Genomic DNA, 144,179 nt, shown 5'->3' on the forward strand with positions numbered 1-144,179 from the left:
TATCTCAATTACAAATTCTCATAATACCTTAATATCTTGTAATGAGATAATGACTTGATATAATTAAGTTCTCATAATATTTTGAAAGAATATTCTCATTATTATAACATATTATGTGACAACTGTTTTTCAAGTGGGTGAATTGGGCTTCCATGGTTTACATTTCAAAATGCAGCTGCAAGTTTGTAATAAACACGAAACTCAAAATCTTACCACAAACCTCCAGCCTGCTGAAATGGACCTGTTTGACCAGAAGGGGGCAGCACGAGATTATCCAATACTACAAAAAACCTGTTCAAAGGAAAGTTGAGAGGGTTTTCACATCCCCTTCTGTTTCACAACCAGCCAGTCTTCACAGAGTTTTATTTCTCAGAAAGCAGTGTTCAGTTAAATTCTTCCCTGCTTACATTTTTTCTTCAACTGATTATATTACAGTGAACTGCTAGCTACACATGGTTAAAATGGCTCTTGTACAATATACCGACTTACCTGTGCAATACTGCCTGGGTAATACTGGTAATAATACCTGTGCAATATACTTATGTTAACTGTATATCTGCAAACCTGTTAATTTATGCAAACTTGTTAATTTTTTTTATCTCTAAATTTGTAGTTTATCCTTTTTTGTATACTTAGTACCTTTGCACTACTCCTTCACTGCCTTGTCTTTTTCTCTTTATATATTTTGCTGCTGTAACAATGTAAATTTCCCCTTGTGGGATAATAAAAGGCTATCTTTATATATATATATATATATATATATATATATATATATATATATATATATATATATATATATATATATATATATATATACACACACACAAATATATAAATAAAATAGTTTGTGGTATGAAGTGTGATGTTATCTCCTGTTCTGTCTATTTTGTTGTCTACTGTTTTAGTGACTGTATTTGTAAAACTGATTCAGTTTGTAGTGATGTGTCTTGATGGTTTGTCTGATGTGTAAACACTTTTCTGTTCTGTTATTGTTTGTCTTTTGGTTTTTTTTTTACAACCTGATTTTTACAATAGTTGGTCACATGGGTTTACAAACATCATGCCTAAGGACTGCAGTTGAAAATTAGCCTGTTGGCTAACACTGGCACATTTACAGTTCTGTTGATTAATGTGCAATGTCTTTTTAAATAAATAAATGAAAAAAAGTGTGTGTGTGTGTGTATATATATATATATATATATAGTGGTGCTTGAAAGTTTGTGAACCCTTTCGAATTTTCTATATTTCTGCATAAATATGACCTAAAACATTATCAGATTTTCACACAAGTCCTAAAAGTAGATAAAGAGAACCCAGTTAAACAAATGAGACAAAAATATGATACTTGGTCATTTATTTATTGAGGGAAATGATCCAATATTACATATCTGTGAGTGGCAAAAGTATGTGAACCTTGGCTTTCAGTATCTGGTGTGACCCCCTTGTGCAGCAATAACTGCAACTAAACGTTTCCGGTAACTGTTGATCAGTCCTGCACACCGGCTTGGAGGAATTTTAGCCCATTCCTCCGTACAGAACAGCTTCAACTCTGGGATGTTGGTGGGTTTCCTCACATGAACTGCTCACTTCAGGTCCTTCCACAACATTTCCATTGGATTAAGGTCAGGACTTTGACTTGGCCATTCCAAAACATTAACTTTATTCTTCTTTAACCATTCTTTGGTAGAACGACTTGTGTGCTTAGGGTCGTTGTCTTGCTGCATGACCCGCCTTCTCTTGAGATTCAGTTCATGGACAGATGTCCTGACATTTTCCTTTAGAATTTGCTGGTATAATTCAGAATTCATTGTTCCATCAATGATGGCAAGCTGTCCTGGCCCAGATGCAGCAAAACAGGCCCAAACCATGATACTACCACCACCATGTTTCACAGATGGGATAAGGTTATTATGCTGGAATGCAGTGTTTTCCTTTCTCCAACCATAACGCTTCTCATTTAAACAAAAAAGTTCTATTTTGGTCTTATCCATCCACAAAACATTTTTCCAATAGCCTTCTGGCTTGTCCACATGATCTTTAGCAAACTGCAGATGAGCAGCAATGTTCTTTTTGGAGAGCAGTGGCTTTCTCCTTGCAGCCCTGCCATGCAAACCATTGTTGTTCAGTGTTCTCCTGATGGTGGACTCATGAACGTGAACATTAGCCAATGTGAGAGAGGCCTTCAGTTGCTTAGAAGTTACCCTGGGGTCCTTTGTGACCTCGCCGACTATTACACACCTTGCTCTTGGAGTGATCTTTGTTGGTCGACCACTCCTGGGGAGGGTAACAATGGTCTTAAATTTCCTCCATTTGTACACAATCTGTCTGACTGTGGATTGGTGGAGTCCAAACTCTTTAGAGATGGTTTTGTAACCTTTTCCAGCCTGATGAGCATCAACAACGCTTTTTCTGAGGTCCTCAGAAATCTCCTTTGTTCGTGCCATGATACACTTCCACAAACATGTGTTGTGAAGATCAGACTTTGATAGATCCCTGTTCTTTAAATAAAACAGGGTGCCCACTCACACCTGATTGTCATCCCATTGATTGAAAACATCTGACTCTAATTTCACCTTCAAATTAACTGCTAATCCTAGAGGTTCACATACTTTTGCCAGTCACAGATATGTAATATTGGATTATTTTCCTCAATAAATAAATGGCCAAGTATAATATTTTTGTCTCATTTGTTTACCTGGGTTCTCTTTATCTACTTTTAGGACTTGTGTGAAAATCTGATGATGTTTTAGGTCATATTTATGAAGAAATATAGAGAATTCTAAAGGGTTCACAAACTTTCAAGCACCACTGATATATATATATATATATATATATATATATATATATATATATATATATATATATATAACACACACACCCAATTCCAAAAAAGTTGGGACAAAGTACAAATTGTAAATAAAAACAGAATGCAATGATGTGGAAGTTTCAAAATTCCATGTTTTATTCAGAATAGAACATAGATGACATATCAAATGTTTAAACTGAGAAAATGTATCATTTAAAGAGAAAAATTAGGTGATTTTAAATTTCATGACAACAACACATCTCAAAAAAGTTGGGACAAGGCCATGTTTACCACTGTGAGACATCCCCTTTTCTCTTTACAACAGTCTGTAAACGTCTGGAGACTGAGGAGACAAGTTGCTCAAGTTTAGGGATAGGAATGTTAACCCATTCTTGTCTAATGTAGGATTCTAGTTGCTCAACTGTCTTAGGTCTTTTTTGTCGTATCTTCCATTTTATGATGCGCCAAATGTTTTCTATGGGTGAAAGATCTGGACTGCAGGCTGGCCAGTTCAGTACCCGGACCCTTCTTCTACGCAGCCATGGTGCTGTAATTGATGCACTATGTGGTTTGGCATTGTCATGTTGGAAAATGCAAGGTCTTCCCTGAAAGAGACGTCGTCTGGATGGGAGCATATGTTGCTCTAGAACCTGGATATACCTTTCAGCATTGATGGTGTCTTTCCAGATGTGTAAGCTGCCCATGCCACACGCACTAATGCAACCCCATACCATCAGAGATGCAGGCTTCTGAACGGAGCGCTGATAACAACTTGGGTCGTCCTTCTCCTCTTTAGTCCGAATGACACAGCGTCCCTGATTTCCATAAAGAACTTCAAATTTTGATTCGTCTGACCACAGAACAGTTTTCCACTTTGCCACAGTCCATTTTAAATGAGCCTTGGCCCAGAGAAGACGTCTGCGCTTCTGGATCATGTTTTGATACGGCTTCTTCTTTGAACTATAGAGTTTTAGCTGCCAACGGCAGATGGCACGGTGAATTGTGTTCACAGATAATGTTCTCTGGAAATATTCCTGAGCCCATTTTGTGATTTCCAATACAGAAGCATGCCTGTATGTGATGCAGTGCCGTCTAAGGGCCCGAAGATCACGAGCACCCAGGATGGTTTTCCGGCCTTAACCCTTACGCACAGAGATTCTTCCAGATTCTCTGAATCTTTTGATGATATTATGCACTGTAGATGATGATATGTTCAAACTCTTTGCAATTTTACACTGTTGAACTCCTTTCTGATATTGCTCCACTATTTGTCGGTGCAGAATTAGGGGGATTGGTGATCCTCTTCCCATCTTTACTTCTGAGAGCTGCTGCCACTCCAAGATGCTCTTTTTATACCCATTCATGTTAATGACCTATTGCCAATTGACCTAATGAGTTGTAATTTGGTCCTCCAGCTGTTCCTTTTTTGTACCTTTAACTTTTCCAGCCTCTTATTGCCCCTGTCCCAACTTTTTTGAGATGTGTTGCTGTCATGAAATTTCAAAATGTCTCACTTTCGACATTTGATATGTTGTCTATGTTCTATTGTGAATACAATATCAGTTTTTGAGATTTGTAAATTACTGCATTCCGTTTTTATTTACAATTTGTTCTTTGTCCCAACTTTTTTGGAATCAGGGTTGTATATACAAAAGTTTGGGGTCACTTTGAAATGTCCTTATTTTTGAAAGAAAAGCACTGTTCTTTTCAATGAAGATCACTTTAAACTAATCAGAAATCCACTCTATACATTGCTAATGTGGTAAATGACTATTCTAGCTGCAAATGTGTGGTTTTTGGTGCAATATCTCCATAGGTGTATAGAGGCCCATTTCCAGCAACTCTCACTCCAGTGTTCTAATGGTACAATGTGTTTGCTCATTGCCTCAGAAGGCTAATGGATGATTAGAAAACCCTTGTACAATCATGTTAGCACAGCTGAAAACAGTTGAGCTCTTTAGAGAAGCTATAAAACTGACCTTCCTTTGAGCAGATTGAGTTTCTGGAGCATCACATTTGTGGGGTCGATTAAATGCTCAAAATGGCCAGAAAAATGTCTTGACTATATTTTCTATTCATTTTACAACTTATGGTGGTAAATAAAAGTGTGACTTTTCATGGAAAAAAACACAAAATTGTCTGGGTGACCCCAAACTTTTGAACGGTAGTGTATATATATTTTATTATTAACATATATAATCAAACGACTAATAGAATATATATATATATATATAATTTATATCTTTCATCAGTCGTTTGATTAATAATTAATATTATATTAACCTCTCATGAACTAGACTTTGCATCCTGATTCGACAGTTAATTTGAATATGTTAATGACGTCGCTGCGTCACTCTGTCTCGCGCCAGCGTTGTGCGTAGAGGGCGTGGTTTCGGTTGAGTAGGCGGGGTTAAACGCCACGGCACTTCCGCACACTGTAACCTAATCCGTTTGACATCTAAAAATGGGCCTTGAGACTGAGAGCAACGCGTCCGTCCTGTACCCAACACTTACTGACAGCAGAACCGGATAAAGACGCACCGATCAGGACCGGAAGCGATTTTAAACCTCAAGAATCGTAGTGTGAGCAGTTTTGCAGGGTTTTATTTTGCATCCGCAGGCTGTTTGTGTATAGCAACAACAATAATAATAGTCTAATAATAATAATAACTTACCTGGCAGCTGGATTATCCCTCTCTTTAAACAAACCCATCAGAGCAATCTAAACGGGATTTGTATTGCTGCTTTGTCTGAAGGCATCCTGGGGCACTGTGTGCTGCTGTCAGCTCTGGATGATCCTCCTCCTGCTCCTGTGGATCAGTAAAGCAGATCCTGTGTTTTAGCTGAAGTTAGTTGTCCAGACTAGCAGTGGCTGGGCTTTAGTTAGCAGATTGTGCAGGCGCTGATTTCATTTCCACACCACTGCCTTTTCCTGCTTCACTCCAAAGAGATCGGAGGCAAAAAGCGGTGAGATTTCAACCCCATAACCATCACCAGGCTTCAACAACAACAACAACAACAAAGGATTTGGCTTCAGTTTCATCTGGAGAAGAAAGAAACACCAAGAAACCTGACATGATGTTTCCACAAGCCAGGCACTCGGTAAGTGGTGTTATTGTTATTATACCATTTCATATTGTATCATTTCAGAATCTTCCTTCCTTCCTTCCTTCCTTCCATTCTTCCAAAACACTATCACATGACCTGGACGTTTTGATGCATTTCTGCACTGCATGATAAATGCACTTGTGCATTTTGCTTATCCTCTGTGCTAAACTGTAATAATATCCTTCTTCTTTCCATCCATAATGTAGTGGAATGGTAGAACAGGTGTGTAGTGCTGAGGAGCCCTGTATGATCAGGCTTTCCCCCTAAAACACTTGTAAAAATGCTCACGTCGTAATATTGGGAATAGTGCACTGAAGCTTCACGTGTGAACATAAGGCAAGTTCAGGGTATATTAATAAACTAGCAAAATTCTGAGTTGCTCCCAGACTTCCATGTCAAATTTGGAGACGATCTGTCAAGAAATGGTGATGTTAACCCAAGACAAACAAAAATACAAACATCCGCCACCCAGGGGCCCAGCGGGGACCCTCTGGGTCCCAAATATGGAGTTTCTGAGTTCTGCCAAACTGTGGCCATCTCCTGTACCTACATGCCAAGTTTAGTGAAGATCTGTCAAGAGTTTGTGTTGATAAATGTAATGTGAAAGGCATTGAGGGAGGAAGGGGTGCACCCTAGGGACCTCCCTGGGGCCTGTACATGAATTTTGTTTATATCTGCAAAATTCCAGGTCATCCCCGGACCTACTTGCCAAATTTGGTGAAGATCCGTCTAGAAATGGTGATGTTAACCCAAGACAAACAAAAATCCAAACATCCGCCATCCAGGGGCCCACTTAGGATCCTCTGGGGCCCAAATATGGAATTTCTGAGTTCTGCCAAACTGTGGCCATCTCCTGTACCTACATGCCAAGTTTAGTGAAGATCTGTCAAGAGTTTGTGTTGATAAATGTAATGTGAAAGGCATTGAGGGAGGAAGGGGTGCACCCTAGGGACCTCCCTGGGGCCTGTACATGAATTTTGTTTATATCTGCAAAATTCCAGGTCATCCCCGGACCTACTTGCCAAATTTGGTGAAGATCCGTCTAGAAATGGTGATGTTAACCCAAGACAAACAAAAATCCAAACATCCGCCATCCAGGGGCCCACTTAGGATCCTCTGGGGCCCAAATATGGAATTTCTGAGTTCTGCCAAACTGTGGCCATCTCCTGTACCTACATGCCAAGTTTAGTGAAGATCTGTCAAGAGTTTGTGTTGATAAATGTAATGTGAAAGGCATTGAGGGAGGAAGGGGTGGGTGGAGGGAGGTTGTGCCCCCTAGGGACCTCCCTGGGGCCTGTACATGAATTTTGTTTATATCTGCAAAATTCCAGGTCATCCCCGGACCTACTTACCAAATTTGGTGAAGATCCGTTGAGAAATGGTGATGTTAACCCAAGACAAACAAAAATCCAAACATCCACCACCCCTGGGGCTCAAATATGGAATTTCTGAGTTCTGCCAAATTGTGGCTATCTCCTGTACCTACATGCCAAGTTTAGTGAAGATCTGTCGAGAGTTTGTGTTGATAAATGTAACGTGAAAGGCATTGAGGGAGGGAGGGAGGTTGTGCCCCCTCAGGGACCTCCCTGGGGCCTGTACATGAATTTTGTTTATATCTGCAAAATTCCAGGTCATCCCCAGACCTACTTGCCAAATTTGGTGAAAATCCATCAAGAAATGGCGACGTTAGCTCAAGACAAACAAACAAAAACAAACTTTGCTGCTTATTATATAGATAAAACATCTCGTCTCGTCTTCTTCCGCTTATCCAGGACCGGGTCACGGAGGCAGCAGTCTAAGCATGGAAGCCCAAACTTCCCTTTCCCCAGACACCTCGGCCAGCTCCTCGGGAAGAACACCGAGGCGTTCCCAGGCCAGCCGAGAGACATAGTCCCTCCAGCGTGTCCTGGGTCTTCCCCGGGGCCTCCTCCCGGGGGGACATGCCTGGAACACCTCCCCAGGGAGGCGTCCAGGAGGCATCCGAAAAAGATGCCCGAGCCACCTCAGCTGGCCAGAGGTGGACGAAGTACCCAACTTCATTACTGCAGATCCCGCTGGTCAAATGTTACTCTGATACAAGTGAAAGTTGTCCAGTCATTTTTGTACTTAAGTTAAAGTACTGAAGTACTTGCTTTTAAAAATACTCAAGTATTAAAAGTACATTTTCTGTCAACGCATCGTTGTATTGTATTATTGCCACAACGTTTACAAAAACCTAATGCCGTTACCAAGGACAGAAATGTGAATTCAGAAAATGAACGCATGCTGTGCATCATAGTGGTTTAACGTTAAGCTAGCTAGCCAGTGAAACTCCACCTGACATGCTAGCAAACTCTTTTCAAACTTGAAATCATATTGGGTAGCTAACGCTACTAGAAAAGAAAGATTTCTACATTCTGTTTATTTGGCAAGCTTATGCTCAAACAAAAAGGACTTCAGATAAGTTAACATTATTCATGTTAGCGTAACTCCATTTTTACATGCTAACTAACAGCGTCCAAGTTAACTAGCTATGTGTTAACGTTAACCGTGGACAAGGCTACGGCAACTTGGTGGGCAAATCCATAGAAAGTCATTTGACTAACCAGACTGCATAGCTACGTTTGCAATGTTATCGCTAGCTCTAAAAGCACAGACAACTTCGTTCCAAGCTTTCTCTTGGAATAAAATGTTTATATACCTCAAGATGCTTCCGCAGGTTGGACGGCGAGTTTTTGTAGGCCGTGATGTGGTTCGTTTTCGACAAACAAAGCAAATATTTAAAACGAAATGAATCTTTCATTCTTTCAGAAAACTGAAACATGGGTTCATGGGCCATGGGTGTGTGTGCATTCTGCAGAAGAACCGCCTCCTTCCATTCTGCCATCAACTAATTGTGTTCAAATAACGCTGCTGAGAAATCACTGAACTTGATTTTATATAGTCTATGGACATGGCGTGACCCAAGTGATTACTGTCTCAGTGTCACCTGCGAAAAAACCAATCACGCTTTAGAAAAGAAAAGAAAAAACATCCACTTTCAAATCTGCTTCATAGTAACGAGGACCTTGATAGAAATGTAGTGGAGTGAAAAGTACGATATTTGTCTTTCAAATGTAGTGAAGTTAAAGTCAGAAGTTTCCAAAAAAAAAATACTACTCAAGTAAAGTACGGATACTCAAAAAGTGTACTTAAGTACAGTACTCAAGTAAATGTATACTTCGTTACTGTCCACCTCTGCAGAAAGCTTCACTTGCTTTATCTGCAGGTTTGAGAAACGGCGTTAGCAATTACCTTATCAAATATTATCCATGATAAAAAAAAAAAAATCAGATTTTTCCAAGCTTATATAGCCTATATAATACACTTGAGATAGTCATGTTATGTTGTGGGCTACCATTTTGTTCCACGAAGTCCTAGTGGTGGTCCATTGAAGCAGTGAGGCCACTTCATTTTGTTTTAGACAGACAAAGATGCTGTTTAAAGCCTGAAAAGGTCAAGTGTGTTTCCTTTTTTTTTCCCCCCCTTGCACAGCTTTTCATGCTTCTTTTCCATCAGTGAGGCTCCTCACACGCAGCACTGTCGTGTTCTTTAATGAGTCCCCTGATGGTGGGTGGGTGGGTTGGTTGGTTGTTTGGTTGGTGTTGAGCTCTCTTGGGGTCTCCAGCCTGCAACACAGACGGAGCTTTGTATACAAACACAAGGTCATTAAAGAGACTCGTAATTAATGAGGGAATTGGCCCGAGCTGCACCTGCAAGTGAAGCGCGGTTCATTTCAGGCCACCCAAGTTATGCTGTGGAATTTCATTTGCATTTTAAATTCGCTCAGGAGAGGCTTTTTCTTTGCCGCGTAGTAATAAATTGCCCTTGTGTGAATTCACGTTGTCTTGAGTTTTCTGAAAGAATCTGCCGTTCTGACTTTGGTTTTCAAGATAAGTGTCAGTGGTGTATTATGTTACGTTTTTACATAAAAGAACACGCCTTTATTCAAAGCAGCTTTCGAGGCACGATCCAATGCAAACTTGGAGCCTTTACAAAAAAGGCTTGTATCTTTAGAACGATACAAGTGCCACAAGACTTCCACACGTTAACCAAAAACAAGTGCAGAATAGCAGTAGATAATCCATTACCTTGAGTAAAAGAAGATTAGTTGAAATGGAGATGTTTTTCAGACGTGTTTGTCAAGTCATGTTCTGTCTAATGGCCTGGTTTTGGTTGCCTGGAAACTTTAATTGACCAGGGACCATGATAATATAATATAATATAATGTATGACAAGGTGTTTAATAAAAGGACAATCACATGATCATGGAGCAGATTGTGTTTGGACCCTTGACAAAAAGTCAGCATGTCAAAAATTTGATGATGATGATGATCATGAGATGTTTCGTTTTCTCCTTCCATAGCATATGGAGTTTGAGTCACAGCTTTATTTTCTCTTGGTGTGTTTTTTGTGTCGTGTCCCTCCTCAATTTTCTTCTCACGTTTTTGAACTGCTGCTCCTGCCACATCACAGGGTTGTGGAACAGACTTGGAGGTTAAACGCTTCATGTCTGTCCTCTTCCTCATACCAGAGCTTACAGATGCTCCTGATTGGCTCGTGTCCCTGTGATTGACAGGAGAGGAAATCCATCCTACGCCATCCTTCCTACCCAGAGTGCACAAACAGTTTTTGGTTCCTTGGATAAGGCCAAAAAAAAAAGTGTGTTTCCGGTAACATGAAATACTAAAATAAGGTCAGTAGGTAGGAAAAAGTTATTTTTTTTTCTTTTTTTTTTTTTAATTTTGTTCGAAAAAATTAACACAAGTAAACATCTTACAAAATAGTATTTTGGCACAGAATCCTTTATACCACACATCATAATAAAATAAAAGTGTTTTAAATCTTTAAACGAATAAAAAAAAATATTGCTGGAGTTCGAGTTATGATCTACGGAAGCGTATTGCTGCCACACTCAAAAAAATTGGCTTAGAATCAAGTAATTACGTGAAAAGATATTGTTAACAAAGTTATCACGTTTTTACAATATATTTATCATGTAATAACATAACATCACGTAATTTCATGATACGAAATTATCACGTTATTTCATTATATTTTCATGTAATAACGTGAAAACACCTTATCAAGAAATAACGTGAAAATAACGTCCTAGGCTAGGCTACTTCCATTAAAGGTCCCATGGCATGAAATTTTCACTTTCTGAGTTTTTTTAACGTTAAAATGAGTTCCTCTGACCTTCTTAAGTCACCCCAGTGGCTAGAAATTTCATAATGTGTAAACCAAACTATGCCCAACATTTGAGAATGGCGCGTCAAAACAGCGCGTTGATAAACTCTTCCCTTGCCTACGTCAGCAAGCTAGATGATCCCCACGCCCCCCCTCTGGATTCCCACCCACTGTATGGATTGCCCGCCCAACTCAAAAGTTGCTGTTTGTCCTACCAAGCCTACTGCGCATGCGCGAAGCCTACTGCGCATGCGCAGAACACATGACACAACATGGAAATTGCGCTGTACATGGATGTGACAACACAGAAAGGAGTCTGTTTTTACTGCCGGCGGGAGAGCCCCTGAAGACGCAGTGGCTTAATTTTATTTACTTCAATAATACGCCGTCGAGTCTACCTAAGACGGTGTATGTTTGTCAGAAGCATTTTCCTGATGAATGTTTCCACAACTTGGGACAGTACAGGGCAGGTTTTGCACATCAACGGTCACTGAAGCCTGGGTCCGTACCAAGCATCCCTGCCGCATCAGCAACAAACACCGAACAAGTAAGTGTATAACTGGTCGTTTTGCCGTGTTTTAAAATCGGTGCGTTAGCCTAGCAATGGCTACATTAACTGTGCAGCTAACCGCTTCCTGCAGTTAGCCAGGTACATGGGCTCGAGTTGTACCATTTTTTTAGACAGGGCAGACGGACCAGGGCATTCGCCCGCTTGGCCGTGCCCAACGAGGAGCGCTCTCGGCCGGCTTGGGAGGCAGACGGCAGCCCCTCCCCCCATGGCACGCCCCCACCGTCTACCCTTCCCCGCCTCCTGCTTCTCATTAGCAAAACGACGCACTGGGAAAAGTGCTGAAATGGGGCTTTCTCCCAGGAGGCTATATCTACGTACTGAGGGTTCGTTTCGAGAAAGGCTGCGGATATAACATCCGGAAGCCTCCACGAGCCTGTTTAAAGCATCAACAAACCACCATGCCATGGGCCCTTTAAAAGCAGATGGCCTAGCCTAGCCTACTGTAGAACTTGGGCCGAGCAAAAACACTGAGCAAAAACATGGCTGAATCCTGAATGACTCCTATTTGTATAAATAGGGGACTACATAGGCGGAAAAACGTAGTGTTTTTCCCTGCCATGGAAGTGCACTTGTATACTGAAGAGGAAGCAATTTGCATTACAGCCTTGAATGAGGATTCAAAATGGCGCCTCGGCTCAGTTTTCCCTTCCTCCTTCAGTATACAAGTGCGCTTCCATGTTTACGCAGGAGGGCTGATAGAAGTGGCGAAACATTTTACTTATCGTTTCTTTCACAACTTGAATGCGTTGAAACAAAAGATTATGACAAACTAACGCCGCTTACACTAAAATATCGAGGGAAATTTGTAATAAAAACTTTACGGTCGCCAATTTCGACGCGGAAATTTTCGATCGGTCGGGTTACCGGAAACACACTTTTTTTTTTTTGGCCTAACTGTGGCATTGTCTGTATCATAACGTGCAATCTTTTGATGATAACACAAGCACTTTTCTGTTGTTGAGTCCCAGTTATATATTGGTTTTTGGAAGATATCTGCAGAAAGATTCAGTCATCCATGCATACAAATAATTCCACCTTGTTGATGTGTGTAGCGCAGTAGGTGGTGGGGTTCGGAACAAGCAACTTGTGTTTGTAGTTACACCATCGCAGTGTGTTGCACTACTGTCATCTCTCATCTCATTATCTCTAGCCGCTTTATCCTGTTCTACAGGGTCGCAGGCAAGCTGGAGCCTATCCCAGCTGACTACGGGCGAAAGGCGGGGTACACCCTGGACAAGTCGCCAGGTCATCACAGGGCTTGTTGCACTACTGTGAAATGGAAAATTTTTGTTTCATGAAAGAAATATAAAGCAGGAGGATTTTTACTTTTCTTGTTGTGGAAGCTGCTTATCGGCTGGGTAACTACAAAAAAGAAAAAGAAAATAACAAAAAAAAAAAAAAAACAAATAGCCCTGACATGAAACTTGCTTGTCCAGGGTGCTGAGTTACTAATTTGTCCACCATCATTTTTATTCCCTCACCAGGCCCTCATATTTTCTCTTTATTGTTAAGTTAATAATTTAAAAAATTGTGTGTTTTAAAAAAAAAAATAAAATAAAATTCTATCCACATTCACTGGATATGAGCAATCACACACTCTGATTACTACTAGGATATCAGCTTATATACCGTGAGTAGAGAAAAATGCAGTGGCGGAGTGTATCAAGTCAGATACATCACTTTATCAAGTATTTAAAAGAAACAGAAATGGCTAAAAGAATATAGTCCCCCCCTCCCTCATATCTCCTGTTCCACACTCCAGCCCAGTCGGTGGCAGTAATGCACCTTTAAGTTGGTTTGCCAACCACCAAAAAAAAAAACTAAAGAAGAAAAAGAAAATGGTGGCGTGTTTTGCTGAACCAACCCAGGACAAAATAAAAGCTTTACTCGAAAAAAAAAAAAAAACCCAAAAATAAAAACAATTTTTAAAAAAGCAGCAAAATATGAACTAAAAGTATTTGATTATACGAACATAACTTTTTTTATTTTCAATAATAATTATAGCATTTTTCACAAATTGCGCCTGTCATTTCGCCGATTTGTTTACATTCTAAGTGGAAATGATTTTGTAGGACGTTTTGTATAAAGATTTTATTTATCGAATTTGCAAAAAATAAAAATTCTGTTTCTCAAAATCCAGTGAATGTGGAAATAATGAAATCGTTATTCCACTCAATCTCGTCGTACATGGCTTACAGCCGACTTGTTTGTACACGCCTCATTGGCGATGCTGTGGACCAAAAATGGTTTAGAAAATAATTAAATGAAATGTTTCAATATTAAAAAAAAATACTATAAGCAGTAAGCCATAATAAATGAAACAAGGCTAATATTTGGTGAGAGACGACCCTTTGCTTTAAAAAAAAAATAGTAGTCTCAGGTACAGTGAGTGCAGTTTTATGCGGAAATGAGCTGTAGGTTTTACTGAGCATCTTACAGAACCAGCCGCAGTTCTTCTGGACACTGACTGTCACACTCGCTTCTTCATTTTGCACCAAAACCCAGTAGCTTCATTATGTTTTCTTTTTTTAATCTGAAAAGTGCTCTCTTATGTAATATGCTGCCCAGATACAAACTTTTTTTTTTTTTTCCCCCGTAACATTTAATTTTGTGCTGGAAAAACAACCGAACATTTAGAACTCTAAAATGTTTTTGTACTGACTTGATAATGTAGAAGTCATAAAATAGAAATCTATAACAGTTTGTATGAAAAAAGTTGGGTGCCTCAGACCTTTGAGACATATACGTATGATAGTACGTACGACCAAAGAAAATAATGGATTTGAGTCATCAAGTTGTTGAACTCGGTCTTATTTGCAGTAAGATAATGTAATGAACTTCAAACTGAGGGATTATAGGGTCTAAATACTAAAAAAATATATAGGTTCTCACAGTTTTTGGGGGTTATGATATCATTCCAAGCTAAATATGATTGGAAAATCCGCTTTGTTAAAAGGATCTAATATCTTTCATTCCTGCACATACTTTCCACATGACAAAATGTGTAATTTGGCTCTCCAGCCAGCGTAAGGCTCTGACCTGACTTCACAATTAAACTGCAAGATCTTCAATTCTGCCTTGAATCCAGGATTAGGATAAACGGATGGCTGGAATAGCAACACAGTCGAATCTTGACCTTCGGCAACTTGGCTGGCTTTGTAGCACACAGAAGGGAGAATGTGGATTTGGTTTGGCCAAATCTTCGCTCCAGAGGTTAGCCAAGGGCCTTGCGAGGCTGATGGGTAAACTGTTAAGCTTTAAGCAGGCTGTTGAAAGGCCTCCGCTCAAGAGGATTTGCTGTTCCTGTTTCCTGCCTGGTCCTGCCCAGGGTTGCTTCCTGTGTAAACAGATAATGCGAAAGAGATCGGCATTTCGGTGCTTCTTGTTTGAAAGGCGACTGAGGTCATGTCTGAAACCTATTCAACCTCACTAAATCTATAACCCGATGCAGATTTTGGGCTTTATGCAGGAAAACTAGCGAGCACCATATTAGCTGAGGCTACACATACAGTACTATACAAAAGTCTTAAGCATCCTGTTTTTCAATATAAACCTTTTTATTAAAGATTTTTATTTTAGGACTTCTGCATTATCCAGTCAGTACAACAACATTCCAGCTTTCCAAACGTTAATTTTCCAGCACAAAATTAAATGTTTGGATGTCGGTAAAGAAAGCAGGACATTGTTTATTCGATCCATGTTCACTAGATATGAGCAATCGTGCGCTCTGATTGGCTACTCTACTACTAGGATATCAGCTCATATACCGTGAGTAGAGAAAAACAAAATGGCGGACCGTGTTGCTGAATCAACGAAGGCTGATATAAAAACTACTCAAAAACAACCCCCCCAAAAATAAATAAATATATGGAATGAAAGTATTTGATGGTAAGAACACTTTTTTTCAATAGTTATTATTATAGCATTTTTCACAACTTGCTACTGTCATTTTGTTGGTTTGTTTACATTCTTCATCTTCATACACTGTTTCAAACCCTCAAAGAAGTTTGAAAATTTACAGAACTGAAATGTCCAAGGAAGAATTAAATAAATGTCTAAAGCTATTCTATGGTTCAGCATGACAGCAAGACGGCACTTTCTACAAAAAAAAACAACACGAAAGTCAATTCATGCAGCCATCGATAGGTTTTTAAGAAGTCTGCCAAGCGGAAATGATTTGATCGGACCGTTTGTATAAAGTTTTTGTTTATTGAATTTGCAAAAAAAATAAAAATGCCCCATTTCTCAAAATCCAGTGAATGTGGATAGAATAAAACAGTCATTCCACTCAATCTCGTCTTCCATGGCTTATAGCTGATGAGGCGTGTATCAGCTCATGTGTGACTCGATTTCGTGGAAAAATTGTTAGATATAAGAGACGTTTTTCAGACAATAAATTAATGAAGGCTACTGGGTTTTGGTGCAAAATTAAGAAGCGAGTGTGACGGTCAAAGTGTCCAGAAGAACTTTGGCTGGTTCTGGGCAATTCCATGTAAATGTCAACCTCACCATGCAAAAATAAAGCAACATGTAATACATCAAAACCACTCCCAGAGATATCACCTAGGCCTGTATTTTACAGATGTGAATAAGTTGAACCAATTTGTAACCAACCTAATATGTCACTGTCAGTCTTTCTTTCTTATAATGTAAACCCCAAGCTAAAATCAACTTTGATCATGTACAATTCTATATTATTGCCACAAGCCACAGAAATGTAAGATGTTCAGTAAAACCTACAGCTCATTTCCTTATAAAACTGCACTCATTGTACCTGGGACTACTATTATTTTTGTTAAGCAAAGATCGTTTCACGGGGCAGCATGGTGGTGTAGTGGTTAGCGCTGTCGCCTCACAGCAAGAAGGTCTGGGTTCGAGCCCCATGGCCGGCGAGGGCCTTTCTGTGCAGAGTCTGCATGTTTTCCCCGTGTCCGCGTGGGTTTCCTCTGGGTGCTCCGGTTTCCCCCACAGTCCAAAGACATGCAGGTTAGGTTAACTGGTGACTCTAAATTGACCGTAGGTGTGAATGTGAGTGTGAATGGTTGTCTGTATCTGTGTGTCGGCCCTGTGATGACCTGGCGACTTGTCCAGGGTGTACCCTGCCTTTCGCCCATAGTCAGCTGGGATAGGCTCCAGCTTGCCTGCGACCCTGTAGGACAGGATAAAGCAGCTAGAGATAATGAGATGAGATGAGATCGTTTCACACCAAATATTGACTTTGTTTCATTTATTACTGTTCTACTATAGTGTTTTTTTTTAAACATAGAAATGTTTAATTTCATTTTTTTTAAATATTGTTGCTCTACAGCATTTCTTTGTATGTACCTAAGACTTTTATTGGCCACTGTGAATAAAAACACTCATTATGGTAGTCCGAGAACTAGTCTGCGCTGCCAAGGATCAGCACTCCCAGGCTCCTGCCTTCGCTTGCCACCTGGCTCACAATGCACCCAACCCCAGTGCCTGTCCTTGCGGGTGGTAAGCCCACATGGTGGTGGCTCCATGTAATTTCTTTGGGCTGTGCCCAGCCGGGCCCCATGGGCCAAAGCCTGGCCACCAGGTGCTCACCGGTGAGCTCCCCTCCCAAGTCTCGCTCCAGGAGGATACCCTGGTTTCCTGCTCCCAGGCGAGGTGCTACAGCTCCTTCTCTGTCATTTCATCAAGGTCTTAGTCTGGTCCCTCCCCTGGAACCAATTTGCCTTGGGAGACCCTATCAGGGGCTAATGCCCCTGACAACACAGCTCCCAGGATCACCTGGACACACAAACCCCTCCACCATGTTAAGGTGGTGATTCTTCAGAGGAATCTGCGGCTGAAATGAGCTTTCTCTGTCGGGTGGCTGGGCTCACCCTTTGAGATTGTCTGAGCTCCTCATCCTTCTGGAGGGATCTCGGAGTAGAGCCACTGCTCCTTCATGTCAAAAGGAGTCAGCTGAGGTGATTCGGGCATCTGATTAGGATGTCTCCTGGGCACCTTCCTTTGGTGGTTTTCCGGGCATGTCCAACTGGGAGGAGACCTCGGGGTAGACCCAGAACACGCTGGAGAGATTATATATCTCATATGGCCTGGGGGTGCCTTGGGATCCCCCAGGAGGAACTGGAAAGCATTGTTGGGGAGAAGAACGGCTTGAATACCCTGCTTAGCCTGCTGCTACCACGACCCGACTTTGGATAAGCGGAAGAAAACGGATGGATGGATGGATGGATTATGGTAGTCCATTGTGTCCGATGATGACTAGGAGGTGTTTAGCATTTGTTTGCTTGCTTATGAGCTGCTTTCCACTTGTTTGAAATAAAATTAGAACCACATCTTGCACATATAACATTCGACACCAACTGCCCGTGATGTGACTTGTGTTTTTCTAGATATTCTTCCTCCCTTTTTTTTTCCCTCACCTTTAACAGATTCTTTCACAATCTTTCTCCACTTGTATCTGTCTCTGGCTTTCTCTTCCAAGTCATTCACTTCAGTCTATTCTTTTAAGTCAAAGTCCCTCTCACACCAAAATCTGGTCTTCCCAGGCAGTCTCCTGTCCCAGTACAAACCAACTTTTTAAGGCGTACAGTGGGACAAAAAAGTATTTAGTCAGTCACCAATTGTGCAAGTTCTCCTACTTAAAAAGATGAGAGAGGCCTGTAATTTTCATCATAGGTATACCTCAACTATAAGAGACAAAATGAGAAAAAAAACCCAGAAAATCACATTTGTCTGATTTTTAAAGAATTTATTTGCAAATAATGGTGGAAAATAAGTATTTGGTCAATAAGAAAAGTTCATCTCAATACTTTGTTATATACCCTTTGTTGACAATGACAGAGGTCAAACGTTTTCTGTAAGTCTTCACAAGGTTTTCACACACTGTTGCTGGTATTTTGGCCCATTCCTCCATGCAGATCTCCTCTAGAGCAGTGATGTTTTGGGGCTGTCGCTGGGCAACATGGACTTTCAACTCCCTCCAAAGATTTTCTATGGGGTTGAGATCTGGAGACTGGCTAGGCCACTCCAGGACCTTGAAATGCTTCTTACGAAGCCACTCCTTCGTTGTCCGGGCGGTGTGTTTGGGATCATTGTCATGCTGAAAGACCCAGCCACATTTCATCTTCAATGCCCTTGCTGATGGAAGGAGGTTTTCACTCAAAATCTCACGATACATGGCCCCATTCATTCTTTCCTTTACACGGATCAGTTGTCCTGGTCCCAAAGCATGATGTTTCCACCCCCATGCTTCACAGTAGGTATGGTGTTCTTTGGATGCAACTCAGCATTCTTTCTCCTCCAAACACGACAAATTGAGTTTTTACCAAAAAGTTCTATCTTGGTTTCATCTGACCATATGACATTCTCCCAATCCTCTTCTGGATCATCCAAATGCTCTCTAGCAAACTTCAGACGGGCCTGGACATGTACTGGCTTAAGCAGGGGGACACGTCTGGCACTGCAGGATTTGAGTCCCTGGCGGCATAGTGTGTTACTGATGGTAGCCTTTGTTACTTTGGTCCCAGCTCTCTGCAGGTCATTCACTAGGTCCAAGATGTTTAAATAAAAGCATTGATGTGTTGTAAGCCTCAGTCAAAAAATCGTGTACAGAAATGCTCAGTTCTGCATTTATAATCATTTGGATTATGACAAAGTTCTTCCTGAGAACCTGACAATGTCTTACCTGATGAAATATTTACTGCAGTCTGCATTTCAGGATGCGATCGTTCTGTTTTATGCAAAAATAACCTGCTGTAATGATGACAGGCTTGTAGTACCTGAGTCCAACTCGTGCCCTAATTTTAATGACTCGTGACTTGACTTGGACTTGAGCACTGATGACTCGAACTTGGACTCGGACTCGTGCATTAACTGCATTCAGACCTGTAAATTGGAGACGAGGACTCAGATTTTTTCTTTATATTTTTGTAACAGGGGCGGCACGGTGGTGTAGTGGTTAGCACTGTCTCCTCACAGCAAGAAGGTCCGGGTTTGAGCCCCGTGGCCGGCGAGGGCCTTTCTGTGCGGAGTTTGCATGTTCTCCCCGTGTCCGCATGGGTTTCCTCCGGGTGCTCCGGTTTCCCCCACAGTCCAAAGACATGCAGGTTAGGTTAACTGGTGACTCTAAATTGACCGTAGGTGTGAATGTGAGTGTGAATGGTTGTCTGTGTCTATGTGTCAGCCCTGTGATGACCTGGCGACTTGTCCAGGGTGTACCCCGCCTTTCGCCCGTAGTCAGCTGGGATAGGCTCCAGCTTGCCTGCGACCCTGTAGAACAGGATAAAGCGGCTAGAGATAATGAGATGAGGTGAGATTTTTGTAACATGCCATAATAATTTGGCATAAAATATTTATATCTACATTAATTTTTATACTAATTTCATGTAAGAGAATGCACATTCACCTGTTCATGCGTCATGTTCAGGAGCAAACTGGCGTTAAAATGCCTGGAGAGAAGCCCCTAGGATTGTCCGCTTTGCTTATACAGGCTTCTCGTGCAGTGGGAAAAAATGCACTGCTGTGTGTTCCATATGTAGAAGAACTATCGAGGAGACGACGGGGACGACCTCGAACTTCAATTGTCATTTGGTAAGACTCCACCCAGAGAAGGAAGTGACACGCTATGTTCATCGCTCTGTTGATCGCGAGGCTTGCTGAGCGATGAACTAGCTAGTGTTAACCCTCTCATGTTATTTGCCCTGTTGATAGTGGGCGGGGCTTGCTGAGCGATGAGCAAGCTTTTTATCTGTAGCTTATTAACTAAAATGGGGCAGTCGAGCAGTAACGTTAGTCCGACACAGTAGCAGAGACGCTTTTACATAAAGGCAGCAGCAGACACCGTCAAATGGTGCAGTTGGAGTCTTGTTCTCGGACTTGACTTGAAGTTTTTTTTTTTTAATGGACTCGGACTTGAACACTGGGGGCTCGAGACTGGACTCAAGGTTTAGTGATTCGACTACAACACTGGATGATGACTGTTATCGTGAAATTGTCTGTTCTGTTGGTGTTTACTGAATGTAGCTGGTTGTGATGAAGGTGACTTGAGTGATGGTGATGAGCCTGCTGTGATCAAGAGGTCACATCATCTTATTTCTCTTTCATAGCTGCCTGTGACACTGATGTCTGTAGAGATGAATGTTCTGAAGTCTGTGCGCATCGTTTACAGGGAAGACCGATTACTAAAGACACCGCGGAGGGGAAAAGATTCATATTTGGAGGCCTGGATAGCTTCATCATGGGTTTTATGTCTCTCTTTAGTATTGCAAGTTGTATTCCCATGTAGAGCATTGTAGAATCAGCTGGACATAGAAACACAATTCTATAAAAATTTGTTAAAATACATCTATGGCCAGAACCAGAATTCAGGGCACTCTAGACTGCAATGTCAAAAAAAAAAGTTATTATTAATTTGTTTTTGTTTAATAGATTGTAAGGAATTACTTTTTATGTTGTGAAAAATAAAAAAAAAGAATAAATCCTTAAATAAAGAGGCAGAACAGTGCTGTTCAAAGAACTTGTTTTACACTGCGATTTAAAAAAAAAAAAAGTTTTTTTTTAATCGCAAGCTACAGTATCTGTTCACTTGATTGCATTAAATGATGTATAAGCCATGAGAATATAAGGAATTGGGCATGTAACGATTCACCCAATTCATGATTTGATTGGGTTTGGTTCACGATTCATACTTACATATTCCTTTTGTTAAATTAAAGGGTTGTTTTTTGGTTTTGCTTCATTTTCTTAATAACCAACAATAATTATTTACCCACATTTGTAAAGGTTGGAGTGAAATATGATAGCCTCTTAACTAAAATATTCCTTTTATTAAAAATGAAAAAGTTAATAACAGCTGGGCCTTTTCTTAATAAACTTTTATGAACATTTGTATTTCTTTCATTTGCTTCACTTTTCTGTATCTTTCAGCAGTCTGTAAAAAGAGAGCTCTGATTCATGGTTAAATCTATTTATCCAGTCATTCGCAGAACACCTCTTTCCCAATTTAGATCAGTTTTCTTTGTTTTTGTGGCATTAGAGCTGTATTACTTCCGCCTGCGATGAAGTCACAGGCATTTCCTCTGTTATACATCAGAGGGGAACTATCAGGGTCTTCTGGACCTTCAGAGAAGGCCCAAACATATCAGCATTTCAAATGTTATATTTAATTTCTTTTATTCTTTCATAACTTCATTATAATTATTCTCTTCTGATTCTAATTTGGCCTCATTTTCTATCAAATTTGCTTCAGAAATGAAAGGGTTACTGTCCTGAAAACATTGAGTTATCGAGTGAGATATTTTTGTTTGTCGTCTCTAGGCTGAGAAGAGTTTAGAGCTGGCTCACTCATTGGTTAGAACTTCATTGCTGGGATAGAAGGCCATGGCAGTGTATGTTTACGTAGGAAGTGACCAGATGAATTAACCAATCAGATTTTGATTTATAGTGGGAGGGACCAAAAATTTACCACCCTTGGCCTTTTCGAAGGCCAACACGAGCTTAACTGTGACTCGGTGCCGTCACTGCAGCAGTGAAGTCACCTTCCAGCCGGTGTAGCGTTCATCAATAGTGTTGGCGAATGCTAATAAAGCGGTCAAGCCAATGCTATCTATGGAGAGCAAGTAGCACAGGCTAACGACCGAGAAACTACGATGAGTTAAGCAATGACGTTAAATCTACATAGCTGCTCAAAGCATCAGCAGTAAACAAAATAGCACTTCATACCTTTTTAAATGAGCTTTAGATCAATCAAAATATTCACTTGTTAAATCTAACACTGCTGTGTTGCAGAGGAAAATGTAACTCGCTCGCCACAAAACCAAACGCAAGCATGACATCATTACTAGCTCTTCCTGAGGTAACTCAGATGCTGTATTTAGTATGTGAGGGTGTGCTGATATAGGAAACTAGCCCATGATTGGGATTTGTAATGTGGTCGACATCTCTTGCTTTTTCTACAATTGACGACGAAGAAAAAAAGCGATGTTTTCTTTGACAGTCCGTATTTTCGATCCCTAATTTTTTTTTTCATACTTAAAGCCAAGTACTTGTTTTTAAATGCAGTGGTCAAGATACTGTTGAAAAACCTGTCAAAGATGCTTCTACGCAAGAAACATCTGGCAACCCTGGTGTCATGAGCTACGCGCGCACACACACAATTTCCGTAATCTGAATGTGCAGCTCAGAAAATTTACTTAAGCAGCTGCAGAACCTCATCTCATCTCATCTCATTATCTCTAGCCGCTTTATCCTGTTCTACAGGGTCGCAGGCAAGCTGGAGCCTATCCCAGCTGACTACGGGCGAAAGGCGGGGTACACCCTGGACAAGTCGCCAGGTCATCACAGGGCTGACACATAGACACAGACAACCATTCACACTCACATTCACACCTACGGTCAATTTAGAGTCACCAGTTAACCTAACCTGCATGTCTTTGGACTGTGGGGGAAACCGGAGCACCCTGAGGAAACCCACGCGGACACGGGGAGAACATGCAAACTCCGCACAGAAAGGCCCTCGCTGGCCACGGAGCTCGAACCCGGACCTTCTTGCTGTGAGGCGACAGCGCTAACCACTACACCACCGTGCCGCCCCTCATTTTTATTTGTCGAGAAAAATATTATTGTCTTTTGAGTAGAAGATTGAATTGTTTGATAATTTTGTTGCTTTTTTTTTTTCATCTGCGAAACCAAGACTGTATTGTATGAATGTCTTTGAGGATCCCAGTATATTTTGGCCAGTTTGTCCACCCTTGAACCTATAAGGCACGTGCAAAGGTTTTGGAAAATCGTTCATAAAGCGTAGCTTCAGTGAAGCAACAGGATGGAAGGAGATATGGAGAGAAAAGACGATGTGCAGTCGTACACCTATGCTCACATCAGTATGCGCAAACACACACTAACACCTATCCAGCTGTGTGCAAAAAGCTTCATCGACTGGAGCACACAGCCTACACGCATTTATCCCCCCTCCTTCCAGCTGTTCTTTCTCCATCATACCTCCTCAGCATGTACACTGGGGGGGGTTGCTTGCTCTTTTGTCTTTCCAAGTCATGCACAAGCACACGACACAATCTCACACATACACACTCCCCCTACACACCCAGAGTAATGAGCCTCGGGTGTGTGTGTGTGTGTGTGTGTGTGTGTGTGTGTTGGAGGGGGAGGGCTGAGGGCAGCGCCGGAGGACATTATTAAGGCTGGTTGAATTAACACTGCTGCCCTATGACCGTACTACAAAACCCCCAGCAGGGTGGGAGCTTAATCCCCCTCGGTCCCCATCAGCACTAAACAAACACACACACACAAGCACAAACTGAGACACATGCAGACCTCCCATTTCTCCTCTCCCCCTCCCTTTCTTTCACTCTTCCTCCTTATTTATGCACAGAACAAAGTGACAAACAGCTAGAAGCTGTATTTCTCCAAATTTTAAAAATTTCCTGTAAAAAGCAGCGTGCGTGCTTCTTAAAACGGTTAACGCGAGGGATTATCAAAGCAGAGAGGGTTTCTATTTTGACTGAATTATAGCAGGAAACAGGCAGGTGAATAATCACTTAATTGCCAGCTGAAATCTGTGGAAAACATCGTTTTATACAGTAGAGCTGCAGCACTTTCAGAAACAAAGGGTACTAAACTATAGACCCTTTTCACTCACGTGACCTTCGTAAACGCGACCGCCATTTTGGACATGAAGAAATAACGGTTTATGGCACAGACCCTTTCGGTTCTCGCTCATCTAGCTGCTACAATGACTAATAATACCTAACACACATTTAAGTATCCGTCGTAAAGACGTGAAACTCGTCGAGTGACGAGTGTGTTCACTGATAAGCTAACACAATCTAAAAGTAGACATACCATCACACTGCCCTGGCGCTGTGTACAGTTTACGTTCTATGGTTTGTGCACTCACTATTTGCCATTACTTTCTCCAACCCAGTGTTCGAACTATGCCGATATTTTCGGGGGGTCCCTTTTTTCCCTTGGGGGTGGGGTGCTTGCGCTTGTCTCAGAGCGCGGATCTCCAAACACATGAGAAGCCTATCTTACGCACATATCACGCGGACTCCACACACGCATCGCGTCTAAAGTCATAACTCATCAGGGGAAATCGTGTCCGCATTGGCATGTTCAAAAAACAACCTCGCGTCAACAATGATACCACACGCAAGAAAAAAAAAACAGTCAGGCTACTCAACACATGTGATCCACAGCAGCACCAAAGCATCACTGGAAATCATGTCAACAACCAATCTTCCATTTCAACACGCGTCAATGCATCTTACCTTAAAGCAGAATCGACCACAAAGGAAGTCTGTTAGCACACTTCCTTTCTACTAGTTTGTCCCCCCAACCTGGCAGCAGCAGTCGTTGTCATATCGGTTTATTTTATCTTTAATGTAAACACAACACTTCGGATATGCAAATGCTTCCCGTTACACACGATTGCTATGTCAATAAACATCATTTTGCCAATATTTTAGAGACCATCCATCTTCTCCGTCGGTCAGCATCTGTCGGGATCCGATAAAATGATAAATCTTGCCTTGCGTGTTGATGGTTACTACATCCAGGTGCACAACAATATAATGGCATGATGGAAGTCTTGCTGAAAGTAAAAACTTTCTTTGATGGCTATATTCCTTTCGATGCTTCGCCGTCGTTCCTCGTTGTTGGCTGTGGTAGACTACTGGTAGTTCATGTCCAAAATGGCGGCCGCGTTTGTCGTGACGTCACGTGAAAAGGGTCTATACACAGGGCTGGTACCCTGAACCATTTCTACCTGTAGTATGTGTCTTTAAAGCTGTCCTGCCGTTCAGATTTTTCAAGTTTAGGTCATAAAAAGAATTTTCCCCGACACCCAGTTATTTTTGTGTAGTGGACCAAAAGCTGCTGAATTCAAATCAGACGTCCAGTTTTGATTTTTTTTTTTTAAAAACTAGAACAATTAATGAATTTAAGGCCACGAGGCCCTAAATTCTCCGCTATCTTTTTCTGCTTCACCATTACCCAATGCAAAATACTACCTCATGCATGACGTGGTGGGCTTTCCCTGTTTACGCAAGTCATTGTGGGATACAAATTTGAAACAGGAGAGAAAAATGGAGGACGTGAGTGTGCGAATGAAACATGAAAGACTGACTACAGTAACGGAAAGCGAGAAGAAAAGACGTTATGTTGCGAAGGAAAGGAAACGCAGGACCAAACTAATAAATATCAGTGGTCAGCGAGCACCTCGGCGTGATCAGCTGTTCGTTTAGCGACAGCCAGAGGTGGACAGTAACGAAGTACATTTACTTGAGTACTGTACTTAAGTACACTTTTTGAGTATCTGTACTTTACTTGAGTTTTTTGGAAACTTCTGACTTTAACTTCTACATTTGAAAGACAAATATCGTACTTTTCACTCCACTACATTTCTGTCAAGGTCCTCGTTACTATGAAGCAGCTTTGAAAGTGAATGTTTTTTCTTTTCTTTTCTAAAGCGTGATTGTTTTTTTCGCAGGTGACACTGATCAGCTGTCTCAGTAATCACTCTGGTCACGCCATGTCCATAGATTGTATAAAATCAAGTTCAGTGATTTCTCAGCAGCGTTATTTGAACACGATCAGTTGATGGCAGAATGGAAGGAGGCAGTTCTTCTGCGGAATGCACGCACACCCACGGCCCATGAACCCATGTTTCAGTTTTCTGAAAGAATGAAAGATTCATTTCGTTTTAAATGTTTGCTTTGTTTGCCGAAAATGAACCACATCACAGCCTGCAAAAACTCGCCGTCCAACCTGCGGAAGCATATTGAGGTCTATAAACATTTTATTCCAAGAGAAAGCTTGCAACAAAGTTGTCTGTGCTTTTAGAGCTAGCGATAACGTTGCAAACGTAGCTATGCAGTCTGGTTAGTCAAATGACTTTCTATGGATTTGCCCACCAAGTTGCCGTAGCCTTGTCCACGGCTAACGTTTACACATAGCTAGTTAACTTGGACACTGTTAGTTAGCATGTAAAAACGGAGTTACGCTAACATGAATAATGTTAACTTATCTGAAGTCCTTTCAGGAATATGTTTGAGCATAATCTTGCCAAATAAACAGAATGTAGAAATCTTTCTTTTCTAGTAGTGTTAGCTACCTAATATGATTTCAAGTTTGAAAAGAGTTTGCTAGCATGTCAGGTGGAGTTTCACTGGCTAGCTAGCTTAACGTTAAACCACTATGATGCACAGCATGCGTTCATTTTCTGAATTCACATTTCTGTCTTTGGTAACGGCGTTAGGTTTTGTAAGCGTTGTCGCAATAATACAACGATGCGTTGACAGAAAATGTACTTTTAATCCTTAAGTATTTTTAAAAGCAAGTACTTCAGTACTTTAACTTAAGTAAAAAATTGACTGGACAACTTTCGCTTGTATCGGAGTAAGATTTTACTAGTGGGATCTGGACTTTGACTTAAGTTGGGGACTTTGTCCACTTCTGGTGACAGAATGATGGAACTGTCAGTGTACGGTCAAAGGTAAACCTGTAGATGGCAGTAATGCAACACTGTGGATGCCAGCTGCTGTAAAACCCAAAAGAAGAAGAAGGTGGTAAATCTGCGCATGCGTACACACACGGACTTCCTCTGTCTGCTTGACTGCGTGAAGCGAGCAATTTCATGCACGTTATTTACTCGGGAATCCCTCAAATTAAATAACTTCCCAGCCACAGAATGGCCTGATATTTTGAGAGATTACAGAAATAAACGTATCACAATGACTAAATTTCAGAGGGAACTAAATTTCACCGATTTTATGAAATTGAAAGGTCGAAAAAATATTGAATTATAAAGTGTGCCCAGACTTTTGACTAGTACTGTACCTTAAATCGTTTTAGAAACGTAACCTCCATTCGCATTACCATGTGAAAGATAAACAGTAAAGCTGCAATAGGTTGAGTTTAGGACCCCAGTGATGTACAGAAGCGTATTGCTGCCACGCCAGAAAAAGGATCAGTATCATGTTATGTGAAAATATTAGTATGCTAAGATGTTCTTCACGTTATTACGACATACAAACTGATCACGTTATAACAATACACTCACCGGCCACTTTAATAGGAACTTGTTCTTGATTGTAAGAGTCCTGTTCTTGGCTGCAGGAGTTGAACCCAATGTGGTCTTCTCCTGTTGCACGCTGAGATGCTTTTCTGCTCACCGCGGTTGTAAAGAGTTGCTATATCTTTCCTGGCAAGAAAGCTCAAACCAATCTGGCCATTTTCCTCTGACCTCTCTTATCAACAAGGCGTTTGTTTCCACCCACAGAGCTGCCGCTCATTCACTCGGTGTTTTTGTTTTTCGCACCATTCTGTGTCAACATGAAGTGAAAGTCACACTTTGAGATCACAGTTTTTCCCATTCTGATGTTTGACCAGGCGGCACGGTGGTGTAGTGGGTAGCGCTGTCGCCTCACAGCAAGAAGGTCCGGGTTCGAGCCCCGTGGCCGGCGAGGGCCTTTCTGTGCGGAGTTTGCATGTTCTCCCCGTGTCCGCGTGGGTTTCCTCCGGGTGCTCCGATTTCCCCCACAGTCCAAAGACATGCAGGTTAGGTTAACTGGTGACTCTAAATTGACCGTAGGTGTGAATGTGAGTGTGAATGGTTGTCTGTGTCTATGTGTCAGCCCTGTGATGACCTGGCGACTTGTCCAGGGTGTACCCCGCCTTTCGCCCGTAGTCAGCTGGGATAGGCTCCAGCTTGCCTGCGACCCTGTAGAACAGGATAAAGCGGCTAGAGATAATGAGATGAGATGTTTGAACATTGTGAAAGTTAACTGAAGCTCTTGATTTGTATCTGCGTGATTTGATGCATTGTGCTGCTGTCAAGGGATCGGCTGATATTTTAGATAACTGCATGAAACAGCAGGTGGATGGGTGTTCCTAATAAAGTGTCCAGTGAGTGTACATTTTTTTTTTCAGAGCGTGTATTAAAGGCTGAAGTGTGTGCGTGTTTTTTTTTTTTTTTTTTGTGTGTGTAAGGAATTAATCAGAGTTATTCAGCGAATATAAAAAAAAAACACTCTGGTCTTATTTGGAGGAGGCTCTCATAATTTCAGGTTTGCTTTCACGTTGGAGACGTCCTTCTGATTTGTGCCATTTCATACGTCTCGCGCACACAGGTTTGCAAAATGGTTTCGAACCCTCTCAGTGCAAGCAGTCGTGCCACAAAGCTGAGCTAAATACAGTCCTGCAGTCTGACAAGTCTGGTTTTTATACCTCAGTAACCATAATAACGTCCTGAAAGTAGAAACAGGAAGTAACGTGACGTGTTGATCCAACCCTGTTACTCGCACCTGAAGCAGACCCCAGAGCACTGTTTCCAAGAGGAACAGAGATCAGCTCTCTGACCTGCTCCCTGACTCGAAAACAACTTCTCACTTTGCCAAATGGACTGAACTGTGGACGCAAACGGCCCTGAATCTTGGGGAGAAAAAAGCAACTTTTTTTTTTTTTTGAAAGCAACCTTAAAGACAGGAACTTGCTGACTCGATTTTGTTAATGTAGGGCTGTGAGTATAGGATCTGTATCTGATATTGGGTGATTTATCTTTTTTATTAATGGGATTGGTGTAATACTTAATATCCTTTTACGAGATTGTGTCTTTGGTTAGCACTGTCGCCTCACAGCAAGAAGGTCCGGGTTCGAGCCTCGTGGCCGGCGAGGGCCTTTCTGTGCGGAGTTTGCATGTTCTCCCCGTGTCCGCGTGGGTTTCCTCCAGGTGCTCCGGTTTCCCCCACAGTCCAAAGACATGCAGGTTAGGTTAACTGGTGACTCTAAATTGACCGTAGGTGTGAATGTGAGTGTGAATGGTTGTCTCTAAGACTACGTTCAGACTGCACCCTGAAACGACCCATATCCGATTTTTTTTGCCCATATGCGACCTGTATCCAATTTGTTATTGACAATCTGAACGACACAGATCCGATTTTTTTCACATACGACCCAGGCCGCTTGGATATGTGGTCCTAATTCCGATGCATCCATTGATATCCGTTATTTTCACATGCGACTGCAGTCTGACCGGACAGGTCGCATTCATGCGACCTACACGTCATCAACAAGAGACAAACGTCACTATTCTGCACTGGCTAATCCCGCCTCTTTGGTGGAAAACAACAACATTTGTACAGTTTTCAGAATTTAAATAGACTTTTATAGAATTGATCAAGCTAATGGTGGATTTGGTAGGGACCTGGATGTTGATCTGTTAGCCTGATTAAATAAAACAGTTTCTATAACTGATTTATAACTTAAACCATCCTGTATTACAAGCTTATAAGATTGTTCTGGAAATTTCCAGTAATTTGACACCTTCGGTCTCATTAGTCTGCTGCCCACATTAATCAGATTATTGTGTGAGTTCCGCCGCCGCCACAAAAACCACATCGCCAGGTCTCGCCTCATCTCCATGCTTTACTTGCAAACTTGAAGAGTGTGCTTTTTTTTTTGTTTACGTATTACGTAGATGTGCTTATTACGTGTCAATTTGCGCATGCGGGACACTTTTGGGTCGTTTTCCGTTCATATTGGAGATCGCATACTGTACAAGTCTCATATAATTGGTAATGTGAACGGCCTAACAAAAAAATCGGATTTCACAACAAATCGGATATGGGTCGTTTCAGGTTGCAGTCTGAACGTAGTGTATGTGTCAGCCCTGTGATGATCTGGCGACTTGTCCAGGGTGTACCCCGCCTTTCGCCCATAGTCAGCTGGGATAGGCTCCAGCTTGCCTGCGACCCTGTAGAACAGGATAAGCAGCTACGGATGATGGATGGATGGATGGATGGATGGATGGATGGATGGATGGAGATTGTGTCGGTGTTCACATGAAAGAATCTGATATCTGATCTGTGTTTGAGACCAGCATCAGCTCTGATACCACTACATTATTCTTCAGCATTTAACACAATGGGAGTCGTGAAAAAAAAAGGCTGAATTCACAAAACCAACCAGAAATGTGTAGATTAAAAGATACAGGATCCAAAATGACTCTGGCATGTTTTCAAAAAGGAACAGTTTCCATGGACAAGAGAAAAGGAAACTGAGATACAAAATTAACCCTTTGTGGCAAAATCAAAACTTGAGGGCAGCAAGTCTTTGGATGGTTTTCTTTTCCACCTTTTCCTTCTTTGCTTCCTTCTTCTTTTTCTTCAACACCATCTTCACTTTATTGTTCTTTGCCTAATTATCTTTCTTCGCCACCTTCTTCTTCTTTGCCTACTTTACTTTCTTCTTCTTCACCACCTTCTGCTTCTTTGCCACCTTCTTCTTTTTCTTCATCACCTACTTCTTTGCCTACTTTGCCGCCTTCATCACCTTCTACTTCTTTGCCTTTTTTCTTCTTTGCTTACTTTGTCTTCTTTTTCTTCATCACCTACTTCTTTGCCGCCTTCTTTTTTCTTCTTTGCCTACTTTGCTGCCTTCTTCTTCTTCGCCTTTTTTCTTCTTTGCTTACTTTGCCTTCTTCACCACTTTCTGCTTCTTTGCCACCTTCTTCTTTTTCATCACCTTCTTCTTTGCCGCCGCCTCTTTCTTCTTCGCCTACTTCGCCTTCTTTGCCTACTTCACGTTCTTCACCACCTTCTGCTTCCTTGCCACCTTCTTCTTCTTTTTCTTCATCACCTACTTCTTTGCCTTCTTCTTCACCACCTTCTACTTCTTTGCCTTTTTTCTTCTTTGCTTACTTTGTCTTCTTTTTCTTCATCACCTACTTCTTTGCCGCCTTCTTTTTTCTTCTTTGCCTACTTTGCTGCCTTCTTCTTCTTCTTCTTCGCCATTTTTCTTCTTTGCTTACTTTGCCTTCTTCACCACCTTCTGCTTCTTTGCCACCTTCTTCTTTTTCATCACCTTCTTCTTTGCCGCCGCCTCTTTCTACTTCGCCTTCTTTGCCTACTTCACGTTCTTCACCACCTTCTGCTTCCTTGCCACCTTCTTCTTTTTCTTCATCACCTACTTCTTTGCCTTCTTCTTCACCACCTTCTTCTACTTTGCCTTTTTTTCTTCTTTGCTTACTTTGCCTTCCTCACAACTTTCTTCTTTGCCTTCTTCTTCTTCTTCTTCTTCTTCTTCTTCTTCTTCTTCTTCTTCTTCACCACCTTCTGCTTCTTTGCCACCTTTTTCTTTATCACCTTATACCTATTTGCCTTTTTTCTTCTTTGCTTACTTTATCATCTTTTTCTTCATCACCTACTTCTTTGCTTACTTTGCCTTCTTCACAACTAACTACTTCGCCTTTTTTGCCTACTTCACTTTCTTCTTCTCTTCTTCTTTGCCACCTTCTACTTCTTTGCCGCCTTCTTTTTCCTACTTTGCCTTCATCACCTTTGCCTTTTTTCTTCTTTGCTTACTTTGCCGCCTACTTCACTTCTTCATCTTTTTTGCTGTTTTCTTTCCCTTCTTTATTGCCTTCTTTGCCACCTTCTTTGCTTTTTTCATTATCTATCTATCTATCTATCTATCTATCTATCTATCTATCTATCTATCTATCTATCTATCTATCTATCTATCTATCTATCTATCTATCTATCTAATTTTGTTGTCTTGGCTCCCTATTTGATAAACTCTGCTAGCATGAAACGTGTCTCACTGTGATTAAAGACCTTGGAGTCCGTGTTTAGTCAGTGTTTTGATTGCCGGGTGATTACTGATCTCGGTCCTGGTCTGCTGGAAAGTTATGCGAGACATCAGAAGCGTGTAAGAGCTGTTTTGAGGGAGTTAACACAACACACTTTCATTCACAATGTAATTATAAACGTGACTAGTGCAACAGGAAAGTAATGAATAATGGGGGGTGGTGGTGGGATGTGGACTGATATGAAGTGTTATTTTTCTTCTACCACAGGAATTAAACTGCGATTATATTATTACTGAATGGAAAAACTCGTCGGCCTTTTGAACTTCGTTCCTATCATCAGTTACGTTACAGCCGCTATAAATGTTAACGTTGTTCTCTCACCAGTCTCGCTTTTTATCCTCCATCTTGAATTTAGTAAGCTGTGAAAACGCAGCGCGTCGTGTTCCCGAGAAAAGAAAAAAAAACTCGAAAGCACAAGATGATTTGGCAGAAAATCTCCTGGCTGTTACAAATCGCTGACACTGGAGACTGGAAACAAACAGCATCTTGAAACGTCACCATATCATCGTTTATAGGTTTTTAATTGTTAAATAACATATTTTAAAATCCATTTATTATTGGGGGCGGCACGGTGGTGTAGTGGTTAGCGCTGTCGCCTCACAGCAAGAAGGTCCGGGTTCGAGCCCTGTGGCTGGCGAGGGCCTTTCTGTGTGGAGTTTGCATGTTCTCCCCGTGTCCGTGTGGGTTTCCTCCGGGTGCTCCGGTTTCCCCCACAGTCCAAAGACATGCAGGTTAGGTTAACTGGTGACTCTAAATTGAGCGTAGGTGTGAATGTGAGTGTGAATGGTTGTCTGTGTCTATGTGTCAGCCCTGTGATGACCTGGCGACTTGTCCAGGGTGTACCCCGCCTTTCGCCCGTAGTCAGCTGGGATAGGCTCCAGCTTGCCTGCGACCCTGTAGAAGGATAAAGCGGCTACAGATAATGAGATGAGATGAGATTTATTATTGGTCTTAGTTTAAGTGGCGTGTCCACCACAGGACTCGCTGTATGTGATTACTATAGCAACGATAACGTATTCGAGCGATCATATTAATAGAAACCTGTGATTTTGTATTGCACTTGGCATTACAGTCAGGAAAAAAAATGACTCGACACCTTCAACCAATCATATGATTTTGGGATAAATGTGTCAGATGGGAATTGAGCAAATCCCATCCTAAGTGTCCATGGAACTTAATAAAATTTGTCCACCGTCACACTGAGGTCAGGATTTGGGAAATTTCATGCAAAACTATGTTGCTTGTTTAAAGCAAACTTGTTGAAATTCATGTTTTTATGCAGGAACTCCTCTGGCAAGTGTGAAAACGCTAACTACACACATACGCGCGCGCGCACACACACAGCTTTTTTCCATAGTGAAAAGGTTTGAGTGCCATAGCTTTCTCTGTACACAGTCCTTCCAGTGTTTTTATGAGCACACGTGCGCACACACAAAACAAGCAATAATTGTACTGAGATCAGTCATCCTGTCAAAGCATGGCGTGCATACACACATGCACGCTGCGTTCAAAAAGAGTAATTACTCAAAGATTTCCTCCTGTGAAAGTGTCCCCCTCCAACACACACACACACACACACACATATACATAGTGCCCTTATTTGACGAAACAAAGGAGTCCTCAAGAACATGGTGTTGTGTGTGTGTGTGTGTGTGTGTGTGTGTGTGTGTGTGTGTGTGTGTGTGTGTGTGTGTGTGCGCGCGACACACAGTGCAGCAGCAGATGTCTGGGTCACACAGGCCAAAGCCCTTCATTAGCATGAGAAAAGGGCCTGCAGGAAAATGGCAATCTCGATCTCTCCATTTCTTTCTCTTTCACACTGAAGCTCTCTCCATTCTTTATTCAGTTTCTCTTATTTTCTTTCTGGCAGTCTCTCTCTCTCTCTCTCTCAGCTCATTCTTTCTGCTCTTTCCTTTGAAGCAGGAGTGTGTGTGGGTCACAGGTGAGGCTGATGATTTTTTGCAGCACGGTGCTCTAATTGATTTCTAATGGTAGGAGAGCAGGAGTGGGATAACTGAGGGCTTCAGCGGAGTCCCCTAGCAACACACACACACACACACACACACACACACACACACACACACACACACACACACACACACACACACACACACACACACCTCTTGCTTCCCACTTAAAACCACCAACCTTCCATAGAACAAAATAGAGACACAGATCTCAAAATTGTCATCACTCTGTTCCGCAATATTTGTGTCTCTTAGACCGTGTACTTTATCATCAAATTTAAAAAGTAGGATATGAATAGACCCCTTCACAGTAAACGTCATTCATACGTAAGAGGAAATTGCGCGTGCATACCCAAAAAAGACTCAGAAATGCCTAGTTGTTGTGTTGTCGGGTATCAGAATCGTAGCAGTGATGGGGTTAAAATGTACAGAATTCCAGCAGGATCTCACCCATTCCAAAAAAATCGCCGACGTCTATGGCTACAAGCCATCAAACGTGTAGACTGGGATGAAAGCACTATCAAAAATGCGCGGGTTTGCAGCGCCCACTTCATCACAGGTAAGATCAGGCTATTTATTAAATCTTTCTTTTTTATTCTTTCTAGTCTTCGTTTATTGATGTAGCAAAATACTTTGGTAACGTTTGTCTGATTAGCTGGGTCATAGTTACACAATGTAATGAATATTGTTAAGTAAGTAAGTAAGTAAGGCCCAATCCCAATTCTAATTTCTACCCCTCCCCCTTCCCCTTGGCCCTTCCCCTTGAAACTGAGCTACAAGGGATAGGGCTTGAAATTCAACCCTTACGTATTGGGATAGCCCTTCAACGATCGCATACGTCATCGCGTACCTCCGTCAGCGTTTACGTTAGCAAAACGCGACCAAATGCGTCATTGGCTGCGACCAGCCGCTACAGTCAGAGCCAGAAATCTCTGCTGGCAGGGTGTGATTTGTTAACTAACACCACTGAATGGGATATCTTTGGCGCTTCGTGCACCACATCCGACAGAATGAGGTGTCAGAACACTCATGTAAACAATAAAAGCGAGAATAACAGAACAAAACGTATGCAGTAAAGCAACCGAAAACAATACTCACTCCCAAAGCTTTTTAGCAGCAGCTTAGATTTCAGAAATCGCTGCTCATTCTCAGCTCGAAAGCGAATCAAGCGGCGTGTTTCCTCTGGATAACAACTTAAAACACGTAAATAATGGAGAAAATACATTTATGACAATCTTTTGCCGCGGGAACCGCCATCTTTCTGAAATCCGCATGAAATCTCGCTGAAATCCGCATGGCATTGTGGGAAATCACTCAAACCCCTTCGTTCGGAGTCAGCTCCAGGAAAATCTCCGTTTGGAGGGGTACAGAAGCCCTACCCCTTCCCCTACCCCTCCGCGTTAACTGGGATTGGGATACCCCTACCCCTTCACGTGAACGCGCAAAATGGAGGGGAAGGGCCAAGGGATTGGTCCAAGGGGTGGGATTTGGCCTAAGTATGCCCTTTATTATCCCACAATGGGGAAATTCAGCAATACACCACACAATCAACATGTATCCAAGAATAGACGACATGCGTACAAACACAGGACCAAAGTTAAAACTAAAGGATATATACAAGATAGATACAAAAGGGGGGGATGTTATGAAAGTAAAAGTGTTGTTACTAATCGACTAAATAAATAAATAAATAAATAAAAAGTTAAAAATACACAGACAGTGCAGTCATATAGCAGCATAAGAGGGGATAAAAAATCCTAGCAGCACAAGATCATCATCATCTTCATCACCCTCATCACAAACCCCCTCACCCCTACCACAGTATGTTAGCATGTTAACTTAGCTTTGCATGCAGTTCTGTTTGTAGGAGAGGTCTCGCTTGACTCAAGCAGTCCAGATTTTGTGCCATCATTATTTGTGTATGCCGAAAATCACAATTTTAAAGCAAGGATGGAAAGGTAAAATTGTGTGCCCTCACTCTAAATGCCAACTTACGTTGACTGCTCTAACCTAGCTCCCGCCCCGTTCAGTTTCATTTCTGCTCTCTGCCTCTCGCTTTTTACGCAGCTCTGATTTCTCTTAGCTGCACTCTTTACACTATCATTCCTTTCATGCCATTACCTCCTGCAAATTGCTGTTTAGTGTTGGTATTTGCTGTTGTAGCTAAAGCCACATTGCCATCACATCACTGGCATAATTTGATTAAAACAAAATGAATATGAATGTCCCATTGTTAATCAAGTTGTACATGCCCGCACATAACAATCATATGCGTCTAAAGACTTGTAGGCACGAAGTTTTTCGTGGGTGTACACTGAAGCCTTGTCAATAAGGTACGAGTATATATCTGGCCATTGTATACCAGGGAACTTACTAACATCGTCCGTCCACTCTTTAATTAAATACGGGTCCGGTAGGCGATGTCCACTTGTTAGAGTTAACTTATTTATGTAGCATTCTCGATCTTGTAACGACAATTGTTTTGCATAATCTGACAGCTCATAATGCCGGTCTATGGGCAGCGCCATTGTTTCTGAGTCCAGGCTGCGCGCGCATCCTGGCAACGGTCGGTTTGTTTACAGACATGCGAAGGGGTCTATTCATTCAGTTTAATTCTTTTTCTTCTTCAGGTGTACATTATGGATGAAACATTGTTCCTGATATTACACTTATATTACACACACACACACACACACACACACACACACACACACACATCAGAAAAAGTTGGGACAGTATGTTGAATTTAAAACTGAAAACCATGATTTGTAAATAATCTTTGAGTTTTACCTCATTCATTTTTAAATTAAACACTTAAAGCTAAACAGCCTTTCGATTTCATAAAATCTGTGAAATTCAGTTCCTTCTGAAATTTGGTAATTGTGATTTATGTTTATATCTGTAATATCTCACAAAATATCAGGCCATTCTGTGGTTGGGAAGTTATTTAATTTGACGGTTGTCCTGAGCAAATAATGCGCATGAAATCGCTCGCTTTGCGCAGTCAAGCAGACAGAGGAAGTCCATGTGTGTGCGCATGCGCAGGTTTACCTCTGACCGTGCACTGACAACTCCATCATTCTGTTGTTAAACGAACAGCTGATCACACCGAGGTGCTCGCTGAGTGCCGATATTTATTAGTTTGGTCCTGCGTTTCCTTTCCTTCGCAATACAGCGTCTTTTCTTCTCGTTTTCCGTTACTGTAGTCGGTCTTTCACGTTTCACTGGCACACTCACGTCCTCCATTTTTCTCTCCTGTTTCAAATTTGTATCCCACAATGCCTTGCGTGAATAGGGAAAGCCCACCACGTCATGCATGACGTAGTATCTTGAATTGGGTCATGGTGAAGCAGGAAAAAATAGCGGAGAATTTAGGGCCTCGTGGCCTTAAATTCATTGATTTGTTCTTTTTTTTTTTTTAACAAATAAAATTGGAAGCCTGTGATTCAAATTCAGCACCTTTCTGTCCACTAAACAAAAATAATAGTGTATCAGGGAAAATTCTTTTTATGACCTACACTTGAAAAATCTGAAATGCAGTACAGCTTTAAGAAAAACAAATATGAAGATTAACGTTTTATGATTCCAGTTTGCAGCATTTTGTACAACTTCAACCTGTAAATGTGTCATTTTTAGCCACTTTGTGTTGTGAATGTACAACCCCAATTCCAAAAAAGTTGGGACAAAGTACAAATTGCAAATAAAAACGGAATGCAATGATGTGGAAGTTTCAAAATTCCATATTTTATTCAGAATAGAACATAGATGACATATCAAATGTTTAAACTGAGAAAACGTATCATTTAAAGAGAAAAATTAGGTGATTTTAAATTTCATGACAACAACAAAAAAGTTGGGACAAGGTCATGTTTACCACTGTGAGACATCCCCTTTTCTCTTTACAACAGTCTGTAAACGTCTGGGGACTGAGAAGACAAGTTGCTCAAGTTTAGGGAGAGGAATGTTAACCCATTCTTGTCTAACGTAGGATTCTAGTTGCTCAACTGTCTTAGGTCTTTTTTTGTCGTATCTTCTGTTTTATGATGCGCCAAATGTTTTCTATGGGTGAAAGATCTGGACTGCAGGCTGGCCAGTTCAGTACCCGGACCCTTCTTCTATGCAGCCATGATGCTGTAATTGATGCACTACCGTATGTGGTTTGGCATTGTCATGTTGGAAAATGCAAGGTCTTCCCTGAAAGAGACGTCGTCTGGATGGGAGCATATGTTGCTCTAGAACCTGGATATACCTTTCAGCATTGATGGTGTCTTTCCAGATGTGTAAGCTGCCCATGCCACACGCACTAATGCAACCCCATACCATCAGAGATTCAGGCTTCTGAACTGAGCGCTGAAAACAACTTGGGTCGTCCTTCTCCTCTTTAGTCCGAATGACACGGCGTCCCTGATTTCCATAAAGAACTTCAAATTTTGATTCGTCTGACCACAGAACAGTTTTCCACTTTGCCACAGTCCATTTTAAATGAGCCTTGGCCCAGAGAAGACGTCTGCGCTTCTGGATCATGTTTAGATACGGCTTCTTCTTTGAACTATAGAGTTTTAGCTGGCAACGGCGGATGGCACGGTGAATTGTGTTCACAGGTAATGTTCTCTGGAAATATTCCTGAGCCCATTTTGTGATTTCCAATACAGAAGCATGCCTGTATGTGATGCAGTGCCGTCTAAGGGCCCGAAGATCACGGGCACCCAGTATGGTTTTCCGGCCTTGACCCTTACGCACAGAGATTCTTCCAGATTCTCTGAATCTTTTGATGATATTATGCACTGTAGATGATGATATGTTCAAACTCTTTGCAATTTTACACTGTCGAACTCCTTTCTGATATTGCTCCACTATTTGTCGGCACAGAATTAGGGGGATTGGTGATCCTCTTCCCATCTTTACTTCTGAGAGCCGCTGCCACTCCAAGATGCTCTTTTTATACCCAGTCATGTTAATGACCTATTGCCAATTGACCTAATGAGTTGCAATTTGGTCCTCCAGCTGTTCCTTTTTTGTACCTTTAACTTTTCCAGCCTCTTATTGCCCCTGTCCCAACTTTTTTGAGATGTGTTGCTGTCATGAAATTTCAAATGAGCCAATATTTGGCATGAAATTTCAAAATGTCTCACTTTCGACATTTGATATGTTGTCTATGTTCCATTGTGAATACAATATCAGTTTTTGAGATTTGTAAATTATTGCATTCCGTTTTTATTTACAATTTGTACTTTGTCCCAACTTTTTTGAAATCGGGGTTGTATGAACTTTTGTGTGGAGGAACAGTGGGCTACACCAGCTGTGGGGGACACAACAGAATACTGCAAGGGATAAACTGCTTTAACACACACACACACACACACACACACACACACACACACACACACACACCACAGATCTGACCTATGCAGCAGATGCAGATTCATATGGAAAAGGATTTCTCCGCACATGCAGGGATGATGGTTTAGTAGATACATGTACTCTGGCTGCTGCATTCATGGAACAATTAAAAAAAAAAAAGTCATGTTTTTCAAAAAGAACAAACAGAATATTTCAGACGCTGAAAACATTTACTTGCTGGTGTTGTTTGAATTCAGCAGTTTTCAAGGCGGTTTTTACGTCGTATGGCATTTATTTTAATGTCTATAGATAATGATATCCAAGGTGTGGAATATAAATGGGAATAATGTGATTTAATATTGTGATCGTTTAACAGGATGCATGTTTTTGGAGTGTATCGCATCTATATTATTTTATCCACACTCCCTGGATATGAGCAATCATGCGCTCTGATTGGCTACTCTACTACTAGGATATCAGCTCATATACCATAAGTAGAGAAAAACAAAATGGCGGAGCACATCAAGTCAGCTACATCACTTTATCAAGTATTTAAAAGAAACCAAGATAACTAAAAGAATATAGAGTTGGGGGAGGGTTTGTTGTTTTTTTTTCCCCTCGAATATTTCCTGTTCCACACTCCAGCCCAGTCGGTGGCAGTAATCCACCTTTAAGTTGGTTTTGCCAACCACCAAAAAACCCTAAAGAAGAAAATCCCCCAAAAATACAACAATAAAAGCAACAAAATATGGAATAAAAGTATTTGATGGTAAGAACGTATCTTTTTTTTTCCCAAGAATTATTATTATTATTATTATTATTATTATTATTATTATTATTGCATTTTTCACAAATTGCTCCTGTCATTTTGCCGGTTTGTTTATGTTCTAAGCAGAAATAATTTTGTCGGATGTTTTGTATAAATTTTTTATTTATTGAATTTGCAAAAAATAAAAATGCTCCGTTTCTCAAAATCCAGTGAATGTGGATAGAATAAAACAGTTATTCCACTCAATCTAGTCATACATGGCTTATAGTTGACTCGGTGCTACGCACTTCATTGGCTATCGGCTCATGTACGACTCAATTTCATGGAATGACTGTTAAATATCAATACTTGTAATTGATTAACTGTATATTTTATTACAAAATTGATTTAAATAAAGAATCTGGTGTTAAATTAACCCTGCATTAGGAACGAGGAACTTGTCAGGATCTTTTCACGTCATTGGATTTGATTAATTGATTCATTCACTCGTTGATTCATTGATTTATTTTTTTCCCACTTCCTGGCCCTTGTTTATTGAATAATTTTTCAATTTCATCATTTTCAAACAGGAACTTCTTTTTAAATAACACTGTATACCTACATATACACAATATCCCCAGCTACCCCAGCGGTTCAGGAAGCAGTCAGCTTGGGGTAACTTGGTGTGCAAAATGACTTTGCATGGTTCCCATCCAAGACAGCATTCACAGACATAATCAAAGTTTCATTTCATATTTGTTGACAGCGATATATCTGCATGTCTAAACAATCCTAAAAATCTTTTTATTCTTTTCCAGGCCGCGTCTCAATCAGCACAACCGCTAAAGTTCACCACGTCGGACTCATGCGACCGCATTAAAGACGAGTTCCAGTTTCTCCAAGCACAATATCACAGGTATGTGAGCCAGGATTCTACCGGAGTGTAACATTCAAATTGCATTTAAATGAGCTAAAGATTTCCATTTTACCTCTGTACTTAGATTTAACTTGTATATTTTGTATTTGAATGGATTTGAATAATGATAATAAGCCTGAAACTTTATACTGCCGCATACAGAGGGAACGATATCAGCAACGACACTGCGTTTGTATCGGATAAATCATGGAAAAGCAAAAATTGCTCAGGAAATATATTATATTATAGTTTTGTGACAAACTGTACAGAATTTTAAATTTTTAAAATTTATTTATTTATTTATTTCTGAATAAATGCTTGTTGCTTGTAGAGTACGGCTCAAAAGGCTTAGGCACATGTAAAGAAAAGATGCCTTCAAAAATAATTAAATTAAATATTTCTATTTTTAAAAATATACTGTAAAGTGCAGTGAACAGTAATAAATGAAGCAAAGACAATTTGATTCGACATCCTTTTTTTTTCAATTAAAAAAAAATCATCTTTAGTCTCAGGTACAATTTTTTCAGTTTTATAAGGAAGTTATTTGGTAGGTTTTCCTGAGCATCTCTGAGAACCTCACACAGTTCTTTTGGAGATTTTGACCGTCGCACTCTTCGTTCTGTTTTCGCCAATAATTCATGTTTTGTTAAGTTTCAGTTGCGTCATATGTTGCTTTCTTTATTGACAAACATTTTTCTCTAATATTTCTTTTATTTTTTGTTGTTGAAAAAGTAATGTTTGGAAATCTTTTTTTTTTCCTCTTGTTTTAGAAATACAGAAGTCAGAAAATGCACATCTACAACAACACTTTGTATTTAAAAAAATATAAGTTTCTTAAGACTTTTGTACAGGACTGTTTCTAGCAATATTTTACATTTTCCGATAAGCAATGCATGGAAATTTTGTCCACAGAAATATTTCTGCAAAAATGGACACACATCCAGAAAAAATTGACCAAAAGAAAAAAAAAATTCACACAAGGACTTTCTTTTTAAACGACAGATAAAACTATGACATTCTGGTCAATATGGAAAGGGTGTATAATAGTTTGTTTTATATTATTGGTTTTATTTATTGGCAGCTCAGTTTCGGTAATAATAATATCCAGTTGAATTTTCTGTGACAGTGTATTAGTGCCGTTGTTGGTTTTTTTTTTTGTTTGTTTGTTTGTTTTTAAAAGGAAAAAAAGGAGCTGAGCCAGGGTAATATTCTGAGGAATAAAAACCCTCAGTCTTGGAATTTCTGACCTTTTATTCTCAGAATTGTTGAGGGTTTTTTTTTTTTTTCCCTCTCTGAATTTGAGGGCTTGCCCCCCCCCAACCCCCCGGATTTTCTGGACTCCCCCCCCCCCCCCCCCCCGGGTTTTTTCCCTTGGACACCCCCCCCCCCCCCCCCCCCCCCCCCAAAAAAAAAGTTCTGAGGCTTTTTCTGAGGGTTTTTTCTTTTCTTGGAATTTCTGAGGGATTTTTTTCCCTTAATTTCAGAGTTTTTTTTTTTTTTTTTTTCCCCTTCCTTGGAATTTCTGATCCCCCCCCCCCAGATTTTTTCTCTCGAAATTTCTGAGCTTTTTTTTTTCACCCTCCCCTCTAAATTTCTGAGTTTTTTTCTGAGGGATTTTTTTTCCTTTCTCTGAATTTCAGAGGCTTTTTTCCCCTTTTCTTGGAATTTCTGATCCCCCCCCCCTTGGGTTTTTTCCCTCGGAATTTCTGAACTTTTTTTTTCCCCCTCCCCTCAAAATTTCTGAGTTTTTTTTTTTTTTTTTTCTCAGAATTTCTGAGGGTTCCCCCCCATGGATTTTGAAACCCCCCCACACACACATTTCTGAGATTTTTTTTTTCTTTTCTTGAATTTCTGAGGGTTTTTCTTCCCCTTTCTCGGAATTTCTGAGGTTTTTTTTTTTTCTTTTCTTGGAATTTGTGAGGGTTTTTTTTTCCCTCTAAATTTCTGAGGGGTTTTTCCCTCTGAATTTCCAAGGATTTTTTTCTCTCCTTGCAAATTTATGACTTTATAATCTCGGACTTTATAATATCCAAGTTTTTTCTCACAAATGTACAACTTATTTTTTTTATACCTATAGTGACCCTAATACACCATCATAAATTTCTCCTTGTAGTTATTCTGCTTTTATTTAATGCTAAAAAAGAAAATCTAATATTTCCTGAGTATACTGCAAAACGATACGCTAATTAACATTTAATCCAGCACTTGGTTTTTGGTTTTCAGTCCAGAGTTCACTGAATCTTGAAATCTTGTTGATTTTGTTTTATGAAGACATTTAGTTCAGTGTATCAGTAATGTCTTACGCTCCCTCGGATCCATGCAGAATTGTCCTTTAACTTGTCTTCACAGATACCCCTTTTCCACCAAATCAGTTCCAGGGCTGGTTCGGGGCCAGTGCTGGTGCTGGTTCACAACTCGTTCAACTTGCGAGCCAGCTGAGAACCAGTTTGCTTTTCCGCTCGCGGTGCCACGTCATTACATCGCTGTATACGTCATTATGTCGCTGTATACGTCAGTTACGTCGCTATGTTTGCTTAAACCTTGGCGCGAATATTGAAGCAAAAACAACACGGAAGAAGCAGCAGCAGCAACAACAATAATAATAATAATAATAATAATGGATGACTTCACGTTTGTACAGCTGCCGTTTCTCGCTGCTTAAAAATGGCGATCTTTCGCGGTCTTGTTATTGTTGTTGGTCTTAACAACTCCGCCCCCCCCGCTGATGTAAGCAGTTCTTTCCTCTGGCCCAGCAGAGAGTTGGTGCTAGCCTGGAACCGGTTTTTCTGGCCCCAGAGCCAGTTCTTTGTCAGTGGAAACAGAAAACCCGGTTCCAAACTAAGCACTGGCCCCGAGCCAGCCCTGGAACTGCTTTGGTGGAAAAGGGGCATCAGAGATTTTTTTTTTTTAAGCAAACAAACAGGGCGAGTCCCAATTATAGTATTGTGTTAGAACATCCAAAGTGCACTAATAACCTCGTACACTACCATTTGACATTCAGGAACAGAAAACCAGTGTCTGTTGGAAAATTTGATATCAGTTGGAATTTAACTTTCAGTCCACAACCTTTGTTTTGTTTTGATTTAAAAGTCTATGGTGGCGTCTTCCATACTGCTTAGTAATTTAGGGGCGATTTGGTACGGAGACTTGCGTTAAGTTGGAAATTTTTGTTGTTGCTTTGTGGTTTCTGAATCCACTCATCGTTCCACAGTTTAGCAGGAAAAAGTTGTTGGTTTCTTTTATGTTTTGTAATAAACCAGCATTCTGGAAAAGCTTTCGTGTTCTTATTTACTCTCTGTTCAGTTTTCAAGTTGGAAGTTAGTTGTGCAAGTAACAAAACTTTTTTTTTTTTTCCGCCAGTCATATGTTTTGTTATTCAGACTCTACACCAGTCATCACCATTCAGGAACACGTTTACCAGTATGTGCATCATCAAGTGATCTGGCTTAAAAAAAAAAAAACTATATAACAACACCACTAAGTAAAAACACCTGTTTGAAATGGGGGCAGTGATGTAGTGGTTAGCACTGTCCCTTCACAGCAAGAAGGTTCTGGGTTCGAACCTTGCAACTGACTGAGGCCTTTCTGTGTGGCATTTACATGTTCTCCCCGTGTCTGCGTGGGTTTCCTCCGGGTGCTCTGGTTTCCTCCACAGTCCAAAGACTTGCAGGTTAAGTCAACTGGCTACAAAAAAAAAATTCCAATAGGTGTGGATGGCTGTCTGTGTCTCTGTTACCCCTTTTCCACCAACAGGGAATGGGTTCCGTTCTTGTTTGTGCACTAAATTTTGAACTTTTCAGAGCATTTTGACGAAGCAATTATTTATTTTATTTGCGTATTTCTCAGGGACCATGTACGACAGATATTGAACTCAAATATGTGAGAAAAGATGTATTGCACCAGAGTATAGCGTTTAGCTAATTTCCATCCGTAGTCCCTGCAGCAGGTAGACACAAGAACAATAGGTAGGGGAGGGCAGGGAGACGCAAGCAAAATACTACACTGAGAAGGGGAGGTAAACATAACATGGCAGACACAAAAATTACAATGGAAAAAGTAGACAACATAACAATACCCGTGACCCTATTCCCATTTCCTGACTACTCCTTCCATGCCCAATAGAGCACATGCCCCCACGAGCCAAACTCCCACTTACAGGGTGCGAGAGGCAGCAAATAAATATAGCAGCCGCTAAAACATCCAAACAAAACTCTCAACACTAAAATACTTCTAATCCTACATCCCCCAGCCTCCCTGAATACCCTGCAAAGTGCAAAAAAAAAAAAGCAAAGCATTTTAAAAAGTCAGTGCAGTACATTTATAAAAATGTAGAGCATGTGCATTAATTAATATGGTGTAAAAAAAAAAAACACACGACAAAAATTCATTTGTTTTAATGCATATTATTTTAATGCAAAATAACTTGGTTTATAATCTGAAAAGTTAACCAAGGAACCAAAACACAGCTAGTTTTTCCAGCTCGAACCATGATTACATCAGTGGGCTTGTCATTAGTTTGGAGAGGAAGCGGAGTGCAGCAATGGAAAAGGATGCATCTTCAGGAAAAAAAAAAATGGGACAAATATCTGTCATAACCGAAGCAAGGCTCAGAGGTGATCAGTGCACACTGCCATCCTGCTGTTACTGTTTACTCCTGTTGTAATTGTGCAACTCTCTCCGTTCATGACAAATCCTTGATTACAACAGTTCCGTTTAAAACTGGTGAAAACGTGAGCAGGTTGCTAGCTAGCACCGAGGTTCAAAGAATCCTGAACAGAACCGGGTCAAGAACCTAGAAGAAGAAGCCTTTATTTGTCACATGGACATTCAAGGACGGTGAAATTCGTCCTCTGCATTTAACCCATCTGAAGCAGTGAACACGCGCATGCACACACAAGTGAGCAGTGAGCATATACCCAGAGCAGTGGGCAGCACCCAGGGAGCAGTTGGCGGTTCGGTGCCTTGCTCAATTGCACTTTAGCCCAAGGCCGCCACGTGTTAACCTAACTGCATGTCTTTGGACTGTAGGGGAAACCGGAGCACCCGGAGGAAAGCCACACAGACACTGGGAGAACATGCAAACTCCACATAGAAAGGCCACTGGACTCGAACCCAGAACCTTCTTGCTGTGAGGCGACAGTGCTAACCACTACACCACCGTGCCGCCTAGATGATGCATCACGGGTGGTTAATTTTACAGACTTTGCTATGAGTCTACAGAACAATGACATGGACGTCACAAAAACGTCTCCATGGTGACGGTATCTGCCGATGGTAGCTACATGATGGAGCTAGAAGCGTCAGATAAAGTAAGTCGACCCATTCGCTAATCGGCAGACGAGTCTTTTAAGAAGAGATGTGGAACGTCTAATAATATCCACAGAACACAACTCTGAAATGGCGTTTTTGCCAAAAGGGGTGAAGTTTGCATATTTCACCCAAAGACTGATGTAGGAAATGGGTGGGGATGAGTAGGGATGGTCAGTAATGAATTATAATAAAAAAGGATACAGAGTATGGCGCGGTTACGGATTTTAATACGGATGCTAATAATTTACGGATTGGTCACGGACGTTTCAGTATATTACGGATTGGTTACTGATTTCCTACAGATGTTGCATCACAGATAAAAATTTAAGAAGTCTAAAGCGGTTAAATGTTTAGACTGCCGAAGTTCATCATTAAAATATCTTACCGACTTATATATGTTTATTAATTTACTATTGATATTTCACAGAAAATATCACCTATCTGTGATTTATATGATCCGTACTTTTTTTCTTTTTTTTGTATTATTTTTTTTTTATTTTCCGTGAATCCGTATTCCGTGACTCGTCCGTATTTGGTAAACGGTGTTTTTATTTTGAATTCGTCCTGATCATGAATACTATTGGAACAGCATGATTCATTTCCACATCCCGAGAGTGTGTGCCTTTTTATAGACACTCTGGAAATGTGGGTCACCACAGAAAAAGAGCTTCTTTTTTTTTTTTTTTCTTCTTTTCATTTTTATTTGTCAAAGTCACTGAAAGACGAAGGACATTTGAGGGGCTGCTTCAGCTGAACGTCACCCAGCCCTGATGGACAAGTGGAACGATGAAAGGAGGCGAAGAAGAGATGAGTGTTGAGATGTCACGTCGGCTGCCGCCTTTCTGCGGTACATTTAAGGCCTGGATGTTGGAAAGACAAAGTTGCGCTTGGTTTCCTTCGTTACCTGGATAAACATTTACATTCTTTGCTCAAGCAATAATTTCTCGCTTGTTCAGGACTGACCAGGTGGCAGGGACGGTGAGATCCGGTTGTCATGGTGATAGAAATGTAGCTTTCTTTTTTCTCTCTCTTTTTTCTTTCTCTCTCTCTCTCTCTCTCTCTCTCTCTCTCTCTCTCTCTCTCTCTCTCTCTCGGGGAAGAGGGATTAGGTGAAGTGGAAATGACAGCCTGAAGAAAAGTGTGTGTGTGTGTGTTTAAGCAAGCGAATGTGTGAAAGAGAGAGAGTGTGTGTGTGTGTGTGTGTGTGTGTGTGTGTGTGTGTGTGTGTGCGCACGAGTGAGCAAGCGACACCTCCCCCCTTCACAGTAACTTCAGGCTCAAATGTAAATGTTTTACCTGATATGTATACACACTGGCATGGTTCGTTTCAGCGGTGCCTCACACACACTTGCACACACATCCAGATTACTATTCAAGGCTTTTTACTCAGTGGAAAAGTATTACTGTATTTACTCTATGTGCTGACTTGGCGAACAACTTCGTAAAGTTCTCTCTCTATTCTCTCCCCCCCCTTTTGTGTGTGTGTGTGTGTGTGTGTGTGTGTGTGCGTGCATGTGTACATTCCTTCCTCTCCTGCCGCAGTCTAAAGCTGGAGTGTGATAAACTGGCCACAGAGAAATCAGAGATGCAGCGTCACTACATCATGGTGAGTAAATCCTTGACGTTTAGATGAAAGGAAAATTGTCCTTTTACTGGGAAGATGGATGGCATGTTTGTCATAAATCACCAAGAGCCAAGTCTTCGCCTCAAAAAGCTGTGCCCATGGCTTACACGTTTTAGTGCACTTTTCTGGCCACGAGCTTCAGAATCATGAATCCGGTTGCTCTTCCTTTCATCAGTTTCTGCTGGGGGATTTGAACATGGTGACACACGGGACGATATAATCGAAAAATAAATAAAGGCTTCATCTTTCGAAGGTGGTTCTTGTCCATGGTTAGTGATATAAAGTATCAGCAGCCTTTCTCGTGAATAAAGATGAATAAATACAGGCTTGAAAGTTCACTTTGCGGTTCGAAGAAGTTCGGATTAAAAATGCCAAATCGTGCTAGGAGGACGGGGCATGACCGAAAACAGCAGGTATCCAGGAAATGATGGTGAAACTATACGATACTTCAGTCACGCAGGTTAGAAAACAGGAGGAGGATGTCAGTGGAAACAAAAAGGAGCAACAAGAACTTTCAGTACCAATAATATCTTACACAGCGTTCCTGCTGGGTTCTGAAAAATATTCTCCACTTTTTTTTTTTCCTTGAAAAATCAAGTTGAAGAAATATTCTTCACTTTTTCTTCGTCTATATTTTTTCCTTAGTTACCGGTTTATCAAAGTGGACTTAAAACAGGTTTATACCACCCAAACTGGCACAATTCAAACATTTGTACAGATACAGCGAGGCCTCTCCATTACATATAAAATTTGGGCTCCACTCCAGCATCTGATGATAAGAGACTTGATTTTGTGCACCATCAAGCTCAAATAAACGTCTTTAGTTTGAGCTTATGGAAGGTTATTTGAGCATAGAATTACTCAAAAGAGGTATTAGGACTCCCTTTAGCCTTTACTTCAGCACAAAACTTGATTTACAATTGAACAGAGTCGAGAAGAATCTCAGAACAAGCAACAGTGAAGGAATTCTATCTTCCTGTCGATTTAGAAACCGAACACAGAATTAAACCGTGTTTTTCATCATACGTTATCCACAGGGAGGCGACATGCCACGCGCCCCCCCCGAAACATAGCTCCCTTCAGTCACTTGCCAGCTGACAGCACTTTCGCTTTTTATTTATTTATTTATTTAAAACCAACCCTTATATTACTGACACTGTCCGATGTGCTCGGGGACAGTCGGGGCCAGATGATGGAGTTGACAGAGACTTTATTTGCCTATGTTGGTGTGTGTGTGATTTGAAATCAATAGCTGGAGGGGAAACCTATCTATCTTTATTCTATCCACATTCACTGGATATGAGCAATCACGCGCTCTGATTGGCTACTCTACTATTAGGATATCAGCTCATATACCGTGAGTAGAGAAAACAAAATGGCGGAGCGTGTTGTTGAACCAACCGAGGATGAAATAAAAACTCTACTCGAAAACAAAACTAAAAAAAATATAAAAAAGCAACAAAATATGGAATAAAAGTATTTGATGGTACGAACGTATCTTTTTTTTTTTTTCAAGGATTATTATTATTTTTTTTTTTTAAGATATTTTTTGGGCTTTTTTCACCTTTATTGGATAGGACAGTGTAGAGACAGGAAATGAGCAGGAGAGAGAGACAGGGAGGGATCGGGAAATGACTTCGTGTCGGAATCGAACCCGGGTCCCCGGATTCATGGTATGGCGCCTTATCCACGACGCCCCCCAAGGATTATTATTTTAGCATTTTTCACAAATTGCTCCTGTCATTTCGCCAGTTTGTTTACATTCTAAGCGGAAATTATCTCATCTCATTATCTCTAGCCGCTTTATCCTGTTCTACAGGGTCGCAGGCAAGCTGGAGCCTATCCCAGCTGACTACGGGTGAAAGGCGGGGTACACCCTGGACAAGTCGCCAGGTCATCACAGGGCTGACACATAGACACAGACAACCATTCACACTCACATTCACACCTACGGTCAATTTAGAGTCACCAGTTAACCTAACCTGCATGTCTTTGGACTGTGGGGGAAACCGGAGCACCCGGAGGAAACCCACGCGGACACGGGGAGAACATGCAAACTCCGCACAGAAAGGCCCTCACCGGCCACGGGGCTCGAACCCGGACCTTCTTGCTGTGAGGCGACAGCGCTAACCACTACACCACCGTGCCGCCAGCGAAAATTATTTTGTCGGATATTTTGTATAAAGATTTTATTTATCGAATTTGCAAAAAATAAAAGTAAAAATGCTCTGTTTCTCAAAATCCAGTGAACATGGATAGAATAAAATGGTTATTCCACTCAATTGAGTCATACATGATCTGATATAGCGCCTCGTCGGCTATCAGCTCATGTACGACCCGATTGAGTGGAATAACTGTTAACTATCTATCAAAACCCTACATTAATCATATTTTTAAAATGCCACAATGCAGTAAATCACCTCATAGCTATGGCATTTTTCAGTACGATCTCTTACGAATTCTGGACTAATATATTTGGTGGAGGTGAGTGAGAAATGACCTGTTACTGTTCATATTCAGCTCAGATGTGAATTAAAGTTCAAGACCGTCCAAGAAACTCGAAAACTAAAAGTGCAAATGTGTTCATTCCATTTACATCTTTTCATTTGGTGGACACTTCGATCCCAAAGTCATTTGCATGAGGGACAGAATGCAAACTGAGCGCTGAGCTTTTAAAGCAACGTTTAGATGTTAAGAGAGCTGCTTTAACGCTGGTCCATGTTCAACCCCTCACTGGGCTTGAGTTTGAATCATTTAATAATCATCTGTTTATCATCCGGGGGTATGGTCCTGCTGGTATAGTTCTCATTAAGAATGGTTCCAGGTGTGCGATAGCTTTGTAAGCACATCTGTAATGCAGTTTAATGAAGCACGCTGGAGAGAATCTGAACCTGCTTTTCTCATGTTTAAATGAGACACTTATCCAGCATTACTATGTTGAAATGTCAGTTATTGTACTGGTTCAGCAGTTTTGTATGACCGCGTTCATAAACCCACACATGGTGCATCTTATTATGCTCATTTTACACGGACGGATAATCAAGTAGTACTCGCTTGGGCGTTTGCAGTCACGGTCGGAATAAAGTTCTCTACCTTATTCAGGAAGGAAGGATTGTGGAAATTACTTAAAGGTGATGATACATGGGGCAACATTTTGGGCAGTATTGCCGGCAACGGGCAACCAGGTGAGACGCAGGACAACTAATGAGGACAAGAGACAATTGGCAACAACCAATCAGATAAGAGCAAATCTATTGCCAGGGACACAGACACCGCAAAGATGGACACTAAAACATTTTCAGCTGTCACTTTTGTCTTGGCTTCAGCCTTTTATTTATTTTGCTCAAGTAAGTCTCACTTCTGGAACAAAATTAGCCATTATTTTAACATTTATAGGTCAAAAGAACCAAATTATTCTGTTAATAATAAACTTTTTAGATCTCTTTAAAATGCTACTAACCTCAGTCACATAATTAAAACTAATAACTGACACATCACAAAAACATCATCGTTTTAATTCTCATCTCAGCAAAAAAGAAAAAGGACACGGACCAGGAGATGGCTGCTGAGGAAGAAAAGGGACCGACCGAGCTCCTGAAAGCCTTTCTTTCTTTTTTAAATCTCAAAGTTTGTACTGTTTCGCCCTCAGGTTCCACAAGTAGTCGTGCTCTGTGTGTGAATTAGATCAGACGATAAGTTCGACAATCTCTATTACAGCTCACAAAAAAAAAAATCATGAGCTGTTCATCACTTTTAACTTGACGCAAGAGAGCTAACGTTATCTCTCCATAGCTAGCGATAACTTTCAGCTAACTATGTTAGCAAAAACCACGGCTAGTTAGCTAAATCCCATTCAGTCTCTATGAAACGGTGGTTAGCTACCGGCACTTTACACTTAGCTGAAAATTGTCTTAATTCCAACCTGAGCCATAAAAATAGCTGTCTGTTGGCTTTCTAAGCATTTCCTGAGGTAAATTCATCACTTGGGGTTTACACCAGGGCTTTACATTAACTTTTTTGCTCACCGGCCACTGTGGCTAATGGTTTTCCCGAGTCACTAGCCATTCAGCCTTTTCACTAGCCAAAATTTTGTTGCCAGGAAATCGCAGTTTTTTCTTCACCATGATACGTTAAAGTTCGGAAGCTCTAGATTTAATTTTGAATGGCAGTGTATAATGCATCTCTACAGTAGCACTCAGGTATTCAGTGCTGTTAAGGTAGCTCCCTATATGAAAACATGCAACCAATTCGGACAAAAATATAAACAGAGTATTCTGTTTATTGAACTCAAATTCAAGCCTCTTACAATATGAAATATTGTATAATATGAAAAATAACATTTCAGTACAACTGAACTGATTCTAATATTAAAAGTCCAATTCAAAGCATGTATCATTGAAAAACATTTGATGTTTTGATATGCAAGTATTATGTGTATTATCAAGTATTATTATGTATCAGGCTTTCGTCTAAACGGGGGAACAGGGGCGCTACGCCCTCTTACTCTCGGCGTGCGCCCCCTTACCGACTCCGTGAAAACATCCCAGCAACACCACGTGACAATGTGTCTGATCATCAAATACGTTATAATTGCTCCAAAAATATTCCAATCATAGTAGATACACCGCCAGACGGTGCAAAACAATCCGAATTGGCGTTTTCCAGACTGAGGCGCCATGTTGTTTAGTTGTTTACTTGTCGCGGCTGCTCTCGCAAGATTTGACATGGGTTACATACAAGGTCAGCTGACTTGTAGAGCGAGATTTCTCGAGACTGAATGACCTTTCACCCACCGGTGCGGGAGCTTTTGACAGAAGTAGTTCGCGAGTTGGTTTTGTTGACACTTGGGCATTTAAAGATGTCATCCCGCGGCACGAAGCGGAAGAAAGCCAAAGACTGTCCGGGGCAGAAGAAGATTACTTCTTTCTTTTTCAATGTTGGCAAACAATTTGTTACAGTTTCCCTCTCAGATAGCCTCAGAATGTCCCATTGGAGCATTTTTCAAAGGCTTTGCACGGCAGGGGGGGGGACAACCGGCACCATCCCCCCCCCGCTTCGCTCCCTCGCCATGGTGAGCGCCCTCATACTAAATTTTTCTAGAAAAAACCCTGATGTATAATCTATTAAGTGTGTGTGAGTGTGATGCATGTGTGAACATGTGTAGAGAGAGACATTAAATGTCCTCATTGCATTCATCATCAGATGAGTCTGAATGGTCCATGAAAAATGGTCTTCGTGACCTGAGGCTTCCAGCAGGCTATAAGTTGATAGCTGGGGCGGGATCAACTTCTTTCCAATCGCGTGAACATTTCTAAACAGCAGCTCCATCCTCTCCAGCTCAGCCGACTTCATGACAGCCAGGGACTGAAAGCAATGCTCTCCTGTAGTGAACCAACCGTCTTCTCCTGTTTTGATGTTATAGTATCGATGTGTGCATTTGACTTTTCGTGGTCTTTTATAGTTTCGAGTTTAAAATTGCTGGTGCCTGTCTTTGCCAGACTTTCTACAGTCTTCGCAGTACAGGGTATTTTCAGCTTTGCTATGAACTAGCCAATCTCACCCGAACTTCCATTTGTCATTGAACTGTCTTATCTTCCTATTAGCGTCTTGTTCATCTCCATGGCCGTAGCCAGCTATGAGGCCCCCGCGGTCCGGACCTCGGTCATTTTTAAGAGCTGAAAATACATTTGTACGCTAAATATTCAACTGGATAAAAAATTAAGAATAACATTAAAACATCTCCGTAAAAAGTGCATTGTTAATTATGTTAAACGCTGATTCTGTCTTCTGTGTGTGTTTGGTGCACGCGGCTCTGAGACCAAGAACACAAAAGCGAATGAGCGCGCGACTCGGGGGAGGAACGCAGTGCAGGAGACACGGGGTTTCCATGGTAACCATCAGCGCACTTTCATCAAGCTGTTAAATTTTACATTTTCGAAGCAGCGCAGTTGTAGCCTGCCTTGTTTGTGATTTTAAAAATAAATCATTCGATAAGCCAAAGCAATAGAGTGGAAAGTTTCAACTTATGTTTGGCTTGGATAACTTTGCCTAAAACATGGTGGTGTATACTGATTTTTCCCAGAATTTTTTTGTGTAGGTGTAACGGATGCCAGATTGTTAATGTATCTCAGTTCCATAGGCTACATGGTTAGGGTATCTTTTGTCCTCATTGCTTGGGCCCGATCAAACCATTAAACAAGCTTAAACTATTCTTACTCTTGCCACATACATGATTTTTTTTTTTTTCAAAGCTGATGATATTCAGTTCAAACACCATTAAAAGTAATTTCAGGAATAGATCTCTTGTGTGGTGTGTAATTCACCCCGCTCATTTAAATATGGCTAAAATTTTTCTGCGTGCGCTTTGCGCATCACAGACCTCGGTGATTTTAAAATGCTGCTCTGGCCCTGCTCATCTCTGCCCCTTTTTTCCTGAGCAGCAGGGTTTGAAACTCCAGCTCTATGCCGCCACATAGTGCGCTTGTCAGTCGTCAGCAACTTTGTTGCTTCGTTCATTAACCGCAGGTTACCGTATCATTGATTTTATCTGAGATGTTAATGAACGTTCTAAACAATTCTAACATGTTGTCAGAATGTTTATGCAGGTGCTCATGGGAGTTGTAGGCGCGTAATATTACATTGCAATGCGTTTATTATATCAGATGCCTTCAGAGAAAACTACAATTAAAATATATTATCATACCACAGAATAAACCACCCGCCAAAGTGGCTAGTGGGACTAAAGTTATTACCCGCCAAAGTCGAATTTTACCCGCATTTGGCGGGTGGGCGGGTGCTAATGTAAAGCCCTGGTTTACACGTAACAACTTACCGGCATAAAAAGGTACAAATTGTCTTTCTTTTTCTTCGCTCTACTGATGGAGATGCAGCCATCTTTGTTGAAAATTTCAGAAGCTCTCAGGTGGTCATGTGATTCGCTGCTAGCACTCTGATTGAATGATCTTAAAAAGTTGCCCAAAATGATCAAAATCATTCAGGTAGAAATTATGTTGTCCAATCTCAATGGGAAAGTGTCGAAGCACAGTTGCCCTGCAGCATTGCCCAAAAAGTTGCCCTGTGTATCATCAGCCTAATGCTACTTGAGAGGGAATGCCGTTGTCCTGAATATGCGAATATCTACAACCGGCTCACATCCGTGCTGATATTCAGTACAACAGCATGACCTCAACTGTGATATGGCTTTAATACAACACAAGAAATTAATATAGTCAACTGTTCTGTTTATTTTTAAGAAGCCACACTACCTGTATAGCTCGTCAGCTAGGTGGCTAACCAGCTTACGTTGATTTTATACTTCATTCCCGTTCAAGGTGTTGGCTCTGGTAAAATGAGCATCCTAATTTCTGTTTCTTCTTCATCTGACACGCTTTCATATTTTCAAAATGGTTATATTCCTTAAAAGAGTTGATTATCCGCTAATGATGGTGCTCCCACTACTGTCGTAACTCAGTATGTAACAATTTACCCAATTCACGATTTGATTCGATTCACAATACTGAGTTAACAATTTGATTTTCATATGACAATTTTGAAAAAATATTAAATGAAGGCAATTTTATGACCAAAAAAAGCAGTATTTATTTTCCTTTTTTATCAACTTTATCAAAATGTTCCTTTTGTTAAATAAAAAAGACTGTTTCATTTTCTTAATAACCAACAAAAATTATTTACCCAAATTTGTAAAGAGAGCTCTGATTTCTTGTTAAATCTATTTACACAGTCAATCGCACAACAGCTCTTTCCCATTTTAGATCTGTTTTTTTGTGTGTGTTTTCGCAGCATTAGAGCTGTGTTACTTTTGCCTGCAGTGAAGTCACATATATTCCCAATATTGCATGTTATTCTTCCATCTGCTGCCTAAACAATGCAATTACAGCTAGGAAAAGCTAATAAATTACGCAACCTGATAATAATCACGATTATCATCTACTTGAATCATCATAAATTTGTATTACGACTTATCCTCAGACGATATATGATTCCATACCTAGTAGTAACTGATTTGAACTCGGAAGTGGAATTTTATCTGGCAAGCACAGACAAGCGGCGTGATGTACACAGTGAAATGTTAGTTCCTGTGCTGTTGTAGTGAATTTTGGCACTCTTGGAACGCTGCTCGACCAATCAAATTAGTGGACCGGAACTAATTGTTGCATTTGAATAAATAAATAAATTAGTGCTGTCAAAAATGTCGCATTAACTTGACTCAATTTTAACGGCGATAATTTTTTTATCGCGAGATTAACGCTCTGTGACATGATGTAGGTTTTTCATAAGCTTTTGAAACTGCCAGGAACATGGAACAGAGACTTTGCTTAGAAAACCGACAGCAGCTAGACTGTAATGCCACGCCCCGCACAGCCAGAGTCCTCTGCCCTCCTCCCCCAAAGAACCAGTGCGGACAGGGCGCGCTAGTAGAGATGGGATTTATGGCTCTTTGATGGGATCCGCATCTTTGTGATCCGTTCTTTGAAAAGAGCCGTTCAAAAGACTGGCTCGTTTGGCTCTTTTTAAATATTTATTCAGTTTTAAGAAGACAGCGTCTAAAGAAGCCAGATCCCTCTGAACTGTAAACTCAATGCTATCCCAGAAATCCTTCCTGTAATATGCAAATTTGGCCGCCTCTGATTGGACAGCGCGACGCATCAACAGGCAGAAAGTGTAAAAGTACAAAATGTGTTAAGTGAGCTGAAACAGTAAAGATCAGATTCAATGCAATATTTATCAACGAACAACTTAAAGTTAATATAATAGTGTACTTTATATTATAATCAAGCATGTCAAGCCTACCGTCACTGTGTAACCTGTCTCTCTGATTAGAGTTGTAGACTAACTCAAGCAGTAGATCACTTCACTAATGGTTCTTTTGCTAGCCCTGGTGCTCGGCTTAGGTTTCACTTTGCAGTGGCTGTGTCAAGACGTGTTATGCTTTGCAATACAAAGCAAGCCCATTCACTTTTTTATGCTGATAAGAGAATTACAATGGTTTTTCATGTGACAAAAATGTGCGATTAAATTGCGATTAATCGTGAGTTAACTATGATAGTCGCAACATTAATCGCGATTAAATATTTTAATCGCTTGACAGCAGTAAAATAAATAAAAAATGTATAGCATAGCACCACTGAATTCTCACATCTGAGTGGGTAGAAAGTGTTGATTTTATTTTCTATAACTGTAGCCCTGACTGTAGTGCTGGTTGTCATTTAAAACACAGGTTCATATTAATGCACTTGATCTAATATATTATAATAGTAACAGCTCATTAACAGGGACTTGTATGGCTTATGATTCATGTAATCTAAGGCTAATTAACAGTTATTCCATGAAATCTAGTCGTACATGAGCTGATGGCTAACGAGACGCGTAGCACCAAGTCGGCTATAAGCTATGTACGAGATTGAGTGGAATAACTGTTGTATTCTATCCACATTCACTGGATTTTGAGAAACAGAGCATTTTTATCTTAATTTTTTGTAAATTTGATGAATAAAAACTTTATACAAAACGTCTGGCAATCATTTCTGCTTAGAATGTAAACAAACCGGCGAAGTGACTGTAGCAATTTGTGAAAAATTTGATAATTCTTGAAAGAAAAAAGATACTGTCTTACCATTAAATACTTTCCATATTTTGTTGCTTTTTATTGGGGGTGGTGTTCTTCTTCTTTAGCTTTTGTTTTGGTGGTTAGCAAACCAACTTAAAGGTGCATTACTACCACCGACTGGGCTGGAGTTTTGGAACAGGAGATTTGGGGGGGTAGAAATTAGGGGGTAGAGTCACCAATCGGAGCACACGATTGCTCATATCCAGTGATTGTGGATAGAATAAAAATAAACAGATTAAAAACCTTGTTATCTAACAAAGAAAGCCAACTCCTCGTTGATATGGGGACGTTTTCTGTAAGGAGACATTTATTAACATTTCTGGAAGGAGTCTCCAGTGTCAGCACTTTGTATCGGTCAGTATTCGTTTTCCATCACGTTAATTAAGTCTGATTAACTTTGAAGAATCTGCTGATATAACAGCTATAACAGGAACCAGCTTCATGGATTTTTCATAACAATAATGGCATGTAACTATAAATGGATAAAAAAAAACCTACAAAGTGTCATTCTTTAATAAATAGGACGGGTTAAAAATTTTCAAGTTGCTGTGTTGTAAGAGGAATAAAACACCGTAGGATGTGCTGGTTATCCCACATCACACCACCCAATCACTGATTATTTTCCTACAACTGCATGCTTCTAATAATGTTTTGTTCTTTCATAATACTTGACCTCTTATTCAAACATGCCATGTGTCTGATCTGAAATCGTCTGCTATTGTTTGTTTACTCAAAAATTCAAAACTTCTGGCTGTTGCACATCTTTAAAGGAGAACTGAAGGCAATTTTTTTTAATCAGAATTCTATTTTTATTAGGGGTGGGACTAGATTAAAAAAATAATCTAATTAATTACAGGCTTTGTAATTAATTAATCTTAATTCATCTCAATTAATCGCACTATCGTATTTGCCGCAAAAGCAACATTTATTTTATGTAACTAAATAATATGTGAAGAGTTCAAATTAGAGCCCTGCACTCCCGCGGAAGTCCCGCGGGACTCGCGGGACCCGCCGCAAAGCAGTGCGGCACGGGACAAATTTTGAACATTGCGGGCGGGACCGGAAGTGCAGATATGCGTGTGCGGGCGGGAGCGGGAGTGCACATATGCGGCGCGGGTGGGAGCGGTGATAAGCTGCAGTCCCACTAACTAAAAACGTGTTTGAAATAAAATTTATAAATTATTAATTTATGTCTATCATATATAATTTGTGCTGGATATTTTATTTGGCATTAATAAAAACATTTTAAGATGCCTAAATTTGCAGAGAGAGTCAGATTGCCAGATTGAGTGAGGAATGGCATCTTAAATTTGCCATTGATCACCCTAACGGGAAATCCTTTGATCACTCTAATGACTTGCAGTTCACACCCAGCTAGCAAGAGAACCATGAGTGAAGTGATTTACTACTTCCGTTAGTCTACAACTCTAATCAGAGAGACAGGTTACACAGTGACGGTAGGCTTGACTCAATGCTATCCCAGAAATCCTTCCTGTAATATGCAAATTTGGCTGTCCAATCAGAGGCGGACAAATTTGCATATTACAGGAAGGATTTCTGGGATAGCATTGAGTCAAGCCTACCGTCACTGTGTAACCTGTCTCTCTGATTAGAGTTGTAGACTAACTCAAGCAGTAAATCAATTCACTTCTCTTACTAGCTCTGCTTTGCAATAAAAAATAAAAAAAAACACCATTGGTACAAAGCAAGCCCATTCACTTTTTTATGCTGATCAGAGAATTACAATGGTTTCTCATGTGATAAAAATGTGCGATTCGTGATTAAATATTTTAATCGTTTGACAGCACTAATTATTATTATTATTATTATTATTATTATTATTATTAGAGACACTACATGCTGAATTCAGAAACAAGGTAAATAATAACAAACGTGAACGTGAGTTGTATATATTTATGCTCAAATCCACTCAAAGTAGGGGGCGGGGCACCATCACGCTGCGTCAAGACAAGAACTTTCCTGAGAAATAACGCAAACGTCTGCATCATGCGGGATTTGCGAGCGGGAGCGGGACAAAATATGGCAGGCGCAGGCGGGAGCGGGACTGAAAATCATAATTTTTTTTGTGGGCGCGGGCGGGAGCGGGATTGAAATCATAATTCTTTGTGGGCGGGAGCGGGACTGCACAATGCGGGCGGGAGCGGGACTGAAAAATCCGACCCACGCAGACCTCTAGTTCAAATAATACACAGATATGATTTTTAGATTCAAGCTCATTTAATGGCTGTCAACAATAAATTGCATTTCATTTTGCAATAGTAAACAAAGGTAAGGTCCCTGTCCAAAATTGAAGAGACTGTTTAAGTGGCTTTAAAAAGTGTCTTGGAAAAAACAAATTGCATTTCATTTCAAAATAGTAAACAAAGGTATGGTCCCTGTCCAAAATTGAAGAGACTCAAGTTTCAGTGCCATTTTACTAACCATTTTAGTTGTTACCTTCTGGATCACACGCCGCAATCTGCAATACATCTCGTAGACCCTTGTCTTCTACCACCGATAGCGGTCTGCAGTCCAGGGCAATCCACTTGGCCAGCGTGTTCGTTAAATTTTCCGACATTGCCCTGCTCATTTTCTTCTGGAATCCAACCATTTCTTCAAGTTTGCACTGCTGACCAGAACTGCTACCTCGAGCTGCAGCTGTTTCAGTAATCGCGGTGACATGCTTGGCATTTAAATGGTACCGTAAAGTTGACGAGCTTCTGTGATAAGCAAACTCCTTTCTGCACAGTTTGCAATAAACTGTGGTTTTATCAACAGTTCCATCGGGTCGTTTTTTGAATATAAATTTACCGTCCAGCAGACCCGGCGCGCTTTCAAGCTCCATTGCTGTAACTGGAACTGTGTGCGTCAGTATATTTGTCGCACCATAACACGGTGCACTAACAATGGTTCCGGGTTGTTTGGCATGCAAACTGCGATAAAATGCGTTAATATTTTTAACAAATTAATTTGTTTGAAATTAATTAATCTTAATTAACGCGTTAATGTCCCACCCCTAATTTTTATCATTTTATTAAATATAAGAATGCATTTTTGATAGCTATGTCGTCACTGCTATAGCAAGTTATGAGTTTGAAATACGCTATGTAATATATCAGTCCATGTGTCAAAGCAATGGCCGTAAACGAGATGCGTTGAGACCTGTACGAGACATCGTAGGACGGAAGTAAAACGTACAGCGGAAATCAAAGCGACCAACATCTGCCAACGTTGTCAAAAGACGCGCGCGCCCTCTTTCGAATGCTGACGTAATCAAGCCGGAAGTTTTGTTTGTTTTGATAGCAATCAGGAAAGTTTGAAAAACGTAGGCACTAATTGTCATTTAAACTCGTTTTTGTGCAATATTTCGTTTGGAAAACAGTTTTCAAAATGGCGGCACTGACACCTGGCTGACACTTCACGTTTTGAAGTCTCGCGAAGATCGCGCGGATAAGCGACGCCTGCCATGGACCAAACGAACTAAATTCAACACGGCTAAAAACCGAACAGGCCGATAAGTATAATATTTAATTGCAATTAGCTGCCAATACGAATCACGATATAAGGTTACTAAAACCAAAAACGTAATTGAATAACACATTAATTAAGAAATAAAGCACATTTAAAAATTACTTCAGTTCCCCTTAAGTGCTGTGTTGGTTATTATGCATTAATTCAGTTATAATAATGTTTGTTTAATCACGGTGTTGGTCTGATCACCATCCAGTGCTTGCGGTTCTCTCGCAATCAGACCCTGACTGTGAACTGGGTCTCCTCTAGTCGTTTTTTTTATTTTTTATTTTTTTTGTCCATTGTTGTAATGAGTTTTTCTGGTTGGATTTTTTTTCCCATCTTCTGATTGCGTTTTTCTTTACAAATATATCGGTTTTCATTTCTCCAAATATAACTGCTAGTATAGATTATAGATCTAGATATCTTGTCACACTTCAGCACAAATTTAGCTCTGAAAGCTGCCGATTGAAGATAACCAATGCCTCATTATATTGGTGCTAGATGTCTAATAAATTTTTTTTTAAATCTGATTTTTATTTAAAGCACGAATTCCAGCACTATGCTGCTGTGAGTTTCCTGCAGTGGCTTCACTCTCTTGCCTTCCCCCCACACCGTTTCTCTATCTCACACTTTTCTTTGGCACAAAACCCTGGAGCATTTCTTTCTCTTCACACTGGAACACTCTATTGATCAGCTTTAAATATGAAGTCAAAAGAGCCTGCAGGCTCATCGATCAGCTCATAACCGATCAATAAGAGGCAGTATTGTAACAGCAGCGGACCAAACATAACGGCTGCGTCTCGGGGGAATACGCGAGGCGTTCTGGTTTACAATACATGTTTTGCCTCCAAGCCAAAACACTTGGCTTGTTGCCACAGTGGGAGGTAGAGATGGCGTTTTCTTTGTTTGATTGTTTTTTTAAATGTCAAAAATATAACATATTTAGAAAATAGTCAGAAGTCTTTTACAGTAAAATTTAGAATTGGCCAGAAGAGAGGGTTTATGAATAAAATCGTTATATTCTAAGATTTTAAAAAGGAAACTGCAGTGTGTTAGGGCTTGTCAAACTGACAGGTCTATATATTGGCTAATAATTTCCTTTTTGCTCTTATTTATTGCTTGTATATTGCTTAATTCTGACCTTTTTTATTTCATAATTTGATTTTTTTTCTTTTTCCAGTATCACTGCAATATAAAACGTTTTATTAAAAAAACAAACCTCAAATTATTATTATTATTATTATTATTATTATTATTATTATTATTATTCCTCTTATTCTTCACATTCTGTGCTTTGACATACAATAATATACCCCTTTTTCCTATTTGCATATTAATCCAAAATTTTGACCTTCATATCAAATATTGAGGTTTTTTTTTTCAACTAGACATGTAGTGATTTATATTGTGTTGATAAATCGCAATACAAATTTATGACCGTTCTAATCAATGAAATAAAAGATGATTTGCGATTATTATCAGGCTGCGTAATCTCTTAGTTTTTCCGAGCTGTAATTGCATTGTATAGATAACAGAGGGTGCAATAATGTACAATAGCGGGGAATGTACGTGACTTCAGCATAGGCAGAAGTAACACAGCTCTAATGCCGCTAAAAGACACACCCTGTGTCCAAAATCACTCACTCGTTCACTACTCCCTACTCAGGGAATTACTATATAGAGGACTATACAGTGAGCTCATTAGTAAAATGAAAAACCGCTTTTGGACACTAGTCCGTCACACTGGTGTTTACGTCATTACTGTAGCACAATTAAAATGTGCCAGATCAGTCGGCTGGTGGGTTTTCAAAATAATAAATACATGCATGTATTTTTGTGATTAAATCCATATTATACTGAGCACATTTCCCACATTAATAAATACAAAGTACTTTGTGTCTGCTGCAGCTTTCAGTTCTTTTAAATCGAGGCTGAATGCTTTCTTCTTTGCCGCTGCCTTTTATTAAATCAAATTTGAGGCTTTTGATTAATTCCTCGCTCTGCACTGTAACTTTTATTCTTGTATTTTATCCGCCTTATTCTATTTTAGCTTTTTTTAATTCTCTTACTATTTTTAATTGTACTTTAATGTCCGTTTATAATGTGTTCCTTCCTCTGTCCATTCACCCCAACACGCTTCGTTTTTCTTTTAGCGCAACCGCAATGCATGATGGATTATATTGCTTGGCTTGTGACCATCGGTTGTACACTACTTTTCATGATGCATTATGGGATACTACAAGTCTACTATATAGGGCAGGCATGTCCAAAGTCCGGCCCGGGGGCCAATTGTGGCCCGTGTTCAAATTTCCACCAGCCCGCAGCCTCTGTGATAAAATCAATAATAATATAAAATACACGCATACAAAAAAGCTATTTCATATTTCACCAGAAGATCGCAACAGACCTGTGGCCGCACTCTCACCGTGTGACCCTTGTGTGAACCTTTCCAGATCATTTCTAAAATGGTGACTGTAACTAAAAAAAGGAAAGTTGACAGCGAGGGCTGCTGTTTCCAGGACAAGTGGAAATTGGAGTATTTTTTCACTGAAATACGAAATAACTGTGTCTGCCTAATTTGACAAGAGACTGTGGCTGTTTTCAAGGAATTCAGTATCAAGAGGCACTACCAGACGAAATTAAACCGGGTCTCGTAAACCCGACAAATTAAATATTAAATCCAAATTTGGTCCGGTAGCATGTTTTTCCATTACGTATTTTTGATCCGAGTCTAAAATTGAAATAATGAAAAACACGGCCTTTTTCGTTTTTGATATCCGATTCAAAATCAAATAACACATTTTCGTTTTTTGATTTTTGATTGTCAATTGAAAAACGAAAGAACGAGTGATACACGGATTCCTATGGCCCTGAATAAGATTAGTGTTATTTTCCTGTTCACATGTTTTGAATTTAGAAGTTTACAGTGAGCATTTAATAGTGAATAATATGTAATGTTTCAAATGAACCGAGATGGGTTTAATCTTCCCGAAAGGTTTTTTTTTTCCCCCCAGTCAGACTTTCTTCATTTTATGTAGTCTTCAAATATGAAAGGCAGAGTGATTTTGGTAAAAACTTGTTTAGATTTATTTGTGTTCTATGTGAAGAAATGAAAAGTATGCCAAAATTTCATTAAATAGTTAATTTGCATTTAATGTTAATGGTTCAAAGAATTTCAGGCTGAATGGTCGGCCCCCACACATTTTCACCTCACCAAATCTGGCCCTCTTTGCAAAAAGTTTGGACACCCCGATATAGGGTGTAATAATTCTCACTATACATTCGGACAGCACTACAAAATGGCAAACTCGCTATATAGTCCACTATATAGTGAGTGATTTCGGATGCAGGGACAGAAAACAGATCTAAAATGGGAAAGAGCTGGTGTTTGTGTGTGATTGACTGACTGTACAAATAGATTTAACGAAATCTGAGCTCTGTTTTAACAGACTGCTGAAAGCTAAAGAGAAGAGAAGCAAACAGAGGGAGTACAAATGTTTATAAAAGTTTATTAAAAGTCTTATTTGTTAAATTTTTAATTTTTAATAAAAGGAATATTTTAGTTAATAGGCTATTATATTTACCTCCAACCTTTACAAATGTGGGTTTTGTTTTTTATTGTTGGTTTTTAAGAAAATTAAGGGTTTTTTTTTTTTTTTGGCCAAATCTTTTTATTGAAAAACAAAGAGACGTTCCCAGTACTGGAAATACACTTCACACATTTTCAAAATGTATACATATACACAAAGAAAGAAAGTTAAATAAAATAAAATTAAAACAAAAAACCCTGAACAATCCACCCCCCTACCCCAAACGACTCGGTATGACCACTACATTAAAAAGAAACTGATTTCTGTATATTATTAAGTCCAGCGGCAGGCACACATTCAACTGGGAAGTACCTATAACTTGGTGAAATAAGAAATAAAGGGATGCCATTTTTGGAAGAACTTATCAGTACATCCTCTCAGAGTATATTTGATTTTCTCAAGTTTTAAAAAGAACATTGTGTCCCTGAGCCATTGTGGGATACATGGGTACTTAGCAGATTTCCAGTGCAACAGTAGACAATGTCTTGCTAGTAAGGATGTAAGAGTGATAATATCCTTTTGTACAGAGTTTAAAGCAACAGAGGTATCAGGAATCCCAAATATAGCGATCAATGGACAAGGTTGCAAGTTTACACCAAGAACAGTGGGCATAATAGTAAAGAAGCCAGTCCAAAAATCATACAGATTGGGACAAAAGAAAAAAAATGACTGAGGTGACACAGAGAGCCATGGCATTTGTCACATTTGTCCTCCACCTCTGGATATATTTCAGAGAGTCATGATTTAGAAAAATGAACTCTATATGTAAAACTTTGAACTGAGTGAGTCCAAGACGAGCACAAGAAGTGGTAGATCGTATCTTGTCTGTAACGTGTCCCCAGAGTTCATCACCTAATTGTAGTCCCAGTAAGTTCTCCCATGCATTCTTAATTTTGGTACTGAATTGATTGCTCAATGTCAAAATAGAGTCCTATATTTTCAAAATCATACCTCTCTGACTAGGAATATTTGAAAGCAAACCCAGAGAGCCAAGGCTGTTCTGGGGGTACAGAAAGGAAATTAGGGAAGAGCTTAAAAATAGAAAATTTCGAATTTGAAAATAGCGAAACGCATGAGCTACAGGTAGGTCATAAGTGGAGGACAAATTAGCAAAACTCGCAAAGACACCATCTACATATAAATTTTTGAATTGCTTAATGCCCTTATCGTGCCACACTGAAAATGTAGAATCCAAAAGTAGTGATAATTTTATTTTTAAATTTAACAGGGGTATTTAAGTTGGTAAAGAATAAGAAAATAAATGTTGCATATTTTTTGGCAATAAAATTTCTCATCTCATTATCTCTAGTCGCTTTATCCTGTTCTACAGGGTCGCAGGCAAGCTGGAGCCTATCCCAGCTGATTACGGGCGAAAGGCGGGGTACACCCTGGACAAGTCGCCAGGTCATCACAGGGCTGACACATAGACACAGACAACCATTCACACCTACGGTCAATTTAGAGTCACCAGTTAACCTAACCTGCATGTCTTTGGACTGTGGGGGAAACCGGAGCACCCGGAGGAAACCCACGCAGACACGGGGAGAACATGCAAACTCCGCACAGAAAGGCCCTCGCCGGCCACGGGGCTCGAACCCGGACCTTCTTGCTGTGAGGCGACAGCGCTAACCACTACACCACCGTGCCGCCACAATAAAACTTTCTTCATTTAATATTTTATCACTTTATCAAATTGTGAACTGGATGAATCATTGCATGTTTACTTTTAATATTGTTACCTTAATTATTTATTTAGACTGGAATGAAAAAAACATTTTAGGGGGGGAAGTTACCCCCCCCCCCCTTATTTTTTATTATCTGCATATTATGAGACAATCGGTGTCACTGAAATGCCAGATTCTTCTTCAGTCATTTCTCTCAATCTTTATAGTTTTTTTTTTTTTTAATCTGTTGAGAGGGGAGAAAAAGAAACATCATCTCACATCTCCTGCATGGGTGTATAGATGGCGTGTGCGCACACACACACACACACACACACACACACAGTGTAATCTAATTGTAGACTGCGTGGTCGCTTCAGTGCTCCTAATTGATCAATTTGCTATGTTTAATCTCATTGGGTCACAGCGATTACCTGCCTGTGCTTGTAATGACACGTTACACATCAGACCATCATGCAGAGTCCAGTTTAGTGGCTTGTGATACTGAGAATTTGTGTTCGGCTGCGTCGTGGCTGTATAATTTTGCACCTACAATGACTAAGAGCTCCTTCAGTGTGCTGATTAATGAAGAGTAGTGTGCATAGGGTTGTGTTCTAAATACAGCCTGCTTAATGCTGTCTTCTGTCTGTTGCCTTTGCAGTACTACGAGATGTCATACGGGCTCAACATTGAGATGCACAAACAGGTGAGACTGTAGTGTTGTCTAAGTGACTGTGTGTGATGAAGGTAAGTTTGTTCAGGCGCATAATTATGTGAGTTTAACCTCCTAAGGCCCAAGCTGTTTTTTTTACATGCATTTTTTATTTCTCTTTGCTATTTGGGCTTATTAGAACCTGATTAGAATAAAAACTAAGCATCATCTTTTGATAAGATGTACTTTTAGAGAAAAAGTATGTCCACATATGTGGATTCTTGTTCCGAATTTCCATAAAGTGCTGTCCACGCATGTGACCGCTAAGCCCTAGGAGGATAATATACTGATTTGGTAGATAATACTGATCATTTCTCTTTATAGTCATTGATTTTAAAGTAAGATAACGTTAAATTTCAGGAAGTCAGAAATAGGAATTGCGTCATTTTGACCTCCATGCAATTGAGCTAAATGTGGTGGAAAAAAACATGGACATTTCAGTGTTTATCTTTTGTTAACAAGCATGTAGTCAGCTGTGATGAGTGGTGTACAGTATTTACAGTATCCTCAGAACAGTATGAGAGCTGAATAGTCAGTGTTATAGATTTAATATGTTAATACGATATGTTTGTATGTTCATCACGGGATGAACCTGGGGTTGAAGAGCTCACCTCAGGTTTCTGTATTAGAAAGGGCGATTTTTTTTTGGGGGGGGGGTTCTAATCGGAGGTCAGGAATTTGTTTTCGGCAAACATGGCACAAGTACTTATCTTATGTATTTTGAGAAATACATTTAAAGTAAAACTTTGTTTAATGCAAATGTGTTTTGTTGAAAACATATTGCATGTTAAAGGCAAGGAAGGTCATTTTATTTTCAAAGCATTGATTGTTATTTCTTGAAATGTTCTTTACAATCTGACAGCTATGAATAAATCAAATGTTCTGACAATAATTAACCCTCTGGGGTCTGAGGCTATTTTCTGGCACTCTAATGATTTTAGTATGCTCTGATTTTGTCGTCAATTTCAACAAATCCTAAGCAGTATTTTCAAAGTCATATGACCTTTTTTTGTATTCAGCACAAGTTCAGCTACAATATCAATGTATGTCATGATTAAAAAAAATAACAGATAAATGAAGATGTTGTAAAAATCAGTTTTAGAACTGTGTTGGAATGTGTGAAAAAAAAACATGATTTTACCCATTGCGATGAACCATTTTGGTCACTTGAGGTGATTCTGTTCAGTCTTAGGAATGGATCAAGCACAGAAACTTAAATCTGCTCTATTGATTTGGACAATTAACTGGCCATCAAAAAATGTATGTCCTATTGTTTTGAGAGGAAGGGTTGGCAGTGGGAGGGGTATTCAATGAGAAGAGTAAAAATTTCCATTCCATTCAATGAGAAGAGTGAAAACTTCCCACTGCCAACTCTTAATCCCATCAGGTCAAGTGATCAAAACGGTTCATCACAAAGGTCATGTTTTTTTTCACACATTCCAACACAGTTCTAAAACTGCTTTTTACAACATCTTCATTTATCTGGTATTTGACTTTATTTTGGTATTTGACGCTCTTCAGTGTGTCTTGAAATTAACTCTTGTACTATTTTACTCAGTTCAGAGCCACAACCAACTCTGTTACACAATTACTCTGTAATTTTGCTCCCACGCCAACTCCAAATTTTACGCTCTAAACTCAAAATAGAGCAAAATTACCTATTTTTGAGGAAAATACTTTTAACTCTGGAAAAATTGCTCAGTTTTGTTCCTGTGTATGTAAAACAGCACACGCATATCAACCGATCTGTTCATAATAAATAGAAGAAATATTTACACTTACTCGAGTTGATCTTTGGCTGGATCAAGTCGAAGTGCAAAAAAAAAAAAAAGGCATCGTTCATCATCAGTGTCACAGTTCTCAAGATTGAACTGAATCGCTGTCCTGAATCATCCAAAGTGCATCAAATCCATGTGCCATCGCGCAACAAGTTTTACCTTCAAACAGGTAGCCTACACTGTGGCTGACAGATTTTATCCTGTTTACCCACCGCAAAAGAGCAACCAATTGAAGCTGAAAGCGTGAAAGTGATTATCATGTGAATAGTCTTTGATGAATGTGTAAGTGCATGCTCAGCGCTCCAACTCGTGTGCCTGAGTAAGGTGACAAGTTTTATGTTTCTTCTAATTTAGGTAATTTAAAAATATAATAAAATTTGGCAGTGGGCACATAAAGTGTAAAGTTTCTGCCAATATGTTTATCATGCTTGTATGATTAAAAACTCATGAATATATTTATCTAAATACATGACCTACTCATTCTAAACCTGCCGAGAGGGTTAAAAAAACAAAAACATAATCTGTGATGGTCATAAGGCTGGTTCAGTCCAAATGAAAGGATTAGATGGCCTACCTGCGCACTCTGCCTGTGCACTCATTGTGTGTGACCAGAGTCTTCTACAAGGCTAGGCTGACATACTGCAGATTTTTGTTAAAGCTAGCGAGATAGTCGAAAGCTGCGAGTACTAACAGTAGCCATGTTCATTGTTTGCATTCATTAGAATAATGTTAGCCGTGTTCTTACATGTGAATGAGACATGAGGTAGTTAAATACGACAACGATGCGCTATGCTCCTCCCCCCAACATCTTCCACCCCCAACACCTCAACACACTCACACTCTTTCCCTCTCTCTCATGGACTCGTCCTCTAGCAGTAGTCGGGCAGTGCGCGTTCATGCAGGTTTGAGGGAGTACTGAAGGGAGGGGGTGGGATTTTTATTTATTTATTGGTTGGGGACTACAAAATCTAGCTTATGCTTGCTGGTTTCTCCAAAATGACCTACTCCTCCTTTTAAAGTGTAAGTAAAAAATTAAACAGATATTAATATTTATTGATTTACTGAATAACTCCTTAATTTCTTGAAATTGGCTTTCATATTGATGGATGTAAAATATTATCAGGTGACTTTTGTTACTTCTTCGATTTTTGTGATGAAGTTTTTGGCCATAGTGTACAAGTAAGGAATAAAACTCAAGGCAGCTGTTAATGGAAAAGAGTCAATTAAAGGGTGGTACAATTTGGCCTGACGTAAAGCTCAGAGGTTTTTTGGTGGTTTATTTGTTTGTTTGTTTGTTTGTTTGTTTGTTTGTTTGTTTGTTTGTTTTTAAATTATTATTTTTTTGCTTGGCAAGATTTTATTCTGCTTATATCACAGTAATTTTACCAAAAATTATATTTCTTTTATTTATGTCACATTATTTATCCAATTATAGTTACATTTAATGGTGTGGAGCATCTGTAAAACTAGTTCCTGTTATCCGTTATGTTTTATAAAAGTCATAAACAGTCATTTTAGCCTTTTTTTTTCTATGTCTCTTAAATTTAATTAGACAAGAAATGCAGTTTGTCGGCTCCAAAAAACCACACAGTGCCATGCCCTCTGTCCTGAAGACTTTCCCAAGTCAGAAAACTTTACAGCTTCACCTCCAAGTGCTCATGTGGAGACTCCTTCCATAAACGTGTTCGAACAGAAAACTTCACCAGCGCAACATTTTATACTTTTCCTTGTTAAAGAACACTAAAAAAAATTGTTCTAGCTTCCACCATACACACTAGTTGTAACATTAACCTATCAGCTATGTGTGACCTGCGACTGTCAGAGCTGCTGCTGTTGTAGAATGTTCTGAGCAATCAGAATCGAGAATTCAACAGCAGTGTGTGTGGTGGAAGTGTATTTAAGGCATCTGCTATAGAACGACTCGTATTTTATTTCAGTCAACGAAACAAAATGTAGGAAATGTTCTGACCCACACTGGCACAGTGTTGAATAATGTTTTTTTTCCCCCTCAGGCTGAGATTGTAAAGAGGCTGAATGCCATCTGCGCTCAGGTGCTGCCCTACCTATCCCAAGAGGTACGAAGTGTATTTATACATGTTTTTGGGTTAAATAAAAATCTACACGTCTAGTCCTCTTGAAGGGTAGAATCTGATTAAACCTGGTGTTATTTGTTCATTTGTGTCAATGTACACACTCATAATATGCATCTAGATGTTCAAATCATTGGTATCAGGATTAAAGTTGAGTGCTAGTGGTCATTTATGAGTAACCCTCTCTGCTTGAATTGTATCTTGTTTGACTTGTTGCTTGGCTAAAAGTAGGCATGTAATGATACATCATGTGACAATAAATCACGATACACATTTCTGATGATTCGAATCAATGAAATGATCAGGCTGTGTAATCTCTCAGTTTTTCCTAGCTGTTCGACAGCTGGAATGAACTCGACTTCACTCTAGGCGAAAGTAACACAGCTCTAATGCCAAATCTAAAATGGGAAAGAGCTATTCTGCGATTGATTGTACAAATGGATTTAACAAGAAATCGGAGCTGTCTTTACATTCTGCTGAAAGCTAAAGAAAAGAGAAGCAAGTGGAGGCGGTAGAAATGTTCATAAAAGTTTATTAATAAAAGGCCGATTTGTTATTAACATTTCACTTTTATTAAAAGGCTGCACTTTTCACCCGTGACTGAAGTTACTTGAATGATGCAGTTCAAGATACAGTTCAAGAATGTTAATGTTCACATCTAAGGGCCCGGGGTCCCACAACACCGATAACTATAGCTATACCTATAACTCCAGCTATGACTATCCATCTGCCTGAATTTAGTTCCAGTCTGGAGCAGTCACACCACAACTATAATCCCGACTATAATCTCGCTTGGTCCTGACACTCAGGGAAATAAATGCATGCAACTTAGGAATAGTTATGGAAGTTTTTTTCCAAGTTGTAGCACATTATTCCGGGTCATACTGTACAGCTTGGACTCCAAAACAACCCATGTACACACTCTGGTGGTTGACAAAATACAGATAGGTCACAGACTACAGAAATATAATAAAAAAGGATCCAAAATACGGAGTGGTTGCAGACCTGTTTATTTATAGTTATCATCATAGCTATCGTTATAGTTATCGGTGTTGTGGGACCGAGCCTTTAATGGAGAATAATGTGATCTTGGTGACCTCAAACATGGCATGGTTGTTGTGAGCCTTTTTCTAATCTTCAGCTGTCCAGTTTTGGTAATTTTTGCCTACTGTAGCTTCCGATTCCTATCCTTGGCTGACAGGAAGTGGAACCCTGTTGTAGCCCATCAACCTCACAGTTTTGACGTGTTGTGCTGAGATTCTTTTCTGCTCACCATGGTTGTAAAGAGTGTCTGAGTTACAGTAGACTTCCTGCCCATTCAGCTCAAACTATCAACAAGCTTATCAGCAAGGTGTTTCCAGTAGAGACTGTTGTGCGTGAACTTCCTAGAAGTTTCGGAGATACTTCTGTGTTTTACAGGGATGAGAGTGGGTGGTCATCAAAAAAGTTTTAATAAAACTTGTCATTTTTGTTGATCATGAATTATAACCAAACCCTATAACCATAACACATGGTTTGTTGTTATACTATCGTGATACTACCACCAGCCCATCTGGCACCAACAACCATCTCATGGTCAATATCAATTGTCTGTTATGCTTCTCGAACACAAATCTTGGTGCTGCATCACTGGTTCAGAGTGAGTCCACACCTTCCTAGTTCTCCTGTACTTCAGATATTAACACCAGACCAGGTTGATCTGTATCACAGTTTGGACATTTGGCTCATCCCCATGAGGAAAGCTCCCCCCACCCCACCCCAAGAGCTGCATCTTTTATTTAAAACTTAAACATGAAAAGGTTTCCTTCTGGATACCGAGGTTAAGGGTAGGGTTCGAGCTAGATCTACAGTGGTGCTTGAAAATTTGTGAACCCTTTAGAATTTTCTACATTTCTGCATAAATATGACCTAAAACATCATCAGATTTTCACACAAGTCCTAAAAGTAGATAAAGAGAACCCAGTTAAACAAATGAGACAACAATATTATACTTGGTCATTTATTTATTGAGGAAAATGATCCAATATTACATATCTGTGAGTGGCAAAAGTATGTGAACCTTTGCTTTCAGTATCTGGTGTGACCCCCTTGTGCAGCAATAACTGCAACTAAACATTTCCGGTAACTCTTGATCAGTCCTGCACACCGGCTTGGAGGAATTTTAGCCCATTCCTCCATACAGAACAGCTTCAACTCTGGGATGTTGTTGGGTTTCCTTACATGAACTGCTCACTTCAGGTCCTTCCACAATATTTTGATTGGATTAAGGTCAGGACTTTGACTTGGCCATTCCAAAACATTAACTTTATTCTTCTTTAACCATTCTTTGGTAGAACAACTTGTGTGCTTAGGGTTGTTGTCTTGCTGCATGACCCACCTTCTCTTGAGATTCTGTTCATGGACAAATGTCCTGATATTTTCCTTTAGAATTGGCTTGTATAATTCAAAATTCATTATTCCATCAATGATTGCAAGCCATCCTGGCCCAGATGCAGCAAAACAGGCCCAAACCGTGATACTACCACCAGCATGTTTCACAGATGGGATAAGGTTCTTATGCTGGAATGCAGTGTTTTCCTTTCTCCAAACATAATGCTTCTTATTTAAACAAAAATGTTCTATTTTGGTCCCATCCGTCCACAAAACACTTTTCCAATAGCCTTCTGGCTCGTCAACGTGATCTTTAGCAAACTGCAGACAAGCAGCAATGTTCTTTTTGGAGAGCAGTGGCTTTCTCCTTGCAACCCTGCCATGCACACCATTGTTGTTCAGTGTTCTCCTGATTGGCTAATTAACATTAGTCAATGGGAGAGAGGCCTTCAGTTGCTTAGAAGTTACCCTGGGGTTCTTTGTGACCTTGCTGACTATTACATGCCTTGCTCTTGGAGTGATCTTTGTTGGTCAACCACTCCTGGGGAGGGTAACACTGGTCTTGAATTTCCTCCATTTGTACACAGTCTGTCTGACTGTGGATTGGTGGAGTCCAAACTCTTTAGAGATGGTTTTGTAACCTTTTCCATTCTGATGAGCATCAACAACGCTTTTTCTGAGGTCCTCAGAAATCTCCTTTGTTTGTTCCATGATACACTTCCACAAACATGTGTTGTGAAGATCAGACTTTGATAGATCCCTGTTCTTTAAATAAAACAGGGTGCCCACTCACACCTGATTGAAAACACCTGACCCTAATTTCACCTTCAAATTAACTGCTAATCCTAGAGGTTCACATACTTTTGCCATATAGCTATATACACTATATACAATCGATATATAGAAGCTATATACACCCTAGGAATACCGACCTACTTGTCAGAAAGAATTCGAAATGGCGAGGAATTGACCGAAAAGAAGCGATTTTTGTTGAACTGCTCATTAAGGCTTGCTTAATCCATGACTTCATTAATAATTGTAATTAAGCAAATCTGGGTAGAAGTCTTATGCACCCTAGGTCCCCCTGTCTTCATGCCAGAAAGAATCAAAATCAGTGAAGAATTGAGGGAGAAGAAGCGATTTGTGTGGAAACTGCTCGTTAGGGCTTAATTGCTCTGCATCTTCATTATTCATGGCGATTTATGCAAATTTGGGTAGAAGCCATATGCACCCCAGGCAGACCTACCTTCCTGCCAAAAAGGATAAAAATCAGTGAAGAATTGAGAGAGAAGAAGCGATTTTTGTAAAATGTGGACGATGTCTGACAAATGAAGGACAAAACTTGATGGCATAAACTCATCACTTGTTGGCCTGATGAGCTAATAATAATAATATCATCAATGAAAGGTCCTTACAAGGATAGCAATGTGTGTGTGTGTGTGTGTGTGTGTGTGTGTGTGTGTGTGTGTGTGTGTGTGTGTGTGTGTAGCATCAACAGCAGGTCCTGGGAGCGATTGAGCGAGCTAAACAAGTCACTCCACCAGAGATGAACTCAATCATTCGGGTAGGCTGCCTGCTGTATTCTTCTCGCATCGTGTGTGTGTGTGTGTGTGTGTGTGTGTGTGTGTAAGTAAATATTGGAGCATCTGTTTGTTTCGTCTCTCCGTTTTGTTCCCTCTCTGGTTATTTGTTCTCCCTCTCCTTTTCTTATTTGTTATGTATATTTAACTGTGTGTGTGTTTTTTTGTGTGTGTGTGTGTGTGTGTGTGTGTGTGTGTGTGTGTGTGTGTGTGTGTGTGTGTGTGTGTGCACCATCTGTAACCTCTGTGTGAGTGGCCCATTTGACCTTTTGTATCTGTTGGCTGTATTTCTAACCTGTGTGTGTTTGCTTACTCTTTCACGTGTGTGTTGATGTCTTTTGTGCACAGCAGCAGCTCCAGGCCCACCAGCTCTCTCAGCTGCAGGGTTTGGCTCTACCTATGACCCCTCTGCCCCTGGGCTTGACCCCCCCTACCCTGCCCTCCTCTTCCTCCTCGACCTCCACTGCTCCAGGTCTCTTCTCTCTCTCCAGCATCCTGGCGTCCCACGCTCACCTCGCCAAGGAAGAGAAGAACGCCCGTGACGCTGCTAACAGCGCCGACACGCACCGCGACGACGACGGAGACAAATCCGACTGAGTCCACTCGAATGCGTCTCTCACTGAGGCGAAGAGAGCACAGAGAGACAATGAAAAGAGCACAGCATTGTTTTTCATCTTCATTTACGTCTCGCATTCTTCTTCTAAAGCCTCTTGCTTTTCTGAATGCATGCCTTCGCTTAAAGAAGTCCTTTATAGTTGTGATAAAATTGGACTTTTTGTTTGTTTGTTTGTTTTTTTGCTTTGCATTTTCATTTCCTGGCCTGCTGTTTGCCGTCCCTGCTTCCTCGTTTGGGTTTGTCAAGCGCGTATTATTATTATTATTATTATTATTCCGCTGCAGGATCCACGGCTTCCTGCAGCCTGCTCATTCGACTTTTCCGATATCGTTCCATATTTCCAGAGCTCCTTCTCATATGAGCTAGTCCTCAGACTAAACAGAGCAGCTTCTGGATTAAACCGAGGAGATGATCCTCTTTCCAGACGCTCAGACAATCCGTCATTTCTGTATTCCCTCTTTGCAGACGTGGCAGAATCAGATCCAGTTTGAAAGATCGTATTATGAAAGCACAATTAGCCGAATCAGCAGTGACATGCTTTAATAGCTGTACAACCCAGTTAGGTTTTTTTTTTTTGGCTTCATCTATCTATATCTATACCTATATCTGCTTAAAACATTGCATTTCAAAGAATGCTAGATCTGTAATAATCATAGTTTTAAAGATACCTTAGGAAAAAACCACACTTTCTTACTTTATTTCCATCCAGATGTTTATAATTGTTTCTTTATTTCAGCTTCCTGTTTACAGTTTTCGACCCTGATTTTTCTTTTTTTTTCCCCTTCCACTTTCTCCTTAAAAGTAAAGGTCTATACACATACAGCGTGACGCAAATAAGATGCGAAAGTGCGAAAAAAATCGTTGATGAATTAAACGCAACATTAATATTCACGTTAAATGTCACGCGATTATGCGAGATTTCCACAAAAACAATTGAATGACGATGGAGTCGACAAAAAGGGAGTAAAAATTTTTGGAACATCCTGTCCTGAGATGTAGCCAAGAACGTGCGGAGTTTTATTGCTTGGTTCAGGAGTTGCTAAGATTGATAGCAAGCTTCACAACATTACAATGCAAGTCACAGACCCTGGACTGTAATTCCACCGTTTATATTGCACCTGGTCTTTTTTTTTTATTTTTTTTTTCCCCTCCAGAGATTGTCTTTCAAGTTATCTTTATAATTTTTGTTGCCCAGGTCAAACAGTACAGGATTTCGAGTCAAAATGAACAAGAAGCCGTGTTTCCATTAACCTACTTAATATGTAGTATGAAATAGCAAACTCAAAAAAAAAGCTAGTAACGCAAACATGAGTCTTAAAAAAATTTTATTACAAAATGAGGTTTTTTTTTTTTTTAAAGATGAATCGATAAAGCAATATTTTGCAAAAATTGCAATGGAAGCACATTTTTCTCATTTGAATCCCATGACATGACCAAATGGAAACGCTACCTTTCATTCCATGGAAACATGGAACATTCGCAATTGTTCGTTCATCTCGTTATCTCTAGCCGCTTTATCCTGTTCTACAGGGTCGCAGGCAAGCTGGAGCCTATCCCAGCTGACTACGGGCAAAAGGCGGGGTACACCCTGGGCAAGTCACCAGGTCATCACAGGGCTGACACATAGACACAGACAACCATTCACACTCACATTCACACCTATGGTCAATTTAGAGCCACCAGTTAACCTAACCTGCATGTCTTTGGACTGTCGGGGAAACTGGAGCACCCGGAGGAAACCCACGCGGACACGGGGAGAACATGCAAACTCCACACAGAAAGGCCCTCGCCGGCCACGGGCTCGAACCCAGGACCTTCTTGCTGTGAGGCGACAGCGCTAACCACTGCACCACCGTGCTGCCCCATTCGCAATTGTGTTTTGTTGAAATTTTTAAAATATGGCTTCTCTTGGGCGCTAAACTGCAATGGAAAAACCCAGCTAGAGACTCCGCCGTGCCTGCAGCAGTGTGCTGATGTTTCCATAACCTGCACCCTGATTGGTTGAATGCATTCCTTTCAAGGGTGAAATATTAAAGTCGAATCTGTTGCAGAAAAAAGACACATACGTATGTGAAAAAGCGACAAACCTTCATCTTTGATGTGAAAGTGTTCGTTTACAGGATAGTCTTTTTAAATAAAAAAGGGATGAAAAAAATCATAATGAATCGCACTGTATGTGTCGAGACCTGATATTCACTCCCTGTGAACTTTTCTAGATTTTGTAGTGTTACAGCATGGTGGTGGTAGCATTGTGGTGGGTTAAAAAAAAAAAAAGCAAAGTCAGAGAAGCAACCCAGAGGCCAAGACTAAGGGCCTGGGGTCCGACAACACCGATAACTATAACTCCAGCTATGACTATCCCTCTGCCTGAATTTAGTTCCAGTCTGGAGCAGTCACACCACAACTATAATCCGACTATAATCTCGCTTGGTCCTGACACTCAGGAAAATAAATGCATGCAACTTCGGAATAGTCATGGAAGTTTTTTCCAAGTTGTAGCACATTATTCCAGGTCATACTGTACAGTTTGGACTCCAAAACAACCCATGTACACACTCCGGTGGTTGATAAAATACCGCGGAACAGTAACAGACTGCGGAAATATAATAAAAAAGGATACAAAATACGGAGTGGTTAAGGATTTTAATACGGATGCATCATGGATGCTAATAATTTCAGTATATTACAGATTCGTTACGGATTTCATACAGATGATGTGTTACGGATAAAAAATTAAGAAGTCTAAAACAAATGTTTGGATTGCTGAAGTTCATAATTAAAATCTCCTACCTGCATTTACACTACCGTTCAAAAGTTTGGGGTCACCCAGACAATTTTGTGTTTTTCTATGAAAAGTCACACTTTTATTTACCACCATAAGTTGTACAATGAATAGAAAATATAGTCAAGACATTTTTCTGGCCATTTTGAGCATTTAATCGACCCCACAAATGTGATGCTCCAGAAACTCAATCTGCTCAAAGGAAGGTCAGTTTTATAGCTTCTCTAAAGAGCTCAACTGTTTTCAGCTGTGCTAACATGATTGTACAAGGGTTTTCTAATCATCCATTAGCCTTCTGAGGCAATGAGCAAACACATTGTACCATTAGAACACTGGAGTGAGAGTTGCTGGAAATGGGCCTCTATACACCTATGGAGATATTGCACCAAAAACCAGACATTTGCAGCTAGAATAGTCATTTACCACATTAGCAATGTATAGAGTGGATTTCTGATTAGTTTAAAGTGATCTTCGTTGAAAAGAACAGTGCTTTTCTTTCAAAAATAAGGACATTTCAAAGTGACCCCAAACTTTTGAACAGTAGTGTGTATGTTCATTGATAATTCATGGAAAATATCACACATCCATGAATAAAAGATCCATGCTTTGTATTATATTTTTTATTTTCCGTGAATCCGTATTCCATGACTTCACGATGCAACAAGGATGTACAAAGATGCCCGGGGGAAAAATAGCACGTGCTCAGACAACGTCACATGTAAATAATAACAATTACCTGATTGGTCAGATTTTTATCAGATCAGGTCCAGGCCTCCAGAAGCAAATCTCACTGATTTCGATAAACCCAAGCCTGGGCTGTAGAGATTGTTATCGGTCTGGTGTGAGCACCAACCACATAAACTGCAGGAGACTGATTTATTTATAGTTACCGCTATAGTTGTAGTTATAGTTATCTGTATTGTGGGACCGGACTGTAACTCTCAGCATGACCTGGCAAACTAGTCCGTTTCAGTTTCAGGTTTTCGCCACTAGTTTATAACGACAGTCAAACAAACACCATTTTGTAAACCGTTCTGCTTTTTCCGCTACGTTCACACTGCAAGGCTTAATGCTCAATTCCGATTTTTTTGTGAAATCCGATTTTTTTGTGAGGTCGTTCACATTAACAAATATATGCGACTTGTATGTGATCCTCAGTATGAACGAAAAGCGACCTAAAAGTGTTCCGCACGTGCATTGCAGGATACGACGACGTCACACGCAGTGAGCATGGCCAGTGTTTACGGAAGTAAAACCGCCCGGTTGCGGTATGACTCATCCAATCTAGCTTGAATAGCTGCATCCCCCCAAATGGAAATCAGCTCCCTAACCTCTGCGTCCTTCCATTGAGAAGATTCAGAACCTTCACAGCCCGAAGCGTCCCTCGCATTGATGTCATGCGCAGGGGCGCAGATACGTTTTTTGAACTGGGGGGACAAAAAACTGGGGGGACAAAGCTGCCAGCAAACCAACCCCAACCCCAATATGCCTGTCAAACTTGTTGTTAGTAACCATAGCAACCAAGCTCGAGCTCGCAACCTGTGCAGTCTGCGCAGCTCAACCAACCGAATATCAGTCTTTGTTTTGTTTTATGTGAATTGTTGCAACTATGTATGTACTGCTGTGCACCTCAATAAACCGAATGGTAATTAGTCTTTTGATTTTTCCGTGAGGTTTGCCTTATGCAAAGAAAGACAGCATAGACGTTTTTTCCTCCCTATAGGACCGAAGTGGGGGGGACCGAACAAGGTGAATTTAAATCTGGGTGGGACGAGTCCCACCCTCTATCTGCGCCCGTGATTATGCGCCATGTTGTTGTAACTTTTTTGAGAGACCCGCCGCCTACTTCAGCGCAGAATAGTGACGTTTGTGGCTTGTTGATGACGTGTAAGTCGGATGAATGCGACCTGGCGGTTCAGACTGAAGTCGCATATGAAAAGAGCGGATAGGAATCGGAATTAGGACCACATATCCAAACGGCCTGGGTCGGATTTGAAAAAATCGGATCTGTGTCGTTCATATTGTCAATAAAAGATCGGATACAGGTCACATATGGGCGAAAAGATCGGATTTGAGTCACTTCAGCCTGCAGTGTGAACGTAGCCTTCTGTTCTTATTGACTTAGGCCATGTACACACGTAGCCGGATATTTTTAAAACCGAACTTTCCCCCCCTCCGTTTATAAAAATGTTTTATCCACACCACCTCGTCTTCGAAAAAAATCCCTTCCACACATAACCGAACATCTGCGTTTTCAATCACATTCATAAGCATTCCAAACCTGTAGATGGCATTATTTCCCCAAATCCTACCCCCTAATCACATCAGAATAGCCCTCTGTTGGCGTCACTTCCGCCTAAACGTAAAACATGGCGCCAAGCTCGTTCGTCTGGACAGACTCGGAGACAGAATTGCTTCTAAACACAATTTTGGAGTATAAACTTCAAAAGACGCAAGAAAACGTTGATTGGGAATCTTGTCAGTAGTTGGGCTTCTAAAATTAAACATGTAAATAGCACCTGCACAATAATTAACGCTTTCAAGGCACTACTCCGATCCATTACTCTTTGTCCATGCTTAATCTGGCTTCTGCGGTAAACAAAGGTCGCACGTTTGACGTCAGGGCAGATTTGTTGTCATTTTTTTGGCGCAGATTGTGACGTTCTAAAACGCAAAACTCCGGTTATCTCTGTCTACACGAAAAGGCATACACGGAGTTTTCAAAAATCTTCACTTTGCCCGGAGTTTTTTTAAATATTCGTTTTTGATGTGTTTTCATGTGGATGACAGGCCAAAACGTAGAAAAATATCTTCGATTTAGCAGATACCCGGCTACGTGCGGACGGGGTCTTAGACACATGGCAAAGTCTTTGGGACGGGATTTTGTGCTTTGCACTTTCTCTATAATATGACGGTGCATTTTTTTCTTATTCCTATCTTCAAGAGAGAGGAAAAGTGAGGCTGATGAGGGAACAACAGTTTATCGCTGCTGTAATGTAAACGATAACAGGAACGCCTTCATTTCATGGACTTTCCAGAACATTAAACAGAACTATAAATGGATAAATAGTAGGCTACAAGGTATCTCTTCAGTTTATAAAAAATGTGGCAATCGTTGCCAAATTGATGTGGTGTTTTAAAAAAAAAAAAGAATAAAACACTTCAGACGTAACCACTCCATCATTGATTAGTTTCCTAGAACAGTGTGCGCCATTGTGTTTTATTCTTTACACATATCAGCGCTCACGTTTTTTTTTTTTTTTAATTCTTCCCTGCAGCGCTTCTCATTTACAGCTTGTTTCAAAAGCAGACACGAAAGGCCGACTCTGCTTCTCCATTTTCATTTCAGTCTCCTCACGCTTTGCTGCAGGCAAGCGGTTTTCAGAGCGACTAATGGAGTGTGTGCGCTCGAACATGTTTTCCTCTTCTGCTACAAAAGGAGGTGTATTGTTCTGCCGCTCTTGCCTCCTCCCTGCACCTCTCTTCTCCATTCACTCTCTCCGCAAGCTGTGTGCACATGGGGTTTGTGGTGTGAATAGTGAAATGGTGCCATATACAATTAAAAATAAACAAATAAGAAATGCAGCTTTGCGTCAACATATCCAGAATGCACTTGCTTTTTTTTTTTTGAGATCTTCTCTCCTGTGATCTGTTACTTCGAAGTGTTCAAAATCCGTTTTTTGAATCAATTGATTTTTACCCAACTTAAGATGCCTGAAATAATTAACAATTATTCCACAAAGTCGTGGAATCGTACATGAGCTGATATCCACATTCACTGGATTTTGAGAAACGGAGCATTTTTAATTTTTGCAAATTCGATAAATAAAAACTTTTTATACAAAACATCCGACAAAATAATTTCCGCTTAGAATGTAAACAAACCGGCGAAATGATGGTAGCGATTTGTGAAAAATGCTATAATAATAATTCTTGAAAAAAAAAAGATACGTTCTTACCATCAAATACGTTCATTCCATATTTTATTGCTTTTTTTGGGGGGAGGGGGTTATTTTTCAAGTAGTTTTTATTTCCTCCTCGGTTGGTTCAGTAACACGCACTGCCATATTTTCTTTTTCTCTACTCACAGTATATGAGCTGATAGCCTAGTAGTAGAGTAGCCAATCAGAGCGCATGATTGATCATATCCAGTGAATGTGGATAGAGTAATGGTCTTTACAGAGCCTGTTCAGTGAAGGTCCAAGCGTTCAGCTCTCATCTGTGATCTCGGAGCTGCTTTGCTCCGAAGTACAGCAAAATCTTTTACAGCTGACACGTGTCACACTTAAGAATGCAAATACTGCTCATTTCTTTAAATCCGAAAGAACAGGTGATGGCTTAGTGTGTCGTATTAAAGAGGAAGTACGGGGGAAATGATGAACATGGAAAGTAAAGAATCTAAAGGTCTGTTTATTTCCTGGAGATATTCACTGTTTTAACCCAATCATAAACTGCAGTCCAAAATAAATTGAGTCGTGGTTATGACCCGGTTTATAATTTAATGTGAAAAAAAACCCCAAGTATTTTAGAAGAGCAGGATCACACTATACAATGATGTTTACTGTATTTTCAAAAATACAGCATGCTTCATTTTGTGTCCCTGTCATGTGACCACATGGGGGCAGAATTTCCTCAAGAACAGGATTGTCCCTGTTGTGAAAACATTTAATTGTTCCTATTTGGCTCGTAGGATTTTACTACCTAGAGTACATTTGTAAAAAAAAAAAATCTCTAATCCAGGGCTCATCATCTGGTAGACTGCAGACGGAACACTTTTTTTGATGATTTCCATGTCTCTTTTTTTTTTTCCATGGAAATGATGAAACCGCGTAAAACTCCAGGCCTTAAGGACTGAAAAGCAGAATTCATGAAATATGAAATTCATAAATGTGTGGTAGTTTGTCTGGGAATGAACGTGTGTGTGTGTGTGTGAGATAGGATAGAAACGTATTCTACTGTACCATGCAAAGGCAAACTGCATTATCTGCATATTGTGTCGGTGGCAAAAGACCGTCTAATAGCGAATAGGTGATGCTATTCTTCGTTTGCACCCATGTGACCAAAACTGCTTGTGTCATTGACCGCCGCCATATTGGAGGATCTACAATCAAACAATATGGCGTCTGTAAACACATTGAGCTCTATATAAAATCTGGAGAGCTCATTGGCTTGTCAGAGTGAGGCCAGCTGGCCGCCATCTTACCACTCATATCGTGTGGATTTGGCTGATGTGTTAAAACCGTCGTATCCGATCAAACGCGCCCCAAGAAAAGTATCTCCTGACTTTTTTTCCCTTTCATTACCTCCTCTTATTTTCTCACTTTTACCCACATTCCTTACATATCTTTACAGCACACCGCTTCACTGTTATTGTATTTTCCTTTTCCAGTTCAGTCTCTGGTCATTTTTTTTTTTTGAACGGCTCTTTTACTACTATAATTATTTCAGCGGAGATTATTTCATTTTTTCTCTTATACAGTGTATCTTTCTCTTTTGGTTAGTTCTTCCTTTCTCTCTCTCTCTTTAAATTTTTTTATTATATCAACACAAAGGGGGCGGAGGAGAGAGATACTGATTTACTTCTCTCTGTCTGTATTTCCATCCATCCGAAACACCCTTTTTCTCAGCAACCACAAATCATAGCCACTTGATACCAAACTTCAGCTTGGGGTTCTATATCGTGTATACCATTTTCATTCAGGTCTGTCACACATCGACTTCCTGTTTAGCGACCGAATGTATTTACGAAACGTATAGCGTGGGTTTACAAAATTTTCGTAACACTTTTCTCAGCAACTACAGATCACAACTGCTTAATATTTGGTACTGAGCTTCAGCTTGGGGTTCTATATCATTTATACCGTTTTCAGGTCTTTTGCACATCAACTTCCTGTTTACCGACTGAATGTATTTATGAAACATATAGCGTGGATTTTGACGCTATTTCAAGAAGCACAATGCTACTTCAAAATGACAGTTTACCAGGATGCTATGTGAAATCCCTGAGGAAAGACGCTGCTCTTTACTTACTTGTTTCAGGGTTAATTATTTGTTGAAGTCAACATTCATAATAAGTGTCCTATTCCTTCGATTGCTTGCAAACTGATATAAGCGAGAGTGGGGGGATACGTAAGTGAGCAGTAGCTCACAGTTGATCTTGTTAGCTATGATGTCACGAAGAATTGGATCATCTTTTGCCACCGACACAATATGCAGATACTGCAGTTTGCCTTTGTACAGCAGGATTGTTTGTACTGTATGTATGTTAGTACATGCTATCAATCCTTGTCGATCAACTCTTGCGCTTAAAAGGACACTTGTGTCATTGTCTTGTTTAAACCTTTTGTATTGTTTTTGATTAGTTTGGATTCACGTTTTATCATCTTGTAGTCATTCAGGTTGGGAAATAAATAGCAACACACGTAAAGATGGAAATCGACCAACATGTACTACATACAGAGCACGAAGCATTGGCTTTTATTTTATATATATATATATATATATATATATATATATATATAAATTTTTTAAGAGAAGGGTCACACACATTTGTGCTCATTTCCATGTAGAAAGGAGTGAACGCTGATTGGATGTGGGGTTTTTTTTCTTCTTTTTTTAAATAACTGTTTTAAATAGTTCTGTTGATTGCACTTGAGCTCAATCATGTCACCACAAATGGGAAAAAAACAACACAACAACAACAGGCAAGCAGGACAAGTACACAAAATACACTTACTTGAAAAGATTCATACCAATCAAATAGTGTGTGTGTGTATGTGTGTGTGTGCTTGTATGTGTGTTTTTATGTTGAAGGGACAATTTCATATATATGTATAAATATATCAATATACATATAATTTTGTAAACATTTTGTATGTATAAAGCTACATTTATCGTGTGTGTGTGTGTGTGTGTGTGAAGGACATGTTTTAGTGTATGTAGTTTTGATGACTGATTGACTGACCGACTGACTGAGAGCCTGTCCAGTTTATTGATTGAGACGTAGAGTACATTTGAAATACATAGTTGTACTTCAGAAAAAAAAATCAACTGTAGTTTTACAATCAGTAGCAATCAGCTCATCTTTTAAGGACCTGAAGTATTTTTCCATTCCACTCCTTTAAAAAAAAAAAAGAAAAAAAAAGTCATGTTTAATGAGTGATATAAATCTAACATACTATAGCTGTGTAATCAGCCAAGGTCCTGATGATGGTTGCTTATGAGATGTAAATATAAATACAATATCCATTTTCTCATCACCTGTAAAATTAACGTTTGTTTTTAATCCGATATTAAAATTTCAATCCTGCTTTTTTTTAAATAAATAAATTAGTAAGTTAATTTCATTTCTCATTTTGTGATGTGTGTTCAGCTCTTGAGTGTGTTCTTGCTGGAAAGTGTGTCAGTTGTGTTAAGATCAGTGGTATAATTTTTGTTTAAGGAGGGGGAAAATGGGGGGAAACAAGTTAAATTTGTTTAATTATTCAAGACTGGGATTCTGCAGTAAGGAAATATTTATGGTGCCTTACAAATAAAAGCTTCAGTGTACCTCTAAGTATGTGTCTGTCATTTTTATTCATCCAGTAGGTTATGAGTTCACAGAGTAGTATAACAAATTTAGCTTATTGTGTGTTTTGTTGTTTGTTTGTTTGTTTGTTGTTTTTTCCTTGAGAGTATGTCCAATAGATGGAGCTATTTTTTTACAAACTTGTCTAGCAAATACAAAGTCCATGACTGTACAAGACACATAAGAAGAGGTGAGCATGCTCAAATCACATTTAATTTAGGCTGAATTATGAATTATTTCGATATAAAATCACAAAATGATTCTAATAGACCAACTGTTGAGACTGAATTATTGAGCAGTTTGAATTATTTCAGGGTTGAGGTGAATTATTTAGACTGAATCATGCATCACTGAGGCAAAATAATTTTATTATTTCACTGAAATATCTAGACTGAATCAGGAATTGCATAAAATAACTTCATGATTTGAAATGGATTTTCATCTGAATCATGATTCATTTACACAATCACTTCATGATTTAACTGAATTATTTAGACCGAGTCATTTCAAAAGAGTTGTTTAGATAGACGTGGATCCAGTACAAGGTATTGAAATGTTAATGTAGTTTATAGGTACACCAGGGTCCTTAAGGTCTTTTGTTTATCTAAAGACATAAAATATATCCTCCAAGCAACTCAAAAATGTACAATATACTGTAAATGGGAAACGTGCTTCAGTTACATTGTGTTCACAATAATTTCCAGGGATGCCAATAATAGTGGCACGTGTTTTTGTTGAAAATAATTATTTCTTGATCAGGGATTTCTTTCTCAGAGTATATATATTTTTTCTATTAAAGGTTGGCTTTTTCTCATTTTTTCAGAGTGAGATGAAGCAACTTCACCAAAAGGTGGATTTTTTTCAAACCCTGTTTCGTCTTCGCTGTCACTCGATTCGAGTAAGGCGCCATGATGGTTTTACTTCTTATGCGTCCGCAGATGGGAGAGGAGGCCAATGTGAGCTCAGCAAGCATGGCCACACTTTGGACACACATGGTCTCCTGTGATGTCACCTGTCTTGTTTGCTGCCGCCTTCCTTTTTTCCTCTTGCAGCGGTTTCTTGGGCCACTTGGTGAGTCTCAAAGCGGAGGACTCCATCATGCACCGCTCTTCGCTACTTCTTGCGGTCCACTGCGAGAGTTCTTGAGATCTATGCCGCACTTCTTCAGGGCGTACTTCAGCTCATCCTTGTAACGTTTGTTTGGGGCACCAACCTTGCAAGTTCCCTCCGATAGTTCAGAGTAGAAAACTTTTCTTTGGGAGCCTGGTGTCACTCATGCACCAGATGTCCAACCCAGCAGAGATGGTACTTCATAATGGGGGCTTCAATACTAGTCAGCTGACATTGCTCTAATACACTGATCTTGGTGCATTTGTCTTGCCACATCACTCAGACATTGAATTTTTGACTGGTCTTTGCATATTTCTCACTGTTACCAGTACGGATGGCGCGTCGGCTACCCCAGATGCAGTGGTAGTGAGTGGAGTTCGCATATTTCTTGCTGCCGCCAGTGCAAACAGCGCATCAGTTGCCCTGGACGCGGTAGCATGGTCTTTGGTCAAGTTTATTTTTATAGCGGTTTTAACAATAAACACTGTCACGAAGCAGCTTTACAGAATTTTATTGACTTTAAACATGAACTAATTTTATCCCTAATCTATCCCCAACGAGCACGCCTGTGACGACGGTGGCAAGAAAAAACTCCATCAGACGACATGAGGTAGAAACCTCGAGAGGAACCAGACTCAAAAGGGAACCCATCCTCATTTGGGTGATAACAATGTGATAACATTTTTAACAGTTTTAACATGAACTCCGTTTCATTGATATTACAACTCTTCATTGATGGAAACTTGACAACTGCAGTCCTAAAGTTAGCAAGTCAACTGTAGTCCTCAGCCATGAAAGCATTGCTGTAAGTGTCCAGAGCATCTTCCAAGTGTGACTTTTGACTGTCCATATGGGGCCGTCCTCCACAGGAGCGATGTGATGAGACTCCAGCCAGACATAGGACATCAGGATGGATCAGGCAGGTCCAAAGAACAGAAGGGGTCAGTATTTCGATCTCAGGATTGACATGTAACTCAGAGGGACGGGACGGGGGGGGGAGAACGAGAGAGAAAACAGGTTGTTAGGTATGCCCAATGTCGCCTAATGAGTAGGAACAGTGTACATTTTGCACTGAAGTGTGTGCTTGGTGATGATGCCGGTCACACTATCCGTCATCCTCTTGACAACATGTCCCAGACTCCGGGGCAAGAATGAGGTTCAGGATGCTAGTGGAGGAACACTGCTGCAAGGCAATTTGTCATGCCCAGGACTGCGGGATGGGCATTGGCTCACTAGGAGCTCATCCGCCCTTTGATAGAGCTTGTTTTAATCCTTCTGGGTGCCCCACACACCCACCTCACCCAACAAGCTGGGCTGGGGAGCCGATAAACCCTGTTTATTAATCTTTAAAAGGAGGGCCAATAATTGTGGAGGACATTATATGTACTTGTTCTTCCCCAGTGAATAATATTTGCATCATAAAACTTTACTACTTGCATAAACTTTTTTTGTACATCACTTCTGCAATTCACTTACCTTCTTCCTTTCACCCTTTTATACTCATGTGTGTGTGTATATCTATCTATCTATAGAGAGAGAGTTCATGTCTATCAGTCATTTATGGAAACAGTGACTGTGTGATATTTTATTCCCCTCTCTGAGGTAATGGCTCCTGTCAGTATATTTCACTCTTTCATTCTTCAGCCTGTTACCATCCTCCCAGCCCTGCTGCTGCTTCCTCCTGTCTGTCTGTCTGTTTTTTCCTCTGTCGCTTTCTCTTTCACCCCCTTTTCCTCCTTTCTGTCTCCTCTTTCTTTCATTCCTCACCCTCTGAGCCTCAGAATTTATAATTTGCTCTTTCTCTTTTTTCCCCCATGGGTTTTTCATGTAAATCACTTGTCACTCTCTCTCAAACACCCGAGTGCTTATGATAAAATGTTTAGCACACGGATTGAGGAAAAGTGTTGCAAGTACGGAATAAAACACGTTGTTATAGAAAAATAATCAACGATGGGGAGATGTGATGTAACTGGACGCGATACCGAGTTACTGTTACCAATCTGAAGTTGATTATTTTCGAATAACAGCATGGAAAAGAAGCCATAGCTTAATGGTTAGAGAAGCGGCTTTGGGACCAAAAGGTTGCTGGTTTGATTTCCTGGACCAACAGGACTGGCTGAAGTGCCCTTGACAAAAGCACCTAACCCCCAACTGTTTCCCAGGCTGCTCTGGGTATGTTGTATGCTGCTCTGGATAAGAATGTTTGCTAAATGCTGTTAACATAGTGAGAAAATTCCAACCTTTTAATTGAAATAAGTTCATTTTGAGAAAAGCAAATCCCTTGTCAAGAAATAATTATTTTTAATCGAGTATTGTATATGCTTACATGTGAATCCCAGTGGATTACGGGTACCTGTGGATGTGGATTGTGACATGGAGTCATCGTATTTCTACACTGGCTATGTTTTTTTCACTGTATGGCATTTTTAAGTGCAGACTTCTGCCAAGCCCAAATGCTGTATCTCGCAACATTCACGAAAGTGATAATAAGTGATGTATCTGCCCCGTGACTCAGATCTGCACCAAAATATAATGGGCTCTTCCTTGGTCCGTACTACACCCTTCCACCAAGTTTCATTGAAATCGGATTGGTAGGTTTTGCGAAACCCTGCTTACAGGCAAACAAACAAACTTCACTGAAAACATAACAACCTTGCCGGAGCTAATAACCTTGTTCTTACAATGGTAATTATCATCTCATCTTTATTACAGAACGGTTAAGAAAATAAAAAAACTGCGTAGAAAATGACATGGTTGCCAAATAGTAAGTGAATTAGCAAAACCTCTTGATGAAGAGCTTGTGTTTTAGCTAGCTATCATTTGCCAGCTAGCTTGCTCTGTTGGCTGTGTGTGTTCTTCTAAGGCTCTTCGATGGTTATGTGTTCGCTGGATAACATTAGCTAGAGTAGCTAGCTAGCTAAAAAGAAAAGAGTTCTGAACCAAATTGACATGCCTGGTCACTTCCATTGTGTATAGTTTTATTACCCAAACTCTGTGTGTTTATATTATCTAACCAATTTTACATCACATTCAATCACATCACAGCTCTAACTATGGAGATTTCCAGGGCTTGCAACAGCTTAGTCATACCATGTTTTTTTTTTTTTGGAGTATTTTTATTCCACTGACTCAGTGATACATATTTTTCATTTTCACCAATAACAACAACAACAACAAAAATATTCTGCTGCCACTTCCCCTAGAACTCGACTCCTCAGAAAATCAGATATCTTCTTGATTTTTGTTATATGCTCAAGTGAAAAGCTTCCTTTCTGAGAGTTTACTTCCCCAGAGCTTCACAAATCCCTCCTGCAAATTGCAGTAACACAGAAATGTATTAAACAGTTGTGTTCACTGATTTCAAAGACATTCTCGTAGCTACAGAACTGGCCAGGGGGAAAAAAGTAAATTATATTGAAACTCTTTATTGCTCGTCCCCTAGTAGCTTAAGGACACTATTTTTTATCTTCTTGCAAATGATCATTCTTAGTAAATGAGCTATCCCATGCTAAAATATCTTGCACGGCTGGATCTGGAACACCTCTATGTCTTCTTGCCAGCTTAGCCTAGCATCTGCCCTTCATGCTTATGAACAAGTGTTCTGAATCCCAGGCTATAAATGATGACAGATTGTTTTCATCTAACCCATGGCTGGAGTGTTTCTCCAAAAACATTACCTTGGACTTTCTTAAACAGCTGCTCAGAACCTTTCAGTGTAATTTAGGGTTAACATAAATTTGATAACACAATATTGCTGTTGGGTTTAAGGGATACTCAAGTGTGTTCTATCTGCTCAAACTGTAGACTTTCATACACAGTAATTCATCTACGGTGGTGTAGCAGGTTACACCGTGGTCTCACAGAAAGAAGGTTCTGGGTTCGAACCTTCCAGCCAACTGTGGCCTTTCTGTGTGGAGTTTGCATGTTCTTCTTGTGCCTTTGTGGGTTCCCTCTGGGTGCTCTGGTTTCCTCCCATAGTCCAAAGACATGTGGATGAGGTCAACTGGCTATGCTAAATTGCCCATAGGTGTGAATGTGAGTGTGAATGGTTGTTTGTCTCTGTTAGTCTTGCAATAGATTGGTGATCTTTCCATGGTGAACCCTGCCTCTTGCCCAAAGTCAGCTGGGGTTGGCTCCACAGCTCTAACCATGACCCTGACAGATAAGTGGTATAGATAATAGATGGATGGATGGAAGGATGGATATACACCGATCAGCCATAACATGATGACCACTGACAGGTGACATGAATAAAGTTGATTATCTCATTACAATGGCACCTGTCAAGAGGTGGGATATATTAGTCAGCAAGAGAACAGTCAGTTCTTGAAGTCGATGTGTTGGAAGAAGGAAAAATGGGCAAGCGTAAGGATCTGAGTGACTTTGACAAGGGCCAAATTGTGATGGCTAGATGACTGGATCTGAGCATTTCCAAAATGGCGTATCTTGTGGGGTGTTCCCAGTATGCAGTGGTTAGTACCTACCAAAAGTGGTCCAAGGAAAAGCAACCGGTGAACCGAAGATAGGGTCATGGGTGTTGAAGGCTCATTGATTCACATGTGGCACGAAGGCTAGCCCATATGGTCCAATCCCACAGAAAGGTGTCAGTATTACCTTTTTCAGCAGTTTGTGCTACAGTAGCTCTTCTGTGGGATTGGACCATATGGGCTAGCCTTCATTGCCATATGCGAATCAATGAGCCTTCAACACCCATGACCCTGTCTCCGGTTCACTGGTTCTCCTTCCTTGGACCACTTTTGGTAGGTAGTAACCACTGCATACTGAGAACACCCCACAAAATGTGCCATTTTGGAGATGCTCAGACCCAGTGATCTAGCCATCACAATTTGGCTCTTGTCAAAGTCACTTAGATCCTTACGCTTGCCCATTTTTCCTGCTTCCAACACAGGAAGCCATTGTAGTGAGATAATCAGTGTTATTCACTTCACCTGTCAGTGGTTTGAATGTCATGACCTGATCAGGCACATTAGTCGAGTGACAAAGGGGGGGAAAAAAACACCATCACGAGTGTCTTCATGTCTTAGTAAGTTCTTGAGCCACCAGATCAGCTTTATTTGTGCCTTGGCATCGATTTTACAAATCACTGAATGAGTGGATGAAGGGAGAGTTATCCTGGAAGAAACTACTCCCAACAGGATAGAAATGTTGCGTCATAGGATAAAGGTGATCAGTCAGAAGACCTTTGTATTGATTTGCAGTGAGAGTCTTCATTATAAGGAGATCAGTGGACTCAAACCATACCAGCAAAATGCTACAGTATAAGAAATCCACAAGCTTTAATTTGTTATTTGATTTATGGGATTGCTGCAGTTTGTCAATCCAAACCTACTTCTAAGCAAGAGTAATGTCTCAACGATAAATAAAGCTTTGCATTATCGTGCATGGGCAACAATCGAGAGAAAGCAGGGCTGTAAAATCCCACTTTAATGACTAAGTCATTATAGAACAAAATACTGGCTTTCAGCAGTTTCTGATATTTGCTTCACTGAGACAGTTGGCAGTTATCCACAAGACATGAATTTTATTGACACCAGAGTGTAAAAATGGCAATATTACGTTTCCACTGGTGATTTCATTACCTCAGATATACAGCAATCACAGGCACTTGATATAAAAAGATCCAAAAATATGTCCGCACAGGGATAAAAATGTAAAAAATCATCAATATAGGATTTCATTTTTGACATCCACATCAGATTAATTGCTGCTAGCAAATATTTAAAGTGGATTATTTTTGGATTTTGAAGTGCAACAGCACCATCAGTAGGATACATAACGCTGTGAAAAGTGATGCTAGGGCTCTCATCTCATCTCATTATCTCTAGCCGCTTTATCCTTCTACAGGGACGCAGGCAAGCTGGAGCCTATCCCAGCTGACTACGGGCGAAAGGCGGGGTACACCCTGGACAAGTCGCCAGGTCATCACAGGGCGATGCTAGGGCTGATTTCTTTCTATCCCAGACTGTAGGTTTGTGCAGACTATCAATCCCAGTTGTATTCAGGTGATTATACAGTGTGACATGCCCCTAAATTCTTCACGGACACGTCTGTAAGATGTCCTCAACAGTGATGAGAGGGAGCATGTGAAAATCCAGTCGTGTGTGTAATGAATGCAAAGGAAGTGGATTTTTTATTGTATCATACGTTTGGTTTTGGCGGCACGGTGGTGTAGTGGTTAGCACTGTTGCCTCACAGCAAGAAGGTCCGGGTTCGAGCCCCGTGGCCGGCAAGGGCCTTTCTGTGCGGAGTTTGCATGTTCTCCCCGTGTCCCCGTGGGTTTCCTCCGGGTGCTCCGGTTTCCCCCACAGTCCAAAGACATGCAGGTTAGGTTAACTGGTGACGCTAAATTGACCGTAGGTGTGAATGGTTGTCTGTGTCTATGTGTCAGCCCTGTGATGACCTGGCGACTTGTCCAGGGTGTACCCCGCCTTTTGCCCGTAGTCAGCTGGGATAGGCTCCAGCTTGCCTGCGACCCTGTAGAACAGGATAAAGCGGCTAGAGATAATTAGATGAGATGTTTGGTTTTTTTCCCCCCACAAAAATGCCTTTGGAGGAGAAACCTTAGCAACTAACTCAAAAGACTAAACACATACATACACACGCTGTCCAATCAAAGTACAAATTAGTACTTAATTAAATATTTAAATAACATTGGCTGGCATTGAGTAGTATATATATATATATATATATATATATATATATATATATATATATGTGTGTGTGTATATATATATATATATATATATATATATATATATATATGTATGTATGTGTATATGTATATATGTATGTATGTGTATATGTATATATGTATGTATATGTATATATGTATGTATGTATATATGTGTGTATGTATATGTGTATATATGTATATGGATATGGTATGTAGTATATATTTATTTTTGTAATTATAAATTTATATGGATAATCATGAAGTGTATATATTTTTATAGGTGTATTAATGTAGTTTGGATTTCAGGGTAGTTAAAAAGGGGTGGGAAATTAAAAAAAAGTATTGTACTTCTTCCCACTCCTTTTTCGAACAATGTGCGGTGTATTGTAATGTATTAGCTCTTTATGTTATTTTATTTATTCTTTTTTTTGTCACTTTTTTCATTTTCTTTCTTTTGTATGTACAAATAGTTACATACATTTTTATACATGTTCGAAATAAATAAATTCATTCATTCATTCATTCATTCATATTAGATGTATTTCATTCAGCTAGCATAATACTGAACAAGTCAAAGACGAGTTCAATATCGTGCTAGCTGAATGGAATATCTGATATACAGTGTCTTGCAAAAGTATTCATCCCCCTTGGTGTTTGTCCTGTTTTATTACATTACAAACTGGAATTAAAATGGATTTTTGGAGGGTTAGCACCATCTGATTTACACATGGCTACAACTTTAAAGGTGCAATTTTATTTTTTTTTAAATTGTGCCACAAACAATAAGTGCATAGTTATGAACCCCCTAAATAAGAGCTGGTCCAACCAATTCACTTCATAAGTCGCATAATTAGTTGATTAAGATCCACCTGTGTGCAATCAAAGTGTCACATGATGTCTGGATAAATCAACTGGTTTTGGAAGGACCCTGACTCTGCAACACTACTAAACAAGTAACATGAAAACCAAGGAACACTCCAAACAGGTCAGAGATGAAGTTGTGGAGAAGTATTGGGTTATACAAAATACCCCAAATTTTGAATATCCCAGGGAGCACCATTAAATCCATTATAGCAAACTGGAAAGAATATGGCACCACTGCAGACCGGACAAGAGAAGGCCACCCACCAAAACTCACAGACCGGGCAAGGAGGGCATTAATCAGAGATGCAACAAAGACACCAAAGATAACACTGAAGAAGCTGCAGAGATCCACAGCGGAGATGGGCTTATCTGTCCATAGGACCACTTTAAACCGTACACTCCACAGAGCAGGGCTTTATGGAAGAGTGGCCAGAAAAAAGCCATTGCTTAAAGAAAAAAAAATAGAAAACATGTTTGGAGTTTGCCCAACAGCATGTGGCAGACTCCCCAAACACATGGAAGAAGATTCTCTGGTCAGATGAAACTAAAACTGAACTTTCTGGCCATCATGGGAAACGCCATGTGTAGCGCAAACCCAACACCCTGAGAACAGCATTCCTACAGTGAAGCATTGTGGTGGCAGCATCATGCTGTGGGGATGGTTTGCATCTGCAGGGACAGGAAAGCTGGTCAGGACTGAAGGAAAGATGGATGACACTAAATACATGGCAATTCTGGAAGAAAACCTGTTTGAGTCGGCCAGAGGTTTGAGACTGGGATGAAGGTTCACTGTCCAGTAGGACAATGACCCTAAACATACTGCTAAAGCTATGCTGGAGTGGTTTAAAGGGAAACATTTAAATGTCTTGGAATGGCCGAGTCAAAGCCTAGACCTCAATCCAATTGAGAATCTATGGCATAACTTGAAGATTGCTGTACACCAACGCAACCCATCTAACTTGAAGGAGTTGGAGCAGTTTTGCCTTGAGGAATGGGCAAAAATCCCAGTAGCTAGATGTGCCAAGCTACAGTAATAGAGACTTGCAGCTGTAATTGCAGCAAAAGGTGGCTCTATAAAGTATTGACTTTTGGGGGTGAATACCTATGCACACTCCAGAGTTCTGTTTTTTTCATCTTAATTCTTGTTTGTCACAATTTAAAAAAAAAAAACAATTTGCACATTTAAAGCTGTAGGCATGCTGTGTAAATTGAATGGTGCTAACCCTCCAAAAATCCATTTTAATTCCTGCTTATAATGCAACAAAACAGAACAAACACCAAGGGGGATGAATACTTTTGCAAGACACTGTACCACGAAAAAAAAATCCAGCCATTATTATTATTATTATTATTATTATTATTATGCATTCCTTTGGGGTGTTCAACGCATCTTTCTCTTTCAAAATTCTCTCAAAATCTTCCATATTTAACAAAGCAAACCTGGCGGCCATGTTTGTTTACAAATTGTCACAGTCGCTCGTGAGCGCAGAAGTTTTACGTCTCCAACATGTGACGTCACGTCGTCTTGACAACCATGCAATATCGTAAACCATATTCAACGCTCATTCTCCATTGGGTAGAGTGACGTCATATACATAGGATAAGCGATACGCTAACAATATTGCATGCTATCGAAACCAAGTGACCGAAACCCGCTAGAAGGGAATAGACTTTTTTTATTCCATCGAAAAAGTGTCCTGTATGTATAATAATTAAAGAATATTTAATTATTGTAATATTTATGCGGTATCTTAGTAATGCACCTGGAAGCACTAAAGAAACCTGGCCTAGTCACAGTCCTGATTACGGCTTAGTAATGAAAACCACATGTAAAAAGAAAAACACATTATCCAAGGCTTGCTGTGGCTTGTTCTATCTCAGCGATGAGACACGAAGAAGCTTGGCTTAGTCAGCGGTTCTGTGTGCCCATAAATATTCACTCCTCTCCAGAAGAGCTTCTTGCTTCAAAACTACAAACTAGGATCTCAAGCACTTCATTACCCACAAGTCCATATCAGAAAGAGGTCAGGGTCGATACCTCTGTGCCTATGATTGGTCCTGGATGTGAGACTGTATCATGAACCAACGTGGGATACTGGGACTGTTATTGGTAGGGATTTGTTTTAGTGCAGCCAATCAGGAAAGGGGATGGATGGATGGAGGGATGGATGGATGGATGGAGGGAGGGATGGTGTGTTAAGGTCGCACTATTCAGAGTATGTGGGGGGGTTGGAAGAATGGATATTCACATTTTTGGGGGGTTGAAAATGCAAACGCAAGGGTTTGGGTGGTTTAGAGGGGAAATGCTGAGAGTGTATGTTTTGAGTTTGTGGCTGCAGGGTTGGGATGATGTGGTGAGGAAAAAGATCAATGAGGAACCGGAGGTGGTCGACCTTAAAAGCTGATTTCACTCTTTGCCAAGTTAATGTCAAGCATACAGGCGCAATAATGCAGCCTGGGGTCTGCTGCTGGGAAGCTGAGTAGATCATCTGCTGACCTACTGTTTCTCTCTCTTTTATTTATATATATATATATATATATATATATATATATATATATATATATATATATAGATATAGATATATATTTTTTTTTTCCTGCACCATACGGTACATTTTAACTGCACGCGCAAATTATTATTATTATTATTATTATTATTATTATGATGCCTCACCGTCAGCTCAGTGGGTGGGCGGCGGCGGCGGTGCGCGTGCAGGGTCAGTGATGTTTACGTTTTCCTAGCACGGGCGGCGGAGACACGGAGCGCACGCGCGCACCGAGGCTACGGACACAGAGTCTCACACATAAAGCACGCGCGCGCGCGCACACACGCGCACACGCACGCGCGCGCCCGCAAATCGCGATCGGGCGACACACCGCGAGGCGGCGCGTAACCGACACCGACTCCGACACCGACACATCACCGACACCAAAAGTAAAGCGCGGTTGTTTATTGTTTGTTTGTTTGTTTGTTTGTTTTTCCTTCTCTCCCCCCCCCCCCGCCCTCCCCTCCTCGTGCTTTCGAGGAACGCGCGTGACGTCCATTCGCACCATTCGGAGCGCACGAGCGTTTCCGGTTTTCTGAGACGCGTCGGCTGAGTGAGGCTTGAGAAGCGCGCGCTCATCATCATCATCATCATCATCATGTACCCGCACGGAAGACCGCAGGTGAGTTATTATTATTATTATTATTATTATTATTAGTGCAAGGGGGAAAAAAAAACCAACACCACTGTCTGATGACTTTTTTTTTTTTCCCCCAGTGTGTTCATTTCATGGATTATTAGGTGAGGATGAGGTTAAGGAGAAGGTCAAGGTCAGGGTTAAAGGTCGGTTTAAGGGGTTAATTAGCGGAATATTCGCCTTAGACTCGTGCACTTCACTCGGGGTGTCCTGATCTGATCTGATCTGATCTGATCTGATCTGATCACATCCCATCCCTGAGATGGGTATAGAATAAGACCGAACATCATTCTTCCTCTGAGAGAAAAAGGTCCTAAAGTGTAGCTTTCTCTATCACCGGGGTGGTACCTTTTATTTTCTGCAGCTTAAATACTGCTGACACTCCGTCCGTAAGGAAAGGTGAGGTCGGACATGATGTTTGATCAGGATGGGTTAGTGCTGATCTGAATGTTTTGATTTGTACAGGATCAGATCCTTCACTCTGTCAGGACCGTGTCTCTGGGATGGCACCCTACCTGGAAATATGGATCTAGTTTTGTTTTATAAAAGATTTCAGGTCCAAAATTCCCTTGGACTGGGTTGAAGAGTAACACCTCATGCACTATTGAATAAACAAATTACGAGTACGTTCGTATGTTTTTCCTCTGAGAGTGTTTGATTGCAGAATGTGCCGTGAAAATGTGGCGTGTAAAGATGTGTGATGCTGGCTGACACATCGCAGAAGAACGTAAACACAACTTGTACACAACTTGTTTGAAAGGCCATGAGGTGCACCAGCAGGAATTTTGTGCAGCTTGACTGGTTAATGCACCCGAGCTTGATGATTATCCTTGATGATTTATTTATTTTTTGGTTATCCTTGGTCCCCGTGAGGCACTTGTCCACTTCTGGACATCTTGACTGTTACCTTTACACTCTGTCTGAAGCCCACGAGCATCGTACGTCTGATTGGATTCTGTTTACTGCATGGGGTATCATGGAGAAATGGGGAAATGTGGTATTAATGCATCCCTAATGATAATATATTAGTACAAGTACAGGCACAAGTGATGGCAGGAATAGTAATGCAGCCATTTCGTGTGTGTGTGTTTTGAAAAGGACAACATGATATGGTTTATGTGTCTTAATGTTTGGATGAAGTCAGTGAGCCAGCAGAGGGGGTGTTGCATGAAAAGTGACAGATTATGTATATACCCATGGAGAAAGAGTGTGTGTGTGTGTGTGTGTGTGTGTGTGAATATGTGCATATGGATCCAGGCCACTTCATTCTCCACCACAAATGTCATGTTATATTACCTTCAAAGGGATACACGATATTTTTCACACACACACACACACACACACACACACACACACACACACACACACTCCTCTCTTTCTCTTTCTGCCAAAGCTGTACTTATGATGGCATGTTATTACAGGCCTACAGAGATATGAAGATCAAACAGGTGTGTGTGTGTGTGTGTGTATGTGTGTGTGCGCGCGCATGATTGTAAGAGAGGGAAAGAGATTATAATCTGAGAGCACTGTTGCTCTGTAAATATTATGTGTAGGTAGAGGTGTTAGGTGTACACACTCAGGTGTGTTTGTGTCATTGTGGGTGGTGTGTGTGTGTGTGCACGCGTGCGCATAAATACTTACTGCGCCATGCTGTCCTTGTTGCCATGTGCATGTTTAATACATGTGGAATCTTTTATGTGTACTGGCATATCCTACTGTTTTAAAATAGATGCCCTGCAAAAGTCCCATCCGTAGAGCTTATGCAATCTAGACCAAAAACAACAAGCACACAGAGCAGACCTGCTGCTCCCAAAAAGAGCACACACACACACACACACACACACACACACACACACACACACACACACACACACACACACACACATCATTGTTCCAGAGAAATGTTTCAGGTGTATGAGTTGACGTTTCCAGAGAAATGCAGTTTTCATGGATGTAAAATAATGTCGTTGAAGTTTCATCACATTTATATTCTCATCTCAGTTGTCGGAAAAAACAAACAAACCCAAAAAGTCTTACAGTAGCTTAAATGTGACTACGTGTATCTTCTTCTTCTTCTTCTTATTATTATTATTATCATCATCATAGAAAATGCTTTTTATTTGAGTTAATTTACTAGAGATGTACAATGCAGGCGGCACGGTGGTGTAGTGGTTAGTGCTGTCGCCTCACAGCAAGAAGGTCCGGGTTCGAGCCCCGTGACCGGCGAGGGCCTTTCTGTGCGGAGTTTGCATGTTCTCCCCGTGTCCGCGTGGGTTTCCTCCGGGTGCTCCGGTTTCCCCCACAGTCCAAAGACATGCAGGTTAGGTTAACTGGTGACTCTAAATTGACCGTAGGTGTGAATGTGAGTGTGAATGGTTGTCTGTGTCTATGTGTCAGCCCTGTGATGACCTGGCGACTTGTCCAGGGTGTACCCCGCCTTTCGCCCGTAGTCAGCTGGGATAGGCTCCAGCTTGCCTGCGACCCTGTAGAACAGGATAAAGCGGCTAGAGATAATGAGATGAATGAGATGTACAATGCCATCCAGGTATAAAGTCAAGGGTCCAACAGTGGTGCTGTGGTAGTCTTCACAATGTTCTAGCCATTAGGACACAAGGTTAAATAAGAACGAGACCGTCAATGATGGCGTAGCTCACTCCGGCCCGATCTAGTCCAGAAGGAATGATCTAAAGTGGGCCACCTTGCGCAATAAATGTTGCAAGCTATATACACTATATACAAGCTACAGTATATATAGAAGCTACGTATATACACCCTAGGAATACCGACCTATTTGCCAGAAAGAATCCAAAGCGGCGAGGAATTGACCGAGAAGAAGTGATTTTTGTTGAAGGCTTAATTAGTCCTTAACTTCATTAATAATTGTAATTAAGCAAATTTGGGTAGAAGTTACCGTATATGCACCCTAGGTAGCCCTACCTTCATGCCAGAAAGAATCAAAATCGGTGAAGAATTGAGGGTGAAGAAGCGATTTGTGTGGAAACTGTTCGTTAGGGATTGATTAATTACTCCATATCTTCATTATTAATTGCAATTATGCAAATTTGGGTAGAAGCTACAGTATATGCACCCCAGGCAGACCTACCTTCCTGCCAAAAAGAATAAAAATCAGTGAAGCATTGAGAGAGAAGAAGCGATTTTCGTGAAATTTGGACGATGCTGGATGGACGACGGACAACACACAATGGTTGACGTATTAGCCATCGGCTGGATGAGCTAATAAAACACAACAGGGGATACTGTTATTCAAATGAAACAAACAAACAAACAAACAAACAAACAAACAAACAAACAAACAAAACCCTAGCATGTCCTGAAGTGTTTTATTCCTCTTATACGGTACCACAGCAGTTTGCTGACATTTGCGGTTTATTTTATTGAATAATAAACAAGACATCATCCTCCCCCTATTTATACTTACATGTAGTGCTACAGTGGAATATCCATGAACCATGTTAGTACCATGTTAGTTACAGCAGCTTTCTCTGTTAAAGTGAATCCAAAAACACAGCTAGTCCTCCGTCCTGAAACACTCAAACTGGAGACTCCTTCCATACATATTAAATATACATAATAATGATAATAATAATAATAATAATAATAATAATAATGATGATGAGGCAGCACGGTGGTGTAGTGGTTAGCACTGTCGCCTCACAGCAAGAAGGTTCTGGGTTCGAGCCCGGTGTCCGGCAGGTGCCTTTCTGTGTGGAGTTTGCATGTTCTCCCCGTGTCTGCGTGGGTTTCCTCTGGGTGCTCCAGTTTCCCCCACAGTCCAAAGACATGGTGTGAATGTGATGGTTGTTTGTCTCTATGTGTATGATCTGGCGACTTGTCCAGGGTGTACACCGCCTCTTGCCCGTAGTCAGCTGGGATAGGCTCCAGCTTGCCCATGACTCTGCACAGGATAAGTGGCTACAGATAATGGATGGATGATGATGTTTTCAGCTGCGTAGCAGGTAAAGGTTTCCACAACAAGCGGTTGCTGGCCCCAGGCAGCGGGCAAGCAGGCCGCCCTCTTCCATGCTTGCATTCCTCGATGAGTAGATTATGGAGTGGAAAAATTAAGCAACACATATCACCACATCTTATTCAAAGAGGCTTAATAATAATAATAATAATAATAATAAATTCAGCACAGGGTTTCAAAAGCTAACACTTATTTACATGAAAGCTCCACATGACAAATATAAATTAATGGTAAATATATTATAACAAATAAAATAAAAATATAATAATGTGGATAAAAATATTAAAACATGAAGTAATTTGTATTGACAATGGAAACTTTAAAGTGCATATTCTGGACCAAATTTGTTTTTGTTTTTTTTATATTAAAGTATGTCCCTTTACACACTCATCCAGAAGGGTAATTTTGCACAAGGCCGTCTGTCGACAGCAGAAAAAAATAAAATAACAAAAAGCGTCTGGAAAAATCCCAAGGGAGTCTGGAGCCAGATTCATGACGTCACCTGCGGAAGCGCCAGCAGGCTGCGCGAGCTTTGCACGGTTTCAGTGCACAGCCTGTGTAGACCAAATAAATATAAATATATTACGTTCATTATGTCTTCTTCTTAAATCAAAATAATTAGTTTTCTTTATAATAGTTTAGTTTTCTAACATCAGCTGATTATAAAGGCACGTCACACACCAACATCCGGGTGACCCTCTGATGAAGACGGAAGTTACACCGTCGAAACATGTCAGGTAAAGATAAAAAGCTTTTACATGTCTGAAACAAAAGAAAACTAATTATTCTGTGTAGACCAAGTTTAGCAGCTAGCGATTTTGCATTGAAATATGGAATCGTCACCTGAGCGCAATGTTACTTCACCTTTGGATGAAGAATGTAATGTTGCTACACCCTCCTATGATACATCTGTTAACCATTTTAATAATTACGTGATAATGTTGAAGAAATTTGCGGAAAACCACCAGGTCGTTTTTTCATAAACAAACCAGCGCTGACGTAGGATTCAGAGGGAGGCGTCCCGCACGCGGCGTCACGAAAATCAATGTTTCCCGGGAAATCCAAATGCCAAGTTTTTTCAGAGGCGGACCAATTCGCCTCAAATGGATTGATTTTCAACTGAATTTTTCTGGTATTGCGCAAGGTAAAAAAAAAATGGCACAAAATGCAAAATGTAACAGATATTTGACCAAAGTTTAATATAAAATAGGAGAATTACATTGATCTTGCTCCTGAATTTACCCGTGATATGCACTTTAAGAAATGGTGTGAAAATTATAATAACTTCGAGGTTCGAGTCCATTGGGCAATTTCGAGTTAATGTAGAACATTTTTAGTTATATACCGTACATAACCCAGAGTTTGAGCAAAATGATTTAACACACTTTGAGTTTTAAACTATAGAATCCAGACTGTTGACTAATTTAACAGCAGATATTTGAAAGCTCTATAACGAGACTTGGATGATATTTCGACCATGTGAATATCAGATTTGCATCTTTAGTAAAAACTTACATTTTTACCATTTACTAAAACTTGCGTTTTTGCTATTAAGAAAGTCATACAAGTCTCCATGAATGAGCTGTTTTAATAGAAATCATGATCTGTTAGAACGAGCACTTTACACTGAACCTACTGTCAGAGCTTCTGTTCTAGAAAGGTTTGATCAATCAGGATCAAGAACTCAACAGTGCTGTGTTTTAGGAAGCATTTTCATGATTAAGAGAAGAAACCTTTATTTGTCACATGCACACTTCAAGCACAGTGAAATTCATCCTCTGCATTTAACCCATCTGAAGCAGTGAACACACGCACACCCCCAGAGCAGTGGGCAGCCACACCAGAGCACCCAGGGAGCAGTCAGGGGTTAGGTGGCCTTCAGCCCAAGGCCACCCCACATCAACCTAACTGCATGTCTTTGGACTGTGGGGGAAACCGGAGCACCCGGAAAAAACCCACGCAGACACGGGGAGAACATGCAAACTCCACACAGAAAGGCCCTCGCCGGCCACTGGGTTCGAACCCGGAACCTTCTTGCTGTGAGGCAACCGTGCTAACCACTACACCACCGTGCCGCCCCAAAAATTAAACATGCCGTTGGTCAAAGGCTTAGATGTACACAAACCACACTCCTCAATGCCGAAACCAGAGCGACGTACGACACACCCAGAGCAGCCTGGGGAGCAGGTGGGGGTTAGGTGCCTTGTTCAAGGGCACTTCAGCCATTTCTGTTGGTCCAGGGAATTGAACCGATGATTCCTTTTGTGGGATTTAATCTGAGTGTGCAGACTGGGTAAAATGTGAAAACGGTCAGTGAACATCATTAGGTGGATTTTCATTGCAAAATAGAGGATTTCATTACAGGCATTTAGCAGACGCTCTTATCCAGAGCGACGTACGACACACCCAGAGCAGCCTGGGGAGCAGGTGGGGGTTAGGTGCCTTGTTCAAGGGCACTTCAGCCATTCCTGTTGGTCCAGGGAATTGAACCGATGACCTTTTGGTCTCAACTGCTTTTCTAACCATTAGGCCATGGCTTCCCCATGGTTTAAAAAAAAAAAGTTGACAAAACATAATTGCGAATGGTCTGTTTTTCCATTTCCTCTGGCGATACTTATTCTAGTTGAACATGACGATGGATCTCCCAGACCTGACAAGCATTGACACCATACTAAAACGTCTAAAACCATACTAAAATGTCTCATTTTTAAAAATCTTAAACATATCTTTCTTTGCATTTTGTTATGGATTCTGTATTAATCAAGATATAAAACATTCACGGAATTTATAGCATGTTTTTATGATCCAGTGTTATTGTCAGAAATAAAGCTGGTAAATTGATCACACCCCCATCTAGTTCTATAACTGAGCTGTTAAACTACATCCCAGTGCTCTAACCTTTAAGTGGCTGGACAAAACCATGATTCCTAACATTATGACACCTTTCTAAATATAATCATACTCTTCTGGACCTTAATCAATACAATCACGCAAAAGTTTTGCCGTCTCTCATGATCAGTTTATGTTGGTAGACAGGCACGGGATGGTTCAAGAAACTAGGCAGAGCCATCTGACTATCTGACGTCCATCGAGCTCTCGGGAACATGCACCGTCATGCCATCCAGAGACTTTGTTAGGCAGATCTGGCAACCCTGATCTACTAAAATGTCTCATTTTTTAAATCTTAAACATATCTTTCTTTGCATTTTGTTGTGGATTCTGTATTAACTACTTAATCAAGATATAAAACGTTCATGGAATTTTTAGCACATTTATATGATCCAGTGTTATTGTCAGAAATAAAGCTGGTAAAATGTGACTTAAATACGAAAAGTGAATTGGAAATATTGCTTTGTCGAATTGTCTAAAAAAAAAACCCACCTCGTGTGAGCATGTAAACTTTTATAGTAATACAAGTGTCACAAAATATAAGACCCAATCATGCGTCGTGTACCGTAGGTCACACATCATCAGTTAACTAAGAACCACTGTTTTAATAAACAAGCTACTCAAATATTATTCAAATGCATTCGTTATTACATTTACACTACGTTCAGACTGCAACCTGAAACGACCCGTATCCGATTTGCTGTGAAATCCGATTTTTTTGTTAGGCCGTTCACATTACCAATTATATGAGACTTGTATGCGATCTCCAATATGAACGGAAAACGACCCAAAAGTGTCCCGCATGCACAAACTGACACGTAATAAGCACATCTACGTAATACGTAAGCAAAAAAAAAAAGCGCACTCTTCAAGTTTAATGATTTTCTTTTTTTGTTTGTTTGTTTAATTATCTGGTTAGTGTTAAAGTGTGAGGTCTCGTGTGTGTTTTTGTTTCTGAACTGAAATGAAAACGTGTAGCCTGGTAACGAGGGTTGACTCCTAAATGTCTCTCTAATTTCTATATAAGTGCACTACATGTTACTAGGAAGTAATGGATTTTTAAACTCTATATAGTGCACTCGAGCTTCAGTAGGCAGTCATTTGGGATATGGCCGCTGTATTACCAAACTCTTAATTCAGGCTTAATAATTTGCACATATTTATTTCGTCATATTAATAAACTTTTTCTACATTTTTATAAATATTTATTTAGATTGTTTATAGCCAGCTGAATTCTGCAACTTCTCTCAGCGCTGGCTCAAGGTGCAGAAACACCAGTGCAGTTTGCTATGGAGACAAGGCGAGACCTGGCGATGTGGTTTTTGTGGCGGCGGCGGAACTCACACAATAATCTGATTAATGTGGGCAGCAGACTAATGAGACCGAAGGTGTCAAATTACTGGAAATTTCCAGAACAATCTTATAATCTTGTAATACAGGATGGTTTGTTATAAATCAGTTATAGAAACTGTTTTATTTAATCAGGCTAACAGATCAACATCCAGGTCCCTACCAAATCCACCATTAGCTTGATCAATTCTATAAAAGTCTATTTAAATTCTAAAAAATGTACAAATGTTGTTGTTTTCCACCAAAGAAGCGGGATTAGCCAACGCAGAATAGTGACGTTTGTCTCTTGTTGATGACGTGTAGGTCGCATGAATGCGACCTGTCCGGTCAGACTGCAGTTGCATGTGAAAATAACGGATATGCATCGGAATTAGGACCACATATCCAAGCGGCCTGGGTCGCATGTGAAAAAATCGGATCTGTGTCGTTCAGATTGTCAATAACAAATCGGATACAGGTCGCATATGGGCAAAAAAATCGGATATGGGTCGTTTCAGGGTGCAGTCTGAACGTAGTCTTAAACTCCTTCAGTTGTTTTCCATCCATACGCATACCCTTTTTTATTTCAATACCTGAATATGAGAGCGCTAGACATATTCCCTATTCCTCTCCATACAACAGGAAGGATGTTGTAATATACAGAGAGCACAGTAGCTTCCTTTTGGACACTGAAGAGCCCGAACTCGTGATCATGTGATCTCAGCTCAATCTAATTGAATTCCCTCCAGTGTATTTAATCTGCAGGATAGTCATTTCAGTCCTGCCACTGTTATAAAAGGGAAGAGGTAATAGAGATGAGGTCATCACAGTTAAGAGCAGGCCGAGCCGGAGGTTCACACACCGCAAAGTGTGTGTGTGTTAATACCTACAGAGGACATGGAGATCACAACACATTGTGCGTGCAGTGTACAGTAATAGCTAATTGGTTTCACAGTATATTCAATCGGCAGTAGGATTATCAGAGCTGCTTTTACTTTGGAGGAGGCTACCTACCTAGATTTTTGAGCACTGTATAAATTAATTTATTCTATCCATATTCACTGGAGGGCACGGTGGTGTAGTGGTTAGTGCTGTCGCCTCACAGCAAGAAGGTCCAGGTTCGAGCCCTGTGGCCGGCGAGGGCCTTTCTGTGTGGAGTTTGCATGTTCTCCCCATGTCCGCGTGGGTTTCCTCCGGGTGCGCCGGTTTCCCCCACAGTCCAAATACATGCAGGTTAGGTTAACTGGTGACTCTAAATTGACCGTAGGTGTGAATGATTCTGTGTCTTCTACTGTATGTGTCAGCCCTGTGATGACCTGGCGACTTGTCCAGGGTGTACCCCGCCTTTCGCCCGTAGTCAGCTGGGATAGGCTCCAGCTTGCCTGCGACCCTGTAGAACAGGATAAAGCGGCTAGAGATAATGAGATGAGATGAGACATTCACTGGATATGAGCAACCGTGCACTCTGATTGGCTACACTATTACTAGGATATCAGCTCATATACCATGAGTAGAGAAAAACAAAATGGCGGAGCGCATCAAGTCAGATATATCAATTTGTTATCAAGTATTGAAAAGAAACAGAAATAGCTAAATAAAAGAATATAGGTGTCTCCCCCCCACACACAATATTTCCTGTTCCACACTCCAGCCCAGTCGGTGGCAGTAATGCATCTTTAAATTGGTTTGCCAACCACTAAAAAAACCCTAAAGAAGAAGAAAACGGCAGAGCATCCCTGTGTCCGAAATCGCTCACATGTCATGGTCTTGTGAGCCAATAGAAAGCAAGTGGGTGGAGCTATGGTCTCTTTAGTTGTTCAAGACAATGGAGTAGCTACCAATTATTAAATGGTGGTCAAAAAACAGAAAGAATGAATTAGTCTTGTTAACTAACGTGCTGGGTTTTTTGTTGTTTTTGTCGTAGGATACTAGTAGTTATTGCCCGATTTACTCTGAGTAAATCGGGCAATAACTATATTGTTTTCAGTGTGTCATATATATATATATATATATCACCGCATTATCTCTAGCCGGTTTATCCTTCTGCAGGGTCGCAGGGTATCCCAGCTGACTACAGGTGAAAGGCAGGGTATACCCTGGACAAGTCGCCAGGTCATCACAGGGCTGACATATAGACACAGACAACCATTCACACTCACATTCACACCTACGGTCAATTTAGAGTCACCAGTTAACCTAACCTGCATGTCTTTGGACTGTGGGGGAAACCGGAGCACCCGGAGGAAACCCACGCGGACACGGGGAGAACATGCAAACTCCACACAGAAAGGCCCTCGCCGGCCACGGGGCTCGAACCCGGACCTTCTTGCTGTGAGGCGACAGCGCTAACCACTACACCACCATGCCGCCATATGTATGTTTCCACTGTGTCCTGTTAAAATGACATAAATCGCTCCCCACGTCTCCCCAGTGACATAGACTCGGCCCTAGCAGAAGTCTCCGGTGAGGAGTGCTGATTATGACGTCCCCGTATAATCGAAACTCTCAGGCGAGTCGGGGAGGGGATTCCCTGACGAGGCTGTGCGCAGTGTGTTAGCGTGAGCATGTAGCCGACGGGAAATGATAGTGTCTTGGATTAGCGCAGTGTGTTAGCGTGACCATGTAGCCGATGGGAAATGATAGTGTCTTGGATTAGCGCAGTGTGTTAGCGTGAGCATGTAGCCTATGGGAAATGAATAGTGTCTTGGATTAGCACAGTAACATTAACAGAAAATAACATTCTGTTCTGTCATTTTCTGAGTCTCTTCTTAACAACGTTAGCACCTCATTTGCTTTATTTTTGAGTGCAAATGTGTAAGCTGGTGCATTACTAATTATTAAGCGTCTTCTTAATGCATTAGCTTCCTTTTTCATTTAAATCCTGTCCTATTTCTCACAACCTGTATTTTACTCCACTAATATACCATATATATAAACAAACTGCTTCATCCAGCTACTCGTTAATTCCGTACAGCTGACCGAATTTGCTTATTGAGGAAAAAAAAACGAACAAATAACTCCATTGTAGTGACTAAATGCGAATCAGATATGACACGTTATATATAATTAACAGACGTAATCAAATAACTGGCAAGGCATACTAAATACAAGATTACGCAAATTTATTAGCATAAATTTGTCAGCATAAAATAGAAATAAGGATGGAGTTGCTGTGAAGAAACTGTCCTGGTGCCTGATACATGATTGTGTCAGAAAAACACATAAAAGAACAGAAAAAAACAACATTTATTCTCCGATCTGTCAGCCAGCTTGTTATTTTTATTGCTAAAGTATCTATAAATCGAATATAAGCTCGTGTCATTATGAAAATGTCACTGCACCCACTCACGCTTGCACAGGCGGTTCTTAAAGAAACAAGAGGCATCTGTGTTATTGTGTGTGTCATAAAGGATAAATGGTCTGTATTGTGCCGTGTGTGTGAGACAAGGAGGGACATGCTTTCCTAGTGTGCATTAGTTCCATGGATGTGCGTGTGGTTTTGGACAATTTTGTGTGCTACACAAATTCTACAGTGATGTCAAGCACTTCATGCTTGATATAAGAAAGAAAAAAAAAAGAAAGCACAACTTTATTCATCACACACTTGTGAAATTTCCTCTCTGCATTTAACCCATCTGAAGCAGTGAACACACACATGCACAATGAGCACACACACATACCCAGAGCAGTGGGCAGCCATGCTAACAGCGCCCGGGGAGCAGTTGGGAGTTAGGTGCCTCACTCAAGGGCACCTTAGCCCAAGGCCGTCCCATATTAACCTAACCGCATGTCTTTGGACTGTGGGGGAAACCGGAGCACCCGGAGGAAACCCACACAGACACGGGGAGAACATGCAAACTCCACACAGAAAGGCCCTCGCCGGCCACTGGGTTCGAACCCAGAACCTTCTTGCTGTGAGGCGACAGTGCTAACCACTACACCACCATGCTGCAGCGCCCAGTGCAACTATTTAGATAACATTCTAGCTAGTTAGGCTACGCTAATGTTAGCTTACGTTGTCCAGAATTAATTACTTAATAGGAATTTAGCTGTTTCAGGAGAACATAGAAACTTTACATGCAGTTACGTCATAATGGTTCGTACTGTATCTATGGTTTTGACTCCATTTAACACTGTGGCATGTGCTGTGTCGCTTCACTTTGCGGTCATGACATGACATTGTATACAAACGTTGGAAGTGTCTACTTTTCCATGAGAATCCCATACGCTTCACATTTGGCCTAATTTACAGTCATAATTATTTTTCCATGTTATTTTAACAACCACGTTTTGAATTATGTTTTTAAAGGCAAATCTTACGCCTGGAACGTAGAAGAAAATCTCATCTCATCTCATTATCTCTAGCCGCTTTATCCTTCTACAGGGTCGCAGGCAAGCTGGAGCCTATCCCAGCTGACTATGGGCGAAAGGCGGGGTTCACCCTGGACAAGTCGCCAGGTCATCACAGGGCTGACACATAGACACAGACAACCATTCACACTCACATTCACACCTACGGTCAATTTAGAGTCACCAGTTAACCTAACCTGCATGTCTTTGGACTGTGGGGGAAACCGGAGCACCCGGAGGAAACCCACGTGGACACGGGGAGAACATGCAAACTCCGCACAGAAAGGCCCTCGCCGGCTCCGGGGCTCGAACCCAGGACCTTCTTGCTGTGAGGCGACAGCGCTAACCACTACACCACCGTGCCGCCCCGTAGAAGAAAATATTACAAAATATATATTTAGTAAATACACAACACACACAAAAAAATTATTTGTTGTACAGTGGCATGCAAAAGTTTGGGCACCCTTGCTGAAAATGTCTGTTACTGTGAATAGTTAAGTGAGCAGAAGATGAACTGATCACCAAAAGGCATAAAGGTAAAGACGACACATTTCTTTTCAGCGTTTTATGCAAGATTTGTGTATTATTTTTGTTTTGTACAATTGGAGAGTGAAAAAAGAAAAGGAACACCATGCGAAAGTTTGGGCATCCCAATACATTTGAGTTCTCAGGTAACTTTTACCAAGGTTCCAGACCTTAATTAGTTTAATGAGCTATGGCTTGTTCAAATTCTTCGTAAGGAAAGGTCAGATGATGCAGATCCCTCGCATTCTGAATAATAAAATAATTGATGCTCACAAAGCAGGAGAAGGCTACAAGAACGTAGCAAAGTGTTTTCAGGTAGCTGTTTCCTCAGATTGTAATGTTATTAAGAAATGGCAGTTAACAGAAACAGTGGAGATCAAGGTGAGGTCTGGAAGATGAAGAAAACTTTCTGAAAGAACTGCTCGTTGGATTGCTAGAAAGGCAAATAAAAACCCCTGTTTGACTGCAAAAGACCTTCAGAAAGATTCAGCAGACCCTGGAGTGGTGGTGCACTGTTCTACTATGCAGCGACACCTGAACAAATATGACCTTCATGGAAGAGTCATCAGAAGAAAACCTTTCCTGTGTCCTAGCCACAAAATTCAGCATCTGAAGTTTGCAAATGAACATCTAAATAAGCCTGATGCATTTTAGAAACAAGTCCTGTGGACTGATGAAATCAAAATAGAACTTTTTGGCCACAATGTGCAAAGGTATGTTTGGAGAAAAAAGGGTGCCAAATTCCAGGAAAAGAACACCTCTCCAACTCTGAAGCATGGGTGTGGATCGATCATGCTTTGGGGTTGTGTTGCAGCCAGTGGCACAGGGCACATTTCATTGGTCGAGGGAAGCATGGATTCGAATAAATACCAGCAAACTCTGGAAGCAAACATCACACCATCTGTAAAAAAGTTGAAGTTAAAAAGAGGATGGGTCCTACAATAAGACGATGATCCAAAACACACCTCAAACTCTACAATGGAATCCCTCAAGAGGCACAAGCTGAAGGTTTTGCCCTGGCCCTCACAGTCCCCTGACCTAAACATCATTGAAAATCTGTGGATAGATCTCAAAAGAGCAGTGCATGCAAGACAGCCCAAGAAACTTGTAGAACTGGAAGCCTTTTGCAAGGACGAATGTGTGAAAATCCCCCAGGTAAGAACTGAAAGATTATTAGCTGGCTACAAAAAGTGTTTACAAGCTGTGATACTTGCCAAAGGGGGCATTACTACAGTAAGTACTGACCATGTCAGGTGCCCAAACTTTTGCTTCAGGTCCTTTTCATTTTTTGGTATTTTACGCCTGTAAATGATGGAAATAAAAATGCAATATTGCGGAAAATATTAAAGAAATGTGTCATCTTCACCCTTATGCCTTTTGGTGATCAGTTCATCTTCTGCTCACTTCACTTTTCACAGTAACAGACATTTTCAGCAAGGGTGCCCAAACTTTTGCATGCCACTGTATATAATTTAAATAGAAGAAATTCATATTCCTTGAGATATATTACATAGACATGAGTGTTTTACTGGGAAATACGCCACTTGTATTTTTCATACGACCGCCATCTGGGACATGCAGATCCCAAACTATGACATAATCTCTATATGTCACTCTTGAGGAAATCAGTGAATTGTTTTAATAAATTTGGGTACTTTTTGTTTGTGTGTCGATATAATAAAAAGAAAACTCACATTTTTCATATGGAATACATCGCAGATCTGAGTGACATATTTAAATAATGGCTGGATTTTTTTATGGTATATCAGATATATTCCATTCAGCTAGCATGATACTGAACGAGTCGAAGACGAGTAGCTGAGTGGAATATTTCTGATAGACCACTAAAAAAGGCCAGACAATATTATTATTATTATTATTATTATTATTATTATTATTATAATACATACACATTCCTTTCAGGTGTTCAGGGCGTCTTTCTCTTTCAAAATTCTCTCAAAATCTTCCGTACTTAATGAAGCAAACCTGGCGGCCATGTTTGTTTACAAATTGTCGTAGTCACTCGCTAACGTGGAAGTTTTACATCTCTGATGTGTGACGTCATGTTGTCTTGACAACCATGAGATATCGTAAACCATATTCAACGCTTGTTCTCCATTGGGTAGAGTGACATAATACACATAGGATAAGTGTTATGTGAACAATATTGCATGCTATCAAAGCAAATGAATGGAACCCGTTAGAAGGGAATAGAACACGTTTTTATGGCATCAGAAAATTGTCTTGTTTGTACAGTGAAACCTCATGTTATGATCACTTCAAAATTACGACCACCTCAAAATTACGAACAGTTTTTCATGGTCCCGATTGCTTGCTTTTATATTTCATTGGTCGCGGCCTTCAATAATACGACCACCTCAATATTGTGTATTACGACCATTAATTTCAGTCCCACCCGTCGAAAGTCAATGTAATTAAACCTCGAAAATACGGGCACCCCCCGTCGTGTCAAAACACGGGGTACAAGAGCTTTCACGACATCCGGTTTATGTCATGCCGTCATGCCGCAAAATTTTTTACGTCATGCCGCAAAATTAAGATCGACTTGTACGACAATGAGTAGAAAACGTAATGAGTTGTCTTTGAAAGAAAGAATTGATCTGATTAACGAAAGTGCGGGTAAAAGTCAGCGTCAGCTAGCAGAAAAGTTTGGAATTGGCAAAACGCAGGTAATCTATGCAACGAGGTATGAAGTGAGCTTTAGTAGATCGATTTAAATCGAAAAAGTTCAAGTTGTTAAAAGTGTCATAAGGCCGCACCAATTTAATTAGTTGGTTCTCGGATTTTTTTAGGAAAAATATGAAGCGAGCGGGCGAAATAAAAATAAAATAAAAAAAATGCTCTGATGGTAAAATTAGCGGTGGAAATAGACCAAACAATACAGGCAAACCAGTAAACAGAATTTCAACATACCTGTCAAAGATTTTACACTTCTGTTTGCTGAATATCCTAGCAATCACAAACACAGGCTTTGTAGGATTCCCCTCCACAGACATGTTTCTTCCACAAGTCTTTATCTAAAGTAAGGGGCGATTTGATTGGTTTTCGGCATCACGTGACCTCACGTCACGTGACCTTTTCTGTTGGCGGGAGTTTGATTTCGATTTTTTTTTTTTTCATTTTGCATTTTTTTCAAGCAACAATTCCGAGAACCGGGTGGCACGGTGGTGTGGTGGTTAGCGCTGTCGCCTCACAGCAAGAAGGTCTGGGTTCGAGCCCCGGAGCCGGCGAGGGCCTTTCTGTGCGGAGTTTGCATGTTCTCCCCGTGTCCGCGTGGGTTTCCTCCGGGTGCTCCGGTTTCCCCCACAGTCCAAAGACATGCAGGTTAGGTTAACTGGTGACTCTAAATTGACCGTAGGTGTGAATGTGAGTGTGAATGGTTGTCTGTGTCTATGTGTCAGCCCTGTGATGACCTGGTGACTTGTCCAGGGTGTACCCCGCCTTTCGCCCGTAGTCAGCTGGGATAGGCTCCAGCTTGCCTGCGACCCTGTAGAACAGGATAAAGCGGCTAGAGATAATGAGATGAGATGAGATTCCGAGAACCAACTAATTAAATTGGTGTGGCCTAATTATGAAAGAGTGTTCAGAACGAGATTTCAATTTCTTGTTTCAATGACTTGTGTAACTTTGCTGTATGGTTTACATTTAAAAATGGTATGGTTTTAATTGTGATTAATTCTATTACAAATTTATCAAAAGTTTAAATGAAAACTTAAAGTTATATTGTTTTTTACATGTTGTATTACATGTATGTTTGTACTTGCTAGACACACAAACCACACACATGCTATACTTTTGTTTAAATTTAGCTTGTTGATTTAATCATTTATCGATGAAATACAATAAACTAGTTCATAAATTTATTATATGTAATACAACAGTATTAAGAACATCATGCATGCACGTTGCTATGCAACAGCTCAGCAACTGTCAGTATGTCTTGCCAACTCAATATTAAACCACCTCAATATTAAGACCACTTCAACCTGGTCCCAATGGTGGTCTTAATATCGAGGTTTCATTGTACAATAACTCCTGATATTTCATTCTGATGATGTCACTCCCAGTGTTTTCCCGCTGACTGGACATGCGTTACCAAAATGGCGACCCACTTGAAGATAAACTTCATATCTTCGTGCGACCATGTAATATCCCCCCCTTATATAGATATATGGATTGTAGTGGTTAGCGCTGTCGCCTCACAGCAAGAAAGTCAGGGTTCGAGCCGCGTGGCCGGCGAGGGCCTTTCTGTGCAGAGTTTGCATGTTCTCCCCGTGTCCGTGTGGGTTTCCTCCGGGTGCTCCGGTTTCCCCCACAGTCCAAAGACATGCAGGTTAGGTTAACTGGTGACTCTAAATTGACCGTAGGTGTGAATGTGAGTGTGAATGGTTGTCTGTGTCTATGTGTCAGCCCTGTGATGACCTGGCGACTTGTCCAGGGTGTACCCCGCCTTTCGCCCGTAGTCAGCTGGGATAGGCTCCAGCTTGCCTGCGACCCTGTAGAACAGGATAAAGCGGCTACAGATAATGAGGTGAGATGATATATATATTACAATCTGTTCACTATTTCCAGTCCATACATTTAAATTCAGTGCTCATGACTGAATCAGCACTGTGAGCCTTACACTGCATTAAAATACATTTGCCCCAGTTTCACTACAGAACACACACACACAAAATTAAAAAAAAAAACCTCCTTTGTGGCACCAATTCCTGTGCTGAAATGATTTGTTCTTGTGCAAAATGCTTGATGTGTAGTTCATGATAATGAAATCAATTCATGTACTGACTTGATGTTCATCCAGCGTTCAGAGTGACGCAGTTTAATAACAGTAAAGACGATTGTGCAATAGTACACATGTGGTGTTCATGAGAACCACTTCAACTTACTTCGTACCCATCACTTAATATAAAAAGGTGTACAGGAGCGACACTCAGACCCTGTTCAGCTGCGGTGTTAACATCCATCTCGACTCATGTGATGACAAGTACAGCACTCTGAGCACAAGTGTGAAAAGGGTCTTGGCACACATTGTGTTCCAGTCTCTCAAACGACATTCAGAGGTCATCAGAGAGGAATATAGATGCATAATCTTTGTAGCCTGAACACGAAATGCTTCTCAGGATTTTTTTTTTTTTAATGACACAGAATTTTGCAGTCTTTGGTTTATTTTTAAATTTAAATACACGAATAGGCAGGAATCTCAAATGACTTTATAATCATGACACATGGACACTATATAGGGTGTGACATACTGTAATTGTATTCAAAAACCTTCATACATGATCTGCCTGATGGAAAATCTTTAGGATTCAGATACAGAAAAAAATATAACAGATCATTAAACAGTGCCTTAACAAGCATAAGTAAACATGTTTTATACCACAGTAATTCATATCAGAGGTGTGTGTGTGTAGTAGTAGTAGTAGTAGTAGTAGTAGTAGTGTATCCCAAACAATTAGAATATGGTGAAGAAGCACTTTTTTTTTGGTAATTTAATTCACAAAGGTAAATGTTCATATGTTCTATATTACACGTATATTACATATATTCTATATACATTACATGGGGAAGCCGTGACCTTATGGTTAGAGAAGCAGCTTTGGAACCAAAAGGTCACTGGTTCAATTCCCTGGACCAGCAGGAATGGCTGAAGTGCCCTTAAGCAAGGCACCTAACACCCAACTGCTCCCCAGGCTGCTCTGGGAATGTTGTATGTAGCTCTGGATAAGAGCGTCTGCTAAATGCCACTAATGTAATGTTACATAAAGTGAAAGATTTCATGGCTTTTTTTGTTTTAATTTTGATGATTATGGCTTATAGCTCATGAAAATCAGAAATCTAGTGTCAGATTATTAAAATATATTCTAAGATCAACCAAAAAAGGATTTACAATACAGAAATGTCCAGTTATACACTCAATACTTGGTTGGGGTATATCTCTATCTATCTATCTATCTATCTATCTATCTATCTATCTATCTGTGTGTGTGTGTGTGTGTGTGTCTCATCTCATCTCATTGTCTCTAGCCACTTTATCCTGTTCTACAGGGTTGCAGGCAAGCTGGAGCCTATCCCAGCTGACTACGGGCGAAAGGCGGGGTACACCCTGGACAAGTCGCCAGGTCATCACAGGGCTGACACATAGACACAGACAACCATTCACACTCACATTCACACCTACGGTCAATTTAGAGTCACCAGTTAACCTAACCTGCATGTCTTTGGACTGTGGGGGAAACCGGAGCACCCGGAGGAAACCCACGCGGACACGGGGAGAACATGCAAACTCCACACAGAAAGGCCCTCGCTGGCCCCGGGGCTCGAACCCAGGACCTTCTTGCTGTGAGGCGACAGCGCTAACCACTACACCACCGTGCCGCCCGGTGTAAAATATCAATTTTTTTATTTTCTTTTTTATTTACTACTACTTTATTTCCTTCTTTTTTTATTTACTTCTTTGAGGTTAAAAATTTTTAATCACGATGTTTATACGTCAAGTCAATTTATTTGTATTGCGCTTTTAACAATAGACAATTGTCACAAAGCAGCTTTACAGAAAAATAAAGATTTTAAACATATCAACTAATAAATTTATCCCCCAAAATTTTTATCCCGGTTTACATGCACAAAATATTCCAGGTTTTGCCCTGCATACTCCGATTGTCTGGTTGTGTACAACTACGACGCACGGAGTTGACTGTAAACAGGCAAGAGGCCGAGTGTTGCAACCCAGCTGAGACGCATGTTCCCAATGTGCTGTATACAGGTCCAAAGAATGCTCCTAATACCCGGATATTTAACAGTTATTCCACGAAATCGAGTTGTACATGAGCTGATAGCCGATGAGGCACGTAGCACCAAGTTGGCTATAATCCATGTATGACCAGATTGGGTGGAATAACTGTTTTATTCTATCCACATCCACTGGATTTTGAGAAATGGAGCATTTTTATTTTTTTTGCAAATTCAATAAATAAAAACTTTATACAAAACATCCGAAAACTAATTTCCGCTTAGAATGTAAACAAACCGGCAAAATGACAATAGCAATTTGTGAAAACTGCAACAATAATAATAATAATTATTATTATTGAAAAATTAAATAAAAAAGATACAGTCTTATGATCAAATTCTTTTATTCCATATTTTCTTGCTTTTTTTTGGGGGGGGGTTGTTTTCAAGTAGAGTTTTTATTTCGTCCTCGGTTGGTTCAGCAACACACTCCGCCATTGTATTTTTCTCTACTCACGTTATATGAGCTGATATCCTAGTAGTAGAGTAGCTAATCAGAGCATGCAATTGCTCATATCCAGTGAATGTGGATAGAATAGTATGTGCATATCCTATGTCTTAAAGGTCCCATGGCATGAAATTTTCACTTTCTGAGGTTTTTTAACATTAAAATGAGTTCCTCTGACCTTCTTAAGTCACCCCAGTGGCTAGAAATGTCATAATGTGTAAACCAAACTATGCCCACCCTTTGTCAACATTTGAGAATGGCGCATCAAAATGGCGTGTTGATAGGCTCTTCCCTTTACTACAACCCCGATTCCAAAAAAGTTGGGACAAAGTACAAATTGTAAATAAAAATGGAATGCAATAATTTACAAATCTCAAAAACTGATATTGTATTCACAATAGAACATAGACAACATATCAAATGCCGAAAGTGAGACATTTTGAAATTTCATGCCAAATATTGGCTCATTTGAAATTTCATGACGGCAACACATCTCAAAAAAGTTGGGACAGGGGCAATAAGAGGCTGGAAAAGTTAAAGGTACAAAAAAGGAACAGCTGGAGGACCAAATTGCAACTCATTAGGTCGATTGGCAATAGGTCATTAACATGACTGGGTATAAAAAGAGCATCTTGGAGTGGCAGCGGCTCTCAGAAGTAAAGATGGGAAGAGGATCACCAATCCCCCTAATTCTGCGCCGACAAATAGTGGAGCAATATCAGAAAGGAGTTCGACAGTGTAAAATTGCAAAGAGTTTGAACATATCATCATCTACAGTGCATAATATCATCAAAAGATTCAGAGAATCTGGAAGAATCTCTGTGCGTAAGGGTCAAGGCCGGAAAACCATACTGGGTGCCCGTAATCTTTGGGCCCTTAGACGGCACTGCATCACATACAGGCATGCTTCTGTATTGGAAATCACAAAATGGGCTCAGGAATATTTCCAGAGAACATTATCTGTGAACACAATTCACCGTGCCATCCGCCGTTGCCAGCTAAAACTCTATAGTTCAAAGAAGAAGCCGTATCTAAACATGATCCAGAAGCGCAGACGTCTTCTCTGGGCCAAGGCTCATTTAAAATGGACTGTGGCAAAGTGGAAAACTGTTCTGTGGTCAGACGAATCAAAATTTGAAGTTCTTTATGGAAATCAGGGACGCCGTGTCATTCGGACTAAAGAGGAGAAGGACGACCCAAGTTGTTATCAGCGCTCAGTTCAGAAGCCTGCATCTCTGATGGTATGGGGTTGCATTAGTGCGTGTGGCATGGGCAGCTTACACATCTGGAAAGACACCATCAATGCTGAAAGGTATATCCAGGTTCTAGAGCAACATATGCTCCCATCCAGACGACGTCTCTTTCAGGGAAGACCTTGCATTTTCCAACATGACAATGCCAAACCACATACTGCATCAATTACAGCATCATGGCTGCGTAGAAGAAGGGTCCGGGTACTGAACTGGCCAGCCTGCAGTCCAGATCTTTCACCCATAGAAAACATTTGGCGCATCATAAAATGGAAGATACGACAAAAAAAGACCTAAGACAGTTGAGCAACTAGAATCCTACATTAGACAAGAATGGGTTAACATTCCTATCCCTAAACTTGAGCAACTTGTCTCCTCAGTCCCCAGACGTTTACAGACTGTTGTAAAGAGAAAAGGGGATGTCTCACAGTGGGAAACATGGCCTTGTCCCAACTTTTTTGAGATGTGATGTCATGAAATTTAAAATCACCTAATTTTTTTCTTTAAATGATACATTTTCTCAGTTTAAACATTTGATATGTCATCTATGTTCTATTCTGAATAAAATATGGAATTTTGAAACTTCCACATCATTGCATTCCATTTTTATTTACAATTTGTACTTTGTCCCAACTTTTTTGGAATCGGGGTTGTACGTCAGCAAGGGAGATGATCCCCATGCCCCCCCTCTGGATTCCCACCCACTGTATGGATTGCCCGCCCAGCTCAAAAGTTGCCACCATAGATACGTCACTTCAATTTTGTAGTGAGGAGACCATAGAGGACACAACAACATGGCACCACCTAAGCGAGCGAAACATGGAAGTTGCGCTGTACATGGATGTGACAACACAGAAAGGAGTCTGTTTTTACTGCCGACGAGAGAGCCCCTGAAGACGCAGTGGCTTAATTTTATTTACTCCAATAATACGCCGTCGAGTCTACCTAAGACGGTGTATGTTTGTCGGAAGCATTTTCCTGATGAATGTTTCCACAACTTGGGACAGTACAGGGCAGGTTTTGCACATCAACTGTCACTGAAGCCTGGGTCCGTACCAAGCATCCCTGCCGCATCAGCCACAAACACCGAACAAGTAAGTATATAACTGTTAAGTCGTTTTGCCATGTTTTAAAATCGGTGCGATAGCCTTGCAATGGCTACATTAGCTGTGCAGCTAACCGCTTCCTGCAGTTAGCCAGGTACTCTGCGCTACAAAACTAAAGAGCATGCAGCATGCTCTGTTAAACTGAGTTTAGTCTGGAAATTGACTGTAACTTATGAGCTTATGTTTGACTATTGCTCCGCAATGCATGTCTTCTGTTGGATAAGCGCTATGTTGCTGTAGTTGCTGCTTCTATCCTCTTTGGTTATGGAGTGCGTGTTCAAGCCTAGGGTATTATACGTTCGTAAACTATCACTCCGAACACTCTCACTCATGCCCGCAGCTTGGTCAAGCCCCTCCCCCTCCCCCCATGGCCCGCCCCCACCCTCTACCCTTCCCCGCCTCCATGCTTCTCATTAGCAAAACGACGCACTGGGAAAAGGGCTGAAATGGGGCTTTCTCCCAGGAGGCTATATCTACGTGCCAAGGGTTCATTTCAAGAAAGGCTGTGGATATAACATCCGGAAACCTCCACGAGCCAGTTTAAAGCATCAACAAACCACCATGCCATGGGACCTTTAATAGGAAAATCCAATATCTAATCAGAATATATTCTTGATCTGACCCGTATCAGAATGCCATATGAGGAATAATAGTGGAGTATTAGTGTGCATGTAAACTACTGATTGGTGCTTTTAACCTGGATAATCAAAATATTTACTGATATAGATATTGTTACTTGCTAGTGTTCAATATGGATCCATTTCTTCTACCTTGCTCAGCCAGTCAGAGTGAGATTGGAGCCTGAAACGTTTGTGGTTGGATAAATGTGACACTCGACCAGCATTGGTATGAAAAATTAATCTATTTTTATTATACCCCTGCTCCGAAGGAGGGGTGGGGTATACTAGTTTACCTCTGTCTGTCCGTCCGCATCGCCATCTGTCCGTAACACCCTTTTTCTCAGCAACCACAAATTGTAGCCACTGGGTACTTGGTACCAATCTTCAGCTTAGGGTTCTATACCATGTATACCATTTTCAGGTCTGTCGCACATCGACTTCCTGTTTACCAACTGAATGTATTTACGAAACATAAAATGTGGATTTACAAAATTTTCGTGACAGTTTTCTCAGCAATTACAAATCATAACTTCTTGATATTTGGTACCGAGCTTCAGCTTGGGGTTCTATACCATGTATACCATTTTCAGGTCTGTTGCACATCGACTTCTTGTTTACCGACTGAATGTATTTATGAAACATATAGCGTGGATTTAGAAAATTTTCGTAACAGTTTTCTCAGCAACTACAAATCATAACTTCTTGATATTTGGTACCAAGCTTCACCTTGGGGTTCTATACCATGTATACCATTTTCAGGTCTGTTGCACATCGACTTCCTGTTTACCGGCTGAATGTATTTACGAAACATATAGCGTGGATTTAGAAAATTTTTGTGACAGTTTTCTCAGCAACTACAAATCATAACTTCTTGATATTTGGTACCGAGCTTCAGCTTGGGGTTCTATACCGTGTATACTATTTTCAGGTCTGTTGCACATCGACTTCCTGTTTACCGACTGAATGTATTTACGAAACATATAGGGTGGATTTTGGCACTATTTCAAGAAGCAAAATGCTATTTCAAAATGACAGTTTACCAGGATGCTATGTGAAATCCCTGAGAGACACTGCTCTTTAGTTACTTGTTTCAGGGTTAATTATTTGTTGAAGTCAACATTCATAATAAAAGTGTCCTACTCCTTCGATTGCTTGCATTCTGATATAAGTGAGCGCGGGGGGATACATAAGTGAGCAGTAGCTCACAGTTGAGCTTGTTTTTGCTTCTTGAACAGTTTGATCAACATAACCTTCTTGCTGTGAGGTGACAATGCTAACCACTACACACTACTGGGTGGCACAGTGGTGTAGTGGTTATCGCTGTCGCCTCACAGCAAGATGGTCCGGGTTCGAGCCCCGTGGCCGGCGAGGGCCTTTCTGTGTGGAGTGTGCATGTTCTCCCCATGTCCGTGTGGGTTTCCTCTGGGTGCTCCGGTTTCCCCCACAGTCCAAAGACATGCAGGTTAGGTTAACTGGTGACTCTAAATTGACCGTAGGTGTGAATGGTTGTCTGTGTCTATGTGTCAGCCCTGTGATGACCTGGCGACTTGTCCAGGGTGTACCCCGCCTTTCGCCCATAGTCAGCTGGGATAGGCTGCAGCTTGCCTGCGACCCTGTAGAACAGGATAAAACGGCTAGAGATAATGAGATGAGATGTTTAATTTTACGTGAACACGCAGCAGGAGCGCTTGGATAATTCATTCCTAATTATTATGCTATTGTCATAGAAGATATCAAGGTATTTTGCTGAAATCTGTATCTGCTTTTCAGGACACGTCTTCTAAGATTGTCCGCTGCTGTATCTGTGGCCCATGTAGTGAATATTTCAGCAGCGCCGTATTCACGGCCCTGTGATCCCCCCTCCCCAATCCCGTCTCTCTCTCTCTCTTTTCCCCCCGACACAGTAAAACATTGAGATAGATGGCTGTATTCCTGCTGGATGGCAGTGTGTGCAGTAGCCTGGCCGATAATGCAGTGCTTTGTCATACTGTCTGTAGCGTGTGTGTAATGACCTCTTATTTCTCAGCAGCTGTATCTCCACCGTGCTGCCTGCACAGCTGCTCCCAGCCTAAACTACACACTCTTCACCCCCATTACTCTTTATTTTATCAGGATTATGTACACACGGTATCTTTGTATTAAAGGTTACCTGGCACAGCAAGACAGGACGTCATGTTACCCTGCTTCTTCTTTGCTCAGAAGGAAATGGATATTTGCTAGCGGCTGTTCTCTGTCACATATTAGTTGACATAATGCTAGCACAATGGCGCTGAAATATAAAGGTAATGCTTGGCTACAAATGATATCGACTGGTGGATATTTGGGTGCTGAGAAATGAATAAAGGCTGCTTCAGCGAGCAGGAGCAATCCATCTGGTGTCCACAAGCTTTCCTTCATGAGGCGTGATCGTGTTGGATGACGTGCCCCGTTGGTAGGGTAAAGGACTGCAGGCCTGTGTTGCGAGCATGTGAGGAGGTTTATGAAACAAAGCGTTTACTGTTCAGGCTGGGAATTTGTAATCCACAGTGAATATAATAGAGCACTATTTATGTGCGAAAGGGAATTTGTCCTGCACAGACGAGAGCCTTGGCAAGTGCAAAAATTCAGCAGAAGTGTATCAACGAAAATAAGCTTAGTGTGCCATGTAGAGCACTGAACAAAATTGTACTCATAATATAAAGTTCAATAATACACTCCTGTGCCAAAATTGTGCAATCATGTTTTGTTATTATTATTATTATTATTATTATTATTATTATTATTATAGTAACAGGTTTGGCAATTTGCTTCAAACTACATAAAAATTCTCCATTTTCAATTTGTATATATAAATATCATTTATTTAAGAGCCCTTTAACACAAAGTTAAGCCAAATAGCTTCTTATTCACTCCATATGCTCACTATATAGCGCAAAAACATTATATACGGCACTGTGCAAAAGTCTTAGACACGTGTAAAGAAATGCTGTAGATCAAAAATGGCTTCAAAATAATGAAATGTTTCAACATGAAAAAAAGTATATACAGCAGTCAGCCATAATAAATGAATCAAAGTAAATATTTGGTGTGAAACGACCCTTTGCTTTAAAAAAATATATAGTTTCAGGTACAATTAGTGCATTTTAAAAAATGACTTTATGTCCTTGTTTTTAATGACTTTATTATTTAATTGTAATTCCTTTATATCTCTTGTTTTTAATGTCTTTAGTCATGTTTGGGTAATGTTGCTGGAGGACTCACAGAATAGGAATTTCATTGTAGTGTGTGATGCTATTTCTAGTATGTATGACAATAAAGTTGAATTGAATTGAACTGAAATGAGGGGCGGCACGGTGGTGTAGTGGTTAGCACTGTCACCTCACAGCAAGAAGGTCTGGGTTCAAGCCCCGTGGCCGACGAGGGCCTTTCTGTGTGGAGTTTGCATGTTCTCCTCGTGTCTGCTTGGGTTTCCTCCGGGTGCTCCGGTTTCCTCCACAGTCCAAAGACATGCAGGTTAGGCTAATTGGTGGCTCCAAATTGATCGTAGGTGTGAATGATTGTGTGTCTCTATGTGTCAGCCCTGCGATGACCTGGCGACTTGTCCAGGGTGTACCCCGCCTCTTGCCCATAGTCAGCTGGGATAGGCTCCAGCTTGCCTGTGACCCTGTACAGGATAAGCGGTTACGGATAATGGATGGTTGGATGGATCTTGCAGAACCAGCTACAGTTCTTCTGGACACTTTGACTGTCACACTCGCGTCTTCATTTTGCACCAAAACCCAGTAGCCTTCATCATATTTTCTTTTTCAATCTGAAAAGTGCTCTCTTATGCAATATGCTGCTCATATACAAACTTTTTTTTTCTGTAACATTTAATTTTGTGCTGGAAAACGAACGTTTGGACTCTGAAATGTTTTTTGTACTGACTCAATAATGTAGAAGTCATAAAATAGAAATCTATAACAAAGTTTGTATGAAAAAAAAACTAGAGTACTGTAGCTGTATTTTAGACAAAGCTGTACAAATTTCCGCAGTGCAATATCGTAAACCATATTCAACGCTCATTCTCTACTGGGTAGAGTGATGTAATACACATAGGATAAGTGATATGCTAACAACATCGCATGCTATTAAACCAAATGAACCAAACCCGCTAGAAGGGAATAGAACACGTTTTTATCCCATCGAAAAAGTGTCCTGTATCTATAAATATCAGTTATAATGCGGTTGGATTTACAGTTTGTCTTCGGTGTCTCGTAGGCTCCGTTGGTTCCAGGCCATGCGGGCATGAAGTTCACCGTTTTGGAGACTTTGGACCATATCAAAGAGGAGTTCCAGCTCTTCCAGGCTCAGTATCACAGGTGAGGATCCCAATCAGCAATATTACCAGATCCAGTACCTTATATTGACTTGTACTGTATTTCTGGTACCATGCTAGCAAACAGAAAATGCTTGTGGATTGTTCTGTTCAGAGATGTTTTGACGTAACGTGTCATGACATCTGATAAAAGAAACCCGAGCTCCAGTTTTCTGTTTTCTCTCAGCCTAAAGCTGGAATGTGAGAAATTGGCCACGGAGAAGACAGAGATGCACAGGCATTACATCATGGTGAGTGCCCTGTTTTTGTTTGTTTGTTTGTTTGTTTGTTTGTTTTTCTTATTGCAGATTACTCCTAAATGCAGTCTGGAGAGGAAGTCGATAAAAGTCTGAGAGACAGTTGAGAAATTGTAGACCTTCCTCCGTTTCCCCTCGTCTCTTCTGTGTAGAATAGTCCGTGTTATTGGGGTGTACAGTTGTTGTTTGTTTGTTTTTTTTAAATTAATAAATAGTACAGTTTCATTTCTAGTTCTGGTTTATAAATCATTAGCAAGATCATTAGGCACAGTTTCATTAGAAAACAGCAGTTAATTTATCTTTGTCATGAAGTTCATTTTAATTTGGATTGGAATCAGCATCTGTTTGTACATTGACATTATTATCTGTTTTCACTTCTGTTTTTGCTGTAGTACTACGAGATGTCATACGGACTGAATATCGAGATGCAGAAGCAGGTAAGAAATGTTGAACGGAGTTACTAAACATAAATATTAAACAGGCTTGTAGTATTCGAGTCCAGGACTTGTACTCGAGTCCGACTCGTGACTCGACTTGGACTTGAGCACTGATGACTTGGACTTGGACTCGTACATTATCTGCATTCAGACTTGTAAATTGGAGACGAGGACTCCGATTTTTTCTTTATTTTTTGTAACATGCCATAATAATTTGGCATAAGATATTTATATCTACATTCATTTTTATACTAATTTCGTGCAAGAGTGTCAGACCTGCACACCTTGGCGCGTGCATCAGATAGACTCTCGGGCGTGCTCCGGACAGCGCACGCCAAGCGGGCTCTCGCATGCGCACCATAAACGACTCACACCTGCACAGGATTAAGGTGCAATCAGCGTGCCTATATAAAAACTGTGAAAACACACTTACTTTGCAAAGTATTGAGTTGCATTGCTGACATGTTACCGAGCCTTATTTCCTTGTTTGGTTTCCTGATCCCTGATTTCCTGTTTCTCGTCTTTGATTCTGCCGAGTCTACGATAGCCTGTTTGTGCCTCGCTCGACCTATTGCCTGTTTCACCGTTTTACGATTTTTGCCTGCTGTTCTGGATTGTTTACCGTCTTCACTTGTATTAATAAACACACCTTCTGCACTTACATCCGTCTCCCGACCATCTCTGACAGAATACTTCACACTCCCTGATAAAGAGAAGCACATTCACCTGTTCATACACTACCGTTCAAAAGTTTGGGGTCACTTTGAAATGTCCTTATTTTTGAAAGAAAAGCACTGTTCTTTTCAATGAAGATCACTTTAAACTAATCAGAAATCCACTCTATACATTGCTAATGTGGTAAATGACTATTCTAGCTGCAAATGTCTGGTTTTTGGTGCAATATCTACATACATAGGTGTACAGAGGCCCATTTCCAGCAACTATCACTCCAGTGTTCTAATGGTACAATGTGTTTGCTCATTGCCTCAGAAGGCTAATGGATGATTAGAAAACCCTTGTACAATCATGTTAGCACAGCTGAAAACAGTTGAGCTCTTTAGAGAAGCTATAAAACTGACCTTCCTTTGAGCAGATTGAGTTTCTGGAGCATCACATTTGTGGGGTCGATTAAATGCTCAAAATGGCCAGAAAAATGTCTTGACTATATTTTCTATTCATTTTACAACTTATGGTGGTAAATAAAAGTGTGACTTTTCATAGAAAAACACAAAATTGTCTGGGTGACCCCAAACTTTTGAACGGTAGTGTACATCATGTTCAGGAAAAAACTAATGTTAATGGTGCTAAAACAGCCACCTTCAAATGCTGCGGTTGGAGTCTTGTTCTCAGACTCGACTCAAAAATTTTTTTTAATGACTTGGACTTGAACACCGGGGACTCGAGACTGGACTTGGACTCGAAGTTCAGTGACTCGACTGCAACACTGGTATTAAAGATGTTCTGTAGGAAAATAATCAATGGCAGGTGATGGAATGAGGCCCGAAGCATAGCAGTGTTACTGTTATCAACTGGAAGTTGATTATTTTCCAATAACAGCATGTCCCAAATTGTGTCTTTTGTCTCATATCATTCATTCAGTGACTTGCTCACTAACATTTGTAATTTTTAAATTGGATCAATGAACAACACGTTACACTTTTTAACTGTTTATAGTTACATTCAAGATAAGCAGGGCTAAAATTAACTTCAGTGCTTGGTCGCCGCTCGGGCCAGTATCCCTGAATTCTTAGTGGCCCAGCCCAAAACAAAGTGGCCCTTAAATTGCTTCTAGTCGAACACAAAAAAATTTAAAACCATTTTTACTTGAGTAACACCCCATAGTGTTTAACTTACGCCCCCAGAAACGGATTCATCAACAACATTAATTGTATATAATTGTTGTTTAGATATTGTACATTATTTAAACATTACTTACATTACCGTCATTTAGCTGACATTTTTATTCAAAGCGACTAATAATAAGTGCAAGTAACTGAGAGAATCCAAGAGTGACCCGTGCTGAAGTACTAGTGTAAACAAATAGCCTACAAATACCATCCAATATCTGGAATGATCACGGGAGTTAAGAATTCAAGGAAGCTTGGACAAATGCATAGACAAGGAATTATTCAAAATTTGACAGCATTTGCAAGAAATAAAACTAAAAATGCTCTGTTTCTCAAAATCCAGTGAATATGAATAGAATAAAACAGTTATTCCACTCAGTCTCGTCGTACATGGCGTCGTATACTCGGCGCTACGCGTCTCGTCAGCTATCAGCTCATGTACGACTCGATTTCATGGAATAACTGTTAAATAACTTGTAACAAAACGTTAAATGTAACTCTAACTAGATAAAAACTACATGTCATTCTTTAATAAATAAAATGAAATAAGGGAGCTAAAACATGTTAGGACCCGATGTATTTTATTCCATAATCAAATGAAGGAAAAGTGTGTACGGTAATAGTCATTGCTTGGGGTCGCAAAGATATTTTTGGACCTTAAAAGCTTGTTGTTGTTGAATATGTTTTAGATATTAGAATATTTAAGGTAGTATTTCTCCTCCAGAAAGATGGAGAAACACAGACTGGAGCAGGAGCAGTAATGCTTGCCCTCGATTGTCATGTTTAATATGTCCTCTGCTGCTTGATAGGATTTTCTCTGAGCTGTGTGTGTGTGTGTGTGTGTGTGTGTGTGTGTGTGTGTGTGTGTGTGTGTGTGTGTGCGCGCATGTGTTTCCCTGCAGGCGGAGATTGTGAAGCGGCTCAGCGCTATATGCACTCAGATTATCCCTCTCTTGTCCCAAGAGGTGAGCGAAATTAATGGCACACACATACATACACACACACACACACACACACACACACACACACACACACACACACACAGCCTTTCACCACCAAACATTAAAGTGTTACTTACTCCAGAAGGCCCTTATTCTTCCTCTCACAGCTATTTAGACATTAATTATTTACAAGATATGTGGTCATCAACACAGCCTAATCTCCCATCCCTTTCATCTATCAATTTTTTATGCAGCTTTTTTTTTTTTACTCAGCAAACAGAGAGAATGCTGGGGATGTTCAAGCCATAATACCCTAAACGAGTCCAGTAGGAGCAATAACAGGAAATAAGCTTGTTCGGCTGAACCGAGTCAAACAGACAGCGTTTCTAAAGCGATGTGTCCGCCGCAGATTTTGTCACTCAGTGGGTTGTGTGTTAATTAGGCGTTTAAAGATTCCACCAGTTCAGATTGGCACAGTGGACTTTATATTTATGATGCAGCTACACCAATTTAAATGAGTAAAAACCTATTTGAAATTGGTGTATACAGTCTACAGAGTAATAAAAACACCTAAGAGCTTGTTGGCACATGCAAAGTTCTTTATGTAGAAATCAGTGATGCACCAAAATGAACAGTCTTGGCTGAGAGCAAAATTGAAATACCTGCCACCGAGCAAAAAGGAAGAAGAAGAAAATAAAAGAAAAACTGAAAACCAGCAATCATTCTCATTATCTCTAGCCGCTTTATCCTTCTACAGGGTCGCAGGCAAGCTGGAGCCTATCCCAGCTGACTACGGGCGAAAGGCGGGGTACACCCTGGACAAGTCGCCAGGTCATCACAGGGCTGACACATAGACACAGACAACCATTCACACTCACATTCACACCTACGGTCAATTTAGAGTCACCAGTTAACCTAACCTGCATGTCTTTGGACTGTGGGGGAAACCGGAGCACCCGGAGGAAACCCACGCGGACACGGGGAGAACATGCAAACTCCACACAGAAAGGCCCTCGCCGGCCACGGGGCTCGAACCCAGGACCTTCTTGCTGTGAGGCGACAGCGCTAACCACTACACCACCATGCCGCCAACCAGCAATCAAATGTTTAATTTTTTCCCATTATTCATTTTAGATAGATAGATAGAGAGAGAGAGAGAGAGAGAGAGAGAGAGAGAGAGAGAATATTACATGGTAGCACGGAGATATGAAGTTTTTCTTTGAGTGATGAGTGAATGTATGATATATAAACTTCATATCTTTGCACCACTGTGTAATATTCTTTTTATCATATAGGCAGCAGGAAAACACTGGCAGTGACGTCATCGGAGTGAAATATTGGAAAATATGTCACTCAGATCCGTAATGTATTTTGGATTTTCTTTTTATGATATAGACACAGTCACAAACAAAACATCCCCAAATTTATCAAAACAATTCATCGATTTCCTCACGAGTGAAAATATTGGAAAATATATTTGTTATTCCACGAAATCAAGTTGTACATGAGCTGATAGTAGCGCCGAGTCGGCTATAAGCCATGTACCACGAGATTGAGTGGAATAACTGTTTTATTCTATCCACATTCACTGGATTTTGAGAAACAGAGCATTTTTATTTTTTGCAAATTCGATAAATAAAAACTTTATACAAAACGTCCGACAAAATCATTTCCGCTTAGAATGTAAACAAACCGGCGAAACGACAGCAGCAATTTGTGAAAAATGTGATAATAATAATTCTTGAAAAATAAAAAAAGATATGTTCTTACCATCAAATACTTTCATAACATATTTTGTTGCTTTTTTTTTTTTAATATATTTTTCGGGGTTTTGTTTTCGAGTAGACTTTTTATTTCATGCTCCTGTTGATTCAGTAACACGCGCCGCCATTTTCTTCTTCTTCTTCTTCAGGTTTTTTTGGCTGTTGGCAAACCAACTTAAAGGTGCATTACCGCCACCAACTGGGTTGAAGTGTGGAACAGGGGGGACATGATTATATTCTTTTAGCTATTTCTGTTTCTTTGAAATATTTGCTAACAAAGTGATATATCTGACTTGATGTGCTCCGCCATTTTGTTTTTCTCTACTCACGATATATGAGCTGATATCCTAGTAGTAGAGTAGCCAATCAGAGCACGCAATTGCTCATATCCAGTGAGTGTGGATAGCATTTTATATATATGATATAAAATGGATAGCTTTATATATATACAGAGAGAGAATTCAGTGTAATAATTTATGATTTTGCATCTCATCTCATTATCTCTAGCCGCTTTATCCTTCTACAGGGTCGCAGGCAAGCTGGAGCCTATCCCAGCTGACTACGGGTGAAAGGCGGGGTACACCCTGGACAAGTCGCCAGGTCATCACAGGGCTGACACATAGACACAGACAACCATTCACACCTACGGTCAATTTAGAGTCACCAGTTAACCTAACCTGCATGTCTTTGGACTGTGGGGGAAACCAGAGCACCCGGAGGAAACCCACGCGGACACGGGGAGAACATGCAAACTCCGCACAGAAAGGCCCTCGCCGGCCACGGGGCTCGAACCCTGACCTTCTTGCTGTGAGGCGACAGCGCTAACCACTACACCACCGTGCCGCCATGATTTTGCATGCTTTTGAAAATTGCACATTTTTAAAAAGCATCAATTAATTATTATGTAATTAAAAACCACAAGGTAATAAATGCAAACACCTTCATGAAGCTGGCATTAAATAAATAAATGAATAAATAATGAAACAAATAGCATAAAATATAAACTATAAAATCAACCCACATGGACATTTTGCATTTTTGGACAATGCTATCTTATCAAGTGAAAATATCTTGAATATCTAATCAAATCTATCGAATGTTTCTGATTAGGAGAGTTTGATAAAACAAATGAAAGGTTACTAGGACACTTTAGACATTTCCTAAATTCCAGCATGAAATTTCTGTTCTATTGTCTAGAAAATACTAATCTTATGTGTTTTGCAGTGTTCAGTCATGTTATCAGATGAATTTCTTGTGCACCTTGTGTTTTCTCCATCCTGTCCTGCTTCTCTGTGGCAGTCCCTGGAAAAGAGGCATGGCCTTACGCTTTTTTTTTTTAATGAAATCAAACATTGGATTAAAAATCTGATCACATTTAATTAGCTCATCTGGCTGTAAGGACGATGGGTTATTGCCATGGCGTGGCGTCCGTCATCTGTCCGTCGTCCACACTTTAGTTAAATCGTATCTCCTTGTCAATTCTCCATGAATTTCTGTTCTGATTGTTTTGTTTGAAAGAACTCATCACTGCACAAAACTTAGTCGTTGTTTGTCAAATTTAAGAGTTAATAATTAGGCCAAATGAAATAATTTTCCAGGCCTCTCACTAGGATTGTATCTCCTCTCTGGTTTCTCATCCGATTCCGGTTCTGATCGCTGTTTGGTGATTTGTTTGTTGATTTTCTTGTTGTAAACAATTTGTTTACAACTTTGTTTATTTTCAGTTAAATCCTATCTTCTCCCTCAGTTGTCAATGGATTTCAGTTCTGATTGTTTCGTCTGACAGAACTAGTCCTTCTGTACAAGACTTGGTCATTGTATTGTCAATTTTTTGCGAACGAACTGCTAATTGAGTCAACTTAACGAGTTTTTGGATTTCTCATTAGAATTGTATCTCCTCTCGCAGTTCTCACCCGATTTCAGTTCTGATCGATGTTTTGGGTAGACCTTCCCGCGAGGAACAAAACCTGGTCATTTGTTTGTTGATTTTTCTTCTGTTGTAAACAATTTGTTTACAACTTTGTTTATTTTCAGTTAAATCGTGTCTCCTCCCTCCCTCCCTCCCTCCCTCCCTCAGTTCTCGATGGATTTCAGTTCTGATTCTTTTATTTGAAAGAACTCGACCTTCTGCACAAAACTTGCTCATTGTATTGTCAGTTTTTGCTCACAAATTAGTCATTAGATCAACTTAACAACACATTTTCTTCTGACTAGAGTTGTATCTCCTCTCTCATTTATCATGCGAATTCAGTCCTGATCGATGTTTTGGGTCGATCTTCAACTGGGGAACAAAATTTCGTCCTTTGTTGCTTTTCCTGTTGTACACAATTTGTCGTGGAGGTCGGTCCTCTCTCACATTTCAGTTCTGTTTGATGTTTTGGTCGTCATGGTTGTTTCGATGGCAGGCCAGATGAGCTGCTACGTCCTTGACGTTCTGATTGTATATTTTTCATATTTCAGGTTCGTGATCATTGGGATAAGATTTCTCCGAGAGCTGCTCTGTTTAATGTCTGAACAGATATTAGACATCCGTACCTATTAAAGTTAAAATGAGCATTTACAAAACCAGAGTGCATCTGAATCTGAATATCTACTTGTGACTTTTTCTGTTTGTAAAGAGACACTTTTGTCCTTGCTGGAAAGATTTAGTCAAAGTGTATCTTTATATATTTGTGTAGCATCAGCACCAGGTGGCCCAGGCAGTTGAGAGATCTAAGCATGTAAGCATGGCTGACCTGAATGCTATCATCGGGGTGAGTATGTGTTGTGTTTCACATTATTACAGCATTAGCATGACCAAGCACAAGCATTACGCTGTACGTCCTAGCAATAAGTTATCAGTACAGAGTCGCAGTTTCAGCTGTCCCTATGACCTGCATCCTGAGCATCACTTATAAGTTGTTATATATTATATAGAGCTTACATTTTAATGAATCTCATTCATTCATACATTTTGACTATCGTGTAAGTCAGTTGTTCGAGCTGTTTGTTAGTGACGTCTTTTTTCTTTGCCTGCCTCCTTAGCAACAGCAGCTCCAGCACCTGTCCCATCACGCTCCAGGGTTCCCTCTGACACCGCACCAGTCGGGCTTGTCTCTCGGAGCAGGAGTTGGCCTCATGGCCCTCCCGGGGGCTTTCCCCTTCCCTCCACATCTGGTGCCTAAAGACGACGTCACTCACCCCGAATCTGTGGATCCCAGAGGTGCGAACAAAAAGACTTCTTATTTACTGTATGCATTCAAATCATACACGTAAGGTGAAGCTGTAATCAGATCTTTCCAAGACCCTGTTTACACTTGTTCACTTCACACAGATATGTCTTGATCATTAGATAGAGGTTACAAACATAAAAACAAATGTGTAAATAAATGTGCATTTAAAGCAGATTTAAAGCTGATTTCTCAGTTTACCTCTGGTACATTTTCGCCAAATGCAAGTGTAAATGCACTAGAACAGGTGACGTTTTCCCTGCCTGTGCTGAACGTAGCCTCAGATTTATGTTGTGCGTTCTGTGATGCTTTTCTGCTCACCACGGTTGGAAAGAGTGATTATTTCAGTTACCATAGCTTTCCTGTCAGCTCAAAGTGTAAAGCTGTGACAAAAAAACAACAACGATGTCGTTTTTTGTTTTTCGCACCATTCTGTCTCAACTCTCGAGAGTATTTTGCATGAGAATCCCATCAGTGTGTGAAATACTCAAACAGCCCATCTGGCACTAACAACCATGACACTGAGAGAAAGATTTTAATTTTTAATGTGAGCCAGTGTTGTAGTTGAGTCACTAAACCTCGAGTCCGAGTCCAGTTTTGAGTCCCCAGTGTTCAAGTCCGAGTCGTTAAAGAAAATTTCGAGTCGAGTCTGAGAACAAGACCCAACCGCGATATTTGACGGTGGCTGTTGCTGCCTTTATGTGAAAGCGTCTCTGCTGCTGTGTTGGACGAACGTTACTGCTCGACTGCCCCATTTTAGTTAATAGACTACAGATAAAAAGCTTGTTCATCGCTCAGCATGCCCCGCCCACTATCAACAGCGCAAATAACATCAGAGAGGGTTAACACTAAGCTAGTTCATCGCTCATCAAGCAAGCCCCGCGATCAACAGAGCGATGAACATAGCGTGTCACTTCCTTCCCTGGGTGGAGTCTTACGAAATGACGATTGAAGTTCGAGGTCATCCCAGTCGTCTCCTCGATAGTTCTTCTACATATGGAACACACAGCAATGTATTTTTTCCCACTGCACGAGAAGTCTGTATAAGCAAAGCGGACAATCCTAGGGGCTTCTCTCCAGGCATTTTAGCGCCATTAATGTTAGTTTGTTCCTGAACATGACGTATGAACAGGTGAATGTGCATTCTCTTGCACAAAATTAGTATAAAAATTAATGTAGATATAAATATCCTATGCCAAATTATTATGGCATGTGACAAAAAATAAAGAAAAAAAATCAGAGTCCTCGTCTCCAATTTACGAGTTCGAATACAGTTAATGTACGAGTCCAAGTCATCAGTGCTCAAGTCCAAGTCAAGTCACGAGTCCTTAAAATTAGGGCATGAGTCAGACTCTAGTACTACACCAGCGGTACGGTGGTGTAGTGGTTAGCACTGTCACCTCACAACAAGAATGTTCTGGGTTCGAGCCCAGTGGCCGACAGGGGCCTTTCTGTGTGGAGTTTGCATGTTCTCCCCGTGTCTGCGTGGGTTTCCTCCGGGTGCTCCGGTTTCCCCTACAGTCCAAAGACATGCAGTTAGGTTAACATGGGACGGCCTTGGGCTGAAGTGCCCAAGAGTGGCGGCGTGCACGTACGTAGCGGCTTTGCTCTCCTATGCTGAAATTTCGTTGTACATTTGTGCAGTGACAATAAAGGCATTCTTCTTCTGATGTGAACACTGAAGCTCTTAACCTGTATCTGTGTGGTTGCGCTGTCACATGTTACATGATTGGCTGATTGACAAATTGCATGAATGTGCAGGTGTCCTACTAAAGTGGATAGTGAGTGATAAGGATATTTGGGGGCGTTTTCTAAATGGAGTCAATGCACCTGTCCCAAGATTACTTGGGATTAATAAACAGGCTGCTGTATGGACTTTTTTTTTTTTAAATAAATTGTTTGTCGGAACATTTTGGAAACAATCTTACATCCCTGATTAGAATTGTTTTACACATTCTTTTTATCTTTTTTATGGTTTATAAATCCGAACCCCAGAACCCCAGATTCACAACTACAGATTGCTGTGGTATTATATCATTTCAAATTCACAACTGCTCATTGCTCAATGACGGAACAAACGTTCTTCTGTTGTGTCACTCGGGAGCCCCATAAACGCAATTTTAAAATCAGCAAGCACTCCGACATAAGTTTTTAGTTGTAATGTCTCATCTCATCTCATTATCTCTAGCCGCTTTATCCTGTTCTACAGGGTCACAGGCAAGCTGGAGCCTATCCCAGCTGACTACGGGCGAAAGGCAGGGTACACCCTGGACAAGTCGCCAGGTCATCACAGGGCTGACACATAGACACACAACCATTCACACTCACATTCACACCTACGGTCAATTTAGAGTCGCCAGTTAACCTAACCTGCATGTCTTTGGACTGTGGGGGAAACCGGAGCACCCAGAGGAAACCCACGCGGACAGGGGGAGAACATGCAAACTCCGCACAGAAAGGCCCTCGCCGGCCACGGGGCTTGAACCCGGACCTTCTTACTGTGAGGCGACAGCGCTAACCACTACACCACCGTGCCGCCTAGTTGTAATGTAATATTAATAATGTTTAAGCACAATACAACAATCAAAATCCAAACCGTTTCAGCAGAGGCACCTTAAATGGCAAGTGTAAATACTGTAAAAGTGGAAAAATCGTATCAGGATAAACTCTAAATGCAGGATTCAAGAAAGGACCAGGTGTGGACACAATTTGAATTCAAGTGAGAAGCATCCATAGCTATTGTGCACAATTAGTTATAATAATGACAAGAACAGAATTCCTAGAAAATAAAAAAATAATGCTTAAAGGAAAATTCCAGGATATTTTAATGTAGGCCACATTTTTCTACCTCATTACATTACAGGCATTTAGCAGATGCTCTTATCCAGAGCGATGCACAACATACCCAGAGCAGCCTGGGGGTTCGGTGCCTTGCTTAAGGGCACGTCAGCCATTCCTGCTGATCCAGGGAATCAAAACGGCAACCTTTTGGTCTCAAAGCTGCTTCTCTAAGCATTAGGCCATGGCTTAACCCCATGGCTTAATGGTTAGAGAATATCTATCCATCCATTATCTGTAGCCACTTATCCTGTCCTACAGGGTCGCAGGCAAGTTGGAGCCTATCCCAGCTGACAATGGGGTACACCCTGAACAAGTCGCCAGGTTATCGCAGGGCTGACACAGAGACAAACAACCATTCAGTTGATGGTTAGGTACCTTGCTCAAGGGCACTTCAGCCATCCTGCTGGTCCAGGGAATTGAACCAGCACCCTTTTAGCCCCAAAGCTGCTTCTCTAACCATTAAGCCATGGCAAAATGGCTATACATTGTACAACCCCAATTCCAAAAAAGTTGGGACGCTGTGTAAACTGTAGATAAAGTCAGAATACGATAATATGCAAACATGGAAACCCTATTTTTCATTGAACATAGTACAAAGACAACATTTCACATGTTGAAACTGAGAAATTTCATTGTTTTTTGAAATATAACTGCTCATTTTGAATTTGATGTCAGCAACACATTTCAAAAAAGTTGGGACAGGGGCATATTTACTACTGTGTTGCATCACATCTACTTTTAACAACACCCGGTAAACGTTTGGGAACTGAGGAGACCAGTTGCTGTAGTTTTGAAAGAGAAATGTTGTCCCATTCTTGTCTGATGTACAATTTCAGTTGCTCAACAGTTCGGGGTCTCCTTTGTCTTATTTTGCACTTCATAATACACCAAATGTTTTAAATGGGAGACAAGTCTGGACTGCAGGCAGGCCAGTTTAGCACCCAGACTCTTTTATGATGGAGCCATGCAGTTTTAATATGTGCAGAAAGCGGTTTGGCATTGTCTTGCTGAAAGAACGAAGGCCTTCCCTGAGAAAGATTTTGTCTAGATGGCAGCATATTGCTCTGAAACGTGTATATATCGTTCAGCATTAATGATGCCTTCCCAGATGTACAAGCTACCCATGTCATGTGCACTAATGCCCCCTCATACCATCACAGATGCTGGATTTTGAACTGTGCACTGATAACAAGCTGGATGGCTCCTCTCCTCTTTCGCCTGGAAGACGTGGTGTCTGTGATTTCTAAAAAGAATTTCTACTTTTGATTCGTCAGACCTCGGGACAATTTTCCACTTCGCCTCAGTCCATCATAAAAGAGCTCGGGCCTAGAGAAGGCGCCAGTGTTTCTGGATATTGTTTATATCTGGTTTTAACTGGACGCAGTAATGAACTGTTTTCACAGACAATGGTTTTCTGTAGTGTTCCTGAGCCCATACAGTGATTTCCGCTACAGACACGTGTCTGCTTTTAATGCAGTGTGTCCTGAGGGCCTGAAGATCACAGGCATCCAATGTCAGTTTTCAGCCTTGTCTCTTGCATACAGAGATTTCTCCAGATTCTCTGAATCCTTTAATGATATTATGGACCATAGATGATGTGATCCCCAAATTCTTTGCAATTTTACATTGAGGAACGTTATTCTTAAATTGTTGCACTGTTTGCCCATGCAGTCCTTCACAGAGTGGTGAACCCATCCCCATCTTTACTTCTGAGAGACTCTGCCTCTCTGGGATGCTCTTTTTATACCCAATCATGTTACTGACCTGTTGCCAATTAACCAAATTAGGTTTTTTTTTTTAGCATTACACAACTTTTTCAGTCATCTGTTGCCCTGTCCCAGCTTTTCTGAAACATGTTGCTGACATCAAATTCAAAATGAGCATATATTTTTCAAAACCAATAAAATTTCTCAGTTTCAACATTTGATATGTTGTTCTTGTACTATTTTCAATGAAATATAGGGTTTCCATGATTTACAAATCTTCACATTCTGTTTTTATGTACAGTTTACACAGCGTCCCAACTTTTTTGGGATTGGGGTTGTAATCCTGTGGGGTGATCATCTGCATCAAGCTAAAGCACTTCTTTACATGTTGTATGACCTGACGTCATAAGACTGTTGTTATGCCAATATTTGCACATCGGATACATTTAGAGATAATAGAGACTAGCCGTGATTGAATGAAAAGTGCAAAGAGTGCGCCTCTCTCTCTTTCTCTCTCTCGTCATCCTCTCTTCAATTTCTCGGTGCGCTTTGTCTGTATACTCTGGCTCAAATAAATAGGGACGACCAACGCATTCAAATGCCTCATCCATGTTGTCGTAACCAGCTAAATATTCAGGCATTACTTTGGAAATAGACTTCTTCATGAACTCTGTGTGACTTCTCCTTTCGTAAACATCAGAAAACAGTCTCCGTGCGGTAATTAACTACAGGCGCTGAATGGGGTGCTGCATCAGAGACCAGAAGAAGAGAAAGGTGAAGCAATGGCTCTAGAAACAGTCATTTTCTCCAGTTTCTTTACAGTTATTAAACAGATCCAAGTGTATCTCTGTAGAGATTCTTTCCAAGAAGCAAGCAAGAAGCCTTTATTTATCACACGTACACTCAAGCACAGAGAAATTCCTAACCCATCTGAAGCAGTGAACACACACACATACCCAGAGCAGTGGGCAGCTATGCTACAGCACCTGGGGAGCAGTTGGGGGTTAGTTGCCTTGTTCAAGGGCACTTCAGCCCTACCTTCAGGCCAAGGCTGCTCCGTATTAACCTAACCGCATGTCTTTGGTGGAAACCAGAGCACCCAGAGGAAACCTACGCAGACACATGCAAACTCCACACAGAAAGGCCTCAGTCGGCCGCTGGGCTCGAACCTAGAACCTTCTTGCTTTGAGGTGACATTGCTAACCACTATACCACCCATGCTTTCAGACACTAATAACATTATGAGACTGTCCGTGGGGCGGCACGGTGGTGTAGTGGTTAGCGCTGTCACTTCACAGCAAGAAGGTCCTGGGTTCGAGCCCAGTGGCCGACGACGGCCTTTCTGTGTGGAGATTGCATGTTCTCCCCGTGACCGCGTGGGTTTCCTCCAGGTGTGCCGGTTTCCCCCAAAGGCATGCAGGTTAGGCTAATTGGTGGCTGTAAATTGACAGTAGGTGTGAATGTGAGCGTGAATGGTTGTCTGTGTCTATGTGTCGGCCCTGTGATGACCTGGCGACTTGTCCAGGGTGTACCCCGCCTTTCACCCGTAGTCAGCTGGGATAGGCTCCAGCTTGCCTGCGACCCTGTAGGACAGGATAAGCGGCTATAGATAATGGATTAATGGATGGACTGTCCATGGTATAAAGAAGTGGTTTAGTTTAAGGCGGATGATTCCCCCATAGCTGTTTTGCAGTTGCCAGTTATAGCGTTCTAACCCAATACTGGACCTATCCCAATCGCTTTTGTCCCTAGTAAATATTTGGACCCAAAGAGATGCAAAAAATGTGGCACAGGTTAAAAAAAATCCGTAATTTTCTTTTAATGTCTCAGTCAGTCATGTTTTAATACAGTGTTTTGAGTGTTGTGATGATGCAATGTATAACTGAACCCTGCTCCTACTCCAGTGTTTCATTATGATATGACATGTGACTGTATTTATTTTGTAGTTATTTGAATAAAGGCTCAACTCTTTCTTTATTTCTTTCATTCTTCTAGATGGTGCTCCAAACAGGGTGAGTACGAACCATGGTTATGTATATCAGTGTGTGTCAGCATGTAGATGAATGACTACCATTAGAGAAAATTTACTATAAACTACTATGTAAATTGTGACATATATTGCAAGCGAGTCTTATTGATTTTGTTTTATGCGTGTATGGAACCGCTGTGCAACAAATCCGGTTTCTCACGGGATCATCAGTCAGTGGGCTAAATGGAGTGTGCATAGCCTTCATGTTTGGTGCAGCATTAGGCTGGTTTATATATTACTTGTTTATTTCTCTCCAGTTTCCCATTGGCTAGTACAGTGAAGTGCTAAACATACTGCAGGCACTCATGTGTTATATAATTTACTGCAGAACAAACAAACCAAACTGCATTATATGTATAATTTAATACATAATTGTATGCATTTTCTTCATTATTTGTTTTGTAATTATTGACACCGTATTTGCCAGTAATGATTGTGCAATACTGACGAATACTGTGTCACATCCTGGGATAATTAGGTAAAGGAATAATACATGCCAGGATATTGTGCAAAATTAATCAGCGATGGAGCGGTGTGATGTGACTGACGAGAAGCAGTCACTGATACCAAACTGAAGTTGATTAATTTTTTAATGACATCACATCCTGAAGCAATTTGCCAACGATTACAGTTTTTAATTCAATAAAGAACAAGATGTGCTTTTTTTTTATCCATTTATAGTTTCATTTAATGTTCCTCTTATGACTTGCACTACAGCATAAGTGGCAATAAACACCAGCATCAATTTTTCCCTCACTCTTGTTAATAAGGCAAAAAAGTACAGCTTATCATGTTATCAAGAAATCACAGGCTAAAGAGGAGAGGGACCATCCGGCTTGTTATCAGTGCACAGTTCAAAATCCAGCATCTGTGATGGTATGAGGGTGCATTAGTGCACATGACATGGGTAGCTTGTACATCTGGGAAGGCATCATTAATGCTGAATGATATATACACGTTTCAGAGCAATATGCTGCCATCCAGACAAAATCTTTTTCAGGGAAGGCCTTCGTTCTTTCAGCAAGACAGTACCAAACTGCTTTCTGCACATTTCTTGCATGGCTCTGTAGTAAGAGTCCAGGTGCTAAACTGGCCTGCCTGTAGTCCAGACCTGTCTTCCATTTAAAACAGTTGGCGTATTATGAAGCACAAAATACGACAAAGGAGACCCTGAACTGTTGAGCAACTGAAATTGTATATCAGGCAAGAATGGGACAACATTTCTCTTTCAAAACTACAGCAATTGGTCTCCTCAGTTCCCAAACGTTTACAGAGTGTTGTTAAAAGTAGAGGCGATGCAACACAGTGGTAAACATGCCCCTGTCCCAACTTTTTTGAAATGTGTTGCTGATATCAAATTCAAAATGAGCAGATATTTTTCACAAACCAATATATTTTCTCAGTTTCAACATTTGATATGTTGTCTTTGTACCAGGGCTTTGAACCAGAATTTTTTTCCTATTGGTTCGTTCCGAACAGAAACGGAATTTTAACGTTTCTGGTTTTGGGTTCCACCATTAAATAGACGTTCCCGAACCGGTTAGAACAAAAAAATTTCGTTCCCGGAACTGTTAATTACGTTCCCTGTCAGCTGTTTAACAAATGGCTATAAAATTATGTCTCTGTCTCATCCAGCTTAAGCCAAATGTAGGCTAATTCTATTACAACCTTCATTAAATAAGACAAGAAATAATTCAAAACAATTATTATTTCAAATGTTGGCGATTTGGATTCTCAGTATGTCTTCCCATCTACACAAACAGAAAAAGTGCCAAAAATGAAAGAGAATTCGTTTAGTGTGTTACCAAAGGCTAGTCAGGCCCTATAGAGGGCTACCGCATGACGTCACCGCACCGCGAGATTTTGTTAGGCGCCATATTGGAAGACCAAGTACACATCTATGCAAGTACATACATACATAAAAAAAACTACACCTGAAATGTAGCCAGGGCCGGTTCTGCCCTAATCTGGACCCGGGTGCAACATCGCGCAACCCCCCCCAAAAAAAAACAGTCTAAATCAGGACAACCATCACATAACTATAACTATAAACATTTTATATCAAGTATTTTAACTAAATGGGCTATAATAAATCAGCCTGCAGGCAGCCACGGCGGGCTGCCTCAGAAAAGTAACCATTCAATGACACAACTGAAAGCCTGCAGCCACGGCGGGCTGCCTCAGAAAAGTAACCATTTGTCCTACCTTAAAACTCGTTTTGCATTTTCTGCCTCCTTTTTTGTATTTTCGACCCTGCGTTTATTTTCTTTCCTTTTCTGAAAACCCGATTTGTGTCCAGACATTTTGTTCTGCTACCAACGAACTAACTCGTCAGGTCTCGTCTCTCGAGCCCGCGATGATTCCCGTGGGAAGGGCAACAATTGATACATTTTTACAAACAGCCAATAGGGAGGTTGCATCGTTCAGGCTCTCCTTTGCTCAGACACTCAGTAATGGAGACGTGATAGTAGTCCACCTTCCCGCTCTCTCCATTCAGTCAGCGAACGTCACACAGGAAGTGAACCCCAGCGGGTCATAGAAACTTGCGCAGGAGGAGAATGGCTTTTTTATTTGTAGGCTACGGAAACTTTGAGGAACGAAATAAAAACCGGTATTAACCGGTTACCATTATTTTTAATAAGCGTTTCTGTTCCGGAACATAAAAAATAATAAAGTTTCTGGTTTCGTTTCTGTTCCATGTGAAATAGAAAAAGTTCCTGGTTTTCGTTTTCGTTCCTTGAACCTGTTCAAAGCCCTGCTTTGTACTATTTTCAATGAAATATAAGGTTTCCATGATTTGCAAATTATCGCATTCTGTTTTTATTTACAGTTTACACAGCATCCCAACTTTTTTGGAATTGGGTTTGTACAAAGCTTGCAGCCAGAACTACTGTCAGATCTGCTCTTATAGAAAACTAATCACCTTCTGGCTGATTAGATTTGAGAATTCAACAGCGCTGTGGTATAACATCTGTTTAATCTCATGAAAGATTTCGAAGTTTAGTCAAAAGCATCACTATTTTGCCCCACTCTCATTTATTATATACAGTCTTAAATTCATTATGTATTTGATATAGTGAGTTCCAAAACTATTGGCACCTTTCATTCAGGATAAGCTTAAATTAATATATAAAACTTATATATTTAAAAAAAAATCCATAAGTCATTGAAACATAGGGTTGCTGGAAGGTTTTGTTTTTTGTTAGATGAGTGGTGTGTAATTGCTCCAGTTGTTTGAGAGAATAGTACGACTTGTAATTGTGTTTCACGCAAGGGTGCCAATAATTTTGTCATGGACAGTGTACTTTGAGAAATGCTTCATATATGTTTAGGTATGATGTATATGGTGATTAATGTATATTGTTATGCTGTTTAACAGAGTTTTGCTGACTCGGGTGCAGTGAGTCAGTTCGTGGGTCAGAGGCTGCCTCTGCCGCTAGGTTGCTCAGCCGAGTCTGTGACAGACAGCAAAAAAAGCAGTGCAGAAGGAAAACCACGAGTTCCCACACCCCGGGTAG

General features: G+C 40.6%; 2 protein-coding genes across 5 annotated transcripts in view; both read left to right on the top strand.

Moving 5' to 3' along the window:
- The first annotated feature begins 5,230 nt into the window (after positions 1-5,230).
- chico lies at positions 5,231-82,141 on the top strand. 2 transcript variants are annotated; one of them, XM_060906219.1, is made up of 7 exons: positions 5,231-5,908; positions 41,205-41,302; positions 48,155-48,218; positions 67,290-67,334; positions 71,131-71,193; positions 75,068-75,142; positions 75,507-82,141. In XM_060906219.1, the coding sequence occupies exons 1-7, from the start codon at positions 5,882-5,884 to the stop codon at positions 75,753-75,755; spliced, it is 621 nt and encodes a 206-aa protein (XP_060762202.1). In that variant the 5' UTR covers positions 5,231-5,881; the 3' UTR covers positions 75,756-82,141. The 2 variants fall into 2 exon arrangements, with proteins under 2 accessions (XP_060762202.1, XP_060762204.1); XM_060906221.1 differs by having other exon boundaries at positions 75,510-82,141.
- A 15,426-nt stretch (positions 82,142-97,567) lies between these two features.
- Positions 97,568-144,179, top strand: part of tle2c (TLE family member 2, transcriptional corepressor c) — a 65,274-nt gene continuing 18,662 nt past the window's right edge. For all 3 annotated transcript variants that reach the window (XM_060906222.1, XM_060906223.1, XM_060906224.1), the window contains exons 1-9: positions 97,568-97,959; positions 125,535-125,635; positions 125,819-125,882; positions 126,281-126,325; positions 129,075-129,137; positions 133,555-133,629; positions 133,901-134,078; positions 140,628-140,644; positions 144,041-144,175. In XM_060906222.1, coding sequence (XP_060762205.1) covers positions 97,936-97,959; positions 125,535-125,635; positions 125,819-125,882; positions 126,281-126,325; positions 129,075-129,137; positions 133,555-133,629; positions 133,901-134,078; positions 140,628-140,644; positions 144,041-144,175 — 702 coding nt within the window. In that variant the 5' untranslated portion in view covers positions 97,568-97,935. The remainder of the gene's footprint in view (positions 97,960-125,534; positions 125,636-125,818; positions 125,883-126,280; positions 126,326-129,074; positions 129,138-133,554; positions 133,630-133,900; positions 134,079-140,627; positions 140,645-144,040; positions 144,176-144,179) is intronic.

The sequence above is a fragment of the Neoarius graeffei genome, chromosome 23 (assembly GCF_027579695.1).
Source record: "Neoarius graeffei isolate fNeoGra1 chromosome 23, fNeoGra1.pri, whole genome shotgun sequence".
Classification (NCBI taxonomy): Eukaryota; Metazoa; Chordata; class Actinopteri; order Siluriformes; family Ariidae; genus Neoarius; species Neoarius graeffei.

What these genes read in the sequence shown, in the direction of transcription:
- chico (XM_060906219.1), top strand. Translation starts at nt 5,882, where the DNA reads ATGATGTTTCCACAAGCCAGGCACTCG. An exon ending in TTCCACAAGCCAGGCACTCG is followed by an intron (nt 5,909 to 41,204) that starts GTAAGTGGTGTT and finishes ATTCTTTTCCAG; the next exon opens with GCCGCGTCTCAATCAGCACA. An exon ending in AGATGAACTCAATCATTCGG is followed by an intron (nt 75,143 to 75,506) that starts GTAGGCTGCCTG and finishes TTTTGTGCACAG; the next exon opens with CAGCAGCTCCAGGCCCACCA.